The sequence below is a fragment of the Callorhinus ursinus genome, unplaced genomic scaffold (genome assembly GCF_003265705.2).
Source record: "Callorhinus ursinus isolate GAN/ISIS: 27379988/994484 unplaced genomic scaffold, GSC_fseal_2.0 scaffold1, whole genome shotgun sequence".
Classification (NCBI taxonomy): Eukaryota; Metazoa; Chordata; class Mammalia; order Carnivora; family Otariidae; genus Callorhinus; species Callorhinus ursinus.
The window spans coordinates 45807922-45952100 of record NW_027397063.1 but is presented as its reverse complement, the minus strand read 5'-3'; the positions used below and the strand labels follow the sequence as shown (position 1 = coordinate 45952100).

Genomic DNA, 144179 nt, shown 5'->3' with positions numbered 1-144179 from the left:
AGCTAAGGAGAACTTCTTCCATCTTTCCGTTTGTTACATTTAATTATCGCAGAAACACAGACCCCATTATTTAATGGGGGTCTAGACATAGCTAGACCTCAAAGAAAAACCTAAAGACTTGGGTGATGTATTTTGTTCCTAACTATAAGGGTATATTCTTACCACTTAGATAAAAGACCTTAGACCAGGTTAGGAGATCAGAGTTAACCTACCATTCATTATAAAAGGCTTTCTATTTCCCCCAAAACATGTGTATCTCTCACCTATTGAGCCTGCTCGCCTACTCAACGGCATTAGTATTCCAATCTGTTCCATTTCCAACATCCAATTTGCTTCTTGTTTCTCTTTTAGGCAGATTTTGTTTTTCAACAGGGATAGGAAAATTTATGCTGTTTCTCAAAATCCCAGTTTCCTCCACTGTTAAGGGAGGATTATGGAAGAACTGTGTAGCCTCCTTAAAGAGTTGTTATGAGGATTAGATCTGGAAGTAACAATAGAGCTCTTGGCACATTCTACATGCTTGCACATTAGTTTCCTTTTTTTCTTAGTTACCCTGTCCTAACCCAGTTTTAGTTACCCCGTCCTAACCCAGTTTTGCAGACTGAGAAACAACAACAAAACAAGAGCAAAACTCACTTCTGACCTAAGTTTCTAATTGCTAAAAGCCAGTTTAGTCCTCAAGGGCATTTTTGGGACCCACCTTTGCAGAATCTGACGTTTTACCATTTAAATTCTGCTCTGAAACCCCCATGTCATCAAACACATGGTGGCCTCTCCAGCCACCAGGAAATCATTCCAGAATCTGTTCATCCAGGCTTCACTCTACAGGCTCAAATCGTTGAAACCTATAATACCCCTCATGAAAGAGCAGGAGCCATAGATTTAGTTATGTTCTCAACCAGGCAAGTACTGTAGCTGAGGGTACAACTTGAAAACATGGGAACATTTTTGCTAGTGTGATGACTGGGGACAGAGACGTGGAGGTTCAGGCCTTTGGTGGTTGGGGCCAGGGATGTAAGATATCCTAAAACACACAGGACAATCCCACACAGGAAGTTATCGTCCTGAACAATTTTTTTTTTACTATCCCAGGGTGCCAAACCCACTATAACTATAAACTAATGATACTTTATTAGTGAGATGCTGAAAGATTTTACATAAATTCATGCAAAAAGTCAACATAATTTAAGGGAAGGATGTTACAGAGAGAAAAGCTTAAATGGGGTAAAGGCTACTTTAAAACTATTGAATAAGTAAGTTACTTTGTACTTTCTAGCTACTCAACATTGTATAGCATTTTCAAACGCAGATTAGTTAAAAAGGGTTTCATATTATAGAAGTGCAGTCACTGCAAAAATGACAAGGCAGATTGCAAATCTAGCATAGCTTTAGGATTCTTTTTAAATCACTTACTGCCAAGTATTATTAAATTAGCAGAACTCATTGGGATCCCACTACATTTCATTATAAAAATGTTCTTAAAATTTCACAATCTTCCATCTTACATTACTTTTTGTAGTACAAGGATAAAAAGTTATGTTGTGAAAATAGCATTGAAATTGTTTTGGGGGCTGCCTGCTTTCAGCTCTTACTACAGTCCTGTCCCTAATGGTTCATCACACAATTTCTCTATAGCCTCTTCCTTTATAACTTCTTTCCAATCTACTCTATAGTTCCTATTGCTTATTAAAGAATATAGCCTCCCAGGCCTTTTTAGCTGAGACTGAACATATGCCCAACATAAATGGGATTTCAAAATAGGAGGAGATGTGACACTTTGTCACTATCATACCTTGTGTCATAATATAGGAAATTACCACCATGCTTGTAATGCTAAGCTCATTTGCAAGAATCATAAATCCCCATTGTTTCCATTTCATCAGTCTGTAATTTATCTTGGCATGTTATTCCTACTTCAACTGGAGTTGTTCCTTTCCATTATATACAAATGAGCTCTCTTTCTTTTATACACAAGAGTAATACTAGACTTTATTTTAGTGTCCACTCATATCATTGCTTCAATTTCCCTATACGTCTTATACAGAATGACTTCTGATCTTCTCAATTTATTATTCAAGAAGGTACTAATACCTGACTACTTCACTGTTTTTTAATATAGTTTTAACTATATGTTTACATTCTGAAATATATAACTTATTTTTTTTTAAATTCTCCTGTATGTAACAGAACATATGTATTGATTTTTTAAAACTATGTAGTTAGGTTTTATTACTGATTAATTTCACTTTGGTATAGAAAAAAAGATATTAAAAACATTTGGTAAGGTAGCTTCGAGTGTGATAGGACTGAGAATCACTGATTTAATCCTCATTCTGTGAAGAGGAGGGAAAGTCAATGGTTATCCGTGTCTTTGAACAGTATCATTGCCTTTTACTAATTATCTTATATTGAAAAATAACCTGTCTTCCAGTTTTAAGAATAAATATAATTTATTACCACACCTCTATCATAATGACCAAAACTAAAAACAAACAAAAAATACAGTACTAATTGCTGGTGAAGATGCCAAGCATCTAGAAGTCTCATTTGTTGCAGATGGGGATAGAAAAAGGTAGAGTCACTTTGGATGACAGTTTCGAAGTTTCTTACACAACTAAGCATAGTTACCATACAATTGTGTTACCACAAATACAACTGTGTTACCACACAACCCAGCAAGCATACTCCTGGCATACTTCTAGATATTTACCCAACTGATTTGAAAATTTATGTCCACACAAGAATCTGTACCTGAACATTTGTTGCAATTTTATTCATGGTTATAAGAAACTGAACGCAACCAAGACGTTTTCTCAGTAAGTGAATAGATAAACAAGCTGTGGTATATCTATACAGTGGAATATTAGGAATTAAAACAAAGGAATAAGCTAGCAAATCAGGAAAATACATGGATTAATCTTAAATGCATATTACATACTATATGATACCAATCATGTGACATTGTGGAAAAGATATAACTATAGAGATTATAAAAAGATCAGTGTTTGCCAGAGAGGAGGGGGAAGAGGGAAGGTTGAAGAGGTGAAACACAAGGGCTATTTTTAAGGCATATATTCTGTAGGTAATTGTGGATTCATGAGATTATGCATTTGTCAAAATCCCATAGACCTTCATAGCACAGAGTAAACTTTAATGTATGCAAATCTTAAAGAAATCATTTAGGAGGTCAGAGGATTCCAGGATGAAATGCAGACTGTGACAAAACAATCTAATTGTACTACAAATGTAGAAAACAACCTTAGTAAGGGGAGTCCAGGGAGAGGGGCTGACCTAAGTAATTCCGGAAATGAGTGGAGCCTCTAACATGAAAGCAAAAGAAACTATACATAAGCACTATACTCTAGTTGATAAAGTTGTTTCCTACTCAGGTACAGGTTAATTATGATACCATTATTAATGTATACTGGAATTGAACAACTAAGTAAATAGATGGCAGATGAGGGGACCCAAATGTCTCACCATTGGGAATTTACAGATAAGCAAAGGGAGGAAGCTAGATAATCCATATGGTAATAGTTTAGAGTTGGAGACATTGGATAAACTCAAGTTTAACTTAATATAGATATAGATGGCTACATATAAAAATATTTATAGGGGTGCCTGGGTGGATCAGTTGGTTAAGTGTCCAACTCTTGATTTTGGCTCAGGTCATGATCTCAGGATCGTGAGGTAGAGCCCCGTATAGGTCTCTGTGCTGGGTGTGGAGCCTGCTTAAGATTCTCTACCTCCCTTTCCCTCTGCCCCTCTCCCCCAACCCCTCTCTAAAAAAGGTTGTTTTTTTTTAAATATTTATAGGTATGTATGTGCAAATTTTAGTGCATGAGTTAGTGTAACACATTTCCTTGCTCTGTAGGCTGAGAGGACCTAAAATCAAGGACACTCCAGGAACAAAAATATACCTAGTGCCAAATTCTTGGTTTCTGATACCATTCTCCAATAAAAGGAACAAGGGCTCCTTGGAGAAATGGTTGTTTCTAGGATTGGGCAGGAAATATCCAAGATGAGCCTGGACTTAAATATAAAATATAAAACTATGAAACTTTTAGAAGAAAAGTAAGAGAAAGTCTTTGGAAACTAGGGCTAGGCAAAAAGTTCTGAGATTCAACACTAAAAGTATAATCCATAAAAGGAAAAACTTTGTAAAATGGACCTCATCAAAACTTAAAACTTTGTTTAATAAAAAACACTGTTAAGAGACTAAAAAGACAAACCACAGACTGAGAGAAAATATTTGTAAGCCATGTATCTGGCAAAGAACTAGTATCTAGAATATTTGAAGCACTCTTAAAGCTCAACTGTGAAAAAGCAAAGAATTCAATAAGAAGACGGGCAAAAGACATGAAGAAACATTGTATCCAAGAAGATATATAGATGGTAAATAAGCCCATGAAAAGATGTTCAACATCGTTGGACATTAGGGAAATGCAAATTAAAACTGCAATGATACATCTATCATAATCAAAAATTTTAAACAGAATAAAATAAAATAATTAAACAATGACAACTAAAAAAATAATGACATCAAACGCTGATGGGCTCGTAGAGAAACTGAATTACCCACACATTGCTGATAGGAATGTAAAATTGGACAGCCAATCTGGAAAAACAGTTTGGCAGTTTCTTTTAAAATATACATGCAGGGCACCTGGGTGGCTCAGTTGGTTAAGCATCTACCTTCGGCTCGGGTCATGATCTCAGGGTCCTGGGACAGAGCCCCACGTCTGGCTCCCTCCCTGCTCAATGGAGGGTCGGCTTCTCCCTCGCCCTCTGCCCCTCCCTGTCCCACTTGTGTTCTCTCTCTTTCTCAAATAAATAAATAAAACCTTAAAAAGTAATAAAATAAATAAAAATATACATGCACATACCATACAACTCAGCAATTGTGCCCCTGTACATTTATCCCAGAGAAGTGAAAACTTACATTCACACAAAAACCTATACAGTAATGTTCACAGCAGCTTTATTTGTAATAGACAAAAATTGGAAACGACCCAGATATCCTTTAATGGGTGAACGGAATGGTTAAACTGTGGTACATCCAGACCATAGACTACTACTCAGCAGGAAAAAAAAAAAAAAAAGGAGGAAAGAAAGAAAGAAGTAAAGAAACTAACTATTGGTACATACAGCAACCAGGATAAATCTCTAGAGAATTATGCTGAGTTTAAAAAGCCAATTCTAAAAGGTTACATACTGTTTGATTCTATTTATATACCATTCTTGAAATGACAAATTATGTAAACAGAAAACAGCATAGTAGTTGCCAGAGGTTAAATGGGGTGGGGTGAGACATGGATGTGGCCACACAAGGTCAGCATGAGGGATCTTTGTGGTGATGTGTCTTGACTGTACCAATGTTACAATGATGATGATATTGTACCATAGTTTTGTAAGATGTTACCAATGGAGTGTTCTAGGGACAGGGTACAAATCATCTTTCTGCATTATTTCTTACAACTGCATGAGAATCCACAGTTATCTCAAAATAAAATTTAATAAAAAGAAGTCTATTTGAAAAGCAGGGCAAGGAGAACTTTTACTGTATATTCAAATAATTCTGTTAGGGGCTGCTATAGTATACAAGTACCATGGAGGAAACCATGATAATGTTCACTTTGCAGTGAAAAGACTATGGGCTTTCTCATTAAAGACCTTGGATCAAATATAGCTTACTACATTTTGGCTGTGTGACCTTAGACAGTCTGAGTTTAGGTGTTCTCACCTATAAAACACCAATTTTTTTTTAAGGCTCCAGTGAGGTATTATCTTAATTAGATACATAAAACACCATGTACTTCACACCCTTGGTACCGTGCCTTCCACAGAGTATGTAGTCCGATGCTAGCTATTGTGAAGTAGAAGAATCAGAGCAATCATCTAGCAAGCAACCGTTTCTTCTGTCCCTTGTATTAAACTTGATAAGTGATTATGAAACAGATCTAAAACAAGGTATAAAGGGGATATAGAACCCCAACTAAGCAAATACCCATTAACAAAAGTGTGTATGTGATTTTTTAAAAATGGTCTAATAACTTTTCTTCATTTTTAAAGTAGGATATGATTACAGAGACTGGAAAATTTAAAAAGAAACACAGATAATGCAATCATGATTACAGAATAACTTTGTCAACATATTAATCTTATTTTTTATATGAATATATTTTAGAATGCTGATATTGTGCTGTTTATACACAATTTTCAAACCTACTTTGTAATTGCATGACTATTTTTCCATGTCATTAAATATCTTAAAACATCTTTTTCAGTGTTGCTTTAATTAGAGCCCATATATTAACTATGTACCACCGGACATGTTAATTCCAATTTCTTTCTATTGTAGAAACTAATAGAAAAACTCTATTTACATAAAACTTTGTCTAAGTTAACTATTGATATAGTCAATAGTCTATAGAGGGGGTATTGAGGAAAAGAATACACCCTAAAATTCTTGATTTGCCTGCCGAATCCCTCAGAAAAGAATGAAGCAGGATTTTTAAGAAGTTGCTTTTCTGGAAGAATGCATTTGCACTCCTTGAATTAATTTCACTCTGACCAACATAAATTAATGCTCTTTGAAGTAGAACTAATGGAAACTTTGTGAGAAACCAAAAACACCCCAGAATCTATTGCAACCAAAGAAAAGCATGTCAAGCACATTGAAAAGTATGCCAGACATTAGGAAGGTTTATTTCAAAGCAGTCAGAACATTCAAATGCCACACCGTCTATTATTGTGAAAGATGGCTGGAGCTGATAGCAAGCTCGGACTGAACTCTGGCACCTGAATCATTTGGGAGGTAATGGAGGAAAGAAAAAGGGGAAACATGTACATAAATTCAACAATGCAGATTATAGATTCAGGGAACAGGTGTATAACCACAAACAATAAGGGACTGCATCAGAAAGTCAGTCAAAATTAGGTTTGCAAAAGAAGAGAGCAAAAAGACTGGATAGACCCCACTGCTTGAAGAATATGATCTTAAAAAAAAAAAAATCATCCAGTGAAAGGAGGCAGAACTGCTTAATTCTGCTTTCATTTCTTCTTCATAAAGGAGAAAAATCTTTACTCTAAGGTAGAACTATTAATAGGAAGTTGGAGTCCACAATGGATGGAGTGAAGTGATAACTAAGGAAGGAAAATTCACATTGCAAAATGTCACAGAATAGGGTAGTTAATCTGACAAGCAGAATTTTGTGAAAAAGAAAGAAGATAGTTCTGAATTTTTATGTAGAGCAAACATGATGCAAGAGAGAAGCAGTAACTTTGCTGGGAAGATGATATAACTACGAGCTGCATTTCAGATTTATCTGTGGAGATTTTAAACACTTAGATATACAGGCTCCACCCAAGCACAGTCAATTAGAATGTCCTTATTGGTTGGGGGATGGGCATCTGCATATCAGCAGCACAATTGCTGTCCAGCGAACTAGTTTTTAATAAACCAGGATCATGAACCCTACACATTTAAGAAGACTCCCATCAAATGTTAGCTCTGGCATCTGAAAGGATGAACCCTCAGTTAATTACCTTTACTTTATCGCCAGAAACTGTCAATGACAAATAGGTAACACAGGATACATGGATTACTGATGTATACTGCATGATTATGTTCTCTTGAGACTCAGATAAGGTCAGTTACTTTCTCAAACTAGAACCTTCTCGTTAGCTTTGTAGTCTTCACTGATGTCAGACATTGGTGCTCTGCTCCTCCATGACTCCTACAATTGATCTCTAATTAAGATATAGTTATGTAACCAGATTTTTCTGGATTCATGGTATTTTCACTATTATTTTAAGCTTCCAACCCCATAGAATTTATGCTAAAGCCAAGCTAAAGAATTATCTCTCATCTCTACATATGTAGTCTTTCTCTGATCAGGCCTGCCAGAAGTGAGGCAGGGAGGCCATGGAGGAAGGAGGCCACTTTGTTCTATTCTAGCCTGACTGCAAAAACCAAGGGAGGATACAAGAAAGATTAACAGTCTAATCCTACTGATCTTCCAGAAAGAGAGTCCCAAGACCAATAATTAGATTCTATACAATGAGGAAAAGCATGGATTGGTAGGAAAGATATTTTTCTAATTTCAATGGATCTTTGCTTTTTTCTTCTAAACTATAAATTTCTTAAGTTACAAAACTACACAAATCGTCACAGGCAAAATCAAAATTATAAGTAAGTGATATCTATTGCTGCACAAGACTAAAATAAGAATTTTATATTTACTGATAGGTCAAAGCTAAGTTTCCAATAAGGATTTCATTCCTGATACAGCTTGGTACCGAGTTGTGCTAGTCCCCAAGCCAATTTATTTTAAATGGTGGATTTTCTTATCTTCCCAACTCATTTTAGTTTGGAGAAACTGCCTTCACTCTGATGCCTCTGAGCTCTCCAGACAATATCACAAATTAGCTAGTTCTTCATGTATAAATCACACACAGATTAAACAAACTCCAGGGTAATTTGACACACAGCCATAAAAGTATTTCGGTTCAGTCTCATTCATTTTCCCCTTGTTTCTTCTGATACTTTGTATTTTAACTACTGTGTAGATACAGATTAACTATTGTAATCAATTTTATCATCTAATATTCTTCATTTACTTTTCGGTAATATTTTTAAAGGGAGATAGGAGTAAGGAAATGTTAGAGAGTTGTTCTGAATGTCCTTCTGGAGAGAGCACTGCCATTCTTCCCAATTTGCTTACAGTTTTCTTACAGTGGTAAACACACTGCACTTCAGTACACTGAAGATGTCCTAACAAAGTCATTCATTACTTATTAAGGCTGTGTAATTGCTTTTGGATGGGAACTCATTCCCTAATTCCCAGTTTAGAAAGGCCATTTTCAGGAGGCAAGTTAGGATTTTATTATTTTGGAATTCTATGTCAGGCCATAGTCAAAGTGTTTATCAACAACCTCAGAAAAAAACAAGAAGAATCCTGAAATAGCTCCCTATGGCTTATTTGGATAATGCCTGGTTTTCATCAATCTGGATTTCACTGAGATGAGGGAGCAAAGAAAACTTAACTCTTATAGTACAACTTAAACCGTATGAACTTGTAATTTTATTGTCCTACATTGTACACTATTATATGTTAGTTTTACTCCCAGGTTTAAGGGAGGAACAGTTAATTGAGTGCCTATTAAGCACCTGTGTGCCAGGTGCAGGGGAAAAAGGAAGACTGAAATGGAAGTAAACAGGCAGTTATAACACAAGCTGAGGAGTGTTATGAAGAGCAGAAATCCAGGAAGCTAGAAATGGCAATAAATTAAACTGCAGGTTTTCTCTCTCTTTTTTTTTAAGATTTTATTTATTTATTTGACAGAGAGAGAAAGAGAGCACAAGCAGGGGGGAGGGGCAGAGGGAGAGGGAGAAGCAGGCTCCCTGATGAGCAAGTACACCCCCAGCCCCAACGAGGAGCTCGATCCCAGGACCCCGGGATCATGACCTGAGCCAAAGGCCGATGCCCAACCGACTGAGCCACCCAGGCCCCTACTGCAGGTTTTCTAAGTCTTCCTTATAGGAACCTGTTGACCGGTTGTGGTGCTTTAAAAGAAAAAAAAGCCACAAAATTATGTCATTGCTCCCCTCAAAAGGTGGGGTGGTTTTGTTCCCTAACCATGGCACTGGGTGGGCTTGTGACTACTTTGACCAATACAATACTGCTGAGGCTGGATCATAAAGTGTTTTTTGTTTTCTAGAACGCTACACTTGGAGCCCTAAGCTACCCTATAAGAAGTCTGACTACTCTGAGGTCATCATGTTGTGAAGAAGCCAAGCCACATGGAGAGGCCATGCGTAGTGGCAGTCCTAATCTTCACACACTCCCAGCCCAGCTGCCCCTATGAGTGAACAAGTGTTTAGAGGAATCCAGCTCCCAAGCATGGAGTCATCCCAGCCTTGGAGTTGTTTATTTTCCTTTAGTGCCCGCGGTTCTTGGTCATGCAGCTTAGAAGAATGAAGAGGTAGACCAGATGAAGAGTGGTGGGCAGCAAAGCAAAGTTTATTGAGCTCCCGAAGAGGGAGGAGACCTGAGAGAATTGCCCGCAGAGGTTCCAAGTCTAGGGGGTTTTATGGGCTTGTTGGTGGGCTGCTTTAATCTGATTAGCCCTCCCTGCTCCTGTCACCCAGTCAGGTTTTTGTCATCTACGTATCACGTGGGAAAGGGTGGAGGCTCCTTTCCTCTTAGGGCGGGGATCCCGTCCTTGCCTGCCTTTTTTTCCAACTATCCTCCATCAGAGTCTTTCCTAGCTGAGTCCCTAAGCATTACAAAGACAAGCCGTGCTTAATACGCTGTATTTGAGTTCCTGGCTCATAGAATCTACTGTCAAAAGAAAATTCAAAGAGTTTTACTTGATATGAATATTTTATTGAGTGAGAAACACACTGTTTGCAAACAGGGAGACTTTAAAACTGAAAGTGGTATTGTTAGGTAGAAGCTAGATCTGTGCAGTGGAAGGAACGCCCTGAGGAGCTTCATTCATTGACCTGAAAGATGAGAGAGCCCCTAGTCCTTGCGGGGAGAATGATTAGAGTAGGCATTTGGTTAGACAGAGGCTGGAGGCAAGGACAAAGATAAACAGGTTACACATTAGAAGCCTGAGGGCACAACACCCTGACCTTGCAGTTTCCCAGACCTTGGAGCTGACAAATCAGGAGCCATGGGTGCAAAGCCTGCACTCTCCCCTTCCGCCTCTGCCCCAGCGTAACTCCTAAACTCATTATAATACAGTTACTTTGTGGTTACAGCTCCCTCCCCCATATCATGAGAAAAGGCTGCCATGACAGTTCTGGTATAAACGTTATAGGGTCAAAAACTACCCTTTCAACCTGTGGGAAGAGTTCCCCAAATGCTTGGAAGAAGTCTCCATTAGAGACCACCCTGTCCACGATGAAAGACCCCACTCACGTTAAAGGAAAGGATCCCTGTAGCCTCAGGACAGTTGCCACCTCTGAGCCTACCCGCTCTCTCCTACCTTGAAGTGTACTTCCTTAATAAACTGCTTTGTGCTTGCTACTTTCCTTTTGGCTGTCTTTATTCGAATGCGAATCTTCATGTAAATCTTTCCTGGCAAATCCAAGAACTGAGACCTCCATTCACACAATGCAGTAACAGTATGAAGCTCAGGTCTCAGAGTTACAGCTCAGTTTATAAAGCGTGAATGAGAAAGTACATTGTTTTCTGTTGTGATTGGTTACTAGCAACTTACATTCCATTTAGGATAGAAGCACTGTATAATCTTACTTATCTATAGCTCTTTGGAAGCAGAAGAAAGCTTAAGTTCTGTACAAAAGCTTAAGGTCAGAGTCAGTGATGTGGGAAACTAAGGCAGAAGGGAATGTTGTTTAAATTAAATGTCCTTATCCCTGCAGCCCATTGACAAATACTTGAGATAGGCAGATTATAACCTTCCTCCAGGATCCTATGAGTCTTATTTAGCATATGAAAGTCTTTTTGGAACTTCCCTTTAATAAAACCACCATTTTGCTCCTCAGCAACATGCTGACATTCAGAAACTAGATCATTTCGCGCCATGTTGGGTGCCACATTGGGCCACATTGGGCACCAAATGATGTAGTTTTTGAATATCAGTGTGTTGGTGAGGTTGGTGGCATCTGGAGCCAACAGCCAAGAAAATCTTCTTGAGATGTCTTCAGTTGGTGGTTTTATTAAAGCACAGGGGATAGGACCCGTAGGCAGAAAGAGCTGCTGCCTGCTGTTCCTTGCTGCCCCAGGATTATGAGAAGCAAGTGATTGCACACCTTGGGGTTGGGAAAAGTCATATTAAGGGCCACACCTGCTGCCTTTCTTGTTTGTCAGGACAACAATTAGCATTAAATCTCAGCATAACACAGCTGGAGATGTGCTGAGCCCTACAAGGGAGGAAAGGGACTATACCCTAAAAAATTGTATGAATGAACTGACATATGATAGGAAGAATCAGGATCTTACTCCTGAAGTAGATCTTGAAAGTTCTTTTTTTTTTAAAGATTTATTTGAGAGAGAGAGAGAGAACGTGTGTGTGCCAATGGGGGGAGGAGAAGAGGGGTGACAGAGAGGAAGAGGGAATGAATCCTAAGTGGACTCCACACTGAGCGCAGAGCCCAACCCCGGGCTTGATCCCACAACCCATGAGATCATGACCTGAGCCAACCAAGAGTTGGACGCTCAACCAATTGAGCCACCCAGGTGCCCCGATTTTGAAAGTTCTTGATTGGTGGGGACAGAAAGTACAACTGAAAAAGCCAGAATTCATTGACTTGGGGACACTTTATTAAGACTCAGGATTGAAAAGCCCAGCAAGGACCCAGAGGATAGGTAAACTCACAACTGGGGTAGCTCCTAGAAGCTCTCAGTAAAGTAGAAATGTCCAAATTTTCCTAGCAGAAAACAAATGAAGGAATTAAGTAGCTGAAGGAAATGAACATGTGGTATGGATACACAAGGCCAGAAGACCCACCAGAAGATTATGTTCCACGGGAGGGCCCAGATAGTACACAGTTCACTAAGGCCATCAGGAAGGCACTGGTAAGAAGGAAACCAGCACCACTGAGAAATTCTGTGATGGCTTTCCTCTACAGGCCAGAAATGCTGATACTAGAAACAGTTGTATAAACTGGGCTGGTTAGTATCCCTGGAGATGATGGGGCCTTGAAGTAATAGAGGCCAGACGGCAGCACTTGTCCATCAGGAGCTAGGAGGCTGTAATTACCATAATGACTGGCAAGACTGCGGGGCAGCCAAGGCTGCTTGACCCACAGGGAGTTATAGAGATGGCTAATAGAGCATAGTGTCTCTCGGGGCAAAACAGATGGACAGCTAACAAGGATGTTGCTTAACGTTACAACCAAATAAGAACAGAGGAGCACGATGCTGAGAGTTGTTGCCCAACAAAGTCACAATCACTTAAGTAAATGTTTCAACCAGGTAGTTAAGGATTAGTGAAGGAAGTTAGTTACTGCCAGGTCGAGAGGTACAATCTTCAATCACAGGGAAGTAATTTAATTAACTTTATTTAATTTAGTAATTTAAGACTCAACCTTGAACCTAATCATAAACAACCTAGTCTGAAAACTATGGGCTTAATATTCTCCTTATTGTGATGACTATAGGGCTCACCATGTCTGTCTCATGTTAGGAAGAACCATCTTGGCCACAGGCAGCCAACCTAGTTTTGAGTTCTAGTCAGAGATCTGTAGACTGTAGGTGATCAGGATACGACACACAAAAATATGCGACTTTGGCATAAGGATTATTTTGAACTGAAGACAATTGAGAAATAGCAGAGGCCAAAAAAGGGCTCTCTGCCTTCCCTCACATTTCCCTAAAATCAAATTGAGACTCTCAATCACTGAAGACTCTTACAAGCCCAGAAAGAGCACTGAGAGAAATTGGTATGACATGCCTTACCAAAACAACCCTTATCGTCCATTAGTTTCCCCCATATATTACCTTGGAAGCCTAAAACCCTTTTCCTTTGTTTTGTCACTTCTCTACAAATTTGTTGTTCTTTATTAGGATGTTATGTAAGCCCAAGTTCCGATCACCTCTTTGAGTTACTCATTACTGAGTTTCTCTCGCATGGATGCTCATGACACATGTTAATAAACTATTTTTCTCTTGTTAATCTGCCTTTTGTCAGTCTAATTTGTAGGGCCACAGCCAAAGAATCTAGAAGGGTAGAGGAAAAAGATTTTTCAACTTCAACTTGTCAGATGCTTTATTTTGGTCATTATTTATTGAGCCAGTAACCTCAACTTGTTTGAGATGATAACATAATTCCCTTAGTAGAGGCAGATATACCAGGAAATGAGTGAAATTTATGCTCAGGGAACCTCACTTGCATTGCCCCTTTTAAGGTCCCATAGCTGATTTTGAAATCAAAATTTCATATTTTTCACTCCCCACAAATTGCATAAACTTCAGGCCCCACAAAGCCTGGAACTGTCCCAGGAGGCTTGTATGGCAGGCTGAGAAATTTGGATGTTGTCACAAATGGAAATCCATATACAGATATCAGGTAAGACAGCAACATGTCCATGTTCACATTTTAGAAAGATTACTCTGAGAACAATGTAGACAAAAGTGTGAAAATGGACCAGATCTGCAGGGAAAACTATAAGGAAGCCATCATTGTATTCCAAGGAAGAATAAAGACCTTTTTCTTCTTACTTTATAAAAGGACTTGGTGTTTCCTTTGAAAGAACAAGATCCTCTGGGGCATTTCTAATTTTACTTATAAAAGCTTCTGCCTCCCATTTCAGAAGTATTATTCTTCCTCCAAGAAGCTGAGGAGATTCAAATCTATTGCAGTATAACAGTCTGTCCTTGCCTTCAGAAAGTAAAATATGGTATTTTCATACTCAACAGTGCTAAATTACTAGCATAAGGAAAATAGCAAGAATTTGTGTTTTAAAATTGACTGTCAGTTTAAAAATTGAAAATAGAACAGTTTTTCAGAAACCTGTTTAATCTAGTAAGAGATTCAAATAGAGCATACGCTATATCCCTGGATGGTAAACTATTATTAAAAATATCCTTAGAGGGGGTGCCTGGGTGGCTCAGTTGATTAAGCAACTGCCTTCGGCTCAGGTCGTGATCCTGGAGTCCCAGGATCGAGTCCTGCATCAGGCTCTCTGCTCAGCAGGGAGTCTGCTTCTCCCTCTGACCCTCTTCCCTCTCATGCTCTCTATCTCTCATTCTCTCTCTCTCAAATAAATAAATAAAATCTTTAGAAAAATATCCTAAGAGTACACATTTTAACATTAAACAATATTCTTCATCCAGAAGAATAAATACATGATAATCAAGGTTGAGAAAGGTGAGTTGTTCTATTAGAGAGTAAATCTTATTTTAAAGCCACGAAAACAAAAACAGTTTTAGAGGCATGAGAATAAGCAAAGAGAAGCCTGTTCAAAGTTTGGACTCTGGAAATGGACCAATTAAGCATAAACATGTCACAATAAGGGAAAAAAATGGGCTGGTAAGTGGATAGTCATTCTTTCACAGCACTATGAATGAAGGGGAAATCATCAAGTCCACTCCATGGGGGAACTGTGGGAAAGATCTCCCCTTCTTCCTGGGGGCCAGACAACCACACAGTCTATATACCATCAATTGTCTACTCTTCCTCAGAAAGATACTATGAAAAATCCTACTCTGCCTTGGAGTACTGGGGAGAAGGAAGAAAAGTTTTACACTAACTTTATGAGTATTCCTTTGAATTCTGCAGCTACACACACACACACACACACACACACACACACACACACACACACACACTGGGTATGTAGATCAAGCACAAAGACTTATTGAAAATTATAAGCTGCTAAAAAGTCATAGAAATAGTCTTTAGTATATGCTCTTGATTCAGGACTATTTGGGGATGATTTCTTTGGGATTTACTTAAACACATTCCAATTTGAATTCTTAGCAAATGGGCCACAGGTGCATATTCTTCTCCAGATTCTGAAAATATCTGATTATATATGACAGACCCCTTGCTAAAGTTCCTGGGCAAAGAGAGTTAGCTCATGCCCCTGCACATGTAAGCAAAAGGCCAACAGGCATCCGCCCCCACATTAGACACAAAAGAGAGGAGCCATCACCTTTGCTCTGCAGTTTGGCTCCCCAGGCCAGAGATCCATCACAGTCATATTGATTCTCCTACTAGTGTCCCCTTACTAACTCTTCCCAACACTTCAGATCCTAGGAGAGAAATGGTATTAGAGAGAGAGAGAAAGTATAATTGGCTATGGGGGTACAGAGAAGGCCAACCCAACTCTGTCTTATGGAGGAGGAGAATGAAAGAAGTCTGGAGAGCCTTTTTCAAAAGCACACTCTATATCATAGGTTGCACCTGTCAATTGACATGTGTATCCTGCTTTACGGTAGGAGATATTTCAGCACAGACACCAGGCTTGTAAGCCTGTGTATCGCTATGCCCACACATAGTGCCTAACACATTATATGTACTCAAATATTTGCCATGCAAAAAAATTCTAGAAAATACTCTCCATGGCTGTCAAAAGCAAAACACTGATCTTTGGATCTATTAGTTTGGGCTGTCACATTCACACCTTCAGAAAGAAAAAAAAATTCTCTCATTATCAAAATCTTACTAGATGTAAAGACAGAATGGATTTCTTGTTATATTCATGAAGCAAAACATGTAGATACAGAGTAGAAATGGTCTCTACTAAATAGCTAAGAATAAAAATAAGGTAATTGGGTTCAATGTTTTATTATCATGTAATGGTTTGGGCACCAGGTTCCAAAAACCCACGACAAGGTGCCAATAACCATTTGAGAAACTAGTTGTCAGAAAAGCTGGGGTACTATGCATTGAGAGGCAGAGTTGTACCATGAAGGTGTAGCATTTGGCAGATTTTGCTTTTATTAGGCTCTAGAGAGCCCCATTAAGAAAGCTTGTTGTTAGGACATTTATTGTTTACTCTCTGCTTGAATTTAATTTTTCCTTGGGGGAAAATGCCATCTCAGCCTGTAAAATAAATTGAATTTCTTTATCTAGACCTTAAAGAATAAACATTTCTATTTAACCTTCAAAATTCTGAAAAATCAGATCAATCCCTCTTGTTAGTACCCGGTATGTATCATGTTACTATCGTATATGATGGAATAGAACTCTTATTTAAAAACTAGACTGTTTCAATATTTTTGGTTACTTATCTGCCATTTTCCTATCTGACAGTTTATCCTACAGCTGGTCAATAAGTTATACCTTTAGCAGCCTTACTTTTTTGAAAACCTTAGCTTAAGACCATCTTCACTACTTCAGTTCATATTCATACACATTTCATAAAGAAATTCTAAAGTGTTGCATTTTAATGTCAACTATTGTAGTAAAAGCTGCTGGTGCCTACCCAGATCCTTTTTTACCAGGCTGATATTCCCATCCCCCCATTGCTATAAACACTGACCACTCAGTCTTCACAGCTATATCCTTCTCCAGAAAATTATTTGGCCAAAAGAAGCTACCTCACCCAGAGATGTCTGGGAGAGCCCATAGCCAATGACCCAGTGAGACAGGGATATAAAGGCCAGTTTTCTTGCCATAAAGTGGGGCATCTTTGTGGTGCCATTCATGCCCTAGAGAACATCTCATGGTACCTGTTACAAAGTTCTGTTGAATTTCTCTTCTAATATCTAAGTATCATTTTTTAACTATTTCAATTTTCACTCATCTCAGTTCAGGACCATCTCTCACCTGATTATTCAAATTGCCTTCTGAATCAATATGCACCTTCCTATAGTCCCTTCTCTACAATATTGCTGGAACATTCCAAGATACGAATCTAATCTTCTGCTCCCCCTCCTCCAACACACATACCCCTACTTATACCCTTCATTAACTATCCCCATCACTTACACAGAGGTAATAAACTGAACTCATTTCATACATGCACTGTGTTTCTCTCCCAAGAAAATGAGACCATGAAGCAAAGCAAAGCCTTGAAATATGAAATATAATTGTATGGCATTTATTTACCTTGAGAACCAAAATTAGCTAAAGCAGTTAACTATGATCTTAACGGAGTTAGAAGACTTCCATCAGTACAGAAGAACTAGAAAATGAAGTAAACCCAGGGGAATGGGTTACAAAACCACTTCCCTTTCTAAGTTAGGGAGTCTGTTATAGCAACTTAGGACTTAGTGTGTCCCACTGGTGTTTTGGACAAGAATCTCTTCTACCTCTATCCCAGGAATCTCTTGGTACATTGCATGGGAAACTTCACAGGTTCTGGTTGGGATGATGTTTGGTTCCCAGGTCGGTGAGTATATTTTAATCCTGGAAAACTGCAACACTAAATACATTAAGGATGAAAGTCAAACCCACAATAATAATAATTATGCTAAAGAATAATTTGTACATGTTTGATACTTAAGTATCTAATGTTTGGAAATTTAGCCCATCAGAGAAACCGACTGATTTGTGATCCTAGTTTATAATATGCAATTGTGTAACTGATTTAGACTTGGTTTTACATTGAAATCGGTTTACAAACAGTACTGGAATACTTAACAATATATTTCCCTCCCGTCCAACCATTTTTTTTAAACTTTAAATTCAGTAGATTTTACAGTATCTGGAATGATTTGTCAGACAATGTTAAAACAAATAAAAGTTTATGAACAGTTTAAAAACCTCTATAGAAGTTTAAGTTGTAAATGTCCCCCCTTAACTTGACTATAACAAATTTCCTACATTTACAAATTGAATAAGATTGAAAATCAAAATAAAAGTTAAGAACGAGGCTTCTCAATTTTGAACTTTGATGCATTAATATCTTTAACAACTAAAGTAGCCCCTGAAGTAATATTTTGTGTGTAGAGAGGTCATCCTCAAGAGGACCTCACATTGACATACAAATCCACGTTTAGATCCTTGCCACATAATACATGACAAAATTGGGTCAAATTCCTAAATGACAAAAATGCCCCCTCCTTGAGATGGTACATGAGTTTTCTAGTTCACCACAGTCTTCCCCACTGCTCCCCACCCCACCCCACCTGACCCCCCACATCGCTTAGTCACTCATTTACCCTTACATTCCTGGTCCTTATAAAAGCATTTCCCATTTTAACCCATGCATCTAGGGAAGTAGTTCTCAACCAGGGGTGATATTGTCCCCCAAGGCCCAGCTGGCAAAGTCTGGAGACATTTTTTTTGAAGATTTATGTATTTATTTATTTGAGAGAGAAAGAGAGCATGCAAGCGGGGGTGGGGACGGGGGGAGGAACAGAGGGAAAGGGAGAGAGAATTCTCAAGGAGACTCCCCACTGAGCACGGAGTCCAACACGGGGCTCGATCCCGGGACCCTGAGATCATGACCTGAGCCAAAACCAAGAGTCAGATGCTCAACCAACTGAGCCAGCAAGTCACCCCTGGAGACATTTTTGTTACAACTATGGGTGGATGCTATTAGTATCTAGTGGACGGAGGCCAGGGATGCCGTGAAACATCCTACAATGTATAGAACAGTACCCAACAAAAAAGAATTATCCAGCCTAAAATGCCAATAGTGTTAAAGGCCAAGAAATCCTGACCTAGAAGAAAATATCTAAAATCCTTCAACATGGGGCGCCTGGGTGGCTCAGTTGGTTGAGCAACTGCCTTCAGCTCAGGTCATGATCCTGGAGTTCCGGGATCGAGTCCCACATCAGGCTCCCTGCTCAGCAGGGAGTCTGCTTCTCCCTCTGACCCTCTTCCCTCTCGTGCTCTCTGTCTCTCATTCTCTCTCTCTCGAATAAATAAATAAAAAATCTTTAAAAAAAAATAAAAAATAAATAAATAAAATCCTTCAACATGGCCCAGAGGATTTGCGATGACCTTTGTATATTCTGGAGACTAATCCATTGACATTAAACGGGTCACAAATATCTTTTTTCTTCATTGTTTATATAGTTCTCTTTCTTATTTAAGTTCTTAAATCTTAATGAGTTTCTCTTTCCTTTAAAATTTGTTTTTTATTTCCTTCAAGATATCCTTCCCTACATTAAGGTTAAAGATACTCTTTTGTTCCCTTCTAAACATCCTATAAGTATTTCACATTTATGTCTTCAATCCAAGTGGAATTTATGTGTTGGAATTCAGAGATGTAATTTTGTTTCCATATGGATAACCCATAAATTCAAGAGCATTTACTGACTAGCTCATCCTTCTCCACTAACTGGTAACACCAATTTTGTCATATACTGAATTTTCAAATAAATTCTCACCTGTTTCCAGACTTTCTATTTTCTATTTATTACTGTGATGTCATTATTTTAAGTTATACTTTGATTAGGAGACCGCTATCTGATATCATGGTTCTTTCCCTAGTCTTCTTTAAATTTACTTTTACATATGGTTTTCAGTATCAGCCCTCTTGTAATTTTATTCAAAATTGCATTGAGTTTAAAGATTGGGCAAAGATAATTTTTCTCATTCATGAACATCGTATCCCTATTTGGATTTTTCTATGACTTTCAGTAAAGTTTAATAATTTCTCCATAATGATTATGATAGATTTATTCCTGTGTTCTATATATGGCTTATTTTTGAGGTTTTTGTTTTTCTAGTAACTTTTCTTTAGTTTGGATCTCGTTGTAGAAGGCAAACTTGCTGTCTCTTGGAATTTTTTACTTAATCATATCACCTGCAACACTTTCTTCTGCAATATTTACTAATTTTTATCCAGTGTACTGGCTCTGATCTCTAGTACAGTTTAGAAGAGTGAGTGTCTTCATCTTGGTCTTGACTTTAAAAGACATTGCCTCTAATGCTTCACATTTAAACATGACTTTTTCTTTTTAGATATTTGGCAGATACTTTCTATTAGGCTAAGAAAGTTTTATTCAATTAGTGGTTTTCTAAGTTTTTAACATCTTGAAGCCATTTATAACACAAAGCAGGTTTGTTCTTTAAGCATGCCCAGGCTTGAAGGACTTATTCTTATATTTGGAGTTGCAGCTGGAAAGCCTTCCTCCATCTTTGAACCTGCCTCCTTTTTACTGCTGGCCTTGCTCAGCTTCTTTTGGGAAATCCATTTAGTTTAAATCTCCCTTTGATCAGAATACTGTTCGGTTTCCAGAGATTAGCCCATTCACCCACAAAAAGATCTTAAGGGCCTTAAAAATTACCTCCAATCATTTCACAGTTTGCAAGAGATAAAAGTACAAGTCAGAAGCCTGGCTATTTAATTGTGGTCAACACATAGAGCCAGAGATAAATCTCTTAAGATTCTTGAAAGGAAGAATGCACATGCCTCAACATTCCTTTCTCTTCAAGACCTTCTCTAACTCCCTGGTCAATATAGGAGCTAGTCCGGCAAAACTACTAACAAAAATGTACGCCAGAACTTCCAAGGGGCCGAAACAGCTGGAAGAGGATTTAAATGTGCATTCTCACACATGTGAAGGAAATACTTCCAGCAGGGAAAGAGAAGTGTTATCAACTATGCTGGGTAACAAAGATTCAGTAAAACTCATCCCCGGGCCTTATAAAAATGAAATGACATTTCAATGTTGTTTCCCATCTTTTTTTCTATGGGAAAACACAAAATGTTGAGCAGTTGGCTTTTCCTTTGTTTCTTTCATTCTTTCTGTGCCATAGGTACTGCGGCACACTTTATATTTTATTTTAGTCTCTTTTCTTCACAACAATGAAGGGGAGAAATAATTCTTCATACTGCTTTCAAGCCAGGATGCATCAGTATCGTACCCAGGAAGAAAATGGCTAGGTTCTGGGACAGGTGGTTTTTTTTTTTCCCCTCCAGTCAAAATACATATGTTGTTAGAGATTTTCTCAGCCAAAATACAATGTTTGGCTATTTCATCTTGAGTGCCATATATAACTTTCTGAAAATGTCAGAACATCTTATGCAGGCAGCATGCCTTGAGTGAACATCTACGTCCCTGGGTAGAACCAATTTACCTGGAAAGTCTGAAACCTTTTTGAGTGTCATTTAAATAGCCACAGGTTGCTTGCTGACTAACCAAGCATCTCAAAGCATGTATCTGAGCTTTCATTTTTCTTTTCCAATTATAAAAGGCTATGCATCTATCTTGTACTCTGAAATTTAGACAGACGTACCACAATATCCCTCACCCACAAATGTGGTGGCTGGGGTGGCGATGGGCGGGTGAGAAACACTCTTCTGAGGAAGCAAAGAAAAAGACCAAATCTGCAGTAGGGTACAGTCAAATCCAATTTTCCAACCTATCTTTATTAAAAGCAGGTGGCTAATGACTTTCAGTAGGAAAGCAACATTATTTATTTAAAAAGCAATTCTCTGTGGCCCTTCCCTTTTGGTTACTCTCTAAATTATTTTATGTATTTCCTTTCTCTGGTAAATGGAAAAAGATATTTGCCTTTTTGATTTTTCACTTTAATAACTTTATTAGTATCAGAAAGAAGTTAGGCCTAGACTGATATTAAAATGAAAAGTGCTCCTCCACCCATTTTCTAACAAAAACAAAAATATATTAGATAAATTTCAAAACTTCAGTTATGTCAAGAAAAATGTGACTCTTCTGTTCTCTAGTAGCAGGTATGATACATCAGAGATCTCCCCCAAATCACGTCATAAACACAAATACATTTTCAACCTCTTCCCACACATTCTCTTCTCCCGTGAAACCTTCACACATCTACCACTTCCCTCATATTTTATGCAGCTTTTTGGAAAACTGCTAGATACACAAGCCTGTTTTGAGAACTGTAAAACTGTGGTCAGTTATGTCACCTTTCTTGTTTTCCTAATAGCTGCAAAGTACGGTAGTACCTCTTTTTAGCCACACTTAGAGCTGTCGTGCAGAGAAATTCAAGATAATCCCCTTTATTTTGTTGATCTTAACAAGGAACCCTCAAATTTTATGCCACATGTACTGGGCTTGAAACAGATTAATCAGGAGGATGTGAATTTAGAATTCTTGTTTCGGAGGTAGAACTAATCCTTCCTAGCGCCTCCTTTTTGCTCATCCTCCGCCCTTCTTTTCCCCACCCCTTTCCTTTTCCAGTGCGGGAGTAACAGGGGGGAATTATAATACTTTAAGGTTTATAATGTTCTGCAAATACTGAAACCTCTTGTTGGAAAGTTCCTGAGGTAAAGGGAAACTACGATATCGACTATTTTTTGCAACCGTGAAAACTTTCAATTTCGAGAATAGTGAAAATACAGCAGTGGGCTAGCGTAGCCTCCAAGACTGCGCGTCTTCCCTCCCCCTTAATTTTTTCAACGCTACCCGCTGACTCAGATCCCCGCTCAGCAGCGGTCGGTAACCCCCAGGCCCAACACGCCCCCCGCCAGCTACCAGCCACCGGGAGCGCCCGCAGAAACGCACTCGGCCCCTCCTCCGCCAGGAGGCGTGACCCGGCGTGGAGGCGGGGCGCCACGCCCCCACGAGGGGGCGGGACGGCCTCCCAGCCACCCCCTCCCCTGAGGCGGGGGAGGGGTGCTGGCCCGGAGGGACGTCGTCCAGAAAGCCCGCCCTGGTTGGAGGGAATTTAGAAGAAACCAGGGCGGGAAGGAGGCGGAGTCTAGTTTCCCTGGTGACGGGTTGCCCGGCGGTCGCCTGGTAACCGGTCGCGGCGGTCCTGGGTGCGGCGGCTCTGGCGGCGGAGGCCGCGGAGGTCTGTGGGCCGGAGCCCACGCGGGGTGCTTTCCGCCTGCTTTGTGATGGCGGCCGCGGCCGCAGTGGTCACGCCGGCAGGTTTGGAGGATGGAGTGTCTCGGTCCCGCGGCGAAGGGTCAGGGGAGGTGGTCGTGGAGCGGGGGCCCGGCGCGGCCTACCACATGTTCGTGGTGATGGAAGACCTGGTGGAGAAGCTGAAGCTGCTCCACTACGAGGAGGAACTCCTCCGGAAGAGCAACCTGAAGCCCCCGTCCAGGTGGGTGCCCCCGTCTTCCAGCGCCTGGGTGCCGGCCGGACCCCGGGGAGCTGCCTCCTCTGGCCTTCTGGGGAACCTTGAACGCGAATTAGCGCTTGCCTCCATCTTCCTAGCCAGGAAAGGGCACTTCACCCCAAACTTGGCGACAGAGGCCACGGAGCTCACAGAGTTTAGCTTTGGTATTTTTTAGAGAGAGTAAAGTTTCAAAATCTCTGAAAGGACCGGAAGACGGCTTGGCTTTCTTAGTCTTTAAAGCACATACGCACCTCCACAAAACACAAACTGTTTTTTTCTGATTATAAAAGTTATAAAAGTACCTATTGTAGAGGACTCAGAAAAACACAAGTGAGTGTGTAGAAAATACTGATATTACCCATAATCGCATCCCCAAAGATGAATACTGTTATCATATTAGCTCTCTTTCTAGTTTTTGTTTTCCTCTGCTATAATTTGTCCCTACAACTGGTAACTGTGGGTACCTAGGACCTTGCTTGACTTTATATGAAGTTAGTAAACTTGTTGACTAATTGCTTTGGTTTAAAAGACTTCTACCTTTGCAATAAGTCCTCTCAGAAACTGAGAAGTGGAAAAGACAAATGACAACAATGGGAACTGTGTCTATCATACAACCTCAAGTTCTGCCCTTGTTGTGATGGGGAAAAGTCCGTTGTATCCTTAAGTCAGTGCCATTAGTTGTTGAGGGTCATGCACAGCTAGCACTTTTTTCTCACAATCAGTGTAGCTTAGGGACAGCCAGATGAATAAGTTAATACTTATATTTGTTTATTGGGTAAAATGCAATTTAGATTAAAAATCTGTAATACTTTCTTTTAATGACTATACCTTGGCTTAAATAATTTCCCTTGACAGTTTTTTTTTTTTTAAGATTTTTTTTATTTTTTATTTGACAGAGAGAGAGAGCACAAGCAGGGGGAGCGGCCGGCAGAGGGAGAGGGAGAAGCAGGCTCCCCGCTGAGCAGGGAGCCTGATGTGGGGCTGGATTCCAGGACCCCCAGATCATGATCCAAGCTGAAGGCAGACGCTTAACCATCTAAGCCACCCAGGCGCCCCTCCCTTGACAGTTTTTGTTTCAAAATCTTGAATTTTAAGATATGTAGGCTCTATGTAACCTGCCCATACTGCTAAGTCAGTCCCTAACAGGAGAAAAGTTAGAGGAAAGAGTAGTGTTGCTTGATCTATGATAGGAATTTTGGGATTAGGAGTTATTACTTCAATAAGTCATTAAGGATAGTATAAACAACCAACATTTTCTATGATAAAAATGCATTTTTTGTCCCCAAGTATATTTTTCAAACTAAAAGATAATGGCCTTAAGATTCTAGTGGTATAACCAGCAGGATATTTTGAATCATGGATTTGCGTGGCAATATCCTAATTTAATGGTTCCCAGACTGTGGTCATCAGACCAGCAGCAGCATCGCTTGGGAATTTATTAGAAGTGCAATGCCACAGGCCCTTTTCCAGGTATACTGCATCTGAAATTCTAGGGGTGGAGCCTAGAAATCTGTTTAACAAGCCTTTCCGGTGATTCTGATGCATGCTTAAGTTTGAGAACCACTGTCCTACATCTGGAGGATATGTCAGTATCCAGTTCTCTGTTCTGGAGTTGGTATCAGCCTGGAAGGAAAAGATGAGTTTTCAGCAGTTTTAGTGGGTACTTTGAAAGTGTTGTGAACATATACCTGGAACGACTTCCTGACCTTTTTCTTCCTAGCTGTTATCTTTCAGAACATTTGTACTACCCTGCAGGAAAAAGTTTGGGAAACATGAAAGAGTGGACTGCTGATTCTTATGAAAAATAGTTATAATAGCCATAAATACAATTATAAACTGCACATAAAATTAATAACTGCACATAAAACAAAGATCTTTGATCAAACTGACTTGAATATTATTAGCAAGTTTTATTCTTAACCTATTTAAGTGTAAATCATATACTGATCTTCGTAGGACTGTTTTTAGTAGGCTAGGGATTTAGCAAAAGTCAACAAATGTTTGTTAGACTGTGGATGTGATTCTCAGTGGTTCTTAATCCTGGTACCTTAAAACAATCTTGGAAGCTTTTGAAACATAGTTGTACTGGGGCTTTACTCCCAGAAGTTCTGATTTAATTCATAAGGGAAGAAGCAATGTTTGGTCCAGTAGCAATAGTTTGACGAGCTCCGTCAGGTGCTTCAAATATGCAGCCAAGATGAGAACAACTGTTTAACATACTTGATAGGTTAGGAACAGTATGTAAAGATACCAGTGACACTGTAAAAATGCATAGTGAATAATCATTAAAGTCTTCTTTTAAACTCTGAAATTCTCTTGATTCCCAATTACCATTTTCAAGAGGTACTCTCTTGTTCATTATTCCTGACATATGAATGATATTGGCAAAAGTTGTACATGATCGGTTTTTTAACATGCCCTGCATGTAGTGGGTGTAAGATCTTTGATCTAATATTTTGTGTATAGTAGCAATTGCTCTAGTCATGTTGATTAAAAACTTTAATATGAGTGTTTTGGATTACCAGAAACTTCAGAGTGAATTATAAATGCCTTTAGATTTTAAAGCCATTAAAAAAAAAAAAAGTTCTTTAGCAATTTTGGACTTAGCCCCTTTAGTTACTATAGACTTGCTGCAATATTTTATATTCTATCCTCCCCACTTTGTTTTGAAACAGACACTATTTCGCACTGCCTACCAACCCTGGTGAACAGTTCTACATGTTTTGCACTCTTGCTGCTTGGTTGATTAACAGAGCAGGACGCCCCTTTGAGCAACCTCAAGAATATGATGACCCTAATGCAACTATATCTAACATATTATCTGAGCTTCGATCATTTGTAAGTGTAAACAACTCTCTTCTTTCAGAATATTGTCAAGTTATGAATTTTAATACTGGTTATTCAATGTAGATGCTACCCTTTTAGATGAATTTTCTGTGAATAACTATGTCTGTGCACACACATACATATATAAAATTATATCTGGATTTTTCAGATAAAACCTCATAATGGTTGATATTATAATATTAATGCTACTTCTAAAAATGTTCAGTGTACTCTTTATAGCCCAAAGTAATGTATTTTTTCTTAATCTTGTTATGTCTCAGAGGTAAATTTATGGATACTTAGTTCTCCTTCTAAAAAATGCTACTAGGAAGCTGAAACACTGTATTTTGAAAGGGAGCTTTGATTTAATATACCATGATAGCAGTTGTACTTTTCATTTCTGACTTTTCCTAGGGGACAAGCAGTAAGAATTTTTGGCACACATGTTATTAACTTTTGACAAGTGATTCACTCTGTCCCTCCTATGGTTGTTTAACGGTAGGATACCTAGCTAGTAGTTTTACTGGTTTTTTTCTTTCTACCCTAACAGGATCAATTACTTGTTCTGTCATGAGGTTATTGCCTTTCAATTTGATACCTTTGACAATAAAACGTCTTCATTTGCCTTTAGTTTTTTTATGTATCAGTGGATTGAAAGATGGATTTCTAAGAAGTAATATAATTACAGTTATTTTAAATCCTATTTGAAAAGTAGAGAAGTGATACATTTATTCAGCAGTACTTTGCTTAAAATACTTTGACATTTGGAATATAAATAACAAGTAATACCCTGTTTATCTTTTGTATTTCAGGGCAGAACTGCAGATTTTCCTCCTTCAAAATTAAAGTCAGGTTATGGAGAACATGTATGCTATGTTCTTGACTGTTTAGCAGAGGAAGCATTAAAATATATTGGTTTCACCTGGAAAAGGTAAAAAATTACCCAGCCTTGCAATAGTAATTTTATGTGGATAGCTTTTTCCTCTATGGGTTTGGAGCTATTTAATTGAACTGACAAGAAATATTTCCTCTTGACTCTTCTAAACTGAAAATGCCACAGATGATTACAAATATCTGCCTAGACAAAATTGGAATATCTGGTATAGTCACAACCAGTTCTGATTTTATCATGCCCCTTCCTAGTTCAAATATATAATATTAAATGTTTAACTATAACTGAGTCTCTTAATGTAGGAAATTTCTTCAAGGTCTCTTTATTTATACACACAAAGATAGTATATACATGGGGGTAACTGATAGCTGTAGATTTAAGGAAAAAATGGAAATTAATATAAAACTTTAAATGGGATATTCTCTTTTGCTTATAGATACTGGGCAAGAAAAATAGCCACCTGAAGAAGCCACTTGACACTTTCTTAGGCATTGTTCATTGCTTCTTTCTCTGACCTGAGAGTGATTTGTTTATATTTCTATAATTGTATTTATCCCTTGGTATTAAAAACATTGGTTTACAGGTCTGGCTTTCTTGCAAGAAACTATGAACTCTTCATATGTACTGTATGGAAGTTAGCATAGCACTTTGTATATCATAGATGCTCAATAAATGTTGATCACATGGATAAGAGAATAAAATATTCAGAAACTGTCAATTTATATAAGATATAGTTAGGAAATACATAAATTTGGTTCTTTGAAGATTGGAATTATTGACCAGTTAGAGATTGTGGAAAGCATTATTTAGGTAAAACATGAGCAAGCAGTGCTTTGGGATGAGAAAAAATTTCCTTGGAAAGGTGTATATATTGTTCCCTGTTAATATCTTAATGTTTATTCAATTATATTCTCTTATAAATAATCTATTCCCTTATTAATAAGTACTTTAAAAAAATGTACTTGACTTAGGTCATCATCAACTTGAACCATATGAAATTACTGATATTCACCTATTATTGAACTAAAAAATGGCAATTTCATATGCTTCAACTTAAGTATTAACCACTTAATGCAATATAAGAAGTAACTATATGATTCACATTACTTCTTTATTAGACTCCAAGACAAGTTATGAAATGTGCTACTCCATTTTGGCATTTTTATTTATTTATTTTTAAAGATTTTATTTATTTATTTGAGAGAGAATGAAAGATAGAGAGCAGGAGAGGGAAGAGGGTCAGAGGGAGAAGCAGACTCCCCGCTGAGCAGGGAGCCCGATGTGGGACTCGATCCCGGGACTCCAGGATCATGGCCTGAGCCGAAGGCAATCGCTTAACCAACTGAGCCACCCAGGCTCCCTGTTTGGCATTTTTAAATATTACTAAATTTATTGCCCAATGTGTTCTAAATTCACCAGAAGCCATTAGTATCTCGACCAATATTCAATTTTGTACTTCCTTTGTTTCTAGGCATATCTAATTTTTGACCATGCATTGTGATTTGGATAATTTATAAGGACCGTTAAAATACATAGGGAAGAATAAGGGGGAAAATATTGAAAGTAGGCATCAGGGGCGCCTGGATGATTCAGTCGGTTGGGCGGCTACCTTCGGTTCAGGCCATGATCCCAGGGTCCTGGGATTGAGCCCCGCATCGGGCTCCCTGGTCAGCGGAGAGCCTGCTTCTCCCTTTCCCTCTGCCTGCCACTCTGCCTACTTGTGCTCTCTATCTCTCTGTCAAATAAATAAATAAAAAATATCTTTAAAAAAAAGTAGGCATCAGATAATGTCAGCTACATAATGTATAAATTACATAGAAGTTACATATTTATAGATGATTATTTTATATATTAAATATGTCAGCACAAATCCTAGAACACTGCTTTTGAGATATTATCTAATTCTAATTAATAAAATAGAAGTTTATTTCTTAAGAAGATTGATTTGGTTCTCAGTACTTTCTTAGTATTAAATGTTGATTTTCATATTTTGTTAATCTGTCTGAGGTACAGAGTTTTAAATAAGTTTCTAGAAATAAACCTAAATACTTTCGGGTATTTTTAATATGGGAAATACATGTCATTAATCTTGCTGGAGAAATGGTCATTCAATACTTAGTGTTAGGACCACTGATTAGATTTTGGAAGTAAGAAAGCTGGAACCTGGGGCTCCTGGGTGGCTCAGTCAAGTGTCTGCCTTCGGCTCAGGTCATGATCCCAGGGTCCAGGGATCGAGCCCCGCATCGGGCTCCCTGCTCAGTGGGAAGCCTGCTTCTCCCTCTCCCACTCCCCCTGCTTGTGTTCCCTCTCTTGCTGTCTCTCTCTGTCAAATAAATAAATAAAATCTTAAAAAAAAAAAAAAAAGCTGGAACCCTTCTTATTCTATCAAAATAAATTTCAGATTGGTCAAAGATATAAATGTGAAAAATGAAACTATAGGAGTACTAAAAGGTCAAAGAGGGATGGGGTTGTGTCATGTGAAGGAAAAGCCATGTATATATGCTGCTAGGATCCACACAAGGAAAGGTTGCCAAGTCTATGTAATAAGAATTGTAACATTCCTGAATAGCCAAGATTATAGTGATAAACTAGGAAAAATATTTTTAACACAAGTTAGGCAAAGCATTAATTTTCTTAATATACAAAAGGGCAAAGGCCATAAATAGGCATTTCACTGAAAAAGAAACACCAATAACCAATTAAAACATGAAAAGAGGGGCACCTGGGTGGCTCAGTCAGTTAAGCGTCTGCCTTCGGCTCAGGTCATGATCCCAGGACCCTGGGATCGAGCCCCGCATCGGGCTCCCTGCTCCGCGGGAAGCCTGCTTCTCCCTCTCCCACTCCCCCTGCTTGTGTTCCTGCTCTAGCTATCTCTCTCTCTGTCAGATAAATAAATAAAATCTTTAAAAAAATAAAATAAATAAAACATGAAAAGATGTTCACTCACTCTCTTAAAGAAATGCAATTAAAATGAGATTTCTCACTTATATGATTGGCAAAGATTAAAGTTTGTTTGCAGTATTTGTGAACACATAGAAATAGAGTCGTTGTTGAGGGTGTAAATTAGGGTAACATTTTGGAAATTGGTTTTTGGTAACATACAGAAAAACAATATGTACAACATTGTTGACCCAGCTGTTATATAAATTTATTCTAAGTGATAGACATAATGATGAATGTACAAGGATGATCTCTGTAATACTGTTTAGTAAAAAAACTAGAAACCACCTCAGTGTTCAGCCTCAGTTTCTAATTAAATTAGTTATGGTGCTGTTCAGTAGAATACAGTGCAGGTATGGGAAAAAAAAGAGAAAAATGTATATGTACTTAAATGTGGTAAATTAGTAAGTGAAAAAGTATGTTGGATAATAATATGCATTGTATCATCCCAATTGTGTATATTTATTCTTTAAATTTGGAGATAGACATTTTTGCTTCTTTACATAGAAAGTTTCAAAAAGAACACATCAAACATGTAACCGTGATTATGGAAGGGGGGTTAAAAAAAGGACAAGATCTGGTGTAGAGGGGATTCTTTAAATTCACATTATACCTTTCTATCTTGCTAAAATGTTTTGTTCTTAACTCTCATCACATACTAAGCCTTGTTATTTTAGACCAACATACCCACTGGAAGAGTTAGAAGAAGAAACTGTCCCAGAAGATGATGCAGAATTAACATTAAATAAAGTGGATGAAGAATTTGTGGTATGTGTGCTGCTGAACTTTTTGTTTCTTTTTACCTTTGAATTCCTTTCCCCTCTCTTAATTCCCCCAGACTTCATTTTTAGGAAAATATTTCATTTCATTGTTTCTAGAGAAGAAAAGCTTTTAAATAGAGTACCAAGAATCAGTTGTTTAGACCTTTGGTTAATGCTCATGTTTTCTAATGATTGAAGTCTGAATTATAGCAGAGGTTCTTAAACTGTAGACAGGAAATAGTGGACTGCTAGTTATAAGAGTAAATATTTTATTAGCAACCATTCATGATTTGAAATAGGCCATAAATAATAAAGAACTTGAAAAAGAATAGTAGGGCTTAGGGTTAATATATTCTACTTCTTAAGAACACTTTTCATTTCTCAGGAACTCCTGTATGCTTCTAAAGTTAGGATAAGTACTACCCTTTAGGAATTTTTAAAAATACTTATAAATACCAACATTATTTAAATTGTTTGGCAGCATATGGGCCTTTACCATTCTTAACATTCCATTCATATTGTGAAACTAAATGATCAAGTCTCTATAACAGATTAAACTAGTAAAATGGTAGAGAAAAAGCACTTTCTCAGAACCAGAGATGGATTGACTGTGGTGTTTTAGGAAGTATACCTATGATCTGAAATTGAAATAGCAGGGGAAAAACCCCTTTTTTAAAGTGTATTTTATTGTCATAAGCCAATTACATTTTCCAAGTGAATTTTTAAATCATTAGATAAGGGGCGCCTGGGTGGCTTAGTCTGTTAAGCATCTGCCTTCGGCTCAGGTCATAATCTCAGGGTCCTGGGATTGAGCCCCGCATTGGGCTTCATGCTCAGCCAGGAGCCTGCTTCTCTCTTTCTCCCTCTGCTGCTCTCCCTGCTTGTACCTCTCTCTCAAATAAATAAATAAAATCTTTAAAAAGTAAATAAATAAATCATTAGATAATAAGTATATTCTATATTTCAGCTTAATTTATTTAAGCTATTATATGCCACAAAGAATCACTTCATTGTTTTTTAGCAAATGCTGAAACTAACCATTAAATAGACTATATCCTAATAGTGGAATATTATGTAGCCATTAAAATTATTTACAAAGAAATGTTAGTGATATAGGGATGATAATTTCTGCTGTACATAAACCCAAGTATGTAAAATACACAAAAAAGAAAAAATAATATGTTAACATTAGTTGTATATGGGTAGAAAGATTATGGATGATTATTTCCTTTTTTTAAAAGATTTTATTTATTTATTGGAGAGCGAGTAAGAGAGAGAGCGCACAAGCAGGAGAGGGAGCAGCAGACTCCCCACTGAGCAGGAAGCCCGACACGGGGCTCAGTCCTGGGATTCCAGGATTATGACCTGAGCTGAAGGCAGATGCTCATCCAACTGAGCCACCCAGGTGCCCCGATTATTTCCTTTTCTATGCTTCTTTGTGTTGTCAAAGTTTTTAACATGTATTTTATCAGCAGTATAAATATTTTAAGCCATAAATAGAAAAAAGCTGGTTCTGTTATTTACAGAAGGAAAAAGACCATTGTAAAACTAATCAATTTAAAAGATATCTTTTAAAAATATGATTACATTTTAAAAGTGAGGGTAAATATATGTTCATTCTTCTGCATGTGTTTTATTGAGCACCTTTTGGGCAAGACCCTGGTGGAACTGCATGTACAAAAGCTCTGAGTCAGGAAGGAGCTTAGCTTGATAAAGGAACTGAGAGAAGACCACTGGGGTCAGATTTCCTAAGTAAGGCGGGTGTATGCATGTGTGTGGTTTACGATTCACAGGAAAGATAGACCAGGTCCAGATCATTTTGGCCATTTTAAGGAGTTTTGACTTTATTCTTTGTGTAATAGATCTTTCCATTCAGGCTCAGGAAATGTTAAGTTCTCACATATTCCCGTCCGTTGACCTCATTTATTTTACTCAGGTATTTTCCTCATCTTCTCTTTTTAGTAACTTTATTAGTTAATGGTTTATCGATAGAAACCCGGTCCTAGTACATCAACATTTAGCTTCAGAGACATGACTCAAAACTTCCAGTCAGGGGAAAAAAAGTACAAAAACCTACTAGTCAGAAAGAAGACTCTATAGGGATGGAAACCAATTTTGCACTTTTTTTGTATCTCCAGGTTACTAGTGCAAAGTGGGTGTTCATTAAATATTGGACTCAAACTCAGCTGTCAGCAAATTGCTATGTAACTTTTAGAAATTATAGCTAATTTTTTTCTGAGAACCCTTTAAAATCCAAAGCAGCATCATTAGGTGTGTAAATTAGAGAAACAAACTAGGAAGCTGCCTCTTTGCATATTTTATCCCAACTGTAAGGTAAAGACTTTCTACTGTCATTAGACCAAACGGAAGGTCTTCCTCAAAGGGTTGTCTCTGAGGCTGCTGGTTCCCTTACTTAAAAAGTCTCTTGAATTTTTTCCTTTTCTTTCTTTCTTATTGTCATCATGTTATTTTGAGTAGCCCTCTGTTACCTCTTCATCCCTCTTGCTAAGGAGATGAGTGCCAAAAAGCATTTGGATTGTGGGATGTTACATTATTTTGTTGCCAGAGTTTGTGAGGTGGCTCAAGCATGGAAAAAATTATTTCTGACAGAGTAAAGTTCTGTTATAATCATCTAGAAGTTAGAATCCCTCAGATTTAGACTTGTCAAGTCAAGATAGGACACATTTGATAACTCTTAAAAAAAGATAAAAGAAGTATTGGTCACAAAACAATTTTTTCAACTGCTGTGTATAATCATACACTTAGTAATTGGCAGCTAGAGAATTAAGAGGGCACATAGTATATATTAGGCGAAGAAATGGTAGGAAATTGTTGAGTGTCTTCTATACTAATGAAATCAGAATCCTCTTAGTTTATTTTAAAACTTTTTTCTAAGTCTGTTTATATTTGAATTCCTTTTGAATGCTCTCTTAGTAATATTTAGTAACTTAAATCCTTTTTTGACTGCCTACTATTAAAGCTTTTTACCTATTAACATTTAATCCAGTACTAATTCAACAAATATTTATTGATTCCCTATGTAAACAGTACTGATTAGGTTATTGTAAAAGCATAATAAACTTGTCTCTTCTCCCATGGGCATTGAGTCATTGGGATTTCAATCATTTACTCTGGTTGTTAAGTAGGTCATCATCAATGCAAACACAGAATAAACTGAGCTGGATCTCAAAGGTGTGCATTCTGCATTTATGGTTAAGATTTAAGATGTAAACAGTCACATCAATTTTGTCTACACCTCTGTGCTCCACTGTCCCTCCTCCCTGAAAACGTAATGTAAAAAAATGTAAACATAAAATAAAGTCACTTGAGTGTATTTATACTCTGCATTTATATTGCTTCTTATTTTATAAAATCTTTCCAATTCCCCAAAGATTAGCATAGTTCTCATAGCTTACCTTAGTGTCCCCACCCCCAGAGTTTCAGAGTAGATCTGGGTGGGATAGAACCTTAGAATCTGCATCCTAACAAGCTCCCGGGTGATGCTGATGCTGATGCTGCAGATCTCAGAACCACATTTTGAGAACCACTGTCTTACATCCTTCTAAGTTTTTGAAGATAAGGGTTATCTTTGCAGTCTTCCATTGCAGCTTTGGAGAACTGTGCATGTGGAAGTGTCCACCAAATAACACACACTTACTGTTTTTTTTTTATTTTTTATTTTTTAAAGATTTTATTTATTTGAGAGAGAGAATGAGAGAGAGAGAAAGGTCAGAGGGAGAAGCAGGCTCCCTGCTGAGCAGGGAGCCCGATGTGGGACTCGATCCCGGGACTCCAGGATCATGACCTGAGCTGAAGGCAGTCGCTTAACCAACTGAGCCACCCAGGCGCCCTGTTTTGTTTTTTTTTTGAGGACCAAGTTCCATTCACTGTCTTACCATGTCCTTAAGTCTCTTGTTAAATTTGTTTCACCCACTATGTCACTTGTCACCACGAAGATCTTTGAAGAGAAAGGGGAGCTATTTTTTTTGTTCCACATGCTTTAGAACCTGCTCAGACTCCATTTTTGCTGTATATTGGGAAAGGGATTGCCTCTCAAAGGGTCACTTCTGACCCTACCCCCCATACCAGTTGGCCCAGGGATCAGGACCAGCTTGGAATCTACTCGAACCATCCTTTAAGATAGTTAATATCTAAGATACATGGTTAGTATCTTAAATATATATTTCATATCTTTAAATAGATTTAATATTTTAATATCTTTAAATAGTTTTAGGGGCCATGAGCCAAGCAGTACTAATGACTAATCTTACTAATTTATTAAACTTGATCATATAAGAGATGAGATGTCAAAAATATGCATTAATGGGATTGGTCCCTGGAGCAGGTGAAAATATTCTGTGTCTGTCAGAACCTCATTTTTGTCCGTTTTAGTCATGTTCTCAAAGTTGTCATTAACTCCTTCCATTATCTCTCTCTTTTAGATATGCCATTCTGCAGTGTTTCTTGTTTTATTCTTATGTTTATTTATCTCTAGTTTTACAGCAATGGCCCTTCCTTCTCCTGTTTTTTTCTTTTTTCAGTGACTATAAAAAGGCCCTATTTTAAAAGGTACCATCAAAACCTCAAAAAACAGATGAGCTGCTAATAACATTATGCCCTACTTTATGCACACCACTAGGCTTTTAAATACCCTCTCATGCATTAGTCTTTGTGTTGAGCTTAGTATATTATGCATGTAAAAACTTGGAAATACATTCTTTAAATTATAACTTTTTATAATTATTAACTTTTAAAACTCTTTTTTTCTAAGGAAGAGGAGACAGACAGTGAAGAAAACTTTATTGATCTCAACGTCTTAAAGGCCCAGACATATCGCTTGGTAAGTTACATGGGCTACGCACAGGACCAACAAGCAATCAGTACACTTGTTCTGCTGGAAATTGAAACAAGTAGAAACCATTGTTTGCCATTGTTTTGTGTGTCATGTGAAAAGTAGCTCTCAAAAAATTGTTTCCTATATATAAAATGTTACAATTGTAGCAAATATAAAAACCCAGAGGGACAAGTTGGAGGCCTCATGTCTGTACCATGGAAAATCAACACAGTGCTTCTCACATAAGCCGAAAATAATTTGACATTTTTTTATTATAGAAAGACATTATTTGATTTCAAGTTATTTTCCATTGTAATTGGCTAGCATTGAACGGTCTTGATTACAGGAAAATATTTAATTGGTTATTGTCTGAAATAAAATGGATTATTTTAAGACTGGTGTATGGATAGGTAGTTAGACATTGCTTTAGGTCAATGTTTGCTCTGTTTTAATTAGGAAATCTAGTCTATAAATGAGAACCCGCTCAATGAGATATTTTAAAAGTACAAGGGATTTTTGTATTTTCAATAAAGGGATACCTGTTGCTTGCTCAAAAAGGTATATAGAGAATATAATATTCTCATTTTCCCTTTGTTTTTCTTGTCTAAATTCTACAAACAAGTTTGGATATAGCTTTGGGCGCATATCATGAAGACTTCAGTGGCCATTCTATCCCAGGATGATCACTTCATTTATCATTTACTGCCTTAGTAATGTTAGTCAGCATTATTTGTTATTGTTAATGAAACATTTGTTGTTTTCTGCCCAACTTGAGATGCAATAAAACATAATGAGTAACATAGTAGCTAACTTGCCTGAATGTGTGAGTTGACTTTAATACGCTTAATACTTACTAGATGTCTGACCTTGGGCAGGTTTCCAAAAATTCTTGTGCCATATCTTCCTCATCTGTAAAATGAGTATAAAAATATTACCTTTTTCATATGGTTTTTAAAGATTAAAAGTGTTACTACATATAAAGCATTTATAATGATGTCTGGCACATAGAAAGTGCTCAATAAGTGTTGGCAAAAGCCAAAACCACATCTTCCCACATTCCCCCTCTCAAATCTGATTTGTATAAACTCCTTGATTATAGGAGATAACTGTCATTTTTTATAGTCTCCGTAGTGTAACACAGAAGATGCCCAATAAATAAATGTATTTTTATTGCTCAATTGAAATTTGAGAATATAATATAATCTGATACAGTATATCATTTTAAATCCAAACAGATAAACTCCAGTTGTAACAGTACATTTGCAAATCACTCTGTAGTTTTCTTTCTTTTTTTTTTTTTTTAAGATTTTATTTATTTGACAGAGAGAGACACAGTGAGAGAGGGAACGCAAGCAGGGGGAGCGGGAGAGGGAGAAGCAGGTTTCCTGCGGAGCAGGGAGCCCGATGTGGAGCTCGATCCCAGGACACTGAGACCATGACCTGAGCCGAAGGCAGACACTTAACAACTGAGCCACCCAGGCACCCCTCTGTAGTTTTCAAAGTACAGTTGACCCTTGAACAACATGGGTTTGAACCGCACAGGTGCACTTACACATGGATTTTTTTCCGATAAATACAATACTGGAAATGTATTTTCCTTATGATTTTTTTCAGTAACATTTTCTTTTGTCTTTATTGTAAGAATACAATATATAATACATATAGCATACAAAATATGTATTAATTAATCAGAAAGGCTTCCAGTCAATGGTAGGCTATTAGAAGTTAAGTTTTTGAAGGGCGCCTGGGTGGATCAGTCAATTGAGAGCATCTGACACTTGATTTTGACTCAGGTCATGATCTCGGGGTCATGAGAGTGAGCCCTACATTGGGCTCTGTGCTCAGTGGGAAGTCTTCTTGAGAGTCTCCCTCTCCTTCTTCCTCTGCCCACCCCCAACTTGCACATGCACACTCTCTCTCTCTCAAAAAAAATTTTTTTTAATTAAATAAGTTAAATTTTGGGGGAGTTAAAAGTTATATCCAGGTTTTCGGTTATTGGGGGTCCACACCCCTAACACCCACATTGCTCAAGGGTCAATTGTACTTTAAAACACATCCTTTACTGACCTTGTAAAGTATTTGGGTAGATGTTGTTATCTCCCTTTTACAGATACAAAAACTGAAATTTATAACCTTGGGACAATATACTCTTTTAAAAAACTTAATAAAACTACAGTAGCTGAATTTGAACTAAGTTTGCTCTAAACTTCAGCAGGGTAGGTATGGTTTGATTCCTATGTTAAGCAAGGATACTAGGGTGCTCAGTGTTCCTATATGTGTTGAAAATGACAGCAAAGTTCTCCTAAAGTATAAGGGAAGAAAACAAAAGAGATGAATATGCAGTTATTCTCAGAACAAAACTGTCATTTGTGTTATTTATTCTTCCATTGATGGTATAAATAGAGACCTCTAAAGGCCACCTGAGATTCCCTCTGGACAATGTAGTTTGAGAATTGGGAAGGACTTAAAGTAATTTAATTTGCCTCTACCACTACTCTTAAGTTCCTGTAGGTTCTGAATTCAATTTTTCACCTTAATTGAACTATGTAAGTTTTCCCCTACCTGTGCCTTTATAAATTTTCTAGGTATTAGATCCTTTGGACAAAGATTATATAACATAAACCCCTTTGAGCTAAGACTATATATGGTTGCGTTTTCACAAGAGGAAGAAGTCTGAACACCAGGTGTTTGTAGATGGTCAGCCGTGAAGTACTAATGAGGGAGAAAACCCTTTCATATTTTAAAAAATCTGGCAGGCTTATGGTGTTGCCCACTGAAGCCATCTGCCTGAGACAGCTGTATCTGACTCTAGCTTATGATGGCTTAGATTGCTCTTTCCCCAAGACAGAACTGCTATATAGGTTAGTAACATAGATTGAAGATTTTATGTTTCATGCAGCAGGTGGACTCACAATGCAGAGGAAATATTATTTTAGCAAAGTTGCATGCAATGAGTTTTTCACTAGAACAAAAATGTTATGTACGATCTAGGAAATTGATATACAAAATGTAGATGTGACTATGCCTCCCCAGCCATTTATGGATTACAGCAATCCCTCTCTACCTGTGGTTTTGAAACAACAGATGCTTCTCCAATCATTCTCTATTCTCTCACCTTGCTTTATTTTTCTTTACAGACCCTGGCAATGTATTAATGTCTATCATCTGTCTCAATTTCTATCTGTTGTCTATCTCAATCACTAGAATGCACTCTCCTCTAGAGTGGAAACTTTCTTCAGTACTTTTTCACTGGTGCCTGGTGTGTAGAAAGTGCTCAGTATTGAATAATATTGAATGAATACATGCTTAAATGAAGGCTATTTTATATAGGCAAGGTAAGTTTAATCTTCATAGAGAAAAGAATTGTTCAACAATAATTATGACCTCTTCTGTGTACCAAGTAGGATGATGCCAGGAGGAAGCTAATATATTCTTTCTTTCATTAAATAAATTGATGTCTAGATCCTAAAAAAGTGTGCTTGCTCTTAAGTATCATAATAATGCAAGAAGATGAGCGTACACAGAATTTTCTTGAGATTTGTGGTAAATGGAGCAAGAGAGAATGTACATGGAAAAGACATGTTGCAGATTACGTTCTCTGGAAGTGGACAGTGAGACCAGAGTTTGGGGTGCAGGATGTTCATTTTGAAAGGAAGGGGGAAGAAATTGGGCTGAGGGAGAAGTCTGGCTATGATTCAGGCCTGACAAAGCTTCGGGCAGCCTGATGAAGCAAGTGTTGCCTGCTTGGCTCAGTCACTGGAGGGGACATACTGCCAGGTGGCCTCTGCAGGTAAGGCAGCCTGAGGTAGCCGGCAGCTGGCGAGGCAGCACGTCTTTCCTTGGAAGGAGACCTGGTGGTCGATCTTCCTGACTACCACGACATATTTGAATCCTGTAACTGCTAATTTGAAGAATTTGTAAAGAGCTACCAGGTGCCCACTGACTAAACTTTGAAGTGTCTGCCTGCTCGGATCATGACATAGCAACAGTGTTTCATGAACATTGACAATGACATTCTAAGAAAATGGTTTCTCCAGTCAATGTTGAATGCTTACAGGGTTGAAATTGGTTTGTATTGGAAGCAGTTGTCCTTCAGAATATTTATTTACTCTGAGGTTTAAAAAGTACATTTTAATGTCCTTTTATTTATCTCTTACTGCAATTACTGTTTTGCCAAATATAATATTTTCAAGAAAACAACTTTTGCAATTAGTGAGGGATTACTTTATCTTCCAAAATTTTATTTGTAGGTTAGCTATTTGAATTTTGATAGAGCTTTTCTTAGAAGAGAAAAAAGTGGATAAATATTAGTCTTCAAGGCTAGCCCACAAGATTCCACATTCTCTCTGTCCCTCTGATTCCTGAATATTCTTGAAATACAAAATTTAGCCAAAGGCTCCTTGAGAGTGGTCATGGGGGAAGACACTGGTGCTGTATTAAAGCTCTCACAGTTGGGCAGAGCCCCTGATGTGTAGGGGTACAATAGAATGTCAGAGATGTGAGGGGTGGGAGCAGGGAAGGAAGGCACTGGTGGTGAGGTGTTTGGCAGTTGTTCAGGCCATTTCTAGTTCTATCTCGAGTATGTTAACTGTAAAGTGCCTGCATGGTTGTGGCAGCTACACGGTAATTACAGGTGGTCTTTGTAGCTCCCCTCGTTTCTGAAGCTCAGAATCATAGCAGCAGTGTTGTGGCAGTGTAACGCAGATGTGTCCTCCTCCCTCAGTGGAGAAAAGATGGGAGGGAAGCTGTGCGCTCTGAGTTCTATTTTTAAATGTCCATCACTTCATTTCAAAACAGTTTTTTCAAACATGCCATAGATACCATTCTTCTTTGAGATACTAAATTTGAGGTTTTAGAAACCAAATTCTGAGTTAGACAGCATAAAACCAACTATCTCAAAACGTTTAAGCACAATTGGTTTTTAATTACTTAGCAAAAAATTCATTGTACCAAAAATGAGAGAATTTTTAGCTTAAAAAGCAAAAGCTGTAAGGAAGCAAAAATCTGGGCTTAGAAAAAAAATGTCATCTCAGATTTAGAGTGTCATTGTGGCAAGTCTGCAAGATTATAATCAAAAAAGGGAAGAAGATGGATCTACTTCGGCTGATATCTTAAATACTTTAAATTTTCTTCATTTTACATTGGATTTACATTTCACTTCTTGACAAGACGTCATTTCTGAGTAAAATAGGGGGAAAAAGTACTGTTCTGTTCTGCAATATAGCTTGTCCCCTAGGTTATCACTTGTTCTGATTCCTGCTTGAGGAAAATGGTTTTCCTCTCCTTTCCTAAAACATTTGTTTGTCCTCCTGTGTTGTGACTGAGAAGTCTGCGGTTGGTATTTCAGAGGAGAAACAATTAAAGCACCACATGTCAGTGTGATGGAGCACATTATGACTGAGTAAATGCTTTTATTTCTCTGGTAACTAACCTGTACCACCCCATCAGTTTTACATCTGGAGGTAAATAGAAAATGTAGGTTAGAGAAAAAAAGATGTACTCTGCATTGCTCAGAAGAAGCTCAAATGGCAGTTCTTGCTGGGTGTAAAAGAGAGTTTTGCTTGATCTTTAGTGTAGCTTTTGAATCCACACTTGGAATGGGAAAGATCCTTATTTCCGTCCTGGTTTTATTGTGAGCCTAAAAAGAAGTAGGAAGCAAGGACTTCTCAAGGTCCTTTCCAGATCTGAGTCCATACCTTCGACGTCAACACCATGGTGGAAAATAATCCTTGAATCTATTGGGACTGTACATCACTAGACACTTAACCTTAGTAAATTAACCTGTGACTCTGCTTATTCTGTACAATGGTGACACAATTCTTCACAGGGTTGTTTTGAGATTAAGATAACTTGTGGACAGCACATAGCTTGATGCATTTCTTATTTTGTATAATTTTTCACCTTTCCTAGAGTTTGGAAATAAGGGATTGGGATTAGAATGTTATCAACATTCTTACGTGCTGTAGGAGAGTAGAAAAAGCCCCAATCTCTCTCTCTCTCTTTCTCTCTCTCTCTCTCTCTCTCTCTCTCTCTCTCTCTATATATATATATATATATATACACACACATATATATATGCCATGAGTGTTTTTGAGTAAGAAGCTTACATAGGATATAAGTTATCAAGAAGCTTGCATTTTTATATAAATTAGGAAGTCTTGGTGATATCATGTCTTTATTTTCGTAATATGTCACATGGATTCTTACTGAAGGCCCACTAGACTAAATCTGCTGTCACATAAGGTCTCCCCTACAGAAATGACCAAGGGGAATTTGATGAAAAGTAATATGATCTTTTCATATTACTTTTGAATATAAATGGATAGATTATATTTCCTGAATCAATGCCAATAGCAGATATTTATTATGTAATTCCATATATTAGATGGGTACCCAGAATGTGCGCTTTTCTCAGTCTTACAGAAACCTATATTCTTTAAATCCACCCAACCCCACCCATCCACCTCTAGCAGTGTTAGTGCTTTGAATATTTGTCTAATGATTCATTTTAATCCAGGACATCTAGTTGGTCACAAAGACCTGCAGATGCTGCTTTTGAAATCTCTCTCATATGTATCCCTTCAGCTGTCTTTCAAGGTCATGTCCGCTTCATCTCCTGTCTGGATTATGTAACAATAATGGCCTGAATGGTCTTTGATCCTCCTCTTTCAATTCCACCCTCACCTTTTGCACAGTATTTTTCACTACTCTTTATCTTACTTACCAAACGACTTTTAAAAGGTCATTCTGAGTTCAGTAACTTTTGATGGCTTTTCACTGTTTACAGGTCAATTTATGTAGATTATAAAACAATAATATTTTGGTCTGAATTTCCAGACTCTTAGCAATTTGACAAGTTGTCCATATAGCCAACCTTATTTTCTTCTGCTGGAATAACTTTATTCTAGATAAATGGATCCTCTCATAGGTTTTCAAACACCTTATGAGCGTATCTGTTCTCATCTTTGTCTCCTATCTAAAATGTCTTCTCATCATCTCTCTACCTGACTTTTAAGCCTTCAAAGTTCAACTCAAATTCTGCCTTTTTAGTGACACTTTCCCACTTACCCCAGCCCCATTCAATTCTATGACCCACAAGTCTATAACTCATAAATCTTCATAAAACATAATTAGAATGTTCTTTCATAAGGATTTTTAACATTTTATTAACTGTCCTTGGTATTGAATAGTACCTCACATATAGTAGGTGCTAAAGAAAGATTTCTTGGGTAAATAAAGTAATTTTACCTTGCTTGGAACTCTTCTTGACTTCCCTTTTAGCTTGGAGGACAAAATTCATATTCCTCAGCTTAGCTTCTGAGGTCTTTCAAAAAGTATTTAACTCTTTTTTTGCTCCGCGATATTTGCCTTTCTAAGCCCCTAGTCGCTCTTGATAAGATTTTCACAAGCCATGTGCATTTCTATTTCAGTATCTTGGCTTATGGTGCTTTCCTGACTATAAACACTTGGCTTGTCTCTTTTCTGCCTATTTGCATTCCATACATCCTTATAAGGTTAAACTTAGATCTCACCATCTCCATTAAAACACACTTCTCTCTCTCATTCAAATTTCTAAAGCCTTTACACCCATACCTGCTAGTTTCTGGAAGTTAATGAAACTTATTATTTTTACCTGCTTTTATTGAAAATACTTTATTCTTTTTTAAAGTGAAATATATTCCTTGTTTTTTTTTAAACAAAGGCACAAAAAAGTATAAAGAAAAATTTGAAAACATCCCCAAATCTCAGCGCTATACTATCAACACTATATCACTTTATGCATAATTGCCCTGAGGTTATGTAAGATGCCAGTGTTTGGTGAATGTGGATGAGGGCATATGGAAATTCTTTGTACTATTTGTGTAATTTTTTTGTAAGTCTGAAAAAAATTATACTAACACAGAAATAGATTGATGAAGTAGTGCAGAGTTCATAAAATCATACAAAGATATAATGGTCTTAATAATGTAGGAAGCAGTGCAAATAAGTGGGGAAAACTGGACTGTTCAGTTAAAGGGTGATGGAATAACAGGCTGTCCATCTGGCAAAAAAATATAGGCTATTCCCTCATATTGTACACCCAAATAAACCCCACATGGATCAACAAATTAGAAAATGATGAGGTACAAAAACAAAAACATGAGTGACAAGCGTTATATGCATGGGTTGAAATTGGCATGGTAAAGCCTGGCAAGAAAACTAAAAACCGCACAAGAAAAGCGCTGATAAATCTGAATGCATAAAAATTAAAGCCTATATACAAAAGGATGGAATGGGGAACACCATGAAGTTAAAAAGACAAGTGATAAACTGGGGGAACATAGTTGTAACCTATATAACAAGGATTGATAGGCATTTGGTAAGGTATCTAAGAGCTTGTGTTCTAGAATAACATTGCCTGGGCCCTAAACTCTACTAATGATGAGACATAGGGAAAATTAGCTAACTGCTCTATACCTCACTTTTCTCATTTGCAAAATGGGAATAAGTCTCCCTTGATTCATGGTGCTATTATGGGCCTTTAACATAGGTGAAAGCATCTAGTATCATGCTTGGCGTATAATAATAGTAATAGTAACTGCTAAAATACACTGGGGCTTACTATGTGCCAGGTGCTGTGCAAGCCTTTTAAAATACATCATATAATTTAATCCTCACCACAACCCTTCCAGTGAGGGGGGGTACCATTATCCCCATTTTACAGATGGGAACCCTGAGATTTAGAGAGGTTGGGTAACTTGACCAACAGCTAATAAGTGATAGAGGTAGGATTTGAACAGAGATGGGATTCCAGACCCACCCTCTTGACATTTTACACCACACCATGGCCGTTCTCAAGACAATTTATTTCCCTTTCTCTTGAGTCTTGGGACTCTGTAATCTTGACAGTTAATTGGATTTTCATGTCCCTCACAGTAGGTATATGAGTTGAGCTCTTCAAATGTATTTGGGCACTGGTATATCCATAAGGTTGCCATCTCAGAGAAAAGATGCCTTATAGAAATTCATTCCATAAAGAATTAAACTTACTTTGGTATACTCTGTAACACCAACTATAGTGTCTATGGTAGTTTTTCCATACATGCTTCTTGGGGTGCTTTCTTTTGGTTTTTATCTTGAGAAAATTAAAAATCAGGGATGATTTTACCCTAGCACTCAATGTACCTTAAAATAGCTGAAATAGAAACAAAGACAGGTGTTTGAGATATTAAACAGGAATAATTACTAGAAGTTGAATTCTCATTCAAAAATAATTTCAGATTTCTTATTAGAAAATTAAATTGATTTTGTGTTTAGGGAGCTTTTTAACTTTTTTTATTTGTGAGCATAATTTATTCAAATCTTAGTCCACATTATAACAGAATAAAATTTCTTTTGATAGTCTTAAAATTGAATTGAAAACTTTTATGAACTTCATATATTTAAAGATAGAGGTTACCATCTATTTCTTTTGATGGATTATAGCCAGGGTTTAATTTAGTTATTCAGAACAAATCTGAAAATACTTTTTGTATGGTATTAAACATTTCTGTTCATAGTAATATAGTGTTAAATCATTTAAAACCTAATTTGAAAAGAAAATAGTGAATCAGACTCATGATTTATGCTTCTTTAATCATGAAGAAGAATTGACTTGTAGGGACATGAAAGGTTTTAACTCTGTGCCTTCAGTGTGATTTATTAAAATCACTGGATTTCAAGGGAACACTTTTCTTGATTGAAATACCTTATTTATCCCTCTAGCTTTTTATTGATCAGTGATAAAGAAAGAGGGACTCTAGATACCCTTAGGAGAAACCCTGTTTAATACATAGTAATGCCAGGGGCACCTCAGTGGCTCATTTGGTCTGACTCTTGATTTTGGCTCAGGTCTTGATCTCAGGGTCCTGGGATTGAACCCCAAGTTGGGCTCCTCGGTCAGCACAGAGTCTGCTTGAAATTCTCTCCCTACCTCTCCCTCTGCCTCCCCCCCCACACTTGCTCGTTCTCCCAAAGAAATAAATCTTTAAAAAATAATCGTAATGCCATATATATTTAGTACTTAGCTTGTTGGCCACCTATCCTACTTCCTATATGGGTCTAAGTATCAAATTAGGAAGATTCCAAAAAGGCCTCTGAACAACCAAAATAAGTATAACCACTTCCATTAAAAAAATGTCTATGAAGGGGCACCTGGGTGGCTCAGTCCGTTGAGCATCAACCTCTTGGTTTAGGGAGAGGTCTTGATTTCAGGGTGGTGAGATGGGCTCCACACTCAGTGTAGAGTCTGTTTGTCCCTCTTCCTCCTCCTCTGCCCCTCCCCCCACTCACATGTGTGCATGCTCTCTCTCTCAAATAAACAAATAAAATCTTAAAAAAAAAATCTATGAAGAGTCCCAACGTCATCATCACCACCACCATTCTCACCAGCTCTCACATATTTCCCCTGTATTCTCACTTTGCCTAAATTCTAACAAACTTGAATACTAGGTTTCTAAGCCCATAGAAGTTTAGGAGGAGGAGGAGGTGCTACAGGCAATCAAGCAGACAACCAGAGGTGACCACTGGCATTTGATACCAAGAAAGGCTATAGGAAAACTTGAAAAGCAGACATAAGAATGCAAAAAGTATAGCTATCTGGCATCATTTAATGCAGGATCAGTCATACCCAGGTTTCTCAGTCCTGCACTTGATCTTAGCCAAAAGGCCGAGAAGCAATTCAGGTTTCTCAGTCCTGAGAGCATCATTGTATTACAGAATTAGTATAATAAGAGACAGCATAAAAAGATTAAATTATGGTTAGTAAATGTCAGCATTTACCAGTTTCCAGTATCTAGTCTGACAGTGGTATCTCATTCTTATAAGAGATAGGGATTTGGGCTTGGTAATTGAAGATTCAAGAGCCTCTACTTGCTCTTGCTTCATTAGTTCAGTGTCAGGATCTGCTGGTCCTCCCTTTTTCTCCCATTTTCACCAGAAAGTCTGTGAATCCATTTTCTGCCCAGGCCCTCACGATCTATGTTTACTTGGCCAGGCTCCTTTTTGAACTTAAGGTCTCTCTGTAACTTCTGATGCAGGGTCCCCATTCCTGAGGAAACATCTTCTCATGGATGCCTGAGCCTTGAGCTTCACTCTTGGGGCTGCCCTTGCAGCCATATATGTTCCCTTTACCAGACAAGGTATTTCTCCAGCAATAAGGGAAAGTACTGTAGGGTATCCATGATTAGTCAAATTTTAGAAACTCTACTTCACCCTACTTCTAGCTTTCTTCCTTCTTCATTCCCAGTGGAATGTCTTAACCAGAGCCAAATGCCCAACCTGATTTGGACCCTTGGGATCAAAAGATCCTATAGCACTAGATTTTTGTTATTATAGCAGAACTGAAATGAATAGGTAACTGTTGCTGGTATCAGGAAGTCATAGTCAGCATTGCTTTGTCCAGTAATGTTTAGTCCCCTTACCCTTATGGAGTTTTCCAATAATGAGTATGTACTACATACTAGAAACAGTTTCACTCCAAAGAGATTTTTTTTTTAAATTCTTTGCTTAAGATAGTATTTCATCAGGTATACCAAAAATGTGACCAGTGCTTCTACTGTATCACTTGTGACAGTTTTCTGCATTAATACTTGTTAATGGTAATTGTCTTTTTGATTGACTTATTTCACTTAGCATAATACCCTTTAGTTCCATCCACATCATTGCAAATGGCAAGATTTCATTTTTTGATGGCTGAATAATACCCCATTATATATATATACACCACATCTTCTTTATCCATTCAGTTATATGATTTCACTCATATGTGGAATTTAAGAAACAAAACAGAGGATCATAGGGAAGGGAGGGAAAAATAAGACAAGATGAAATCAGAGAGGGAAATAACCATAAGAGACTCTTAATCATAGGAAACAAATTGTGGGTTGCTGGAGGGGAGGTGAAGAAGGGGGTAACTGGGTGATGGACATTAAGGAGGGCATGTGATGTAATGAGCACTGGGTGTTACATAAGACTGATGAATCACTGAACTCTACCTCTGAAACTAATAATACACTATATGTTAATTAATTGATTTTAAATTTTAAAAAATATACTTGTTAATGGGCCAGTCTCCCTCTGTTAATATCAGATCCATTACTTCCGCTGCTGGTAGTCATGGCCTACCTGGAGTCCCCAGTGTTAATTAAGAGGTGAAGATATTTTGAAGGTGTATCAAATTTTGTACTGCGTTTAACCTAGTGTGACAGAACAGCTTCGCAGCACTCTGTAGGCTACCCAACACCTCAGAGGCTGCAAAGGGCTTTATTTACCCTCCCTTGTTGATATATGAGGCCTTCCCTTATTCTACCTCTGTAACTATAAGACTGGCCACATCCAATTTTATATATATACACACATATGTACATTTATATACACACATACATCCAATTTTATGTGTTTATTATATATATATAAACAGATATACAGAATATAGTATTTCTTCAGATGCTTAACCATCCCATTAGTATTACCTGGAAAGGGGAGATTACTTCCTTGAATGGACTTTGGTGGTATGCCCTACTATTTGAGCCCAGGTTTATGTTATAGGATGGTTTAGACTATCTTCAGTTCTTCCTTTGGCAGTCTTAGAGTCAGTTTTCATAATTTTTTTTCCTTTGGTCCATTTATTACCTCTATAAACTAGCCTGAGACTCTCCCTAATAGGCCATAAACTCTTTGCAGGCAGGGATTAAATGCTTTTATCTTCCCACACCAAACACAGTGCCTGGATTCTTACCTTGCATGTTGTAGAAGCTTTACAAATGGCTTGCTGGTAAATTAATTAATTATAAATGAGACTTCTGGATATCTTATGTCTTATTGAGCTTCTAGTTGTTTCTTCAACAGCATTAGCTAGAAAACGCAATTTCCCAGGAGCTATGCTTTATCTTAGTTAATGCTGTTTCAGAGAGGGACTGGGATTTTGTCATGCTGATATAAAATTTTGATTAAATGGAAACAGCAGTTTATTTCTCTTTTACTAATATCGCCATATAAAATATCATTTGTTAAATGGAGGTACAATTGGAAAGGAAAGGTTTTCTCAAGTTATTATAACCAAGACATGATATAGTTTTAAAGTGATTTCTACTTCATATGTAGGGCTCACTCAGTTAATGTATCCACTTATTAGGCATTAGGAAATTTTGACTGAGGAACGAAATTAGGAAATAGAAGTGCAAACATGGAAACAGAAAGAGACTGTATAGTTTGATTAAGTTTATGCTGCTCTACCAAGCCTAATGTTCTCTTTTTGCCCTTCCTCATTTAGTAACGAGGCCATTTCCCCCCAATATCTTAACTGTGGCCTAGGAATGAGTGAAGTCATTTGAGCTGCTATATTAAATCACTTTAGGACATTGGGAATAGGAATTTACAAATCATTGCTTAAGGGAACCAAATAAGAACTTAAGAGTTCTTACTAAATTAGGGCCAATATAAGCGAAATAGCAGCTTATGCACTGGGATGTCTTAATTCAGTGTTTGATCTCCATGTACCTTAGTAACTTAGATTCTGAGTCTGATTCAGATAGGGCCACTGCTAACCCATTTGCCTTCGGGAAAATTAGAAAAATGTGCCCTTCCTTGAGGAAAATCTTTGAGTATGTTATGTACAACTTGAACAATCCTATCTATGAGTTGAGGCCTGAAGAAAGTGGGACTACAGATGAGTACCCTTTCCAGCCTTGTTTGGTGATTCTGGACTCCCCCCCTCCTGTAGGGAAGGGAAAAAGAAGGAATGGGAATGAGGGGTTGGAGTTGAGGAGAATTGGCTTTGGTATTTAATCAGCAGTACCCAACTTCAGTTCACCCAAATGGTGGTTCCATAAGCGAAACTTACTTGTAAATCAGGGACCAGAACATCTACATTCTATTAAGAATCATACAGAATTGCTGCTGAGAGGACATGCCCCTTTGTCCCAGTGGCAGAACAGAAAACTTTACCTGTGGCTTTAGGTTTCAACTGGGAGACTCAGTCTCGCTTCTCCTGCTGTCACATTTGTCTCATAAAACATCACAGGTGTCTACTTTGTGAATACTGCCCCCCCTCTCCTATGGTGCTCTTGTGCTATCCTGATTCACTTTATATAGATGCATGTAGCATTCTGTTAGTACTCGAAATAATACAGTGTTTCTATATTAAAGTGAGCACCTTAATGTTTGAAGCAGAATCTTGAGCATTTTTCACTTGGTTTCCACATTTTACTTATATTAAGGCTTATATTTTTTATACTTCTGGTTGTTTAAGTAGAACGTACCTGAATAAATTCAGACCATATATTGTAAAATGGGAAAGTATGTATTAGTTATCCATCCTCTAATTGTGTGGTTAGAACTATATAGCCCACTGAATTTCTGAACGAAAAGCAACATATGCTCCTTTTAGGGCTCTGAGTCTGTTCAGGACTTGCTAATATGAGCTAGGAGGTAGGAGAGAGAAGCTTTCTAATGCCAGCAGTGCTCTAGAGACTCAGTCAGGAGTTTAAAGCCCTTAAAGACCTCAATCTCCCACCAAAATACAAATCCCGATATAAGGTTATTCTTCTACTTAGCTTTGGCTGGATTGGAAAGACTAGTCTAATGAGCTTTCGTATAAGAAATGTCTTTTAGTGACATAAATTCACACTGAGAATGAAATTTCACCATGGGCTTTTTTATATAATCTTTTATTTTTAAGTTTCATATTATGGGAAATTTCAAACATAAACAGAGGTGGAGAGAACAAGATAATGAACTCTTAGGTAACATTACCCAGCTTCAGCAGTTAATAGTTTGTCAACTGTGTTTCCTCTAGGGGCCCCCTCTTTTTCCTTTGCTTTGTAGCATCTTAAATTTCAGACATCACGTCCATTTACCTGTAAATATTTCAGTATTTGTCTCTCATTTATAAGGCCTTGTTTTTAAACATAACCATCATGCCATTATAATACCAATAACATTAGTAGTAATTCCGTACATCATCTTCCACATTCAGATTTCCCTGATTGTCTCAAAAACATCTTTTTACAAATTGCTTGTTCAAACTGGAATCCATGTACATATGTATTTGGCTGTTTATATCTCTCAGGTTTCATTTTTTTCTATATTAATAAATTTTTGTTTCTACATTTTCTTTTAATTTATCAAGGAAGCTTAAAGGAAAAATTGCTACCAAAATTAATGTGTTAGGCTTTATCTTTAAATCATCAATTTGTATATTCTTTACAGTTTCAGATCCATATATACTTAATGCCGAAATGTGAAAGATTGGGAAAATGAAAAAACAAAAACACACACACAAAAAAAAGATTTTCCTTTTGTAATTGAAAAACAGGCATGAATTGAATTTATTACTCAACAGCAGAAACTAAGTGCAGAAATGTGGCCCCCACCCTTTTTGAGTTCAAATAGGTGTATTAAATCACATTTTAAAGCTATGTTATAGTTTGACTTAACCAAAATATCACTTTAATTATGAATAAACAATTCCTAAGTAGTGACCCCTTGGCTTCTGGGATCTTCTCTTTTTTGTCTTTCAGATTTGGGGTTTGTATTTCAGTATAGAAAATTCAAACTGAGACAATATTTTCTTACCAAATGTGTGAATGTTTGTACTCCTTTACTGTTACCAATTAACATAACTAAATGGCTTGTTCATTTGATAGTATTCCCATTGAGTTCACTCTGATATCTCAAAAGCATTGTTTTTTGTCAAAACGGTTGAATCATATATTTGCTTCTTTTTAAAAATGCTAATTTTGCCATTCTACCAGGTTTGTGCTTTGTTTTCTTGCAACATGGCTAGGAGGACAGAGAAGAACTTCTTCTGCCACTGTAATTTTGACACTACCCTGCTTGATCTAAATTGTGCAGTCCTGCTAAAATGCCTCAAAATTTTACTGTTTCTTTTTATAAACTCTCAATCTTGTGATATCTTTCCTTTCTTAGGATATGAACGAGTCTGCCAAACAAGAAGATATTTTGGAATCCACAACAGATGCTGCAGAATGGAGTCTCGAAGTAGAACGTGTACTACCACAACTGAAAGTCACGATTAGGACTGACAATAAGGTATAGAAGACAGAATACATTCTGTTCAAATAGAACTTCATAAGGCAATTTCAGGGTCAGGGGTACTCTCAATTACACAAATGATTTAAGGTGGTAGGATTCAGCTTCCAGTGTTCAGTCTTAGCAGAGATTTAGCCGATTGTTGTTGAATGAATCAATAGTGTAATATTAAAGAAGGAAACAGAAAGCAATAGATGTTTAAAGTCTTTTGGAACACTTGTCATGTTTCCTTGGGATTGAGGGGCATTTTTTCAATACATTTTGATGTATTTTCTTAGAAATCATATTTTGTTTAAGTGAATAGTGAACAAAATTGGAATTTCATGACTATATGCCAACTGATCATAGTTAGAAAATGGTTTTGGAACCCTGCTGGATGGCAGAACAGAAGACATCCTTGAAGTTGCCTTACATAATCTATCCATTATATATGATTAAAAGTCAAGTAGTAAGCAAATAATCAAAGCATTTGCATTAAGATTTGGGGATTGGGCCCAGATGAACTGACCCATTTAATCAAGTTTCTGTTTCCTTTTTACCTACAATTTACGAGAACTTCAGAACAAACTAATAGGTGACTAGACAATACCATTCTCGTTAATACTATAAGACACAGAAGGGACTAGAGAGACATCTTGGTAAATAAACTAAAGGGGTTTTTATCCTTGGAGGCTGGAGAAGAGCACCAGCATTATGGAACAAGGTTCTAAGGAAGCTTGTTACTCTGAAAATATGGTTCTGTATCTACCCCCAAAGATTGCTGTTTTCCGAGTGCCTTGGAAATGAATTCATTCTCGGAATGTCTGGATTTGAGCTTGTAAAACTGTGTCCTAGAGAGGGTAAGAAGCAGCCTAGACTCCTCGGGCAGTCCTAGAATTGGATAAGGGCAGCAAAGGTCTTACTAGACTGAGCAGCTGTAAAGGTAAGTGGGCAAATCCTACAGCCTGTTTGCCATGTATTTACTCAAACATTATGGATAGCCATTATTTGACTACATTAGGGATGAATTCTTTGTTTGCATATCTCATTTGTAAATACGTATTAATACAGATTTCTTCACTGATTTGATCTCTGCTGGAAGCCATAATTTGCAAAAATGTGTTTTTTTTTGGTAAAAATGTAATTTCTAATTCTTTAATTTTATAAGAAGAAATCTAATAAAATTAAAAATCACTATTATTATGATTCTAGTTAGAATAACATGTTAAAATAACCATGTAGTGAGGAACTCTCAGGCACATCTTAATCCCACAAGGAAGCAAGTTTAATTTATTTACTTTCAAGCTAAGTAAACTCTTGAAATCCAACATCTCATTTAGAGCCTAATAGGATCACACAAGAGTGTCTTTAAAGCATGGTCGTTGATCTTTACGTAATAGGACTAACTGAATAAAGAAAGAATATAAATGTAGCTTCTAACACATACAGTTTTACAAAACTAAGTACAGGTCAAATTCTACTACAGTAATCAGAATCCTGGGTTCTTAGAGAGTCAATTATCTCCTGATTTGGGGAAGAATTAAGTAGGTGAAAGTTGGCCTCTTAGTCTCGTGCCATGTATTACCAGCCTTGATCTTATGAGGATATACTGTGCCAAATTAATTATATAGTCAAATTTTACAAGCAACATTCTAAAATGTCAGATAAAGTTTTGAAGGTTTTTTTCTTTACATGAAAAGCATTTTGAATTTAGATTTTTGTGGTAAAATATACTGACCTAAAGTAATATTTCAGTGCTTTTTCAGAATTCTTCTCTAGATCATTTGGCCTTTGTGTCTAGTATTTCACAAACTCTAAGTATTTCAGAGGTATCAAATGGGAAATACAGGTTTTGGGTCAATTCTTTATTCAGCTTTACTTAAGAAAAATAAAATTATACATTGATTTGAGAAAATAAAGGGCTAATGAATAAAGAGATGTTTTTCATGCCTCAGAAATAAAAATAATCTGGTCATGAATGAGGTTTCTCACAGGCTCACTATCCTGCATCATGGTAGATCACATTCTTCCTCAACTCCTGACTCTACCAAAACCAAACCCTCTTCTTTCCTTTTGGCCAAAACAATGATCTTTCACTCAACACAGGCTTTTTAGGACATTCGGAGAATTCAACTTTGTGTTTGAGGGAAAATGAGTTTTTTTCAGATCAATGTGCTTTACTGATCACTGTTAGATTAATTTTTAAGTAGCATAGAGATGTGGGAAATAAGTAATAAAGGGCCTCCATTATTTAAATCCATTATAAAGTTCTTGAAAATGACCTTGTGTTAGTAGAAAATAAGTCCCATATTTATTTAGCACTGGATCAAATGTTTGTTTTGCTTTCTTTTCTCACAAATTCAGTTTATTCCTTGTATGCTTCCTGGCAGGTAATTTCAAAAAAAAAAAAAGTAAATCTTTTCTGTTCTTTTTGCATATTATAGTATGTATGCTTTGATGAGATCCTCTCATATACTAATATTTTATTTTATATTCTCCCTAATGTTGTAATTAGGTTTTTATTGCTGGGCTAGCTTATCCTTTTTTCTGGCACCACTTGTTACTGTTGACAGTTTTCAAAGAATGCAAACAAATTTTAATATTAGCTTAAACAAATTACAATTGGGAAAGTACGTATGTTGCCAAAAATACAAATAGTATGTTCCACAACTGAAGGTGAAGGACTTTTATCATATGTTAGCTTGAATGGACCATATTAGTAATTCCTTTTTTAGGGTTGGTTATGGAGAATGCTCCTGGTCATTACTTCTAGAGTGTGATATACCCAGCGACCAAGTTGAAGGACTTCTATCATATGTTAGCTTGCATGGACCATATTAGTAGTTCCTTTTTTAGGGTTGGTTATAGAGAATGCTCCTGGTCATTACTTCTAGAGTGTGATATACCCAGCGACCAACTCAGATCTACCCTAACTTGGAATAATGTGTCTAAACACACAGTCAGAAGTTCTGCCAAGAAAGTCAATAAATCCAGCCAAATCCTGGGTCATTCCATTCTAGTTAATGCCTCAGTTATGACCAAGTGAGTAAAGCTCTGGAGTCATTTCCTTAGAAGGGCAGTCTGAGGACAGCTAAGTTAGAGTAGATATCCGTGCCACCTAATAAAATCATCTGTGTGTATTATTAGTACACTGTGACTATATATCTTGCACTTTTTGTTCTTTCCCTCCTTTTTTTCTCTTTATATCTCTTTCCCTTTCTTCTTGTGTGTTTTTATGTCTTTTTTATTGTTTTCTGTTAGACCAGCAGTTGGTGCCCACAAGTGTTACATAAGTACTCTGGTGAAATTTAGAACTAAGATCAAACATCTGTGATTATAATCAGACTAGACTTAAATCTGTAACTGGTCAAGAATTATCTTAATCTGAGTCTTTTTTTTTTTAAGATTTTATTTATTTACTTGACAGAGAGAGAGCGTGCATGCACAAGCAGGGGGAGCAGCAGGGAGAGGGAGAGGGAAAGTAGGCTCCCTGCCTAGCAGGGAGCCTGACTCAGGGCTAGATCCCAGGACTCTGGGATCATGACCTGAGCCGAACGAAGGCAGACGCTTAACCAACTGAGCCACCCAGGCGCCCCTCTCTCTTTTTAAAAATACACTTCTGTTTTTAATTATAAAAATAATATGGAAGCAATTCAAGGGGAAAAGGGATGGGCAGTGTGCTATGAATTAGAAGCTAGTGATCCCACATTTAGTTTCACTATCAATTCCTGATTTATTGGGCCAGAGTTTCAGAAACCTAGTGGAACTGTGGTAGCCACAAAGATCAAGGGAAGGTAGAGCCTGTCTCACACATCTTCCCTTGGTACCCTGAATTCACATTTCTACCATTTATTAGATGTGTGATCCAGCGCAAGCTACTAAACCTCTCTGTCCCTCCTTCTCCTAATCTGTAGAATGGGACTAATTATATTACTTACCTTACACAGTTGTTGTAAAGCACCAACAACAGTGTCTGAGACATAATTAATGTCTAATAAATAAATGTTAATGTTAAGTTACAGTATTGTTATAATATTATTATGTTCTATCATGGCCCTCTTATATTCAGTGCCTATATCAGTATTCAGGAAAAGCTTACAAAATTTCTGTACTAATACTTCCATCATTTAAGGGAATATTTTAAAGCGTCAGCATTATAGTCTTACATGGGAATAGAATCAGACTCACATAAGTAATCAGGCTCGAAGTATTCACTTTGGTAAATCTTTCCAGTTTTTTTTCCCTAGTAAAGGTATATATGATATGGTAATAATAACTGACATTTACTAAGTGTTTACTGTGTGCCGAGTGCAGTTCTTAACACACTTCACATATTATTAATTCACTTCATCATTTCCACTGCCCTGTTGGATACAGGTATCTTTTATTGCAGGGGTGGAGACTGAAACACAGTGAAGTGAAGTAACTTGCTTTTGCCTAGCAAGTGACAGATATTTGAACCTACAACCCAGGTTCTTACCTATTCCACTAGTGACAATACCACATACTGGTTAAAAGCACAAATTCTGAATCTAGGTTGCCTGAGTACAAATCCTGGCTCTAATACTTACTAGCTGTTGGACCCTGTGTGCAAGTTTCAACCACTCTGTCTCAGTTTCCTCATCTGTACAATGGAGTTCATTATAAAACCTACCTCAAAGAGTTATTAAAGGGATTAAATGAATTAACATATCTTAAGCACTTAGAATGGTGCCAGAAGAATTGCTTAATATATGTTGACTACTATTTCTGTGTGCTTTTATGTGTATACAGTTGAGATTACACCTCTGTTTTTAAAAATATCGTAGTACATCATGAGCAGTTCCACACATCCTTAAAACTTATAAGCCATAACTTTAGCTGAGTGGTAGGTAGCAGAGATGGCTTGGCCAAGCTCAGCAGGTTGGGGTCAAACCAGGAGGTCTAAGACCTTGGTGGAAGAATGGCCGGCTGGACAGAGTCATGCAACAGCTGATGGTTAGAATATGGGCAAGCATAAGGACCCTAAGATCTGAGAATACAGACCAATAGCAAGAAATGAAACCCGCCAGTGAGTCATTTTATTTTATTTTATTTTTTAAGATTTTACTTATTTATTCATTTGAGAGAGCAAGAATGAGAGAGAGCGAGCACATGAGAGGGGGGAGGGTCAGAGGGAGAAGCAGACTCCCCGCTGAGCAGGGAGCCCGATGTGGGACTCGATCCCGGGACCCCAGGATCATGACCTGAGCTGAAGGCAGTCACTCAACCAACTGAGCCACCCAGGCACCCGCCAGTGAGTCATTTTAGAGAAACAAGTGGTTATTGAGGGTGGAAGTACTTGGTGACATTTATTGAAAGATAATATTTTCCTTCATGATTGAAATATCTTTAATTCCATAATAGTAATTTTTTAAAACTTTTAAGTGAACCAGTTGACAGTTGCTGGCTGGAATAATAATGGTAGTTGAGACTGAGCTGCCAAAGAATTCTGTTCCATAATTTCTGAGGAAATAAAAGACATGGTTGCATATTCATATAGATTTCACTTTCTGTAATTTTTACTAATTTTGAATCACTAAATAATGCTGTTTCTCAAAGAAAATTATTCTTTTTTAGTTTTCTTTTTATTATTAAAGAAACAAGCGTACATTTGACTTTGTGGAAATAAAGGAGATCACCTAAATGGGAACAAAGACTGTGTATTTAGAGCTTGCTATAGCGAGGGAGTTAGCCACCATCACCTGCATTTGGCAGAGACTTAAAGGCAGGCAGGAATATTTAAAAGATCTATTGTGGGAGAAGGAGAAGGCTTCAGCAATGTTCAGATATGACTGGAGATTTGGAGGCAGGCTAACGAGAAGCAGGGCCTCCTATGTGTCTGGTTTGGAGAGGATATGTGGCTTTGTCTGGTTGGTCGTACATTGGAAGCAGGTGGGTGAGGAGAAAAACTGGGGAAGCCAGCAGTTACTAAGTCCTGACTGTTTTTTGGCCAATTTCACTCAGAGGTTATGGTTTGACTTCCTGGACTAGTTGCTGCAGATTGTGGGTCAGAATTTTTTTTTTTTTAAGATTTTATTTATTTATTTGTCAGAAAGAGAGTGAGCACACAAGCAGGGGGAGCGGCAGGCGGAGGAAGAAACAGACTCCCTGTTGAGCGAGGAGCCTGATGTGGAACTTGATCCCAGGACCCTGGGATCATGACCTGAGCCGAAGGCAGACGCTTAACTGACTGAGCCACCCAGGCATCCCAATAGGTCAGAATTCTATTTTATATAATGGCCTGGACATTGTTCTGGATTCATATATTCAGTCTCTCAGCTTCATCCATTGAACCGAGGGAAAGTGCCTTCTTAAAATGATCAGTCTTATCAGTCTTTATCAGAATGACTTCTTTTTTTTCAAGTCAAGGGTTTTTACCATAATAGAAACCAAGTAAACATTAATAATATTTATTCCTGTTCTCCAGAAATAAGGAAGAGCAGAAAGTGTGAAATCAGTTTTCAACTAAACCTTACATAGACCCTTTTCCTCAATTATACAGTATTTATTCCTAAACAATTGTATATTAAAATGATTTAATATGAGGTGTTTAATGCAATGAACAAATGCTCTATCATGCTTTCATGCCCTGGATATTGTAATAAAATTTTGATTAATGACTTAAATTGATTTTTTTCCAAATTATAATTAAATGTTTCCTGCTTTGTTGTTTTAAAAGATAGTTGGCTAAGTACACCCCCTTCATTCCTCCAAAATGTCTCCTACTCATTATGTAAATCTTAAGGTTCATTACAAGAATTTAGATAAAGAGATTATATATTTTTTTAAAGGCTTTGGAAGTACTACAGCATGTGCTTCTAATTATTTCAAGCCTTTGATTCACTGAACTGCTTTTTTACATCCTTACCTATTTTTCAGTGTCTAACTTTCTCAGGGTGTAGTTGTAAAAAGAACCTTAAACTTTAAATTTCAACTCCAAACTGGATTTTGTTTAAACGTAAATAAACCATACACGTATTGCCTTGGGTAATTCACAGCAAGAAACCTTTCTGCAAGAGTCATTGTGCTAAGGATGGAATCATTGCAATAGTCTTGAGCCCTTGGGCTCTCTAGTCACTGTGAGAGCTAAAACCTAAGAGGCAGAAGAGAGGCCTTTATTAATCAGCAGGTGGAATTCCATTTAAATGAACCTGGAGGGACCACAGAATTACTATATTAGATTTAAGTCTCTTCAAATTGGAAGCCAAATCCTGCAGAAAATCTACAATAGTAGGCTTTCTCTTTTTACTGTTACAGACAAATCTGTATCTGGAAGCAAGACGAAGGAGGGTATTTTTCTCATTCCAAAACAGTGCGGAGAGTAACTTGCTTTTTGACCTTCTGCCATTGCTGTGTTTGGATGCAGTATAAGAAGAATATTAACAAAATTTAGCTTTCTAAATATTTTTGACCTGCAGGGATTTATGAATTGTTATAGTTTGGAAATAAAGAGCATTTCTTAAGACTTGTACTCTGGTTGTTGGATAGGCTATATTGACAAGATTCTTGCATCCATGAGCAAAGAGGTATAATATATTCTATGGGCTAGGATATAAGAATACAGCTTATGTATATATTAGTCATTAAAATGTGATTCTGCCTGTTATTTGAGTAATGGAGAAACTACATTTATAATTTTTTAAGATTTTCTGGTAGACCTTTTGTTGAGAAATATCCACATAAATAAAAAAACAAGGCACCAAATAAAAAAAAAAACCAGCTTTCACAATTACCAGTAACAAATGTAAATACAGGTGGCAATAAGTTGGTCTCCATGAGGCTCCATGCAGGAGTAATAGCTCCAATTACTGTCACAAATGTTTGTAATTGTATCTATTGCTGCCAGACAATAAATGCTTTGTAATATAGTAAGGCCATAAATGTACATGCTGCTGTTGTTTAAACAAAATACAATTTTCAGCAAATTTATCCTTGAAACACCTGCTATAATCAAAAAGAGGTGAATGCTATCAAAATAAACTGCCTAAATTAACTAGACACACATACATTTTTAGAGCAGCCTGCATGATTACTCAACTGCCACGTTGTCTCAAAGAATGAGGGGAAATATTCACTGATGGACATTTACAGGCAAGCGTTCTTTAAAGGAGACTACAAAAAACAGAGCATTGCTTTGGAGTTTTGTGTTATTTTTAAAACATGGTGTTATTTTGTGGACTTAAAGTTTTATTCACTGTTTTTTTTTTTTCTTAAGCTGGTCAACTATGTTTTTTTTTTTTTTTTCCTTTTTAGCATATGGGTCATGGACAGATATCAGGATTGTGGAAAAGAATAGTGTGCTTAAAATTATATATGTAAAACTACTGCAAAGGGGTGGAGAAAAACCCAGCCATCCTTAAGCAACTGAAAACGATTTTTAGCTGCTTCTGTCACAGTCTTGTTGAACATTCAGGATGTTCTGTTTAAAGATAGTTGATGATGCCTTCCTTCCTATTTACCCTGAACGTGGTAATGTTTCCACTGGATCGGGGAAAGGTTTCATTTATCACAGATCGAAATAGGAGAACAAGTGTTTTTGCTTTAGAGATTACCATCAACTCTAAGAGCATCAACAGTGGTAGCAGATTTTAAGGAGATAACCAATGAAGACCGCATGTTATATAAACACTGCAGAGGGAAGTTACTAATGCCTCACAGCAGATATACCTCAAATAGACCCTTGTGATTGAGAGCAGTGAATTAATATATATTGATTATAATTAAAATTTCTAGACTGCCTAAATATTTCATTATTGCAAAGTATGATTTAATGTTTCCTTTAAATCACTTAATGTAAAAATATGAATTGAAACAGAAACCATTTGTCATATAGACCTTCCTATGAAATGTACTTTTTAATTGGTTTGATTCATTTTTCCAATCAATTATATTAGAGTAGTTCTCACTATCACAGTGTTTTATTATTAAATTTCTTAATATGTGGACAAATTTTACTCCCATAGCCTTTATCCCATTATATTTGATTGTTTCCTTATGCCAAAGTAATGACTTATGTTTCTTGATTTTTCAAATATGCAGATGGCTCTATTTATTTTTTCAGTTTTTTTGTTTTTTGAGTATTGTATGAGATCAAGGTTTTGTTTAGTAGATTCTTGAAGTTGAGCAGGAATGTCAAGGCTCTCTCTTCCGGCTCTGCATTGTGGTTACTCAGCATCCTGTGAAATAATTACATTCTCACTTGGCCTAAGAGTGCCCTGCCTTCACAGAGGGGCCCCCACCCACTCCCCATCTGCCTTGCCGGATCACTTCTCTGAGCTTGTAACTCCTTCTAAAGTCTAGAAACCCTCACTCAGGAGATTTCTGTGGCCATATAAAAGGGGTGTGGATGGAGTAAGCATGAATAATAAGTTAGAGTCAACATATGAAAACACTTTAGTAACAGATGGTAGTCAGTAAAGGTCATCATTTTGTTTTGTTTTGTTTTTGTTTGTTTTGTTTTAAAGATTTTATTTATCTGACAGAGAGAGACAGCGAGAGAGGGAACACAAGCAGGGGGAGTGGGAGAGGGAGAAGCAATGCAGGGGTCAATCCCAGGACCCTGGGATCATGACCGGAGCCGAAGGCAGACACTTAACAACTGAGCCACCCAGGCGCCCCAGTAAAGGTCATTTCTGAGCACAAAATTAGAAATGTAATTCTTTAACTAACAAGGTATTTTATTTAGAGATTATGGATCTCCAGTTTCAGTTCAGTTACAGGGATGCGAAATCGACTTAGCACTCCAAACCTTTCTGAGTCTCAAATAAGGAACGGTGTGTAAAAGTGCATTGTAACTAGTAACTACAGTTACTAGTATGAGAATACTAGTGGTTGTTATGACAGTCTTTGCTTACCCTCTATGCACACTGTCTTCTTCTCTACAAGGGGAATATCTAGAAAGCAAGAACTTTCCTGAAGAAACTCGCATTTCCAGCACTAGTGGATTCCCATATTCCCTGCAACAAATATACACATACAACATATACCACACACATACATACTCAGCCCCTCCTAAGTCATATATTCAGTTCTTTGAATGCTTACAAAGAAAAATCCTGTTTTCACACCACAAGTGTGTACCACAAAAGACTTTAAGCTGCTGGCAATGAAAGAAAAAGGTCACATTAAAAAATTCAGAAAGTGACATTCTGTAATTACCTCACAACCTGATGGGCATTTTTCATTCAGAAAGTAATTCAATCTCATGAAAAAAATGCTTGATGAACAATCTCTCTCACCTCTCTCCTCTCTCTCTCACACACATACACACAAACATGTGTACAAATGTGAGCCATGGTGAAGCTACAAATTAACAATTAGAACAAGAAGAAGAGATTGCAAAACCTCTTGTGCAAAGTGGCAAAAAGAGAATATAGATAATGTTCTATTATTAGGGAAAGGAGTGTTGTAGGTGGAGGAGGGAAATCCGCTGCTCTTCTCCTTGCATTGAAAGCATGATGAATTATCGACCTGTCCCAGCAACATTTGCTACAGTGAACTGAAGACATATGCAGCCACTTCTATCAAGCTGTCTTCTCTACTTTTTTCACTTAACCTGATGCCCTGCCATCAGATTTCCAAAGAATTTTATCATTGACCATGGATGGGGTATTAAACATGTTACAGGAACATCAGTATTCCACACTGAAATCTTGAGACTGATCACTTTTGGACTGCCGCTCACATTTGGCCCTACCTCTCTACCACTGCAGCTATAGTTATAATTTTAATAACTAAGTCTCTCTCCCTGTGGTTGAAACGGAGATGAACTGTCCAGCTGCCCAGCCACAGAGTGTGGACAATAGACAACCCCTAGCTGTCTGCTCCTTTGATGGCAGAGAGCTTCCTAGCCCGGGTCATGCCCTTCCAGAGTAGCCTACATCTGGACTTATGTGAATTGTTTAAAGTATTATAAATAATACTGCTTTGAAAATTCTTGTAAATGTCTTTTGGTGAACATCTGTACACATTTCTACCGGAATTTCTACTAGGGTGGAATTGCTAGGTCTTAGGGTATGTATATGTTCAGCTTTAGGAGACCCTGCCAAATAGTGTTTGAAGGTGGTTATACAAATTTATACTCCACCCAGCAGGGTATGAAAGTTCCAGTTGCTCCACATCTTTATCAACATTAAGTATTGAATCTTTTTAATTTTTGTCATAATAGATATGCTATGGTCTCATTGCCATTTTAATTTGCATTTCCCTGACGACTGCTGAAGTTGAACTCCTTTACATATGTTCGACATTTGGATATCCTCTTGTCTTTTGCTATTGGGTTATCTGCTTTTTCTTTTAATTTATAGAAATTATTTTTATATACTCTGGATATGAGTCCTTTGTCAGGTATATGTATTGCAAATATGTACTCTTTAGCTTTTCTTTTCACTCTTATTGGTATATTATGATAAACAGTGGCCTAATTTTAATATACTCAAAATGATCTTTTTTGGGGAGAAGGGAATATGGCTAATATTTATGTTTTATTTAAGAATTTTTGCTTACCGCAGTGCTATGAAGTTATTCTCCTATGTTTTCTTTTTGAAGCTTTATTGCTTTACTTTTTGCATTGAGTTCTGATTCATCTAGCATTGATTCTTATGTATGGTGTGAGGTAGAACTCAAGATTTATTTGGTATACATATGTGTGTGTGTGTATGCAGCTGACCCAGTTTATTGAAAAGGTTATCTTTTCACCAGTGCACTGCTTTGTCATAAAAAAATGAGCATGTATGTGTGGGTCTGTATTTGGAACACTGTTTTATTGCACTAGTCTATTTGTTGTTCTTTCATACTACTGAAAATGGTATCTTTTTAGATTTTATTTTCTGTTTATTGCTGGTATATAAAAATAATTATGGGGGCACCTGGTGGCTCAGTCAGTTGAGCGTCTGACTCTTGATTTTAGTTCAGGTCATGATCTCAGGGTCATAGGATCGAACCCCGCATTGGGTTCCGTGCTGGAGATTCTCTCTCTCTCTCTCTCTCTCTCCTTCAAATAAATAAAATCTTAAAAAAATATACAGTTCTGTGTATATGCAAACACACATCTCCAGGAAACATGCTAAATTCACTTATTCATTCTAACAATAGGCCTATAAGTTGTTTTGCATTCTCAGTGTATATAATTATATCATCTGCAAATAACATCAATCTTCTTTCTTTCTTTACAAGCCTTATCCCTTTTATTTCTTTTATGTTGCCTTACACAGTGGTTAAGAACTCTAGTGTATGTTGGATATAAGTGGTATTAGCAGGGAGAAAGCTTTCAATATTTCAGTTTTACCACTAAGTATGATGTTAACTTTATGACTTATAAATATCCTTTACTAGGTTAAGGAGCTTCCTTTTTGTTCCTGGTTTGCTAAGACTTACTACGAATGGATGTTACATTTTTTTCAAATGATTTTTTTTCTTCATCTATTAAGAGGATCATATGATTTATTTCCTCTTTTTTTCCCTCTCTTGCTATGGTGGATTATATTGATTGATTTTTGAGTATTAAACTAACCTTGCATTTTGGAATAAATGCAACTTAATTATGATATATTATCCTTTTTATATATTACTGGATTTGATTTGCTGGTATTTTGTTGAGAATTTTTATATCTATGTTTACAAAAGATACTGATTTGTAATTTTTCTTGTTTTTTAGGTGTCTTTGTCAGGTTTTAGTGTAATGCTATCTAGGCCTCATAAAACAAGTTGGCCATTGCTCTCTTTTTTTTTTTCTTTTCTGTTCTCTGGTATTTGTATAAAGTTGTTGTTATTCCTTAAATATTTGAGAAAATTCACTGATGAAGCCATCTGGGGTCTGGATATTTCTTTGTGAGAAAGTTTTTAATTGCGTGTGTTTATCCTAAAACTGTTTTAAATTCATTTTTTAATTATACAATATATAAATATATTCTTGGAAATATTCAAATATTACAGATGAAACTAAAGTCTCCTTTAACCATTACCCCCTTAAAATTTTTAGTTATACTTCACTGCATTTCATCAGGGAAATGATAAGTCACGATATCGTGGTCTCTGCCAGTTTGCGCTCTACTGCTGACTTGCCTGTAAACTTGGGCAGTCTACTTTAAAGGAGCTACGTCTTAATTTCCTCATCTAATGAGAGTTTTTAAAAGAATTGCATGTTATGATGTTTGGATAGGGCTTAACATAGTGCCTGACACATACTAGACATTCCTTGAATGTTAACACTGAAGCTATCATTAGATGTAAGAGGATCTCAGAATGGATGTGACTATTGGGGAACTACTCTATACCAAGGAAGGAAATAGAAAAGGTTTCTAAGTAGCCAAAATAGAAATCACAAAAAACTATGTACTAAATCTCATGCATTTTATTTATAGGAGAGTCTGATAAATCCTTCTTTGGAACTTACATATAGTTGTTTCAGACATTATTCTAACAAGGTTGGTTAAACAGACTATTCATCCACAGCAGATTAGAAGCAGCAAACCTCCTGTAGCATCTAAGCTTTAGCAAAACAACTGAGCTAAGAAACATTTATTTAATGTGCAAACCCGAATTGAAAGTTGTCAGTTTCTTGTATTCCTTATTGAAATTGGGTAACAAAGCAAGAAAATGAAAGAAGCAGGTTGGTGTAATGGAAGATCTGTAAGTGAGAGAAAGGACATTTGGCTTTTTGTAATTGATATGGTAAAAATCATACCACCTCAATTTGTTACCCAATCAGTGAAATGGAGGCACAAGATTTCCTCCCCAGAGTAATCTTGAAAATCCACAGAGAAAGTGAATTCAGGGGTAGAACAGAGGCCTGATGAGAAAAATGCAGTGAGGCCCCTTAAATGCAGGGAGCCCATAAAAACCCTCGTAAATATTGTCATATTCACTAAAACACAACTGCAAAAACAGAACATTAAATTAAGATTCCATTAGTAATTATTCATAACACAGTTGGGGGAGAACCAGTAAGAATAGAGGGAAAAGGGAGGGTAGATGGCAGAAGTAACATTCTTGTGATAGAGAGCAATTCAAAATACATCCGAGCCTTGGGGCCCTGCTCCCGCTCTTGGGGGCTGGAGCAAAGGTGCCACTAGGTCCATGGACTATGAGACTCATCTGTCCTCTGGCAGGGACTTTTCCTGGGCCGAGAAAAAACATCCCAGCATACACCAAGGTGCCTTCCTTAGCTTTGTTCTATGAAGAGTCCTTTGGCTCTCTGCCTCTCCACACATAAAGAAGCTCAAACTTGGGAAAAAAACTGAGAGTTTGACATTTTACAAGTTGTAAATTAGTGAAACGTATACACAGATAAAAGTTCCATTTGCCATCCTAGCTCGTGTTTCGGTCTCTCTCTCCGCAGCAGTTTCAGAGAGGAGCTTGGAGTATTGAGTTTGAGATCCAGACAACCAAGTGTCTATGCATCATATGTAAAGTTAATCATTCAGGGGTTGTGCTGTTGAAGTAAAACCCAGGGATCCATGTAGTCTTGCTGGTCACCCTAACGGCTGCAGCTGGATCTCCTACATTTTGATCTTATGGTATGCTGTGAATCACCATCTGCAGATATGGCATCGCAATTCTTCAGTTTTTGAAAAAGGGAGAGATATAATTTGGCACTAAAGAATTTGGAGTGGGGAGGAGTACCTTTGCTGGCTACCTCAAAAGTGACAGAATTATATGAGATTTTGTATGAAGGGATTTTTAAAAATAGAAAGTCTAAAGAAATGATACACTGCATCATTATTAGTCTTCTCATTTCCTCAGAGAGAGGAAATGTGCTGGATTAGTGAAAAACTCAACTTCAACAGAGAGGAGAAATGAGCTTAGTGAACACACTTAGAGCACTTTGGAACAGGTGACCAGTAAACTCCAGAGGCCCATGCAGTCTCACTTGATATGTAACAAAAAAAAATTTTGGTTTACCTTATGTACTCTGTGGTAGTTCATTTATCATAAAGAAAAGCAGTCTATGGTATGTGGAAAATGTACTGGTTTGGGAGTGCTTTCCATTTTCCAGACATGAAACTTGAGAAAGGTCATTTAACTTACTTGATTCTTCGTTTTCCTCCTATACAATATGTATACATAGACAGTTTTCCTGTATTGAAAACAAGCCCAAATCACAGTGGTTTATAATCATAGTAACAACACATTTACTCTCACTCAGGACACAGGTCTGCTGATGTGTGATTCAGCTGCGGCTCTACGCCTGCTGTGATCCATGTTCCTTATTCCCAGACCCAGGTTGAAAGTATAACCCCTATGTGGGGCATGCCTATTATCATGGCTGGGAGAAAGGGAAAGCGGGCTGATGGAGGCCTCTTACAGCGCGTGCACAGGCCTGGCCTAGGCCATGTCCGCTGCTATTCCACTGGCCAGAGAGAATCCCATGGCCAAGGCCAGCATCGATGGAGCAGGGAAGTATACTCCTCCCACAGCTGGCCTGCAAATCACATAACCCTCTTACAGGGAAGGGTAGAAGTGAAAAAGAAGGGATGCGAAATCGACTTAGCACTCCAAACCTTTCTGAGTCTCAAATAAGGAACGGTGTGTAAAGTGCATTGTAACCTAATGGATTCTCTACCAATATAAGGATTGCTAGCATTGTTGGACAGTTCCTTTTACTCTTTTATTTTGGGGATCAAGTCCTTTATCACTTCTTCATTCTTACCACAAACCTTTGTAAACTTTTTAACCATCTCCACTGTAGTTTTTTAAAAGCTATGTATTTTGCCTTTTTATATTCATGTTTTTAAAATGTTACAAGTATGATCACTTATATTTTCTGCTGTAACTGTATTAAACCCCTTTCAAGAACTACTTGGGCATCCAGAAGGTTTTTGACTTTTTTCCCCCCTGATGATTAAAGTGATGATTAAAAATTGTCTTGTAGGAAATTTGGAAAATTTTGGAAGAATAAAGAAGAAATTCTAAACATTGGTATCCAAATTCCTGGCTTAATATATGCATACACATACAAATATACACAAATGTTAGTTTTTACTAAATTGGACCAATAATAATGTATTCCTTGGGGAATGTTTTTCCACTTTACTATATGTTGTTCACGTGCATTTTTGCTGGGTAAGTTTTTATTGAAAACATGAATTTAACATTTCGATATGCAATACATATATATTTATGAAGCCCAATAATAAACACTCGTGAACCCACTACTCGACTTGAGAACTAGACCATTACGTGCCCTTGAAATTACCTGTGTAATTCTGCTGCTGCCCTTGGCCTCCCGTGGGGAACCACTGTCCTCACGTTTGCGTATCATATATTGCCATTAGCCGCTGCTGCTGCTTCCTCTTCCTCTTCCTCTGCTTCTTCCTTCTTCTCTCCCCCCCCTTCCTTTTTTGTTTTCGTGTTTTTGTATATGTGTATATCTCCAAACAACGGATCACTGAGCTGTGCTTCATTGTGAGCTTTATAAAAATGGTATCATACTGCATTATTTTTAGTGGTGAAATGGATATTACAAAATTAGTTTAAACTGTCCTCTACTGTTAAATATTTAGAGAGCTGTTTTACCAAGAACTTGTACATTCATCTTTGTGTGTATCCCCACATGTTTCCTTGAGAATAACTTCTAGAGGTGAAATTGCTGGGTTAAAAGGTTAGAACGTTTTAAGCCTTTTTTTTTTTTTTTATAACTGTACATCAGGAAATGTGTCCATCTAGATTTTAATAAAACAAACACTCAGGTTTATGTGGCAGATAATTATAAATCATTATTAGCTTTCCACTTTAAAAGGCAGTAAGAATACGTAAATATGTCCCAGTGGGTTATCATATGAAAAAGTTCCAAACTAAATTCCTCAGTATTTCTGGCTCCCTAAAATCTGTTCTTCTCACCCTGTGATAATACTAATATCTTAGTTCCTAAGGCTAGAAACCTTAAAGACACCTTCTCTCTGCTACCCCACCTCCACTTCAGCCAGCCTGCACTTGCCCTTAGTCCTCAAGTCCTGCGAGTTCGGTGGCCCCGATGTCCCTTGAGCCCATGCCTTCTCTTTCATTTTCACAGGCACTGCTCTACCGCAAACCCTGCTCATGTACCACGTGGACCATTACACAGCCTCGTAACTGGTTGCCTACCTGCCTTCAGTCTCTTGCCTTTCTAATTCTTCCTGGCCTTCTAGGCCTTCTCTGTTAACTTTCTCAAAACACAAACTTGTCCTAAAACTGAAACCAAAAATCTTGAATAGCTCTCCATTGTCCACATGATAAAATGCACATTCCTCAGTGAAAGCCCTCCGTCTAACTTAACCTACCTCTCCAGCTTTGCTTCTTCATGATTCATCCTCCACCCTGCCCCACCCCGCCCCGCCCCGCCTCTGCCCCACTCCACCCCACCCCAAGAACTTTGTGTTTTATATTCCAGCCAGCCTGGGCTCTTGTTCCCTATATATTTTCCGGTTTTTTTCTTGTTCCTGTTACTCCCTCAGCCTAAAATACCCTTCCTCTCCCACTCCTTTCCAGCCTGTTGAAATGCCACTCATGCTTCAAGCTTGCACTGCAGTGCCAGCTCCTCGGAGTTTAACATCAATGTAAGTTATACATAGATGAGTCAGGCATGTTTAATTCTCTCAAAATACTTTATCAGAACATGAAAAAAATAGAGTTTTTACATTTGCTGGGTAAAAGATAATGCTGGGTAGAAAAAAGCAGAACACAAACTATATTAAAACACCGATTACTATAAATAAAATGCTATCTATATAAAGTATACGTACGTATATATGTGTGTGTTTATACATGCGTATATCTACAGGCACAGAGAGTGTAGAAGTACTTGGTGTTTATTAAGCTTATGAAATTTTTTTTGGAATCAGGCCAGACGAGTACTGTTTTGGAAAAATTACTAATATAATGATACCTATTAGGTTCATTTTCTTTCATAAGGATGCTTGCTTGGGCTTAAACAGGTTTCCATTTTGGGGCTTAACCATAGTTGGTCCAGTTGCAGCAGGCCAGCCAGTCAGCTCTCCTCCCTGTTCCAGTGTTGACTGGCTGAGTTGGGAGAGGCCTGTTTCCTTGCCAAATCTGTCTAGTCATAGTCACGGGTGATGAACAGTCCCCTCAACTGTAAAATGAAAACGTTGCACCAGATGACTGTTAAATGGATGAGTAGATGATCTTTAAGGTCCTTCCCAGCTCTCATATTCGAGATATTTTTTGCTCATGAGACAGAAAAATGCTTATGGACAAAGGGAAGTGCTGATTTGTTCTCTGCTCTAGCACCTTCACTGGTGTCGAGTAGCAGGTTGCTCCTTTTATTAACTCGGACCTGCCAAAATATATTCTGCGGGAAATAATACGTTTGGCTTCTGATCCAGGTGCACCACTACCCGAGTGGCTTTGGGTATGCCCCTTTCTGTCACTGGGCCTCTTTTTGCTTATCTGTGAAATGATAAAGGTGAGACTAGATGCTCTTTGAGGTTCCTTATTGTAATCTTATCATCGGTATGCGTGATGTACCCCAGGATTTTTTTTCCCCTATAGTCACTAGCCCATGTTTCAAAGTTAAGAAATCGGTAGAAGAGGACAATTCACATTATATTTTTGTCTTCACAGAATAGTGTAGATAGCAATACTTTGCATCAGGGTATGCAAACAGATATGTATAATTGAGGAATATCCTGGTTCCATCACTTCAACTTACCATAATATTTTTTCTCATCATGCGTATTTCTCCAGTCTTAAAATTGTTACCTTTAGTAATGTAAACCAAAAGATTTTGAAGATATCTTGTAAGAAATTAAAATGTTGGCATAGATTTCAAATATGCACACTGATTTGGGTCAGCCTAATAGGAATGCGATGTATCTCAAAATATATGAACTCTAATAATCCATATAGATTTCCTTTTTTAAGAAGGAGAAGTCTTCCAAAAACAAGGGCCCCATCTTAATTTTCAGGGGACAAACTAATACTTGATATATGATACTTGATTCCAGAGTTGCTTCTGGCAATTGTTACTATTTAAACAAGTATTTCTTTTCTAGTAATTAGATTTTTTTTTTCATTTTGATGGGAAGTCATAAATATTAACCACCAGCAGTGCAGGAATAATTTATATTCAAATTGTCAGACATCACTCTGTGAACACATAAAATAATCTACATTTATTTAGAACCTTTAATCCTAACATGCTCTACACATATTTCTTTATAATCTGATTGCAAGCTATATATAGGACTTTCCTACCTGAAATAGGGCAGCAACCAAAGTAATTAAAATAAAGGATACAACTTCAGAAAAGTAGAGGAAAGAAGGAAATGTATATTTTACTTGTTCCTATATGCTCTTATGCCTATAGGATTGGAGAATCCACGTTGACCAAATGCACCAACACAAAAGTGGAATAGAATCTGCTCTAAAGGAGACCAAGGTATGTGAATTATTTCAGGTGGATCGATGTCCATTTACCCATCTGTTGAACACCTGTTAAAGGAGAACATGGAAAAAAAAAAGATGCAATCCTTGCCTTTGAGGAACGTACAGATTGAATGTACCATATTATATTTCAACAGCCCTAACACTTTAAAGAAAGGTAACTTTCTAATCAAAGCAGTATAATATATACCTAATATATAGAGAGAGATATATCTCTAATATACTATACAACTATACAGTATATATACAAATTATACAATATACAAATTGTATACATTATATTGTATAATATATATACAATATATATACCATCATACAATATATTCAGAAAAGGAAGAATGATGAAGTATTTCTCTAATATATATATAGATAGATAATCTAATGTATCTATATATATTATGTTTCTCTAATACATTACATGTTATATATTAGAGAAACATTTCATCATTCTTTTCTTTCTGAATCCCAAGGGATAAAAGAGTACCAGGCCAGCAAGGCTTAGAACCTACAGCTTCCCCAAGCTTGCTGCTCTGACAGAAATAAGGGCTTTTTGGAGGATGCCACAAGGAAGCAAAGTTGGAATGAGAAGTTACAGGTCCCAGGCTAGAGCTATAAATTTAATGACTTACTTCCAATGGGAACATTCTAGTCATCTTTGAACAGTACTACAAGAAAGTCATGTTATTCCGTTACCTACTTTGATTGCGAACTTTATATAAAGCAAATTCTACTCACATACAATTTGGATCTGCATAAGGACGAATGAATTGACTAACACTACCAGGTGCTTTTTTTATTTTAACATTCTGCCAAGTGTGACTAAAATATTTCTCATTACAGACTTCTTTTGCTATTGAAAATTTCAAGCTATCTTCTTTTTCACAAGTGGTTGAGAATTTGTGGGATGAACTGAAGGAGATTTAGCCCGTTTTAGACTATTTTTGAAAAATAGATTTGTGAATTCTTTTACCTACTAAAATCCTATGGAATTTCTAGGGATTTTTGGATAAACTTCATAATGAAATTAGTAGGACTCTGGAAAAGATCGGCAGCCGAGAAAAGTACATCAACAACCAGCTTGAGCACTTGGTTCAAGAATATCGTGCAGCTCAAGCCCAACTGAGTGAGGTAACTTAGGAATAATATCCAGGGATTTATTTCAGTTAATGACCCTGATTCCCAAACATGACACAGCACTTTGCATTTGAGAATCATGAAGTGCTTTTCACAAACAGCAACACATGGATTCTCTGCCCACTTGAGGAAGCCACGTGAGGCGGTAGAACTTGCCATCTCCATGTTACACGTAATAGAAATTATCCTCTAGAAGTCTTGAAATGCATTTCTTCTTTTGATTTAAATAAATGAAGGCCTGTATTGTTGGGGAACATTGCTTAGAACAGGAACAGAGTGTCAGGACACCTGGTTTTGTTTCTAAGGCTGCTGTTAATTTACCCTATGAGTGGGAGGAAAAAGAATAGTATGCATTTACATGTGTCAGAGGGAAAAGACATCATTGCCTTAATGGCTTACAGCCACATAATAAGGAATATGAAAGCAAGACACGTTCAAAGACAAGCAGTTTAATTAATTTAATGCGCAAATTTTTTAATCCTTTCAAAAAGGTTTTAGAATTTCAACCAAAAAAAATAAAGCCTTCAGCCTTTGAAAGCAGCAGTTCTTTGTACCCCCGTAGGGATCTAAAGGCTTTCCTTGGGAGTTATGCCCCCTCTCTCCTGATGCTGAGGAAGACTAGTAAGAACACTTGCAAATGTCACTTAAAGACCTTTTTTTCTTTTAGCGAACAAGGTTGCAAGAACGGAAAAAAATGGAAATAAACTTGAGATACCTCTGTACTTCCAGAAGTTCTCAAAGACCAAACAGAAAATAATCTTCACTTTTTTATTATGTCATTTATTTAACAAATTATTCCCTCATGTACACATCTACTCGTGGATGTTTTTACTTTCCAAAATGCTGTAAAAGTCTGATGAAAGCCACTGTGTATCTGTCAAACATTGATATTAAATAATTGTTAGATTAGTTTCCAAGAACATATTCCGTACTGTCATACCCATTTGTTAATCCTTATTAATTGCTCATCCTGATGCTCTATTATGATTGATTTTTTAGAACTGGTTTTCTCTGCATAGCATGCAAATTAGATCGACCAAGAGCTGCTCTCCTAAACTGTAGGAACAGCTGAGGACAGTTTTTATTGTGAACCATGCCTGTGTGAGTTACACAGTCAGTCTATGAAGGTTAAGGTAGTTTATCATTTTATTGTGCCTTCGTTTAAATACATGGTGCCTGTTAGGGACATAAAACAGCTACAGTTAAATGTCACTTTCACAAATGTATTCACAAATGAGGAGGGGGTTTGTCATAAAATGATATGCGGAAACTGCAAACACAAAGAGGTCACATTTAAGTAATCTGCTTCTGTTTTGAATTTGTCATTAAACGCAATGTTTTCTCCCTTAGGCGAGGGAGCGCTACCAGCAGGGTAACGGCGGGGTGACGGAAAGGACCAGGCTCCTGTCTGAGGTACACACTGTGTTCTTGTTCTTGCTCCCTCAGTGTTGGCTGAGCCCGGGCTGTGCAGAGCCGTGGGCGCTTCCATACAGCTACAGCCAGGCGTTGCTGACTTCAGGAACCGCTTCCCGTGGCTTTCCGTCCTTCTCCTTCCGAGAAAATCGCTCGTTTTCTTATCAATGACCCAATTATGTATTTATATACTGTTTGTTTCCATAAAATGCCTGAAGTTGTTTTATTAAATTCAACATAGAACCTGCTGATAATATTAGCACATTTATAATCTTCCTTAATCTTTTTAAAAACCTAATAATTATGATTAATATATAGAAGAGTAGGTAAAGCCCTGGCTTAAATGTCTTATACAAATTTTAACGTGAGTCTGTAAGATGTAAGATTTGTTTTTCGTGATTGCTGCTGATGTATGTGAGCCTGAGTATTTCTCTGTCCACAAACTGGAAGTGGCTTGTAACCCTTTCTCTCTGGGAACTTCTGAAATATTTGCATATATTGTTGTATTGATTTTCATCATCAGGCAAGAGGGTAAGATCTAATATATATTCCAATTTTTTACTGAAGAGCTGAGAGAAAAAAAGAATCTTACAACATGGTCCATAGCCAATGTACAAGATTATCTCCGGTAATTGTCCCAGACTTTTTCTATATAATAGAATTAAGCTTTTATAGAGATTATTTGAGGCATAGTTATTTTAGAATACTGGAAGTATAACTTCAGAAATATTTAGACCCTAACCCTGTGGTGCTTCTAGGCAAATAGAATGTTACGTAGAAGTAAAGTGCTCACTTACGTTAGGTAAATTAACACTTGAAGGGGGTCCAGGGACCCATTTAGTTCTTTTGGAGGAGGCAGTTATCCCCAGTTGGAACATTGCAGGTGCCTAAAAAAAATTAATTTGCTTTACTTGGATGAGCACTTTATTCCCAAGGAAGTTTTTACTCACCAGCATGATAAAAATAAAGCCTACTAAGTTACAATAATTATGGCTTAGTTCTAGGTCATATAAAAAGTTTTTGATTTTTTAAAGATAACATGCTAGGTTGGAATTTTGCTAATAGAGGCTGTAGTAGTATAATTTTGAGTATGACGTAGAGTACAGACAGGAGCCAATGTGACAGCACAATATGCCTCCTGGAGTTCATGGTTTGGATAGAGCAGTTGGAATATTTTTATATACAGCCATATGGTATAAACATTATTTTTAGCGTCCTATAGAGGAAAAGATGGCATCTTCTCTTATAAAACTATAATATTAAGAAAGATACCTAGTAAGCCTTAGAAATCCAAAATCTTCTCAAGATGTGTATATGGTTTTAACTAATGACTCATTATTAAAGACTGGCATGGTTGGGGGCGCCTGGGTGGCTCCGTCGGTAGAGCGGCCTCCTCTGGATTTCGGCTCAGGTCATGATCGCGGGGTGGTGAGATGGGGCCCGGCGTCAGGCGTGGAATCTGATTAAGATTCTCTCCCTCCCCATCTGCCCCTCCCCACCCCCACCCCCGCTCGCCCTTCTCTAAAAAAACCAGAAAGGACTGGCACGGTAGCTGCTAGGAGGTAACTGCAAGGTTTGCGTGTCTGGGGTCCTAAAATCACAACTTAGATCGTTTTTTTCATTGTCATGTGACAGCCTGAGAACGATGTTAGGAACACTCTCAGAAGATAAAAAGCTTTGAGTATCTGCCTACTTTATCTTATTATTCAGATTACGTCCAGAACACTCCTAATATTTTTGCGTTCCTTTACAGATGTATTATGTCTAAATTTTCTTAATACATCATTCAATAATTGTGAAAGTTTATTAAAATCCAGAGCTCATGGAAACTTTTTTTTTTTTTAATTAAAGGTGACAGAAGAACTAGAGAAGGTAAAGCAAGAAATGGAAGAAAAAGGCAGCAGCATGACTGATGGCGGTGAGTACACACTTCTCCTAAGGGGAAAATGAGCAAGAGGAGAGTATTTCTCAAGAAATGCTATTAATAAATCGGGAGTCTGCTTTTTAAAATGAATTTGAGGAGAGGTAGGTACATGGTGCAAAAATGATGTCTGATAATCCATGTACTGTTTTCCTTATCAGTCAGCTGAGGAGAGTCATACTTTTTTTACCCTTATTTAGGATTTTTTGATTCAAACTGAGTCGATTCAGAGATAGCGTGGGAAATACTTAAATATACACTTTGTTATTCCAATTTTCAAAAAATAATATTTTCTGTTTTCATCAAAGGAGCTTCATTATTCCATTTTATGTGCAAAAGAGCACTAAGTGTGTGCCCAAATGGCACGAAGACAGCGATGGGATGACCTTTGCTTTTCTTTCTCTTCCCCCAGTGGGCCTGACCGGGCAGAGGGGTCAAATAGAGAAGAATTACTAATTCTCTAGTAATCATGCTCCATCATGAGCTAGTTACTTTGGCAGGGCCCTAGTTCACTGCCTAAGGCCCTTCTGTGTTCTAGAAAGATTTTCCAGAGTTCTGATGATACATACTGAGTGATCATTCAAAAGAGGACGTTTAAAGGTTTGGCAGTATGTTTGAATGAGCCCATTATCTCTACCTCTCAGGTAATTCTTTCTTCCTTCTTTTCTCACATTGTATCCCCTTTCCTTCAGACAAATATTCTAGCCCATAAAATTTATTAAAGACATCCTTAAATACCCCTTTAGTAACTCTTCCCCGAGAAAAGGAAGGAAATTCAACCTCAGTATCAAACGCTGTGTCATTTCCCACCCTAAATCTCAGGTACCACAGCGAAACTCTGTGAATGTCAGTATGTTGTTGGCTGTGTTTTCAACCCTATTTTTGGCTTAAGACAAAGTGAGGAGAATGTCATACAATTCTGTAATACACTGATACTCCAAACGAACATTTTTATTGCATGTTATTTTCATTTTGCAGCTCCCTTGGTAAAGATTAAACAGAGCTTAACAAAGCTGAAGCAAGAAACCGTTCAGATGGACATCAGAATTGGTGTTGTGGAACACACATTACTCCAGTCGAAACTGAAGGAGAAGTCCAACATGACTAGGGACATGCATGCAACAATCATTCCAGAATCTGCAATAGGCTCTTATTAAAACATACTGTTTTTCATGCTTCTGATTAGTTGTTTTTTTATATCAAAGTATATTTCATGTGGCAAGATTTCAAAACACAATTATACCTCTTAAAGCATGTTCGGTGGGTATTTTTTTACGTATATACACATACATATCGTATCATGGTGTGTACGGATGGTTAAAGCCTTTAAATTGAATCTAATATATAATAAAGTAATTAAAAACTCTCACTTTCAAAGAAGCTTTCACTAATCATTACAGATGTTAAAACCCCCACTCAGTGGCATATTTTCCTTGTTGTTCCTTGTGGAAGCCAGTGTGTATGACCCATGCTTTCTGCAGGGACTCCTGCTGCTGGGTCTCACAAGCGACGCGGACCTTTGACACAAGCCTGGCACCTTCAGTTTGATCCACCTCTGCAGTGAGCACAAGTCCTTCTGCACCCGGCGGCCCCTAATGAGGACTGGGGATTCTTTCTAAGAACCCAAACTACCTTTGCCTCAGCTTTATGGTTACCTAAAATTACATTTCTTTTAAAAAGCATACGAGAAAACTTCAGTGTCCTTATTAACATTTGAAGTTTATTATTTATCAGGAGTATTTCATAACCAGAATGATTTTATATCTTCTCTGATCTAAGGCCACCTAATAAGCAAACAAACATTTCAGTCATGTTTGACTCTGTAGTGACAAAAAAGGCATATATATGTCTCGGTTCTACTTTTTTCTGCGGAATCGGCTGTACTAAAGCAGCAGAACGGGAGATAGCAAGACATGTGAAGATCAGGCTCCTGGTTCTGGTGATCTTTTCTTGCACATTGTACTGAGCAACTTTCTAGTCCGGGACTTGTAAATTGGTGAAGCAAGCAATATTAGAGTGACCAGACTTAACAACTGAGGAAGACTGGGAAAGAGAGCACAAACCAGAAGATAGCCCGCATTTATGTTTTAAAAAGAAGAAAAATCTAGAGGTAAATTTTGATAAGAACACTATATATATGACAACAAAAATAATAAAATCCCTTTCTCAATTTTTATCCTAATATTTTCTCCCCCCAATTTTCTGCCTCTGTCTTTACTTTGTAGATGACACATGCACACAAATCTTCTTTTCTCCTTCATACTCTTCTTGAATTTAAGTTTAGATAAAAGAAAATCAGGATGTGTAAACTGTTCTCTGGCTCAAGAGGGTGACAATAAATGTAATGGCAAATAAGTCAGTTCATTTAGTTTGGGATATAGGCAGTTGAAAAAAATCCAAACTTTCACTGCCCTTATTTTATGGCCATTGAGTGGGGCCTGGAAGAAAGAGGGGAAACCCCAACTTGGGTCTCACAAGTGAACACTGATTCCCTTGGAACTTTCCTGCCTAGATACTGTCATGCTTGCAGATTTTTGATGAATTCAATCAATGCAGAGAACTCTTCTAGATAAATTAGAGCTCTCCATAAAGTGTACTTTTGCTCAGAAGAAAAGCACACTCTTCACTTTGTGTAAACATGCAGTAATCTAAGAACTCTTCCAGCAAGTAATGTGGGCGACCTATTTTTATTTTCTTCTCCAAAGCAATCTAGTTTACTCGGTTTGGCTTAGGTAGCCGCCCCCCCGCCCCCCCCCATTCCCATAGAACACTGAATACCTCTAATAGAGAATTTATTGCACTTCATGGTAATTATCTATTTTCTCCTACCCTCTCTCATAGACTGAGCTGCTTGAGAAAAGAGAGAAAGTCTTTTTCATTTCCATATTTCTAGCCAGTACCTAGCACACCGAGCATGAGTTTCTAAGAGGATGGGTGGATGACTGGCATTACCCAGTTCCAGAATGTCTCATAGTTCCTATTGTACAGCATGGCAAATTTAATGACTTCAAGTCTATGAGTTTTGACGTAGTTTCAAGATAGTAATTGTAAATGATGTTATTCCCCCTCTGTGGTATTGGATTGGAATTGGAAGCATCAGTAGGCACAAGGTTTTTTAATACATACGGATTAACAGAAATAAGTATGTAGAAACCCACGTATACACCCACGCATGTATTTACTATTTCTGTCCTCTAAGAGGGCCTAGAAGCAGTGACAGTGCAGTAACAGTGAGAATGCCTCACATTCAGTTCTTGGTTTTAAAATTTTCTACTCAAAACAAAAACAGGCTTCTTAGAAGAATGACTGATTCCTGGGCTGGGGCAGGAAAAGCACAATGTGAGCGGGAATATCCCTTTCTGCCAGAAAGCAAAGAAGTGCTCAAAGAATGATGGGAAAATGGCTAAAGGACACAGGCAGATTGAGGGGCATCCCACCAGCCAATCTGGGACAACTGAACATTAAAATAAATAATGATAGTAATGAATAAAACAAGAAACCGTGAGTCCATTCAGATAGAAATTGTGAAAATTAATGAAGGAAACCTCACTTAAAATAATGGAGTCAGACAGCCTGAAGGGGAGCTCTCATGTATGTACCACTTGTTGCAGCCTGCATAACTAGCAGAGAGAAGGAAGATAAGAATTATCTTGACAAGGAAAGACACTTTTCACATAGGAATTTCATTTTCTGCTTTTCAGAAAAAAAGGAAGCTCCCTCCCAGCCGCAACAAAGCACTAACCGTCGCTCGCAGCCAATGAGAAACTGCCACAACCTTAAATTCTTGCGCTTCTCCCATGACCTTTTGTTCAAAACAACCCTCCCCAGTTTCCTCCTCAAACCTAATAAAAGCTGACTTTCCCTTTGTCTCTTCAGATTTGCCTATGGTTCACCATAGCTTGCAAGTCCCGTATTGCAATTCCTCTGCTATTTCTGAGTAAACTAATTTTGCTAGTAAAATAACTGCGTATTTTATTTTTAATGTTGACGAAATAAGTGAATCAGTGGAAGAAGAGCAAGGTCTTCCTTACAAGAGAATGACAGCTAATGTAAAAAGAATATTGCATTTAGAAATTGCCATCCGGCAATTACCATAGTAGTAATTGTTTTGGGCAAGAATCATCAAAGGATATGTGAAAGGATTTCAGTCTAAAATGGAACCAGAGGATAGGAAATGGGGACTCTCATCCATGTACCCTCAGAACAGAATTTAGGAACTGAGAGACTGATTTCTCATAAATGCCTAATTTATAGAAGACCCACATTTATTTCCTGACCAATGAACATAGGTCAAGTATATCTCCCTATCCTCAAGCTAATGAACTTACTGCCTGGACTCTGGCTGGTCTTCCTGTCTGCAATCCTTGTTCAAAACTACAGCCCATCCTGAACTCTCAACAGATTCACCTATAGCTTGAGTGTGTGTCCTGAATTGTTGTTCCTCTGCTATTCCTGAATAAACTCAATTTCCAGTAATTCGAGTTTGCCTCAGTTTACCTCTTTATTTAGGTTGACAAATACTAAAACTACTAGGTGAGAATTTAATGAAAATCTGAATATTTACATAGTCTCAAACTAGGTAAAATATTCCATGAAGAGTAAAAATGGTAACTTTACAGAAGAAAAACCTGGCAGACACCACTTTAAGTGATCGAGAGTTAACATCACTAGTAGTTGGACAAGTCAGTATCATGTGTCTCCCAAAAAGGACAAACATTTATGGGGTTCCTTCTGAAAACGCATAGCTTGAATCCAGTCATGAGGAAACATCAGGCGAATCCAGTGAAGGGACATTGTACAAAAGAAATATTGAAAAACAAGAAACATGAAAAACAAGAAATATTGAGGAACTGTTCCAAATTAGAGACTAAAGAGACAATTATTAAAACACAACAAGTGATTCCAGTTTGGATCGTGGACCAGGAAAGACGTTTTTTGTTGTTGTTGTTAGAAAAGGACATTATTGAGATAGGTAAATTTTGAATAAACTCTGTAAATTGCATAATAGTATTAATGTTAATTTTAGGGGCACCTGTGTGGCTCAGTCGGTTAAGCATCTGCCTTCAGCTTAAGTCATGATCCCACGGTCCTGGGATCAAGTCCCACATCGGGCTCCCTGCTCAGCGGGGAGCCTGCTTCTCCCCATCCCGCCCCCACCCCATACTTGTGCATGCTCTCTCTCTCTCTCTCAAATAAATAAAATCTTTTAAAAAAGAAAATAATGTTAATTTTTTATATTTATACTATGGTTATGTACGGGAATATCCTTGTTTTTGCTAAAACACGCAAATATTTGGAGGTAAAGGAGTATCATGTCAGCACCTTGCTCTCAAATGATTCTCAAAAAAAAGATATGCGGGGGTGTGTGTGTGTGTTTGTGTAGTCACGTATATATAAAGAGAAGGAGGATGATGAAAAAATATGGTGAATTGTTAACATTTTGGAAATCTTGTATTTTTAAAGGAGGTGCAGCTTTTTTTTATTGCAGTATAGTTAACATACAGTGTTATATTAGTTGCAGGTGTACAACATAATGATTCAACAATTCTACACATTACTCAGTGCTTATCAAGATACGTGCTTTTAAACCCATTTATATATTTCACCCATCCCTTCTCCCCACCTCCCCGCTGGCAACCACCAGCTTGTTCTCTGTATTTGAGAGTATGTTTTTTAGTCTGTCCCTTCTTTCTTTGCTCATTTGTTGTTGTTGTTGTTGTTTCTTAAATTCCACATATGAGTGAAATCCTAGGTATTGGTCTTTCTCTGACTTATTTCATTTTGCATGATGCCCTCTAGGTCCATCCATGTTGTGGCACATGGCAAGATCTCATTCATTTTTATGGCTGAGTGATATTCCATTGCATATATAAATGCAATGGAATATATATATATACATATATATATACCACAATGGAATCTATCTATCTATCTATCTATATATGGAGTGTGTATATATATTATATATATATATAATATATACCACATCTTTTTTATCCACTCATTGATCTATGGATACTTGGATTGCTTCCATATCTTGCCTATTGTAAATACTGCTGCAATAAACGTAAGCGTGCATATATCTTTTCAAATTAGTGATTTTGTATTCTTTGAGAAAATATCCAGTAGTGGAATTACTGGGATCATATGGTAATTCTATTTTTGATTTTTTGAGGAACATCTGTACTGTTTTCCACAGTGGCTGTACCAAATTGCATTCCCACCAACAGTGCACACGGTTTCCTTTTTATCCATTTCCTCACTAACATTTGTTATTCCATATATTTTTGATTTTAGCCATTCTGACAGGAGGTGGTATCTCATGTTAATTTTTTTGGTGATTAGTGATGTTGAGCATCTTTTCATATGTCTGTTGGCTATCTGTATGTCTTCTTTGGAAAAATGTCTATTCAGGTCCTCTGCCCATTTTTAATCAGAGTACTTGTGAGTTTTTTGGTGTTGAGCTGTTTGAGTTCTTTATACATTTTGGATATTAACCCCTTTCCATTGTATTTTTTATTAATTTTTCTATAACCCTGAAATTATTTCAAAATATAAAGCTTAAGAAATGATGGTTCTTAGAAATTATATGCTCTATATAGAAGCTAGCCTCCCTCTGAATCAAATAGAAAATCAACTTGTTAAAATAATATGACCTCCCTAATAAAATTATATGGCCCACTGAACACATATTTTTATAATCATTGATTCATTGATCAAATAGGAACAAGTTTTTGACACTTCTAAGGGAATTTTTTTTTTCTACTGCCCTGTAGCTTAGCTAGGTCAGCATTTCCCATGAGTTTTACCCAAAAACAAACTTCTGTAACCAGTACATTTAAAAATGTTAAACAAGCTTCATTTTCTTTAGGACTTCTCATCTGCATTGTGATTCTGCAAATAGTGAGTATATATAGTTCCTTTTTTTTTTTTTTTACAAATATGTAATCACAGATCCTTTTCATCCAAGAACACACTTTGAGAATGCAGATTTAGGTAAATGAGCATGTGAAAATCAGTGTACAAATTTGAGATTATTTTCAACCTTTTATTAGAACCAGGGATCTGCCAGGGATCTGTGTAGGAAGATGAGACACATGTCACTCTGGTTCATAACTCTCCTGCGTGGATGATTAATATGCACGCAATGCTCTTTGAGTGTCAGTAGACTTTGAGGATTTGGGAGACTTTGTGGAGAACCTAGGATGACATGGCCAAATGCTTTTCTTCTTAAAACTCTTCTATGCCTGCCAAAAAGGCTTTTTGTTTTTCCTGTAAAGCAGTCTTTAATAATAACGTAATTACAGTAGTTAGAAGGTACTGCCCTATTTTGTGGTCAAATAGCAACCATTGTCATAGCTTTACCTTTTTCAAAACTTAATGTGCCTAACAACCAAGCCATAAATCCTAAAACTTTATATTTTAAAAGCAGAAATGACATCTTAAAGAGTAAGAACAAGTTTGGATTCACTAGTCTATTTGTTTGGGTTTTTTGACAAGCCTTTTTTAAAATACAAGAGAGGAGGACAAGAACCATGCTCATCTAGATGTGTCCTAAATAACATGTCTCAAGTGTTAGACTTACATAATTGTGTGCATTTGATATAGACATGCAAAGTTCAAACTTAGGACTTGCTGATTCACCATCAACGCCTTATATCAGGACTGTGTCAGACCCCTTCCACACTTTGTCCTCATGCTGCCAAGTACTACAAGGACACTTTCCAGCTGACCATCAGACAGTAGCCTGGAACCTATCACCTGCTCCTTCCCATCCCCCACTTGAGATGCTATCACATAGGTTTAAAGCCCCTGTGCATAGCCCCTTCCCTGTGGGTCAGCAGTTAGCAACGAGTTACCACTTTCTTACCCTGCAAGACATTCTCTAGGCTAGCAACACCTGACGTTCCTAACTCTGCCTGGACATCAAAATCGAATAGGCAACTTCAACGACAACAACAAAACAACAACTTCCTAGCCCTCTAACCCTTCAATTCTTACTTGATAGTTCTTGGGTGGGACTGAGAGGCCAGAAATATAAAAAAGCTGTTCAGATGACTGATACAGCTAATTGAAGAACTACTTCGGGGAGTTACCACTCTGGAAACTGTCCTTGCTTACCAGTAAACAGATAAGGCACCTTGGATCTGAAGAGCTCTTTAAAAAGGATCTAAACTAGTTTTCTTGAAGTTTGGCCTATGGACTATCTTAACATTAGCCCCACCTGGGGTGATTTTTACTAAGTATCCTAGATTATTTAATACACACTAGGGTTTGAGACATACTAATATTAAAAATTGTCACTTAAAAAAAAAATCATAAAGCCAGTGCCCAAAAAGGTCAAGTGGCCTACCCATTTTCAAACCAGGATTACAAACCTCAGTTTTGTACTGAGAACCTGGATGGTTCCCAACACAGCTTGGAGGAGCTCTATGGGACTTCAGGTTCACAGCTCCTGTCACTCATCCTTACCACCCGAATCCCAAAGCAACATTATATAGTCACGTTTCCATTCATGCTCAATGACTATTTTTCTCTACTCCCTATTTAAAGGCTTTTGCATGGATTACTGAATGGGAAATCCAGACACCTTGATTCCAACCACAAGCCTGCGAGTAAGTTTTTTCATAACTTTTAGGACATCACTTATCCTCAGTGTCAATATTTTTTTTTTCTAGAAAGTTGGGAGTAGGACTAGGATATACTGAGTGCTTCTTATTCTAAAATGGCATGATTTTAAATCTTTAGCAGGCTCTCCTACACTATTTAAATAATTTGCAACGGTGTACCAGTTCCTAAGAGCTGATTGTCAGATATTTAGAAACTTTGAGAGCAGTTGTTAAACTGTTGGTAGGTTAAAGCCAGTGCATAATGGGAGTATTTACACCAGGGAAATAGGAAAACATTCAAAATCAGGGCCTCAAGAAAACAAAAACAAAACAAAAAGCCGGTTTACCAACATACCACTAATAAGAAGTATTATAATGTTCCGTAGACCAGAACCAAATGCAGTAAATATATAAAAGAATGTTCCACCATAGTTTAAGGTAGATTATTATAGTACAAATTGAATTAGATCAGATTTGCAAATTGTTCTAAAAAATCATTAAGTCTCCATAAAGCCACTCAGTGTGTCAAATGTGCATCCCCTGTACCATTTTATTGATGGAACTTTACTGCCTTTCCAACTAAACCCAGTTCCTTTTACTGCCTCTCAAATCAATAGGCTAAAGCAGCCCAAGTATCTTCCCTCATGATAGATTCAAAGATCATGCTTGTACAACTGAAAAATGTAGAATGCACAACTAGTCCAATTACTTGCTATAAAAAAACAACTAATTCAGTTCACTGCATCATTGATCCATTTAATTGTATAGCAGCTTCCTATTGATAACAGGAAATGTCCCTGACTCAACCACGCTGAAACTGAAACTGGCCAGTTTTCCACAACCATAAATTTCAGTAATGATTCTACATAATATACAGGGACTAAAAATCGTAGCCAGAGTTTATTATGTTTTTCTTAGTTTTACTGACATATTTCCCTGGCATCTGACCTGATTTCTCTTATGTTCCGGGGCCTCATTAGTTATGAAATGTTAGCCTATACTAATGTTCATGACTGGGTATTTTATTTCAGATAGAGATTGTGACAGATTTTAAACTCCCTATTCATTTGACTCTTGGAAACCATTCAGCAATCCACGACCTTTACGGAAGGTTCTGCTGATCTAGAAGTGCTACCTTCATTCGTATTTCTGACCTCTTGCTTTAGGCAGATACTGTTTAGTACACTTACGTAGTACAAATACAGCAAAAATGTGATGGATAACTACTATATTTTGAGCACAGTAGTAGATAATAGAGGAAACAAATAATCAGACATAATCGCTCCCTTCAAGAGCTCAGAATCTAATGTGAAAGATACGTGCATTAATTAAAACATTTTACTGGTAACTTTCAAAATAGAGAAATAAACCAATTGGTATTGAGTTGGGTGAAGGAGCAATTTTAACTTGGAGGAAATAGAGAAGAATTCCTAGAGTCCGTCCTTGACAGATGAGTAAGATTCCGAAAGCAAAGAAAAACAACAATGGCCATTCCAGGCAGAGGGAAAGACATAAAGTCATGGGAATACAGAAGGGCATTAAGGGATCAGATGGTGGAGAGGAAGGATTTGAGTGAGGTACACTGGGAGGAAAAAAAGGAAGATGAAATGGAAGATTTTGAATGCCAAGATAAGGAGTCAAGCAGGAGAAGTGGTAAATCAAATAGACATAATCCGATAAATAAAATATAATAACAAGCATGGATACAGTAGAGCACAGCTGAGGAGACATGAATCCACTGGGAGGGAAGAATCCAGGTCTTTCAGAATTTTGCAAAATGGAAAGAGGAGAAGCAGCATTCCAGAAAGAGGGACTAATGTGAGCAAAGGCACAAAGACAGTGATAATGATCATTATTATAACTATGTATGTCAAGCACTGTGCTAAACATTTTATCTATAATATCACATTTTATTTTGCACCTCAGTGAGGGAGGTTATTATTTCCAGTTTACAGATATGAAACTGAGGTCCAGAGAAGCCAAGTAATAGGCCCAAAGCCATATAAGAGTGGACTCAGAATTTGAACCCATTATACCATAAACCTTCAATCTGAGAAATGAAAGATGATATGACATCGAAGGGCAAAAGTAAATCAAGTTGGTTATAGTGTACTAATTTTTTAAATCATAAATACCACTTATTGAGCAGCTACTATGTTGCAAGAAATTTAATATACATACTACATCATCACAACGCCCTGAAGAGAAAATTGAGCCATATCACCAGTTAGTGGCAAACTCAGAAATTCTTGCCACACAAAAAGTGCAGAGGGAGCTGAGGAGAGGAGGGAGAGAGGGTGCCAGCCATGACTTTCCAGAGAGGTATCAGTGGAGAAAAGCAAGGAAGTTTGGCACCTGTGGCTGACAACGACGCTATTCTATGCCTGTCCCCTTTGGCCCTCCTTACATAATACACGTGAGGAAGGAACCAGATTCAGGGTCAGGAGAGAGACCCTACATGGTTGATCTGAACATTGTTGTATTCGGAGCATGTTGAAACCATCATGTGGATACACTCAAAGAGCTGCAAATACTGTCAGTCAAAAGTCGGTATGGGACATCTTGTAATGGGAGATGGTGGAGGAGTCTGCCTAGAGACTAATACGGAATATGAGAAAAGGACGAAGCTTTCATTTCCTTGGAGGAGGCCGGGATGGCAAAGACCAAGTCTGCCTGAGGATGTCAAGTTTTAGTCCAGTTTGGAATCAGTAAGTGGGAGTTTGGGAGTTTCGATCCAGGGGCAACAGGCCAGGGATCAGAGTTGGCATGATACCAAATGCTAACAACCTAGGTAATGGCAGGTCATGGAGAGTGAGAGTCAGGTCTGGTCATCCCCAGGCCCGGGGCTGGTGGGGAAACTGGAAGTAGGTAAGGATATTGGGTGGGATCCCTCCTGCAGTGACCACATCTTGGAGGGGAATCCCTAAAGTCCAGGACACTGGAAAACCGCATGGCCCTCCAGAAACCATTCGGCAGCCTCCAAGCATTATTTCCAGAAGGTACTGCTCATCCCAAACTGCTCCCTTCAGTCAGATTTCTGACCTCTTGGTTTGGGGAGATGCTATTTAGTTCTAATCTCACTGAGATTCCGGACAAGGCTGGAATGACTCCGGCCCAGGACACACCAGTTGGCCATGAGCAGGTCAACCCCAACACATTTATGTGTACAGGTGGCTAGCTGGGAGTGGGCAAGGCTGGCATGGCTTTGGAATGTAGGACAGAATCAGGACCAGAGATGGGATTCCCCTCCCAGGAGGCTGTACCTCAAGCCTGGAGCAGGCAAGCACTTGCAGAAACAGACTGGGGAAAGGACCAAGAATTGGAAATGCTCACCCATAAGGACGGGCCAGAGGAAGGAAACTAAGAAGGATTAATCAGATAAACGCAAGCGAGGAGAATGTAGCTTCTAATGTTGCCTCACATGGCTCTTCTTCCTTCATTTCCTGTGTATGACTTTTATTTTACACACTTATTTGTAACTGGAACAAACCTTCAAAGAGAAAACTCGCTTCACTGTAAGATGATGGTAACAGGGCCTCCCTCTGGGGAGGTTGCGAGTATTAAATAGGATAATGTATGTGATTGTACCTATTAGGTGCTCAGTGTGTGCTCGTACTCACCACCTCTGGCCCGCCTCCTTCCTTCCCTGGGTTTATATTCCTTAGCTTATACATCCTTTGATCTTATCATCAAAATAGAAGCAGGTGTGATTAAATTAGATGTGGTTGATTTCTACATACAGGCTTAACAGTGAGAGAAAAGAATTAAGCCTTTGGCTTCCAAATTGGCTTTTGCAGAGTATTGAAAAAGTGTTTTTTGGCCATATCCTTTTATGGGTGAGAAAACTGAAATAATCAGCTGAGCAGAAGTGCTCTCTCCAAATCCAGAGTTGTAGCCTGTGCCTCGGCAGATGCTTTCTCGCCCGTTGCTTAGCCATTTGGGAAAGTCCAGGGAGTCCAAAGGAGCAAGACAACGAATCATTTGGTATTATTTATCCCTAACCTTCTGATTCTGGAGCAAACCACTTCCTCAGAATCATCTTATAGGAAGCCTGTTGTTGTGCTGCCGTTTTACACGAAGATGTAATCACCAGCCTGTGACCTTTTCCCCTAATTAGAAGTGGCCAGCTTTATGTAGTTTTAGGGGTCACCCTGACTTCCACCTCACAGACCCCCCCCCCCTTTCCTGTAATATGGCTCCTGTCGTTGCTTTTAGAAACTCACATGGCTTTCAGAGCATAGTCCCATGATCCACATGTTAACTCCCTTCTGGCCAGGGGGACCCATGAACTTTGACCAAACAAATGGGGAATCCAAAACAGTGCTAAAGGTGCCTTCCTTCAACTGCCAGTCCCCAGGAAGGTGATAGATGTTTACACTGTGGCCCAGAAGCCTCTCGATCCCCACCTTGGTGGTCAGGCTGAGCTCGGGAAGGAGAGAACGTGACCATGCTGCCACAGGGCTAGTTTCTAACCATGTCCGCTCCTCTGGGCTGACACCGCCCTCTGCTCCCCAACCCCAAAGGTCCAAGGACCCCTAGGGAGCCCACACCAGTTTCTCTCACATAATGACCTGTGGATGTACGTCTGAGTACGTCCGTCCACACACACCAACATTCAAAAATGAGAATTTTGCATAAGGATCCCGATTGCAGAGCTTAACCAAAGATGAGAAAATGCCCCAACTCGAAGCCTACATCGGTACCTATGACAATCACATCGAGGGGAGTGATGCTCTCCTTAGGACCTCAGGCCTCACCAGTCCCGACCGTGGGACAGAGTCTGAAATGAGGCAGCTCTGAATGTGAAATACAACGCTACTGGATTATTGGAATTCTTGCCTTGCCTGCCCCCCTCATCTGCATTGCCCCCTTCGCCCAGAAGTGGGAGCAATACTTTTTTGCTGCCTCTAGACTCCAACCACCACCACATCCACCAGCCGTCACCAGCCCCAGTTAGCCATCCACGTTCAGGAAAGAAAAACAAAAAACATCAACTGATACTTTTCCTCTCACTGAGCCCTCAGAGCTCTTGGAACAGAATCTGTACCAGGCGCGTAAGGCCATCCCAAGGCCACGGGACTGTTGCCAGGGCTGGAAAGCATGCTGGCAGGGCTCTGAGTTTGGCAATGGGCCCCTCCGACATTTCCTGGTTCTTTCAGGAGACAGAAAACCAACTCCCCTTATAGGCCAATTCAATGTGTACTAACTAAAAGGAAGATTCTGTTTGTTGTCGTCATTATCGAAGAATTGATATCTCTCTATTTTATAATCTGTATATGCCTGTTTTACAGATCTCCTATATACATATTTGACACATATGTAGGCCTATATGATTTTGCTGTATCACAGTAAAAAATGTAGATATGTTCTTGGTTTATAGTTCAGCTGCGGATGGGAAGCCTTGGCTTAGAGTAGGCAGTCTTTGTTTCCTGACATCTCAGTTTTCTTTCCAACTTGAGGAAGTACCCCGTCTAAACGTTCATACTCATTTTTAGTTGGCCTTATTCTACTGAACAAGCTTGTACTTCTACTCTCACTGAATGTCCCCGTTCAGGTACAGAGATGCACAGGGCAGAGCTCATCTCTCTGCTCTAACGAACAGGCAACAGGGGCTCAGGAGAGGTGGACTGCGCCTCGCACCCACATGGGTGCAGCGGAGTCTGCCCGAAGCAGCCCTCCCAGCCCACAGCCCCGGGTTCTTCCCGAGACTGACGCCTCCATCGGAACCCAGTGAACATTCAAAACACATCTGCTGATTGAATAAACTACCCACAGTCCCTGGCAGCAAGGACATAAGACGATAAGGCAAGATATTAAAAATACGAATGCACTCTCCCGCCAGGTCCTAGGTATTGTTAGAGGCACAGAACTGTTGTAAGGTACTCTCTAATGAAAAATGGTCATGGTTGGGCTGTGCTCTTTTATCTCCCTGATTCTAGTACCCAATTTTTATCAAGGACCTCAGGCCTGAAGAGCTCAAACTGCATTTTGAAGCTTATCTCATTAATATTCACCACCACGTCCTCAAAGGGTGTGGGCATGTATCATTATCTTCACGTCTCAGATGGAAACATGGCAGTGAAGAGAAGCACAGGGTTAAGGATTCAGAGACTGTCTTCTTACTGCACCCTCATCCATGTCCTGTGGCCCTGTAAGAAGCAACGCTCAGATAAAGCGAGTGGGAGGCTGTCATTTCAGCCCGATGTCCCCAGTGTCACAGTCTGACCAAAATAATCAAATCAAAGCCTTGGGGCTTTGAAACGAAAGGCGATGATGAAGCAAGATTGTCAAGGAAGCCATTATGTATTGGCCTGGATTCTCAAACGTCCCTAGAAAAACACTGAAAGCACAGATGTGGATTATCAGACAATAGCAATTAAAGCCTATACCTCACAGCAAAGACAGCCAGTTTAGAGACCCAAGCAATGGCCACACAAGATTTGTGGGAATTTCTGGGATTTTAGATTTGGGCCCCCTCTGATCTTTCAGCATGATCTTGAGCATCCATGTGTCAATTTCACCGCTTCCGACACTGCTCAGTTTCTCTTTCTGCAAATCTCTGTGCTTTTTTAAAAAGCAGGCTAAAGACACCTGGCATTAGCAACCCCAATGACACTGAAAAGAACACAAGAAATGTCATGCCAGGTAGATCAGTGTTCTATTTGATTGAGAATTTTGTCACCAATATTTGGGGGAGGACATGCCTTTTTTTTTAAGATTTTAGTTATTTGAGAGGAGCAGAGCGAACGAGAGAGAGTACAAGCAGGAGGGGGAGGGGAAGAGGGTGAAGAAGAAGCAGGCTCCCCACTGAGCAGGGAGCCCGACATGGTGTTCAACCCCAGGACCCTGGGATCATGACCTGAGCTGAAGGCAGACGCTTAACGGACTGAGCCATCCAGGTGCCCCGAGGACATGACTTCTTAAAAACTGGTGTTACACATAGAAATGTACATATTATATTAACAAACATTTCTGAAATTCCCTTAACTTCACCAATATTTGCTATTTATACTGTTATTGAAAAATAAACACTGTGATTAAAAAAACAAAAAACAAAACAAAAACTGGTGTTGCACTTCTGGAGAACTTATCCTACAAATGCAAAAATTCACATAAGATCATTCATTGCTATGATGTTTGTAATAACAAAAACTTGGGAACGAATTATGTGGCCATTAATAAGAGACTGGTCGAATAAATTATGGTACATCCATACAATGGAACATAACTTGGGTCTAAAAAACAGAATGAAAGAGGTCCTCGTGTACCAATAAGGAAAAATCTTGAGGACATAGTGTCAAATAAATAAAGCAAGATGCATACAAGTGAGTGAGTATAGGATGCCACTATTTGTTTAGAAATTGTGAAGGTGAATATATTTGATCATTTAATATATATTTCTTGAACACCTTCAATATCCCAGGAACTTTTCTAGGCATGGAGTATATATATTCAGTGAACAAAACAGACTAAACTCCCTACCTTCAAAGAACTTATTCTTATTTGCTTTTATATGCACTTTACAAAGTTTTTTTATATTTATTTATTTATTTATTTATTATTTTTATTAACATATAATGTATTATTTGTTTCAGGGGTACAGGTCTGTGATTCATTAGTCTTCCACAATTCACAGCGCTCACCATAATACATACCCTCCCCAATGTCCATCACCCAGCCTCCCCATCCCTCCCACCGCCCTCCATTTTTTTAAAGACATAGAAGAAACCCATAATAGAGATTACATGTTGGGAGACACAGGGGCTGGGCAGACGTAGGACAGGTCCAAGAGAGCAAGTCTTCACTGTATGGTCTTTTACATTTTCTAAATATTTAAATCAAATAAAATAAAAATGAAAAAACAAACAGGAAAATCTTCAATGCTTTTCCCTATTAATCAGAGATGGATTTGTACTCACTAAACTACCTAAACTTGTCTCGAACCTCTTTACCAATTTAGGCTAAGTGTTACGCGCTCTTGGAAGCTTCTTCCATATATTTTCTTTTTTTTAATTTAATTTAAATATCATTTCCTTCGTTTATCCTATAGGCATTTCTTTCTTGGTTTCAAAACATCCCTTTTATCTATGATATTCTGAGATGAAATGAACATATTTATGTTCATTGTCCTCAAACCATTCATTCATCTATAAGCCTTAATGAAGTCTCCCCCATTATCTTTGCCTTCTCTCATTGAAGGCTTCTCATTATTGCTAATAAATTCTTTATTTCGACTCTGTTAATTACATACACCAGCTTCTCTGCTTGTAACTGAGGTGACTGGGACTCCACTTCTTCCCCCACTAGAGCCCCCAGCCTCGCCACTCACATGACTACCCTTCACCTTTATTTTTATCCATAAACTCCTTTGAGCAGAAAACATCCAGAAATGATCATTCTGGACCAAAATTCTTTTTTAAAAAAACCCTGACTAACCATAAATTCATCTCTGCCTGTCCCCACCCTTCCTCTAACTCCCGGTTTTCAGCCTGTCTCTCATCCACTTTAGATCTGGAGATGATGCTGTGCCATGTGTTCTGTGCCGAGTTTCACATTCCAGCCCAGCTCCTGGTCATACCAATGTGCTTTCTGTCCTCTTGTCTCACACATGCCTCTCACTGCCAAACTAGAAGATGTTTCCCCACTCTGATCATCCTCAGACCCACCACAGTGTCTGAAATAGTTTGAAACCATTTATACCTGTTAAAGGTCACAGGCTCTTATCATTAAAAGAATCAGCAGCAGCTAGTTGATCTCTAGCATCCCTGGCCTCTTATAAAGAGGCTTCTGGAGGGCCCTGCAGGCCCCATTTACCCCAGCTTGGGGATATTCATGCATCTACTAGAGCAGAAGCATCAGGCTCTACCCATGCATCCTGTAATCCCTTTTGAGAATGACCAACTGTTTGGTTTGCCCACAAAGGATTGAGGGGGTTCTAAGGTAGGGGACTTTTGGAGGAGTAGGAGACCTAAATTTTGTCTGGTCCCAGGAATTCAGCTAGATAGGGATCAAACCATTCTGAACACCTACGAACTCAATAGGAGATCGAAGAAAAGAATAGCAGCAACTCTCTGAACAGAAAAGCGACCACTTTCTGGAAGGTAGAACGTGGGGAGAAGTGAATCTGAAGCGATATTTGGGAAGATAGACCTGGGGGGGGGAGGGAGCCTCCGTCAGCCGCTACCCAGAAGTGCTACAACAGCAGAGCACAAAATCGGAACTTTTAGAAGTTGGCTCCGCTGAGGGACGTCACTCCAGTGGCTAAGTGGGGAGTGGAACCCTCGCTGGGACAGTGTGGTCTCAGGACCCTCGGGGTCACAGAAAGACCGGGGAGTGCAGCAGAGCTCCCATGTATCGGAGTGGGGAAGCGGCTGCAGAGACGGAGCCAAGGCGCAGGCTGTCAGCTCGGGGTTGCCATAAACAGTGATCCGCGGCCCAGTTGGGCCACTGCTTTTCCCGCAGGGGCCCAACAAGCGGCAGATCCAGGGAGACTCCCCTTCCTCTCCCAGGAGAAGCAGCACGGGAGCTCACTGCAGGAATCTGCTGGGTTTGGAGACTCCACACGGGATTGTGTGCCAGAGATAGAAATGCTCGGTCACAGGCCGAGTGAGCACGGAGTGAAGCCGGAGACCGGGGAGACGGGAGTGATTAACTGCTTTTCTCTGGGGGCTCACTGAGGAGTGGGGCCCCAAGTTCTCAGCTCCTCTGGGGTGGAGATTGGAAGGCTGCCATTTTCACTCTTGTTCTCCAAAGCTGTACGGAAAGCTTGCAGGGAACAAAAGCTCCGGAGAGCAAACCCAAGCAGATTACTTAACCCGGACCTGGCAAGGGCGGGGCAATTCTGCCTCCGGCAAAGACACCTGAGAACCAGAGCGACAGCCCCCCCCCCCCCGAAGATCAGCAACAACAGCCAGCCAAGGCCAAGTTTACTGATCAATGAGAACGACAGAACTCCAGCGCTAGGGGAATACAGCACAGAGAATTCATGGATTTTTTCCCCCATGATTCTTTAGTCTTTCAAAGTTAATTTTTAAAATTTTCTTTATTTTTTTCTTTTTCTATTTTTTCAATTTTTCTTTTTCTCTTTTTTAACCAACATCTTATCAATTCCTTTTTAAAAAATCTTTTTTAATTTCATTTTTAGAGTCATATTCTATCTCTTCATTGTAGTTAACCTTATTTTTTGCATATAGATGTTTTTCTCTCTTTAAAATTTTGGGATGCAGTTTCTTCTAACAGACCAAAATATACCCTAAATCTCTAGTGTATGGCTTTGTTCTAGTCTCCTGCCTGATCACATTCTCTCTGATTTGTTTTAATTGTTCTTCTTTCTTTTTTCAACCAACTTCTTATCTTATCAATTTCTTTTATAAAAATCTTTTATAATTTTCATCTTTACAGTCATATTCCACCCCTTCATTGTATTTACCCTTATTTTTGTACATATATAAGTTTTTCTTTCTTTAAAATTTAGGGAGGCAGTTTCTTCTAACAGACCAAAATACGCCCAAAATCTAGTGTGTGGCTCTGATCTCTTCACCAGCTTGATCATATTCCTTTTTTTTTTCTTTCCCTTTCTTTTCCACCCAGTTTTGGGTCTCTTCTGATTTGTTTAGTGTATATTTTTCTGGGGTCGTTTTTACCCTTTTAGCATTTTGTTCTCTCATTCATCTATTTTCCTCTGGACAAAATGACAAGATGGAAAAACTCACCTCAAGAAAAAGAACAAGAGGCAATACCGACTGCCAGGGACCTAATCAATATGGACATTAGTAAGATGTTGGAACTAGAGTTCAGAATGACGATTATAAAGACACTAGCTGGGATTGAAAAGAGCATGGAAGATACTAGAGAATCCCTTTCTGGAGAAATAAAACAACTAAAATCTAACCAAGTCAAAATCAAAAAAGCTATTAATGAGGTGCAATAAAAAATGGAGTCTCTTCACTGCTAGGATAAATGAGGCAGAAGAGAGAATTGGTGATATAGAAGACCAAATAATGGAGAATAAAGAAGCTGAGAGAAAGAGAGAGAAACAACTACTGGATGACAAGGGCAGAATTCGAGAGATAAGTGATAGCATAAGACAAAACAATCTTAGAATAATTGGGATCCCAGAAGAAGAAGAGAGAGGGGCAGATGGTATATTGGAGCAAATTATAGCAGAGAACTTCCCTGATTTGGGGAAGGAAACAGGCATCAAAATCCATAAGGCACAGAGAACCCCACTCAAAATCAATAAAAATAGATCAACACCCCGACAACCAATAGCAAAACTTAAAAGTCTCAGAGACAAAGAGAAAATCCTGAAAGCAGTTCGGGACAAGAGGTCTGTAACCTACAATGGTAGAAACATTAAAATGGCAGCAGACCTATCCACAGAGACCTGGCAGTCAAGAAAGGACTGGCATGATATATTCAGGGTGCTATATAAGAAAAATATGCAGCCAAGAATACTATTTCCAGCTAGGCTATCTTTGAAAATAGGAGAGATAAAAAGCTTCCAGGACAAACAAAAACTAAAAGAATTTGCAAACACCAAACCAGCCCTAGAAGAAATATTGAAAGGGGTCCTCTAAACAAAGAGAGAGCCTAAAAGTAACATAGACCAGAAAGGAATAGAGACAATACACAGTAACAGTCACCTTACAGGCAATACAATGGCACTAAATTCATATCTTTCAATAGTTACCCTGAATGTAAATGGGCTAAATGCCCCAAGCAAAAGACACAGGCTATCAGATTGGATAAAAAAACAAGACCCATCAATACACTGCCCGCAAGAGACTCATTTTAGACCCAAAGACACCTCCAGATTGAAAGTGAGGGGGTGGAAAACCATTTACCATGCTAATGGACATCAAAAGAAAGCTGGGGTGGCAATCCTTATATCAAACAAATTAGATTTTAAACCAAAGACTATAAGAGATGAGGAAGGACACTATCCTACTTAAAGTGTCTATCCAACAAGATCTAACAATTGTAAATATCTATGCCCCTAACATGGGAACAGCCAATTATATAAGCCAATTAGTAACAAAATAAAAGAAACACATCAACAACAATATAATAATAGTAGGGGACTTTAACACCCCCTCACTGAAATGGACAGATCATCTAAGCAAAAGATCAACAAGGAAATAAAGGCTTTAAATGACACACTGGACCAAATGGACTTCACAGATATATTCAGAATATTCCATCCCAAAGCAACAGAATACACATTCTTCTCTAGTGCCCATGGAACATTCTCCAGAATAGATCACATCATAGGTCACAAATCAGGTCTCAACCAGTACCAAAAGATTGGGATCATTCCCTGCATATTTTCGGACCACAATGCTTTGAAACTAGAACTCAATCACAAGAAGAAAGTTGGAAAGAACTCAAATACATGGAGGCTAAAGAACATCCTACTAAAGAATGAATGGGTCAACCAGGAAATTAAAGAAGAATTTTAAAAATTCATGGAAACCAATGAAAATGAAAACACAACTGTTCAAAATCTTTGGGATGCAGCAAAGGCAGTCCTAAGAGGAAAGTATAAAGCAATGCAAGCCTTTCTCAAGGAACAAGAAAGATCTCAACTACACAACCTAACCCTACACCTAAAGGAGCTGGAGAAAGAACAGCAAATAAAGCCTAAACCGAGCAGGAGAAGAGAAATAATAAAGATCAGAATACAAATCAATGAAATAGAAACCAAAAGAACAGTAGAACAACAGATCAACGAAACTAGGAGCTGGTTCTTTGAAAGAATTAATAAGATTGATAAACCCCTGGCCAGACTTATCAAAAAGAAAAGAGAAATGACCCAAATAAATAAAATCATGAATGAAAGAGGAGAGATCACAACCAACACCAAAGAAATACAAACAATTATAAGAACATTTTATGGGCAACTATATGCCAGCAAATTAGACAATCTGAAAGAATTGGATGCATTCCTAAAGAAGTATAAACTACCAAAACTGAGCCAGGAAGAAATAGAAAACCTGAACAGACCTATAAGCAGTAAGGAAATTGAAGCAGTCATCAAAAATCTCCCAACAAACAAGAGCCCAGGGCCAGATGGCTTCCCAGGGGAATTCTACCAAACATGTAAAGAAGAATTAATACCTATTCTTCTGGAACTGTTCCAAAAAATAGAAATGGAAGGAAGACTTCCAAACTCATTTTATGAGGCTAGCATTACCTTGATCCCAAAACTAGACAAACACCCCAACAAAAAGGAGAATTACATATCAATATCCCTGATGAACATGGATGCAAAAATTTTCACTAGCCAATAGGATCTAACTGTACATTAAAAGGATTATCCACCACGGCCAAGTGGGATTTATTCCTGGGCTGCAAGGTTGGTTCAACATCCACAAATCAATCAATGTGATACATTAATAAAAGAAAGAACAAGAACCATATGATCCTCTCGATAGATGCAAAAAAAACCTTTGACAAAGTACAGCAACCGTTCTTGATTAAAACTCTTCAGAGTGTAGGGATAGAGGGTACATACCTCAAGATCATAAAAGCCATCTATGAAAAACCCACAGTGAATATCATTCTCAATGGGGAAAAACTGAGAGCTTTCCCCCTAAGGTCAGGAACACGGCAGGGATTTCCACTATCACCACTGCTATTCAACATAGTATAGAAGTCCTAGCCTCAGCAATCAGACAACAAAAAGAAATAAAAGGCATCCGAATTGGCAAAGAAGTAAAACTCTCAGTCTTTGCAGGTGATATGATACTTTATGTGGAAAACCCAAAAGACTCCACCCCAAAACTGCTAAAACTCATACAGAAATTCAGGAAAGTGGCAGGATATAAAATCAATGCACAGAAATCAGTTGCATTTATATACACCAACAACAAGGCAGAAGAAAGAGAAATTAAGGAGTTGATCCCATTTACGACTGCACCCAAAACCATAAGATACCTAGGAATAAATATAACCAAAGAGGCAAAGGATCTGTACTCAGAAAACTACAAAATACTCATGAAAGAAATTGAGGAAAACACAAAGAAATGGAAAAACGTTCCATGCTCATGGATTGGAAGAACAAATATTGTGAAAATGTCTATGCTACTGAGAGCAATCTACACATTTAAAGCAATACCTACCAAAATACCATCAACTTTTTTCAAAGAAATGGAAGAAATAATCCTAAAATTTGTATGGAATCAGAAAAGACCCCAAATAACCAGAGGAATGTTGAGAAAGAAAAGCAAAACTGGTGGCATCACAGTTCCGGACTTCAAGCTCTATTACAAAGCTGTCATCATCAAGACAGCATGGTACTGGCACAAAAATAGACACATAGATCAATGGAACAGAATAGAGAGCCCAGAAATATACCCTCAACGCTATGGTCAACTAATCTTCGACAAAGCAAGAAAGAATGTCCAATGGAAAAACGACAGTCTCTTCAACAAATGGTGTTGGGAAAATTGGATAGCCACATACAGAAGAATGAAACTGGACCATTTCTTTACACCACACACTCAAAAATAGACTCAAAATGGATGAAAGACCTAAATGTGAGACATGAAGCCATCAAAATCCTAAAGGAGAACACAGGTAGCAACCTCTTCGACCTCAGCCGCAGCAACTTCTTCCTAGACACATCGCCAAAGGCAAGGGAAGCAAGGGCAAAAATGAACTATTGGAACTTCATCAAGATAAAAACTTTTGCACAGCAAAGGGAACAGTCAACAAAACCAAAAGACAACCGACAGAATGGAAGAAGATATTTGCAAATGGCATATCAGATAAAGGGCTGGTATCCAAAATCTATAAAGAACTTATCAAACTCAACACCCAAAGACCAAATCATCCAATCAAGAAATGGGCAGAAGACATGAACAGATATTTCTGCAAAGAAGACATCCAAATGGCCAACAGACACATGAAAAAGTGTCCAACATCACTTGGCATGAGGGAAATACAAATCAAAACCTCGATGAGATACTACCTCACACCAGTCAGAATGGCTAAAATTAACATTAGGAAATGACAGATGTTGGCGAGGATGCGGAGAAAGGGGAACCCTCCTACACTGTTGGTGGGAATGCAAGCCACTCTGGAAAAAAGTATGGAGGCTCCTCAAAAAGCTGAAAATAGAGCTACCCTATGACCCAGCAATTGCACTACTGGGTATTTACCCCCAAAGATATAACTGTAGTGATCCGAAGAGGTATGTGCACCCCAATGTTTATAGCAGCAATGTCCACAATAGCCAAACTATGGAAAGAGCCAAGATGTCCATCAACAGATGAATGGATGAAGAAGATGTGGTATATATGTACAATGGAATATTATGCAGCCATCAAAAAAACAAAAAGCAGAAATCTTGCCATTTGCAATGACGTGGATGGAACTAGAGGGTATTATGCTGAGCGAAATAAGTAAACCAGAGAAAGACATGTATCATATGATCACAGTTATATGAGGAATTTGAGAAACAAGACAGAGGATCATAGGGGAAGGGAGGAAAAAATGAAACAAGATGAAAAACCAGAGAGGGAGACAAACCATAAGAGACTCTTGATCTCTGGAAACAAACTGAGGGTTGCTAGAGTGGTGGGGGTGAGAGGGATGGGGTGGCTGGATATGGACACTGGAAGAGGGTATGTGCTATTGTGAGCACTGTGAATTGTGTAAGACTGATGAATCACACACCTGTACCTCTGAAACAAATAATACATTATATGTTAAAAAAAAAAAAGAAGAAGAAGATAGTAGGAAGGGAAAAATGAAGGAGGGGAAATCGGAGGGGGAGACGAACCATGAGAGACTATGGACTCTGAGAAACAAACTGAGGGTTCTAGAGGGGAGGGGGATGGGGAGAATGGGTTAGCCTGGTGATGGGTATTAAAGAGGGCACGTATTGAATGGAGCACTGAGTGTTATACACAAACAATGAATCATGGAACACTACATCAAAAACTAATGATGTAATGTATGGTGACTAATATAACATAATAAAATAAAATTTAAAAAAAAGATGTAGGACTTTCCATTTTAAATACAGACAGTTCCTGGCAAACTGGGATGAACTGGTCACCCTAATTTTACCATTCCACACACACTGCTTCTGTGTGCACCTTCACTCCCAAAGGCCAACACCAGGGTATCCTTGTTGGAGAGGTGCCCTCAGGCTGTTGATATCCTCTAACCTGCTTCCCACCCCCAGAGCCAGAAGTGACTGTGTTTACATATCCCTGGGGGAGCTCTTAACCAGTGCCTGAGGGTAAGGGAGTTTTGGTGCTCCAGTATCTGTGACCCTGATGGGGACAATACTGAGTTATGAATAACACTGTCTCCAGAGCTCCTTGCAGGATTGGGTCATACTTATCCTCCATGGGCCTTTGCTTGGTATCGCATCCTTGTTTGGTTGTCTTCCCTTTACTGCCCCACTTGCCCATGACACTGCCATCTGCTTCCTGGAAATACATCCTAACAAATCCTAGGGATTTCTAGGGAACCCAAATATTTGGTTATCTATTGCTGTATGTAGTAAACCATCCCAAAAATGTCATGGTTAAAACCACCATTGTATTATTTCACAATTTGGTGGGTTGACTGGGCTCAGCTGGGTGGTTTTTCAATTCCATGAATTGAAAAATTGAAAATTTTTCAATTGAAACTGCAGCCAGGGCTGCAGTTATGTGGATGCTCTAATGGGCTGGCATGTCCAAGATGCCCCATGCCATTGACATGCCCGCGTCTGAGGCCCCTTGACAGAACTACTCATCTCACTTCGGGTTTCTCATGTGGTTGTGGTCAGATGGCAGCTGGGGCTAGAGTCCTTGGAAGGATCACCTGGAATGCTGGATAGTGAGATTCATTCTCTCTGAGTGTAGTTTCAAGGTCTCCCCTCTTGTATGAGTGTTCTAAGGCTGCCACCACAAAGTACCACCAGCTGGCAGCTGACAATAGCATGTATTTATTCTCTTACAGTTCTGGAGGCTAGAAGCTCAAAATCAAGGTTTTGGTGGAGCCATGGTCCTACTGGAGGCTGTAGGGAAGAATCCTTCCTCACCTCTTTCTGGCTTTTGGCGGTTGCTGTCAGCCCCTGACATTCCTTGGATTGTAGCCACATCACCACAGTCTCTGCCTCTGTCACCACACTGCCTTCTTCCTGCATGTGTCTGTGTTCCTCCCCAGCCCTCGTATGAGGATTCCAGCCATTGGATTTATGTTCCATCTGGTCCAGTATGACCTCATTTTAATGTGATGACATCTGCAAAGAAGTCTCTTTCATAGGTCCCATATGATCTCTCCATATGGGCTCTCCATCAGAGTAGCTGAATTTCTTAGAGGCACCTCAGGTTTCCCAGAAACACAAAAGTAGAAACTACAGGACCTTACCAAGTACTCACAAAGTGCCTTTCACAGCTTTAAATGCTGAGGTTACAGTGGAGAAAAAGATAGGCAGAGTCCACTGTGGTAGAGGGAATATCATTGACTATTTCCCTTCCCTAGAACTCTGAGCTAACATGTTGCTGTGGTGTGGGACGAATAATGAACCACGTCTGACACCTGGACTCTAGCTGTGCTTTGGATTACAGAAAGATAAAAGATAATATAGCCTATCACCTGGCTTAACCACATAATCTCCCTGGGCCTCCATTTCCTCATCTACATAATGGGGGATGTTAACCAGACCATCTGAGGGCCTCCCAACTGAGGTCTCCCACCATTTACACAACTGCTTTCTTTTGTTCAAACAACTTCCTAATTTTCATTTCCTTCATAAAGTCTTAAAATTAGCCAATGCTTTGGGGGATGAGTAAGGAAGGGATGAGGGCAAGAAAATGAGGTTCCTCGGCAGTTGAAAATTGCCTCTCCCATTCCCCAAGGTATTCCATATTCTTATACTCTTCAAAATTATGACACTCCCTAAATTATTAATACACAGATGCTCAGACTGTGGTTTCCATCTCAACTGACCCATTTGGCAGGAGTGACAGGCTGCAAATTGTGATCTGGGCCAACATCATATGATTTTTTATTATTGCTATCTCGTGCATACACCTGTTACAGGGACCGCCGGGTGTTAGGTAACAGATCTTCCTTGAATTCACAAAGAAAAACAGGTAACTGTCCCTCTATGCTTCTCAGAATAAAAACGCGATGATATCTATTAACACACTTTAATGGAAGGGAACAGAGGGTCAGCCTACATGATGGCATGTATGTATTTTGTTCCAAGCAAGTCAGTACAGCTGAGATGTATATATATTTTTAAAATTAAGTGTTAATATTGCTCTAAGTAAATTATGTCTCTATGCCAGTGCTTTTTTCAAAGTGCTGCATAGGGACCACCTGCATCAAAATTATTTGGGTTGCATATCAAAATGCAGATTTCTGGGCCAGTTTCAGAGATTCAGAGTAAGTAGGCCTGGCATTTAATCACTTCCCCAAAACACACTGACAATAATACTAGCACCTCATCCTTCCACACAGCTCCACCACACCCTGTTCTTTCTTCCAAGCAGTTTGGATTCCAGATCAGAACTACATAAATTCCCCTCTTGCCAGGAATTAGTCCAGCCATCAGCATTACCACCCCACTTTCCCTGCCCCAGTCCTGCTGAAGCTGTAGGTATACAAAATCCAAGGGTGAAGCAAAAAAAAAAAAAGCGTCTGAAGCAAGGGCCAGAGGAAGGCTCTGACTTGAAGGCAAGGTAGCTGGGTCACAGATGCAGGAAAGTATGGTGAGTGTGGTAGGAAGGGGGAAGGGGGGAGACCCAGGGATCGGTTTCAAGACCGGATCATACTCTTTTGTTATATGCTACTGAGAAAATTAAAAGGATCATACATTGAGATAGATATTCAGAGTGTGCTAAGAAGCTTAAAATAAAAGAGGGAAGTTTTGAGTCAAAAAATTTTACCTTAAAATTTAATATATGACCTATCACTCAACAAAGACTTAGTTCTTACTATTTAAATCTGTTACATTTGACACTAATTCCTTTGTGTTTTCAGAACCATCCATCTTATTTGTTCAATGAATATTTATCAATGCCTGCAGGGGATACAATGTTCAGCAAAAACTGACTTGGTCCTTACCCTTATGGAGTTTAGATTCCACTATAGAAGAGAGTCATTGAGCAAATAATTACATAAACAAAAGCGTAATTACAAACTGAGTTAAGTGTTATGACAGTGAGGCTCATGGTGTTATAAGGATATATTACATAGGAGAACCTGACCTAGTCTGGGAAGGAGGGCCAGGAAGGTGTCTCTGAAGAGTTGACATGTGACCTAAGAACTGGAGAATGCATAAAAGTTAACAAGACTTGGGGGGAGAGGGGATGGATGGAAAGCATTTTAGACAGAGGGAATAGCATTTACAAAGGCCCTGAAGTGGACTGAAAATATCCAAATGAAAGAAGGCAAGAGTGCCTGATACAAAAGTAAAGAAAAGGGGATCTACAAGAGGCTGGACTTTCAGACAGAGACCAGACTTTGTAGCACCTTGCTGGTCTTGCTAAGTAGCTAGTTCTTCAGCTATGAACAATGAAAACCATGAAAGAGTTCAAGCAAGTGATGATATTGTCAATTTGCATTTTGAAAAGATCACTTAGACTGCACTGTCAGAGCAGATGAAGAGGGCCAAAGGTGGATGTGAGACCAGTTGGGGATCTACAGCACTAGATTAGACAAGAGATAACCATGGCTTGGACAAAGGTGGTGACTGGGGAGATGGAAAGAAGAGGACAGCTTTGAAACACATTTCAGAGCATTAGTTAAGGACTTAATAATGGATGGGACACAACTGAAGGGAAGGGAGGGATGAGTCAAAGATGATGTCCAGGTGCCCGTCTTATACCACCAAATGGGGGATTGTGTCCTGCACTGAACTCCACAGGCCCACTTATATATGGATTTTGTTTGAAAACTATGGTACTGTAAATGTTTTCTCTTTCTTAGGATTTTCTTAACAACATTTTCTTTTCTTTAGCTTTCTTTATTAAAAGAATACAGTTCATAATACATGGAACATGCAAAATATATGTTAATTAACTGTTTATTTATTTATTACCAGTGGGCTTCTGGTCAACAGTAGGCTATTAATAGTTAAATTTAGGGGAAGTTGAAAGTTATAGGCAGATTTTCAACTGCACAGGGTGTCTGCACCCTTAACTCATGTCATTAGAGGGTCAACTATAATTGAGTTAACTTTAGGATGCATTTAATTTGAAGTGTTTTTGAGACATCCAAATGGAGACTTTGAGTAGGCAACTGAAGTTTGGCAGTCCACCTGTGGTTTGGTGGCAACTGAATTTATAAATGTGGATGAGATCATTGAGTGATTCCATATAAACCATTGGCAATATAGAGTAGTGGTTGAGAGCAGGAGTCCTGGAGTAAAACTGTCTTGATTTGCAGCCCAGCTTTGTCGCTTTCTAGATGCGCAACCATGAAGAAATTACTCAATTACTCAACTACTCTACACCAAATTTTCCTATCTATAAAACAGAGACAACAATATTCCCTACCTTATAACACTGTTGGGAGTATTAAATGGCATGATGCATTTAAAACTCTCAATATAGTTCTCAGAATCTAGTAATTATTCTACTAACCTGTCATTATATGTGGACTTTAATTCTTCCAGAGAGCACACAGAGTTAGTAAGTAGGACCTGGAAATCCAATGCTTAATGGCTGGATGAAGAAGGATGAAGAACAACCAAGTCATGGTCTGAAACTGTGCTGTCCAAATCTACCCACCAGAGAAACTAGTTCAGCAGCCCCAGGTGGAAGCTGCTAGGATGGGTTAACCCTTTCAAAGCAACTAGAAAGGGAGCCAAGAGTCCTTGAAAGGAATCCAAAGTCAAAGGCCTAAATAGATCTAGAGAACAAAGGGAGATAGTAATGCAGAGTCAGAAACAAGCTGGAAATAGGCTAGGAGCGGGTCAGAAACCAGGGAGTTAGGCTCTGGGAAATGGCTGCTAACCATGGGCTGCCCAGAGCATCCTAATAAAGGTAGATGGACAGCATGGGAGAAGCCACAGTCTTACCTGCTTATAACATCCTTAAGCAGATAGATTCTGCTGCTCAGAATCACCTACCATAGAAATATTTTTAATTGTCTTAAATATAAACAACAAAATAACAGAATTTGGTAGCCCTTCTTGTTCAAGTGTTTAAGAAAATCCTATCTTATATGAGCCATGACACAGTATGAAACTTTGATGCTTACACATTATGTTACCACATTACTCTTAAAAATATATATTCTTTGGTATTTTCAATTAATGTTACTGTTTGGGAATATAACATATCAGATAGGGAGTATTTACTTTATCTAAAATCCCCTTGCAGCCACATTCAAAATGTTCTAAAAATGGATGTCCTCCAATTTGATGACAATGATGATGGTAAAAGTGATGTCATTAGTGTCATTAACAACGTTGTCCAGCGACAAGACGATCAGGTCAAATGTGATGCCGGCGCTATGAGGAAAGCTATATATGTATATGGGGGGGGCAGTGAGGAGTGTGGTGAGAGACAGAGTAAGAGAGAGAGGAGCATACACTGGCAAGAAAACTTAATTAAAAGCAAATTTGGACTGAGACCAAATATATAGCAAAAGAATTTGTATTATTAAATAAAGTATTGATATTGGTTCATGCTCCTAGAAGTCTATTCTCATTATTATGATAGCTTTTATTTCTCCCATTAGATTGATGAATTGCTGAAGGAAGCAAAAAGTGAATTTATCTCAGTAAGTGAAAGTCATTCGATTGAGTATAAATTTCTTTTGGTCCAGCCCTAATACTAAAATAGTCACAGGTTGAATATCAAATGGTGTCTAGCTCAGACTATTCTCAAAGACAAGCAAGCACGCTTATTCAAAGGGAGAGACATTATTACCTAAAATTTAACAAATATCTTGGGAAATATTACCTTAGTATTTTTTTTTTTTTCCCGAGTAGGAATGCTGTTCTGAAAGGTCTTCGGGCTGACACTGCTTACTTATTGATTGCATGTTTCCCACTGTGTCTTCAGCATTATAATCCTGGGGATCATTTTTAAATGCAGCTTTTTAATTTTTTTAATGAGGGCATTATAATGTATTAAAGGCAGGCAGAAAGTGAAAACTAGCTCTCTCCACACATATCCCCAGGCATGCATACATCTCAACAATAATCTCTCTTCCCCACCCTCACCCCCCTCTTATCTTGCTCTTGCTGTTCTGTCTTTGGAAATCTTTCGTTTCATTTTTGTTTCTTTGTTTAAATTCAATTAATTAACATATAGTGTATTATTAGTTTCCGAGGTAGAGTTCAGTGATTCATCAGTCGTATATAACACCCAGTGCTCATTACATCACAGGCCCTCCTTAATGCCCATCACCCAGTTACCCCATCCCCCCTACTCCTCTCCCCTCCAGCAGCCCTCAGTTTGTTTCTTATGGTTAAGAGTCATTATGGTTTGTCTCCCTCTCTGATTTCATCTTGTTTTATTTTTCCCTCCCTTCCTCTGTGCTCCTCTGCTTTGTTTCTTAAATTCCACATATGAATGAGATCATATGATAATTGTCATTCTCTGATTGACTTATTTCACTTAGCATAATACCCTCTAGTTCCTTTAGGAATCTTTGGTGTCTATTGAAGTTTGGGGGCAGGGTAAGAATCACTCATCAAATCCTCACCTTCTATTTCCACTCAGTTGAAGACTTGGCAAAAGGAGCAAGCAGAGGATCATAACACAGTTATCAGCTTTACCAGCAGTAAAGCCAAATTGAATAATATTGCACAATCCAAGTGCGGTATCAGCTTTATGTTATGGGTCAAAGATCACAGGGCACTTTGTTAAACTGCACAGAAAGTGCAGCCCCAACCTACTAGTTCTCTGCTCCACATCTATACTCAGACACCCCCTGGACCATAACTTCTTATCCAGCCACAGTGGAGAAACAAGAACAAGAGACTTAGCTGGACCCACCAGTGATAAGCTAACCACGTGGAGACTTGAGACAGGCACGCACAGCTCCTCCTAGCAGCACTTGAGTCAGAGAGGTCAAGAGAAAAAGAACAATGACCTTCAACACTTAACGTTGCCCAGTAAAGTAATGTGGCCAAGAAGATGGTGTGCTGCTGTCCCTAGACTCACCAATCAGGAAAACCATCTTCTTCTCAAGAGAAGAATTAAGTAAGCAGGAAAGGGCAGGCTATAGCACCTTTCCCAAGAGGGCCATTGACCATTCTAGATGCATGTGGAGAAACTATTATATTTCATTACTCCTCCAATGGAAATAATACACATTTTTCCCCCTTTTATATCAAGTGCTGGTTATAGATGACCCAGAAATCCAAGGATGCAAAGGACTTTAATGAGGTAGAGTTTAATTATTCATGATCACCATTTTGGTGATTATTAACCCTCTTTTTCAACTGGCAGTGGAGAATTTCTGGAGATCAGCTAATTCAGTCACTCTGAAGAAGCTGATACAGTTTGTTGTAAATGTGTTTTGCTTCACAGACAATAGTGCTGTGATGGAATGGTTAGTCCATGAATCTGTGAATAAATGAATAAATCACACACCTGTTAAATTGTGTGCTGCACATAATGAAGGGGTTGTGATGTGTTGTGTTTTTTTTTTTAAGCAAAATGTTGCTTCTTTCCATTTGCTGCTCCTAAACAATTTCTAAATGTAATGTCTTGTATATCTCTCCTTTTAGTGAAGCTCAAAGTACTTCATGTAATATGAATTCTAATTCTATTTATTCTCTCCATTAATTTTCAGAGTTGCAAATACAAACACTGCGATTTGGCATATGATTAAATTAAAATATATCAACATTCTGATCCTGTACCAAGTCATATTGTAAATGAAGTATGGAGAGGTAGGAGCAATAGAGTCTCACTGGTGTCATCAGTATGCTGTTCACCTGGGCAGGTACCCTGTGGAAGACTGTAAAGTGTGCAGCATCCTGGAGAAACCCACCTAAGCCCTGGAGCCTCACGCACGAATTCAGGAATACCCACCATGGATGAGATCTTCATGCCAGGAATGTGATCATTGTATCCACTGGCCCAGCCAAAGGAAAAAGAAAACCATGAAGCAACTGGGTTTTCAAACTTGTTCATGGATACCTTCTGAGTCCTTACTGGTATCTTGCAGCATTAAAACAATCTCCTCTTCCAGAGTAGGGATGGGTACTCCATTATGAATGAGGACATTACAGCTTTATCTAAGCTAAATGATTACAACATTGATTTTTTCCTACGTTTTACCTATTATCTCCCAAGACATGGAGGGAACAGACTATAGGCTTTGGAGACAGATAATTCACCTGACTGCCTGTGGGCCTCATATTGTTGCGGAGCCCCCAGACATACATAATTAAATCTGATTTTCTTTTGTTAATCTGTCTCATATCAATTTAATTATTAGACCAGCCAAAAGAATCTTGACGGGTACAAGAAAATTTTTCCTCCCCAAGAGCTGGTGTAGCCAGCAGGATAAAATTTAACTGGCTGAATGCTGCTCACCCCAGGACTGCTGCAGCTGACAGATCCTGGGACTTCTAACAAAAAGCTGGCAGAAGGTAAGAATTCTTACCATACCAGTCTCCGGATCTCTGCCTGCAGGGTCTAATGGAAGCAACAGTAGTGAGAGTCCTTTTCTTTATTTAATTTAGATTAGCAGGAGAAAATATTTATGGAACTATTTCCTTGGGTAAAACAACTTTGGTAAAAACTTATGAGTATTATTGTTTTCTACTGATCCCTTTTCTCCCAGAGATGGTCATTGTTTATTTTTTTCTCTGTCTTTTGTGTCATTTGTCATAAGAAAAGTAGAACATAGTTCTGGTTAAGTTTTTCTCTCATCTTGTTCTATGTCTTGAGAGCTTAGCTTTATGATTAGTGAGAATATTCTCCTTGGTGTCTACCAACTGGAGGATGCTTATACTGGCATGCGTCTGGCAGGCAGCCCAATAGGTTGTGGATCCAATAGTCAGCATTCTCTTTGTCCAACTGTGCCAGCTCTCAGGAGAATATGTCATAAAGGCTTCCAGTTCATAAAGGTCCTTTATCATCTCAACCTTCATTGTCACTATTTGGCCAAACAGAAATATGGGTTGCACTTTATTTGCAGCTAGATATGGCTGGACAGAAATAATGGGTGTCACCCCACTTGTGGCTACATCTTTCTTAGGCTAAATTTGTGAGTAAAGTTTCTGGATCTTGTGAAGACTGCTTTTTTTTCTCTCTCTCTCTCTCCTTTAAGGATACCCCTTGCATCTATGGTTAAGCCATGAAAAGGCTTATTGGTTTAAGTCACTATTGAGTTTAATATGAGATTCTACTCATCAGTGGCCAATGAATCCCTTAAATTGGCTATATTTGAAAGAAGAATTTTGGAGAGTTCTCATCCTAAACAATTGTCCTATTGGTATAATGGCTAGCCTTAGGGACCCCCTTAATAAGATGAAAGAACAGAACTTAGATATACTGGGGTACCAGGGTGGCTCAGTTGGTTAAGCATCCAACTCTTGGTTTTGGCTTGAGTCATGGGTCATGGGACCGAGCCCTGTGTTGGTTCCATGCTCAGCAGGGAGTCTGCTTGAGATTCTCTCCCTCTGCCCCTTCTCCCACTCAGACACACTCTCTCTAAAATAAATAAATAAATCTTTAAAAGAAAAAAATAAATTAGACATGGTACAAAAAAATCGAAGTCCACACAGACCCCTTCCTATTTGCCTTCAGACATTTGCAGGTACTATAAAAAAAAATCAAGACATTAGAAGGATAATTGTCCTGCACTTAAGAAGAAAAGAAAAAAAAAATGAGTGCAACTGTCCTTATCTTACAAATCTTTGCAAAACTAAGAAAAAAAAATGCAACTCTACAGGAAATCCAAAATCCATTCCTTTCCACCAATTCTAAAACCTCATCTCAAAAGTCTTGTCAATTATTGGCCTTAGGAAACCAAAGTCCTTCTTGGAAGAACTTGTATTCTATTTCAGTCTCTTGAAAAAAATAAATCTTACCATGACTTTGAAATGTAACACCCCAGGAGGTATCTAAAACAATGCCCACCCTCACCTAAGACTAAAAGAAAAGAAAAGAAAAGAAAAAGAGAAACTTAAAATACAAACTACAGGGGGCACCTGATGGCTCATTTGGTTAAGCAGGTGACTCTTGATTTGGGCTCAGGTCATGATCTCAGGGTCCTGGGATCAAGCCCCACATCAGGCTCCACACTCAGCGGGGATTCTGCTTCAGGGTTCTCTCTCTCCCTCTGCCCCTCTCTTCACCTGTTCTCTCTCTCTTTCTCCCTCTCTGTAAAATAAATAGATAAATCTTAAAAAAAAAATACAAAATACGGAAAGGGCTCTCTTGCCCAAACTCTAGACAATAGCCTCCTTAAGATTACTGCCAGGGACAAATACAAATCTTAAAAGTCTTCTCCACAAATAGTAAAAACTTTTAACCATTCTAGTGAGTAAACTAAAATTTTTCCAACTATGATTTATAAACTAGTGATTTTATATTGTTTTAAAGTAGAAGCTATAAAATCTCTGTGCTTGTATGTCTGCCTATGTCTGTCTGTTAGAAATATGATATTTTTCTACCTCTGGATGGTATAACCAAAATTAATTTGTAAAAGAGTTCTATTTAATTGGCTTAAAGAAAATTAAGCATTCACTGGTGCCTGAGCCGGTTAAGCATCTGCCTTTTGCTCAGGTCATGATCCTGTGGTCCTGGGATCCAGCCCCACATCAGTCTCCCTGCTCAGCAGGGAGTCTGCTTCTTCCTCTCCCTCTGCCCCTCCCCCCACTCCTGTGTGTGCTCTCTCTCTCTCTCAAATAAATAAAATCTTAAAAAGAAAAAGGAAATTAAACACTCAAATTTAGCAACCATAAAAATTCTCACAAATAAAATAGAAACTTAATTCAAATGAATTTCAGGTTTATATGGTCTGGGAAAATATTCAGTATGAAAGCTAATGTAAGGATGCTTGTTTGATTAAAATAGGCACATCTTAGAGTTATCAACATTGACTATAACACAGACATACAACTTTTTATTCTACTTGGGTTCATTAATCAAGTTTGTTACCTCTGTTGCAAAATTTGTCAGCAAAAAATAACAGAATAATGGCTTACTTTGTCTAATGTCTCATGAAGTTTTCATGGGTAACCTAAACATATGGTTGGGGGCAAATTATTTAGAGAGATGTAAGTGAGATAAGAGTTTTTAGGTAAACTTCTTAGCAAAAATTATGTTTTATGATATGTGTACTTAAAAATAATTTCCAAAATCTTTTTGGCAACCTGAACCTTAAGAGTTTTGCTTAGTTATGTTAAATGATGGATACTCATTGAATACCTAGATCATCTACAAGTAAGATAAAATAATGAAACACTAACTACTGAAAATAGGTTTATCTACTTCCTTATTACAGAGAAACTAAAGATAAATTTGAGTCTGCTAGTAAACATGGTTTGTGCTTTATTAAAAGATCATACTTTGAAGATGCACGTTTCTAGAAATTATGAAATGTATTCATAAATTTGCCAATCTAAAGAATGCTGATATAACAGACAGTTCACAATTGATTACTACTTAGTTTTCATTAGAAATAAAAGTTTCTGGGTGCCTGGGTGGCTCAGTTGGTTGGGCGACTGCCTTCGGCTCAGGTCATGATCCTGGAGTCCCGGGATTGAGTCCTGTGTTGGGCTCCCTGCTCAGCAGGGAGTCTGCTTCTCCCTCTGACCCTCCCCCCTCTCGTCTTCTCTCTATCTCATTCTCTCTCTCAAATAAATAATAAAATAAAATCTTTAAAAAAAATAAAAAATAAAAAAATAAATAAAAGTTTCTAAGAATTATGAATTCTAATTAACATATGTAGTTGAAGTTATTAGAGATAATAATGGAAGTAGAATGTATATAAAATAAAAGAAGAAGATAAGAAAAGGTATGAGGTATGAAGATGTTTTTGTTAAAGGAAATAAAAGTAAATTTGTCCTAAAATAAAACTGGTTATGGAAAAGAGGAAAGGACAAAATCTAAATGTAAAAAAGAAAGTCATACAGGGTTTGTGGAAATGGAATCTTTGAAAAGGAATTTTAATGGATAGTAAAGCTGGCTAAGATTAAAATAAACTTATTTAAGGATGAGTTTTAATATCAAAAGTACACTAGTACACAATTAGAATTTGGTTTTCCTGTCTGTTAAAGGGACAAAGTTTTCTTGGACTATTGATCTGTCATTATAATAACAGATTATAAAGGGTTTCTCTTTTCTCTTAAAGTAACCTGCCTAGAAAACAAAACTTCTGTGTTTTGTTTTGTTTTTAAAGATTTTATTTATTTATTTGAGAGAGAATGAGAGATAGAGAGCACGAGAGGGAAGAGGGTCAGAGGGAGAAGCAGACTCCTTGCTGAGCAGGGAGCCTGATGTGGGACTCAATCCCGGGACTCTAGGATCATGACCTGAGCCAAAGGCAGTTGCTTAACCCACTGAGCCACCCAGGCGCCCAAAACTTCTGTGTTTTATCAAAATAATGTCCTGTGCTTCATGTTGTCTTAATCAGGTCCTTGATTACTTAAGAAAATGAATCTTCTCAATATTAAAAGAGCTAAGTTTTCCTTTTTAGGGCCCTTTAACTTTCTGTATTTGCCTGCAGTGTCTTTAATTGTCATCATGGTTAAGTGGATAATTAAGTATTGTTTCACAGAGACCTATGACCCTATTTGACAAAGTGTTTTACAACCTTTTTGATATTATTGACAAACTTCCCCAAAATCAAATTCTAAATAAAATCTTTTTGAACTCAAAATAACTTTGGGATTTTTCAGATGGTTCCTGAGAAATCACAAAAGATTTGTTCTTTCTCCTTATAAAAGAGAGCTATTAAATTAATTGGGCTTATTTGATATGTTAAATTACATGGGAAGCAGTGTCAAGTGGTTGTATTGTAATAGGTAAATATTATTAGTATAAGTGTTCTAGAAATTGTATAAAATTCTGATATATCCTGGTATAATGTTATCAGTCATAATTCTAGTTATTATCTTAAAATGTTGTATGTCACAGAAATAACCAAATTTCCTTGTCAGACACATTGTAATGAACTCTAATCAGACCCTTAGCCATGCTATTTTTAAGCCTTTTCAATGTAGTTATTCATTTCCTCAGATGCTTTTACAAAAAGAATTCCTGCAAAAATGCTCATCTTAAAGGAGATTTTTGGAAAAGCCTCTAAAATATAAGTTTCTGATAACTTTAAGACCATAAAACTAAAGCGGATAAGAACTTCCACAACTAGTGGAAAAACTGGATTCAAGCAGAACAAAAATTAATAATGTGGGACAACTGATGAGGATGATTATAATTTTTGTGATGTTTATTGCTGATTTTTTAAATATTTTGCTTTCTAGATTTAAGCACACTTTTTCTCTTGAGCTAACTATGACTTACAGCAATTCGATAAAGTATATCTTTGTGAACAAATTGACACATTTATCCTTTTCTCCTTACCTGATCCCTCCAGAATTCAGAAACTCATAGTGAGTGTTCTTATTTTTATGGCAGTATATTTGTTTGTGTAAGTTCAATAAGAATCTGTTCTCCTTGTAAGAGGACACAATTGGAAACATTGGTTATATTACCAAGGCTTTGACTGGAATGTCATAGTTGAGAGAGATGGGCATAGATTCAGATATGACCAGACAGCTTTAATGAACTAAGTTTGACTTTATGGACCCAGTAGAGCCCCCTGGAAATATGAGCCTGATACCTTGCTTATGGAGTTTCCACCAGCATTCCCAGGTGAGTAAAAAAGATTACTTCCGGGACACCTGGGTGGCTCAGTTCATTAAGCATCTGACTTCGGCTGGGGTCACGATCCCAGGGTCCTGGGATTGAATCTCGCATCAGACTCCCTGCTCGGCGGGGAGCCTGGTTCTCCCTCTCCCTCTGCTGCTCGCCCTGCTTGTGTCAAATAAATAAATAAAATCTTAAAAAAAAAAAAAAAAGATTACTTCCTGGCAGGCCAGGAGCCTCAGGATATTTCGGAGCCTCAAGAAGAGAGTAATTAACCCGAATCTATAGGTATTGCAGGCAAAGTCTAACGGTAAGTATTCTGCTTGGCTTCTTAGACTGGAGAGGCTGTTAAAAGTTCAGTCTCAGGATTCTTTACAAAAAGTTCCAGCAAACCAGACTTATATGAAAATATATATATAAACCTGTATGATCAATCCCTATTCTTGCTGAACTTATGTAGATAATCAGGCCAGGTTAAATGAAACTAGACTTATTTTGCAAACAGATAAGTCTAACTTTAGCTCCCTTTGGTAGAAATGAGGTAGAAAATGAAGAGAAAATGTGGAGAAAAGGATGTATCAATGGCACACCTTTGTGGATATTACATTCTAATACTGTTCATTTTAAACTGGACTGATGATGAATTTTTCTAGTTTTCTCTAATGCCTGACTACCACTCTCCAAACTAACATTTTCCATTTTTCTCCCACCCTTCTGACTTGGAATCACTGAGAACTAAAATTGCCTTTTCTTGAAGCCAGATAGGCTGAATATGAATGACTTGACACAAACTTTAGCAAAACTACCATAACAGGTCATGTACTTACCATGTTCATAGAAGTTGCTGTGTGGCCACTCGGAAAGATCATCAGAGACAAACTACAAACCAGGAAAATCTGTAAGATTACCATGTCTGCCCTCATGCCATCTAAAAATCTCCTTTACTGGCTGTCTTCAGAACTCAGAAACTGGGTGTATAATTTGCTCCAATCATTAACCACTGTTTTCTTTCTTTTAAAAAATTTCCATAGAAATACCTCTTATTTAATACCTGATTACTTGAACCATAGGCCTAACTTTGGGTGCACACCTCCATCCCTGCCTCCTTAGATGAATTTCACTGAACTGACCTACTATCAGGCCTAAGAGACTGGTTCAATGAGAGGAAACAATTTACCAACTCAACTTCTGGACTTTGAAACTTCCCGTTTTTAAAGACGGGACTGTGGCAGGGTGGCGGGGAGGGGGTAAAATTTGCCACCACCAAAATGTGTCTCTTTGGCATGTGGATTATTTTAGGATGATTATTTTTAAGAAACAGGCTCAAGAAGTTTTTCTTTTTTGCCACTCCCCTCACTGCCTAAAAGAATATTGATAGAGGACCTGCTCCAGGAAGGGAGATATATATGAACTAGGCTGTGGTAGACAGGGAGGAACCTAGCAAAGTCCATTATAATTCCTCTCTGTGCCCCATTGTTTCTGTATGGCCCAGCAAACATTTATTTAACACGTATTTATTCTTCTCCATTTTCCTGTGAATTGTCTTTCTTCCCTTTGAAGTCCCAGATCCTTACGCTCTCCTTCTTAGCTTTGAATGGCATATAAACCTCAACTGCTAAACTGTGGTGGGTCTCATATCCTTTTGGAGCCCCTGTACCTATGTAATTAAATTTGATATTTCTCCTGTTATTGTGTCTCATGCCACTTACATTCTTAGATCAGCCAAAAGAACTTCGAAGTTTCTCCCCAACAGTTACACTTCCACCTCACTAAGAACTGAAGACTCCCACAGGATTTACAGGGTAGTCTCTGGTCTGGAATAAATTTTCCTTTCCTCCTTGTATTAATTCAGCCAAGTCCCCACATGCTCTGAGAGGTTGCATTCTTCTAGCTGCCCCCTATTCTCAGTGTTTTCTCATTTACTTGTTCCAGGTTCACTTTACTCGGAGAAGAGCTCTTTTCTCTGTGTTGCTAAGGAGGGTCTTCGTACCTTCTAGTAATTGAATCAAAATGCTAGCCACTATTTACATACTTAGAATGTCACTGAAATAATTCTTTTTATTTGTGTTTTCCTGAGGCCTTCTTTCTTTTTTTATGTGACTATTCTATGTCACACTGTGGAGATGGGGAGATTTTATTTTTGTTTTCTTCTCATTCTCTGTTTTTGTTGGTGGAAGGAGTAATTTCCATATAGGTTTCAACTCAGTGGATTCCCTCATTGAGTAGAACAAGGATGCCATGACACTTTCTGTATGATTTCTGTATACTAAAGGTATCTGCGGCCCTAGAAGATCAAGGACTTACATTCAATGCTGAGTGGGTTTCTAAAAGCACTTAAATGATATTGAAATCTGTATCTGTTATCTTCAGGTGGCATTTTCAGAGGTCTGTCAGCAGGGCTGTCTAGCCTTATAAAATCACTAAGTAGGAGGCATTAATGAAAGCCACCTGACCTCCAAAATACTGTATTCCTCTTCCCTCACCCTATCGCTTTTCTAGAGCTTCTGAAATTCTTAGCATTGTTCATTCATTCTTCAATCCACAAGTATTTACTGAGGTCCTTCAAGTATTTTTTGAAAAGTTTATTTACTTATTTAAGTAATCTCTATGCCTAGTATGGCACTTGAACCCATGACCCCAAGATCAAGAGTTTGCATGTCCTTCCAATGGAGCCAACCAGGCACCCTGAGGTCCTCCAAGTATTTGATCACAGAGCCAGGTGGTGGAAATTCATGTGATGGTGTACATATACCATATACATATATGAATATATATCAGGCTGTACATTCACAGAGCTCACCGTTGAACAGGAAGAGGGACAATTAAACAAATTATTATAAAAATGGGTACTAAGTGCCATGACAGGAAAAGTACACTTAGGTTAGGAGTCTTTTTAACTATTTTTTTTAATTTCATTTATTTGACAGACAAAGAGAGACACAGTGAGAGAGAGAATACAAGCAGGGGGAGTGGGAGAGGGAGAAGCAGGCTCCCCAGGGAGCAGGGAGCTCAATGTGGGGCTTGATCCCAGGACCCTGGGATCATGACCTGAGCCAAAGGCAGACGCTTAACGACTGAGCCACTCAGGCACCCCTTTGGTTAGGAGTTTTACTGGGACCATCTAGTCTGTGAGGATGGAGGGAGCCTGGAGATACTTCCTGGAGGAAGTGGTATTTTTAAAAATCCTATGGAGCCATTTCCTTTGAACTAAGGCATTTATTTACCCTTGTTAAAATGCAAACTACTTACTCAGAAGAAAAACACTTTTAGATTTAAAAAAAAAAAAAAACTGCGGGTATTAGCAGAGATTAATGTCCACAAACTGAAGCCCTGGGCTTAATTTCCCTTTTGCAGCCATCTAAAATTTAACAATTTTAATATTTATTTCCTCAGGGCGCTGCTTCTGTGAGGAATTTTGCGTCTGTAGAGAGTTGGGTGCCTGAGGGTGAGGCTAGGGCTTAGACTCAAGACACTGAAACAAGATTCAGGCTAAAGCAATAATTTCCTCTACATTAAAGTTTTGCTAAAAGCCTACTCCACTTTTGAGCTAGTCCTTACAAGTCCCACTCATCAAGGAAAATGCCTCAGCTTGGCTTCTAGATAGTGAAAGTGAAGTGTGAGAAGAAAAATATCTTCACAAAATCTGACAATATGTCTAAGGTAGTTGTGTGCCAAGACAAGTTTGGCTGGAAAAATCCATCTTGTTTTCCCAAAAGGCTATCTCTATGACCCCTCCTTCTGTGTAAATTGTTTATGACTGTGATTCTAAAACTCAACATAAAAACTGGTCGTTCATTATTTGATTACATGAACACGTGCTGGCATCTACATTTTCTCATTCCTATAGCATTTTAGAAGTGCCAGTAAATGAGTCTCCTATTTATTATCTAGAAAAGATTTCAGTTAAACATCACTGCAACATAATTTGTACAGGCACTCTGGGATATAATAAAATCTCTAACCCTAATCTCAACCTGTGTCTTTTTTTAAAATCTAATTCAAAACATCTTTCAAATGATTTGTTTCCTTTTATTAAGCAAACAACAGGAAGTTTTGTCTTGTGAAAATGAAGAGAGGTGATCAGCAAGAAGAATTTTGACTCTACTCCTTTTCCTGCTGGGAGAGATGTGAGCTGTATGAGCCAAGATCCCTATCTCTCCTCCTGATAGTGGGTGTGTGCGTGTGCGTGTGTGTGTGTGTGTGTGTGTGCTTGTGCGCGCACACATGCGTGTGCATGTGTGTAGGTAGGTGCATGCATGCATACATGCTTGCATGTTTGGAATGAAGACAGATTAAGCTTAGAGTTCCCACTTTTGCTGTGGGACAAAGATTTGTCCCTGGTGTTCCAACATGGAAGTATGGAAATGAGGCAAGCTTCAAGGAACTGATAACCAAGATCTGAATAACATTTTACACTTTCACTTAGTTTATCCCAACAACAAACCTGTGAGGAAAGTAGGTTAGTTACAGATGCTTTTCTGCTTACAGACTTTCACCCTATGGATGGTCACAGATAAAAACAAAGCTCTCCTGTGAGAACACACTACATGGTACCAGCAGATAATGTTGGAATGTGTGCTGCTGCCTTTTGGATTATAAAACTGCACTTTTTGCCATCCATGCATTTTGCTGTGTTTGTGTTTATTTTGAGGCATTTTCCCAAACATCATTAACCACATCAGGTCTAATAAGTCCAAGATCAGTGTTAGTGTTAAAAGTCCTTGTCAAGATATACAATTACCATGGAAACAGAAGAGATTTTTAAAAAATTAAAAGTGGTCAGAAAAGGAAGAACGTTTCATGTGAATATAGAGTGAGTTATTCAAGAGTAGAAATGATTCTGAAGGACAAAGAACAAATCATGCAACGTACAAAAGTGTTGTCCCTGTGCCAATGGACAATACCAACAAGGGAATGAAAGAGGGACACTGTTGGAGTCTCGCATGTTAATTCCAGAAAGGGCTAAGCATTGGAGAAGTTTGAGGATTGGGAGATGAGGGGCCCTGCTTCTAAAACTCTTGTCTCTAGCCTCTTCCAATGTGGTTTCCACCCACATGAGGGGTGAGGTGGTGAGAACAAAAACCGTGGCTGCTACAGGACAGCCCGGGACACTAGGAGATCCCCAAGGAGGGCAGTTATCTTCCTCCACAGACTTCCAAGAGATACAAACAAGGATGATTTGGGGAAAAAATATCACTCATTCACTCAATGCCTTCTGTGTATCAAGCGTTATTCTCTTAGCTAGGCCCACGTGGCATAGGAGATGTCTGAACAAGAACACTAGCCTTAATTAAAAGCTTTGAGAAACTGATTCATGCTCCTATTCTTGGAAATGCATTCGGGACCTCAAGCTTAGTCACTTTGGACTTTTCAACAAATAGACTCACTTACAACTTGATTGTAAGTAGAGGAGTTTCTATATTAGTATTTCTAGTCTACTGATAAGGAAAGTGAGCTTTGGAGAGGTTAACAGACTTGCCCTACGCAGTCAGAGTAGAATGAAAATTCAAATTCAGCTATTGACTTCAAATCAGAGCTCTTTTCTACTCCATGATTCTCTAAAATATGGTTGAACATTCTATCTTATAGATGGACCAAAAACTGATCCTCCAAATTTCCCTCTTTTAGTTCTTTGAAGCAAATGGCATGTAATGCCCTAGATTGTCCTTTTTACATATGATGAGACAAACTTTCTAGTAACCCACAAAGTCTGTTACTAAGGATTACTAAAATATGGTATCATGATCTAAAATTAACACATTAGGGACGCCTGGGTGGCTCAGTCGGTTAAGCGTCTGCCTTCGGCTCAGGTCATGATCCCAGGGTCCTGGGATCGAGTCCCACATCGGGCTCCTTGCTCAGCAAGGAGCCTGCTTCTCCCTCTGCCTGCCTCTGTCTCTCTCTCTGATAAATAAATAAAATCTTTAAAATAAATAAATAAATAAATAAATAAATAAATAAAATTAACACATTAGAGTTTACCAAGGACTTAATTCTATGTTCTACTAAAAAGCTTGAATAGCACCAAAAGATTGTCAACTTTGCCATGTGACCTACTTAAAGACCTAGTTTGCAATTTCTGGCATGTTTAGCAAATATGCTGTACATTTTGAGTGTTGTTTTCATGAGTAGCTTGGAGATTTCAACTTCTGACATTCTCACCTTTAAGTATAATTCATTGTTCATTTATTTTTAGAATCCTCATTTTAGTTTGCAGTGAGTTGTTGGGTTAATCCTATTGTGGATAGTAATGTCTTAACAGTATCTTGGTTCAAAATTATCCAATGACTAGATTTTAAAACATAGGTCCACTGAAGCTCAAAATAATAATTTATTTTGCTAAAGCTCGTATATGTAGAACCCACCCTCACCCAGAAAAAGTACTTGTAAAGAGATACTTTATTCCTTTTATCAAGTTATTTTTTATTGGAAAGTAAGAATAAGTAGAAGAATGAACACAGAATATTTTCCATTTTTGCTCAAAAACATCTGAGAGTTGCTTCACCCTCTAAAATATGATTACCATTGACTACCGGTTACCTATTCAAGAACTGCTCCCAATCCTTTTTCCCTTGCTGTCTCCCACCATAGAGACTGGAAAATGAAGTGTGTACTTTCTTCATTTTTCTTAAAACCAGACATAGTCACATGATCCTGTCTGCCCATGAGATGTAAATGGAAGTCTTCTGGGGGAGGTTACTTAGACAGCTTTTCTTTCCTGATGAATGGGGGTACCTCACCTCCACATTCTCCTGCCACTGATGACAATGCTTATAACAACAAGAGCCATTCTGCAACCATGAGGAAAATAGCAACAGGATTATGGGGATGCATTGTTAAAACCCTGAACCTATGCAGGCAGTTGTCTACCTACAAATTTCTTATTATGGGAGAAAAAAATAACCGCTATTTGTTATGGCCAGTGGGTGTTGTTTTGTGTTAGGATGCAAAAGAATCTTCACTAATGCTTATGTACAAGTAAGTAGGAATTTAGGCGCTGACTTTTGTGTATAATTCTTATTTATAGCATTGCTTTTGGGTGAGGGGAGTGTTCTGAGTTGAAACAGACTTATAAATAAAAAATTTGAAACCTAACTCCCTAACGGATAAAAAAGTCCAAGTGTTCGTTATGTCTCCTTTAACTCTATGCCCTCGCTAGCACTCACACACACATTTGTGCACACACACCTACTCAAAGACCTATATTTGCCCCTATTACCTAGTGCTGTGATGATAAATTGGTTTCATCTCAGGTGCCAGCATTGATAGATTGGTGGTGGCTGTCTGAATCACTATGCTGAGAATAATTTTGAGGCAGACAACACAACTCATGAGGAAGAGCGTTGTGATCAATCGGCCAAGTCTGCCATGAATTTGAAAAATGGACTGGTAGCACCTGTATTTTCTAATAGTTGACCTGATCCAGTGTATCAAATTTTAATTTTCAACCTACTATAATCTTCTGTCTTCTATTAATCCTGTAGATAGGAATTTAGTATTTCAAACTGGCACGTTTAGTCCTTAGGTGGGCTCTCGTTTACTAACTAGAGAGTGAGGGTATCCTAAAGAAAACAATATCCAGCTAGGGTACTTATATTGGAATTGTAAAGAAATTCCAACTTAAGAAAACTTTAATATATCCTGTGCTGGCCATGGGGGTGTACCATTTGCTTCTCTCTTCCAAAAAAAGCCTGTCATTCAGCTCCAAGAAGTGCAGTTAGCTGACAATATCCAGCTACAATTCCTGCAAAACTCACCTCAACTTTCAAGCTAAGGCCACGTGCTTCCTAGGCAGACCCAGACATGGAGCATGGTGGAGATAGGGAGGTCACAGCCTGGCCATTTGTACCCAATACAGGCAATCTTTGCCCTGGAACTCTTGTTGTGCTGGCTAAGTCTTTGTAAGATTTGCACCATAGTCTGAGGCACTCCCACCTGGATTCTGCTTCCTTCTGCCTCTCCTTTCACAAGTGCCATTCCAGCATCCCCGCCCTTCTCTGCTCCCTCCCCTCCTCCTCCTCACACACTCCCAATTCCATCAGAGTGTCTGTTTCCTGAAGGACCCAACTTAATACACATACCTACTACAGATACGGCTACTTAGATTTACAAGGCATCCACATTAAATATACAACATTCCAGAAGAGGCAATGTGCTCTATTGGCTTTGACATTACAGCGTGTGGATTAAAATCCCAGATACTTATCACTGAGTGGCATTAAGTTAGTGTCCTCATCAGGGCGCCTGGGTGGCTCAGTTGGTTGAGCACTGAACTCTTGGTTTTGGCTCAGGTCATGATCTCAGGGTGTGAGATAGAGCCCTGCGTTGGGATCCACGCTCAGCACACAGTCTGCTTGAGATTCTCTCTCTTCCTCTCTCTCTGTCCCTCCCCCTGCTGGCATGTGCTCTCTCTCTCTTTCTAAAATAAACAAACAAAATCTTTATTAATTAATTAATTAGTATCCTCATCTTTAAAACAAGGATGCTAATGGTGATACTTGATGGGACTGGGTGAGGACTAAGTGAGATGATGGCCATGAAATTGGTTTCTAAACCATTAAGCAGTGCATACATTTAAGTTATCACTATTATTATTATTCCAAGTAATCTTAAATATCAGATACCAGCCGATCACTTACCATTTTTCACAAATCTGTATTGTGCCCTTACCATGACACTGGTGCTCACCTAGGAAACAAGCTGGGCAAAGTCCCTGCTCTAGCGAAGCTTACATTTTGAACCAAGTACATACAAGTTTCATTTTACAAGCATTAATAAGTGAGCAACAGTTCACTAACGGGGGAGGCCCTATCTCTGTGTCTGCTCAAGACTAACTGCAGTTTGGTCTTGTCCCGGGATTTGTCTCTGTTGATGTTTCCTGCTGAACTGCCTTTCTTTCTTTTAGTTTCACCATCCTCGATGCCGTAAATCCTGCAGGAAGCTAACGGGCCAGCAATAGTTTCTTACCACACCCACGGCTCAGCTGGCCCAGCTACTTGCCTTACACACTTGCTATTTTTCTCTTTGCCTTTCTCTTTTTTATGGCCCTCACCCCCTTTGCCTGACTATTTGCTACATCTCACCTCTCTGCTTCTATTTCTCTTTCCTTCACTTGCGCATTTCCCCTTTGCTGTCACCCTCAGTGGGAGAGGCTCTCTCTGTCTCTTCCAATGGCCTTGTCCTTTGCTTAGAGAGCAAACCTCCTGGCAGAAAAACAGGAAGATACACCTCTCCGGAAATAAGACCTCTGCTTCTAACATTTCCTGGAGCCTTGTAGCCACAGGAATCAACATGTGTCTCTGAGAGGTCTGTTCACTTCAAATTAACTCAGGGCTCAACGAGGCAGAGAGGGATGTGGCCATCCAGTACAGGCTATGGTCAGAGCCAGCTGGTCACCATCCATGGAGTGGCGGGCTGGAATGTAGCTGAGCTGAGTGTACAAGTGTACATCAAGTGTCTGCATAAACGCAGAACCCTCTGGTCCAAAATACCGATATGTCACCACATTCTACACCCATAATTTTTAAAATGGATTTTTTAGTTTTTACCTTAGTGCCTAGAAGCTTACAGATCAGTGGCTGTCAAATTTTTTGACCATGCTGTACTGTTGGAAATAAACATAGATATGTATAAACACACACACACCCCTATATTTGTACACGCACGTATTTAAATATCTGCAACAAAATTTTCACAAAACAATATTTATTCTTATTACATGTGGAGCTCAGAGAGTTCTGTTTCTCTTTAGTCTATCACAATAGCTTTTTAAAAATGTTGGTCTTAACCCTGGGATTTTTATTTTTGGTACCACTTTTACTTAGTGTGGTACAGGATACCTTCGTAGACTAACGTTTTTAAATGCATAAAACAAAACTCATAGGATTAGAAAGGAAATCAATTATTTTGAAATATAGTCCCATCCTTAAGCCTTCGGGAGAGGGGGCGAGCCATGTCCATGGACCCGAGGTTAAGAAACCCTACATGACTAAACTGATTTCACAACCAACTGCTAAGCCACCATCTACAGTTTGGAAAATGTAGCTGTAGACAAAGGCTCAGAACACTTTATGGCAATTAAATATTTCAGATGTTTATTATCCTGTCACAACTCCAACATTCTCTTTTCCCTCCATTTCCCAATGCTTCCCCTTCCAATCACACCCCCGACCCCTACTCTACACACATGCAGATCTTCAGGTCCCATATCTGGAATGAGACAAGGCACTAGACCACTGTGTCTAGCCCCTTCCATCACACCAATCCCACTCTCTGACTGCCCCCTCTGTCCCTGCCCCTCTGGCTCCCATCTCAGAACTATTTCAATGGTTCCTTATCTCTGGGGGCCAGTGTTCACAACTGTGGCTTTCGTGGTTTCCTTCACGGCATTGTGATCCCACAGGTGTATTCTGCCCTAGCACAGTGGTGGAGACTGGTGGTGGGACAGCCCAGAGCACTTCACCTTTATTTTCTCCAGCTTCAACGGACCTTTTGTGGCAGGTGTTTCCCTTTGAGAGGCGGCTCTGCCTCCCACCACAAGGCAGCAAGTCTGGGTGTCACTCCTGGCCTGCAGCTGCAGCTCACGGTGGCCTGCCGAACACACTATACCCCAACCCAGAGCAGCTCAAGTGACGGGGCACTGGGAGGAAACAGAGCTACTGTCATAATGCATGATGCCAGTGCTTTCTCAAACGGTTTACTACTATGGTTTCCCACAAACATTTGTACACTCCCGTGAAGAAAGAAGGAAGCAGAGGAGGAAGAAGAGTCTGCATCCACCTCCTTTTTTGGCATGAGAACAACTCTAGAATCATTCAATCAATAGAACTTCCTGGAATATGAACATTTCACTATACCCAATACTCATAATTTTAAAAATAGATTCTCTGGGTTTTATCCTAATGTCTAGTAGCCCACAGACCAGTGACTATAAAATGTTGGGTTGTTTGATTTTTGTGTGCTTTGTTTTGTTTTGACCATGCTTTACAGTTAGAAATGCAAACATAGAGAATAGGGCCTCAGAGGCATTCAAGCCTATGTCTTCATGCAGATAGGAGGAGAGTGAGACCCAGAGAGGGATGGGACTTGCCCACGGTCACACAGCAGGAAGGAGGGGACTGGGCCCTCCAGTCCTGCCTTCTTCTCCAGAGGTTTCTCTCCCTTACTACCTGTAAGGGGGCTTCTACTATAAAAGCCATACCACAGAAATTAATTTTTTTAAACCTGAAATTAATATAACACTGGAGGTTAACTATCCTGGAATTAAAATTAAATTAAATTAAATTAAAAGAAAGAAATTAATTTTTAAAATTCATGCCTTACCACCTTTCCCTCAACCCTGCTTTTAGAAGTTGAAAGGTCACAAGAGCCTCAGAAGATTACCTTAATTAATTCTGGTAAAATTACCCAGAAGAACTGAAAAGGCAATTGATGACAACGTCCTTATTTCAAAACCTCTGTTTTTCATGAAGACGACTTTTTTCCCCTCATATGAAATTATAATTTTTTTTGTTCCTGGTTTTCTTCTAATTGTGCCTAGGCCTTCCTCCTTAAAAGAGTTTGAAATAATTATTTCTTCCTGTGTATTAAATCACTTTACAATGTTCCCGTTTTTAGCAATAAAGTTCCAAACCTTTTTTTTAATCATCATTTTTTAATCCTTAGTCCTTCCCCCATCTCTTAAATCACTTTTCCCATCCTATTCAGTGAATTATACAATTATTTTTTCAGCTTCCAAATGGTTTGCTATTGTATGTGTCAGTTTTCTTCTGAATGAGAAAACTCTTATTTCACATAATAGTGCTATTGCTTTTATTCCTATCACTGAGGGGGAAAAGATCAAGAACCAAACAATAAGACTTTTATTTACAGCCTCTGCAGGGCTGTCTTGAAGGTTACGGCGAGCCTCTGCCATTGTGTGCTTCACCTTGGGCAAGCCATCTGAGAGGCACAGAATGGCAGTGATCCTCGGGATCATGGAGCCTAACCCCTTCGCTTCACGGAAGAAGAAATCATACGCACGCAGGTCATTCCAGGACCATACAGCTAGCTAGTGGCCTAGCAGCAGATCCAGAACTAAACCTCAGGCCTCCCTCCCAACTTGCTGCCTTTGCCACTGCCCAGTGAAGTCCCAGTAACTCCTGCTGAGCTCCCCAGGTTCATCCTAAAGTAGTATTGCAATCCATCTGTGTTCATCTCAGCAGTATGGAGAAAAGAGAATGTCACGACTCCTGGCTCAGCAACATGAATTTACATGAGAATTTGCATAGTCTGCTTGACCAGTTTCAAGTTGCTCCAACTCCAACCTTCAATCCGTCTTCAGAAGTTCTTTCATGTATCAGAATCCAGAAGCTGTCAGCAGGATCATGCATGTGACCTCTTGGTTGCCAGAGGATGGGCTCTGGCATCAAACCTGGGCAAGTTCGTCACCTCCCCCTGCCTCAGTTTCCTCATATGGCAAACAAGGATACTGATAACACCCGCTCATGCTGTTGTTATTGAGGCTTAAAGGAGAGAACGCATGGATAGCGCTGGATAGTTCTAACAACTCAATAAATACTGATGATTACTCTCCTAGTTGCCAGTAAGGAAACACTACTTGATAGCGTTTTAATAAAAATTTACCAGAAAATGTAAAAAGAGGAATGAGTGCAACTGCAACAGTTGCAGTGTGATGCAGAAGAACTCATCCTGGTCAAGGAACTGGGAAATCAGAGCCCCAGACCCAGCTTTGCCACTAATGAGCTCTGTGGCCAACAAGAAGCAGGCTCATCTCTTTGGGTCTCAATTTTTTTAACCAGCAAATCTAATTCTAACCTCTAAATGGGAGAGAGAGGCTTCCTGGGAAGTCCCACTTCACAGACTCCAAACCAGTCAAAGCAATCCCATCTCAAGCCAGAAGAAGGTAAACCTGTGCCGAGAAAACTAGTTCCTTGGTCCACCTTCATGGGAAAAGCAGCTGCCGAGGACAGCACTGTCCCCGGAGCAACCCAGGAATACTTCCATCCTCACCTTTGTACAAGCCACCTGCCTGAGCCCAAGCCAGAGAAGAGAGCAGATGAACAATGAATGTCACAGCAATTAGTTTTGGCAATTAGGCAGGCAATTAGTTCTGCAGCATGTAGAATGGGAGGAGAAAGTAAATCAGCGCTGAGAGGTGACAGGGAAATAGAATTAGGACCTCAGGTTTCCGCGACGCCCAGGTGGAAAGGTGTGCAGCAGGGTCCCAGCCTCCCCTTCCCCACTTCTGCTCTGACAAAGGAGGATGTTCTTCAGAGGCCTTGGGAAACAGCTGCTTTCACGGAAGGGGCCTGCAGCCCACTGTTCTCGTCTCTTTCTCAGGGTCACCTCACACTTCTGTGTTCACTCTCGGCTAACGTTCTTGCTAGTTTCTCACCAGGGATTCTGCTTACAATGTCAAATAAATGGACAAGTAGTAGTAGTTCCTGAGGATTCCCTCTCTTAGCCAGGAGTACATTTGGTTTTTTGTTTGTTTTCATTCTTTGTTAGAGAAGCCTTGGGAATTGTTCTCTAGGGATGAATTAATTCCACATTTTGCTTGGGTCAGAGGGAGATGTTATATAATTGTATCATACAGTGAAGGGAGAAACTGAGCTTTGAAGTCAAACACTGGGGCTTGGATGCCGGTGCTGCTCCTTGCCAGGCTCTGAACTTTGGTTTCCTTAGCTCCAAAATGGGCCTAATAACGGGGTTGTCATGTAAGATGCGTGACACTTGGGTAGCTCTTCTCCAAACACAAATTAATTTCACATTTTGGCCCAGATGCCTTGAAGAGGAGAACCAAGTGTCCGAGGAATGGCTGGACATGACCATCAGGGAAGTCCCTTCCTACCCTGCAATTCTGAACTGGTATTTCAAGCTGCTTTCTCATGATTAAGAATGGAGACGAGCTTAGAAGGAGCCAGAAGTGAAAGCAGGAGTGTGCTGATGTACGAAGCCCTGAGCACAGCAGCAGTTTGTCTAACACATGCACAGTGGTTCTTAGGAAAAGTCGGGGGTGGGCCCTGGGATAGATTTCATACTTCCCAGTATTCATTTGGGGTTCTGATGACTTCCCTAATCAAAGGCACCTTCGAGTTTTGTGAGGCATGACGCTTAGACAATTATGGGAGCCCTCTTTTTAAAAAAGAATGCAGGTATACAAATACAAAATTAGGCATGAAAGTGAATATTTACTTAGAACGAGAAAATAGATCATGACAGATTACAGGAGTGCCGGAGGATTAGGTCCCTTTCTTCTGAGATCTCTTCAAGCAATTTACCAGAAATGCTGACATAGAAATGTTTCTGATTGTAACACAATCCTCTCTCCCGACCTGGAACCCTCCATAAACTTGGCAATTCAGGCATTCACAGGGCCCCCACAAGTGAGGGGACTTGCAGCTTACAATTTATTGGTTTTGTGGTATATCTTCCCCTGTACCTAACTAAATGCGTTTACAACTATGCTTCTTACACAAGTAGTACCGTCATAGTTGTTAATGGAAAACTAAAAAAACGGGACAGCTCCCATAATCCCACCACCTTACCTAACCATCTGTTTCCTTTTTCCGTATTTCTTTTTCAGCCTGTGCTCATCTACACATAATTTATGTACTTGATATCATGGTACAGATACAACTTCACATTCTTTTTCACCATTTCTCTGTGATGCTCCATTGTCTTAATCAACGTGATATTTCAAGGCTGCATAATAATCCACTATCCTGCCGTTGTTAGACATTTGTATTATGTAAATCACAATTATGAAGATAGGAACAGAATTTTAGCTTGACTATGGACAATTCTTACCACCAACTAAAAAAAAAAAAATTTAAAGAAAGAAACAGGGACCCTAGCCGCATTGCAATTCACAGAAGCGTGAATAATGTGTCGATGTAAAGAAAAAAAATCAGTCAAACCAATTATTAGGTGTGGGCAGATAAAGAAACTATCAGCAGGTTGGATTTCCACTTTTCAACTAATTTCTTCAGTTAAGCAATTGAAAATCCAGTGCGAATGACCCTTCTCATGGAGTTACTGAATAGAATAGAGATTGCTGTGTGACTGGGTACTACAGTGCACATTTTTTTTCCTAAGGAGTATTTCCTAAAGGAAAGTATTCTTATTAGAGTCACACCATGCCAATTCTATGGCAATAATTTAATTATGCCAATTAGAATGCTAATTGTTCCACAAAACACTATGAGGACCCTCGCTCTGAAAAACTTCTGAACAAAACATTTCAATAGTGCTTAGTAGTTTTGCACGCCTGGGTGGAAATCAGGAGTCAAGTACAATATGATTCATAACTTCAGGGAACAGCTGCTGTGGGTGGACTTGTATCACCCACGTCCCCCTTTACACCCAGGCTGCACCTCCTTACCTTTCACTTTCTCGGCTTCTCAGTGGGATGCAGCAAACAAACCAGCCTGTGGGGGACTGACTTTGTAAACCCCCAAATAAAACACTTGGGTGGTAAAGGCGTGGCAAAAGAATCAAAAGTTCCTGTTCTAAATTCTTTGAGTGTCATATCAGGTGGCAAGATTGGGGTTTGAAATGCCTTTTCTGTGGCTTGGAACTGTCTCCATAACCCATTTAATTCATAAGAAAAGCTGATTACAGCTCATCACAACTCATTTACAGCTTCATACCTAGATGGGTATGAGCTACCAAAAGGATGGCTAAGTCATTTTTAGAATGAACGTTCACATTAAAGCGGCATGACTCACCTTATTGTGAGGTTCCCAATATATCAAAGGTTGTCGCAAAGGTCCCCTCTCAGATTTTAAAGCTGCATCTCTCATGTTTTCATATTAAGAGCAGGATGGAGGACCTGACAGCATCTGACTGGAGACCCGGTCTCCACTGCAGCTGAAAATGTCTTAGATCCTATGTTGTAACAATATTGAGGCTTAGACTCTCCCCAAGCCTCAATCTGTAACATCCCCTCAGACTTCATGGCTTTGGTGCCTTGTATTGAGAGGTAAGATTTGGGGGGTAACTACAAAGACCTGATTTCACAGGGTCTCCTAAGGTATTAATCTTCCTTCTGCATCAGTGACTCACCTAATGTCACAAGGATAGTGATGATCAAAGGCTTTCTGCCTGGCAAAGACAAAAATGTATATATATATATTTTTAATTTTATAAAAGCCAACATCTATGTGAACCAAAAACAGGGAATGACACTCTGACCAGCCAATTTTCTCATTGAAGCTTTTGTAAAATGAAATTTTCTTTGCTTCCTATTTTTATGCTGTCTTATAGTGTTGCTGGCACGGGTAACAATCACACTTGGCACTTCTGTCATGCTTTTCATCCAAAGATTTCAAAGTGCTCCACAACAGGATTTCATCCTCACTGCAGGCCAGGGAGGAAGGTCAGCGCTATCATGCCTCGTGAGCAGATGGGATGCCAAGAGGTGACGTGACTTATTCGAGCGCCCTGCAAAGCTGCAGGGGCAGAACCAGGTTAGAGCCCAAGCTTCCTAATTCCTAACTCAGTCTACTATTCACCTGTCCTAGCTGATGTGGCCTCTTCTTCGAAGGGCTGAACATTCGGCCCAGCATGACACATTATGAACAACTTGTTAAGTGTTTTACTGGAAAGCTACCATGCCAAGGTGATGGACCTCAAGGAGAAACCAGAAGCCCAAATAAAAAGATTTGACTTGTTTTTGAGCACTACTTTTCAGTCTTTAAGATCTTGGCCAAATAAACCTAAAGAGTTAGTGCAAATCTCCCAAGTGAAAAATGGCTACCAGATTTCAAAACCTGAAAATATCAAAGTACTGGCAAGGAAGTCAAGCAACAGCAATCGTATGCTCTGCAACTGGGAATGTAATTAGTACAACCACTCAGGAAAACAATTTAGCAATAGCTTATACATTTGAATGGGCACATACACTTCAACCTAGCAAATTTCATTCCCATGTATATATGTGTATATATGCACATATGTATACATAAAATATATACATGTATATGCATATATATTCATGAAAGGAATTATTATCCGGGGTGGCAATGAATGAATTATATCTTCACATAAAATATGGATAAATCTTATATATAGTACTTAATTTAAAAAAGTAAGATTGAGAAGATGAGATAAAAGATTAATCTATTTTTATAAAGCTCAAAAATATGAAAACCAAATATATGCTCAGAGGTACAAACATATACAGGATAAAAATGGTTTTTAAGAAACAAGGGAATGATAAAGGCAAAAGCAGGAGGGTAACTACATCTTGGGAAAGGCAGAGATCTGAGACTGTGGAGTGTATTAGTCAGGATTCTGCAGAGAAACAGAACCAGTAAGATATGTATGGGGAGAAATTGATTATAAGGAATTAGCTCATGTGATCAGGGAGGCTGGGAAGTCCCATGATCTGCCATCTGCAGGCTGGGGACCCAGGAAAGCCAGCAATGTAATTCCATTCCAAAGGTCTGGGAACCAGAGGACCCGATGGTGCAAATCCCAGCCAAGGGCAGGAGACCAATGGGCCAGCTCAGGAGGCAGGCGGGAAGCCAAATGGGCTAATTTTTCCTTTCTCCTCCTTTTTGTTCTATTCGGGCCCTCAACAGAGTGGATGATGCCCACCCACATTGAGGAGGGCAATCTACCTTACTGAGTTCACCAATTCAAATGCTAATCTCATCCAGAAACACCTTCACAGACCCACTCAGGAATAATGTTTAATCTGGGGCACCCCATAGTACTACCAATCAAGTTGACATAAAATTAGCCATTACAGGGAGGAACACAAAGTAGTTGGTATGTTTTAGTTCTTAGGTTGGGTGGTGGATTCATAGGATTTTTTTTTTTTTACCATTTTTCATCAAAATTACATACATGTAACACATATTCTTTTCAAATGTTACAAAATAATGTTAAGTCTGATGAGCTAAGAGTGAAAAGAAAAGAGACTTTTAAAGGAAAGCATAGGCTTCCCCACAGGGTTGTGCGCGCGTGTATGTATGCGCATGCGTGTGTACAGTTTAATATGGTGCTTAAAGATCAGAAACATCCAAAACTTTTAAGGGTCACTATTTGAAAAACATCTATCCAACAATAAACAGGAGAAGTATTTGAAACAAGCATGACATTAAAAAGAGTCATTCTAGTTAGTCTGTAAAGAATTTGTGTAAATGGGGGCACCTGGGTGGCTCAGTCGTTAAGCGTCTGCCTTCGGCTCAGGGCATGACCCCAGGGTCCTCATCGGGTTCCCTGCTCCGCGGGAAGCCTGCTTCTCCCTCTGCCCACTCCCCCTGCTTGTGTTCCCTCTCTGGCTATCTTTCTCTCTGTCAAATAAATAAAAATCTTAAAAAAAAAAAAGAATTTGTGTAAATTGAGAAGCAAGACATTGAAACGATATAAAATCTGGGGAAATATATGAACAAACAATTTATAGGATAATTCAAAAGAGAAAGGCATAAAAGAGGTTTGAACTTCATCAGTAAACAAAGAAATACAGATTATTTAGGGTAACTTTTTTTAAAACCTATAACAATGATGAAGATTTAAAAAAGTACTTAGTGCTGACAGTTCAGTGGAACCAGCATGAACAATGCTGACATACAACATTTTCCAGAAGCATTTTGGAGATAGAATTTAGTAGCTCTAACAAAGCCCATAACTTTTCACCCAATAAGGTCCTGGAAACTTTTCCAAAAGAAATAATTGGAAACCTAAAGACATTCACAACATTATCTTAACAGCAAACATTAGCCTAAATGCTGAACAATAAGAGAATGGTTAAATAAACTATAGTGCATCCTCAATAGAAATTAGGCAACCATTAGCAATGGTTGTTTTCAAAAAGTATTTATTGATATGAGAGAATGCTCACACTAAATGAAAATCAGGATACAGAATTGTTTATATGGCACAGTTTTAGATTTGTAAAATATATGTGTACACACATGCAAAAATCAAGAAAAACTCATGAAAGATGTCAAAAGGTTGAAACAGTGATCTGTGCAATATAAGCTCACATGTGTCTCTCACTTCTCCTTTATTTTCTTCCAAAATTTCTAAATTTTCTAATTTAATAATAAAATATAAGTATTTTTAGATAATAAAAAGCATCTGCAATAGAGGGGCAGACATTTCCTGTAACCCAGTGGTGCTAGATCACAAAGGGTGCACTGCGAGCTGCCCACCTCACTCAGCTTGCACAGGACTCTCCTGGTTTCAGCAATGAAAGGGTCACATCCTGGGAACCCTCTCAGCCACAGGGAAAGCGGGGACAGTTGGTCATTCTACCACTAGGCCTAAAAGAACCATTGAAGTAGAAAGATTTCCCAACTGTAACTTGCAACAGTGGTCTTGATAATTCCTTCAGTCTCCCTACAGAACTGGCTATTTTGACCTTGCAGATTTTAAGCTTTTTAAATAAGTCACATCTTAAAGAGCTTGTTGAAAGCAAAGCAGATTGCATAAATGCTAAATAGGCTGGTTAGGCGACATTATACGAGCTCTGAATGTGTACTCAAATAGGTCAGGAAACACGAACTACCTCTTTTTTTTTTAATAATTTTTTTATTATGTTATTTTAATCACCATACATCACATCATTAGTTTTCGATGTAGTGTTCCATGATTCGAACTACCTCTTGTCTTAGGGAAGAGAAGCCCATTTATCTCTCATTTCGTTTTCTGTGCTGTATATATTCTTTCCCTTTGCAAGAGTGGGAGTGGCAGGTGTATCGTGTCACCAGCGGAAAAGTGAGCTCTGGGGAATCAGCTTACAGGGTGAAGCGAACTCCCTGGTTAGGGCTAAAGCTCTGTGGAAGAACAAAGAATCAGGTTGGAACTGCCTTTTTTACCTGCCTTTCTCAACACAATCAGGACAAATCCTCTCGCATGCTAAATCTACAGGAAGTTCTTCTGTATCTTTGCTTAGGAAAATATCTTGAAAACGTAATAGAACTACAATACTGAGCATGCTAACAGCAATCTCTGTGTCACAGAGGAGACCTGTGGGGGCTAATCAGAGGGTGGCAGGGATGTCACAGGCCTGTGTCAAGCCTTGCCACTGTGAGTACTGTTGGCCAGTCACATAGCTACTCGCTGTGCCTCAGTTTCCTCACATATAAAATGGGGATGCCAATAGCACCCACATCATAGCATTGTGAGGATTACATATGTTTATGGATAATAAGACCTTGGAGCAGTGCTGGGAGATAGGCACACAGGTGGTTTACTAGGGAGCACTCCTAAAATCAGCACCAAGTATAGCAGAAGGAAGGAAGCAGCACTGAGCAGAAGAAGAGGATGAGCTCTGACAAAGTCTTGACAGAGCCTCAGTGGGGACGGCCCCAGATCTGCCCTGGGCTGGGGAGGAAGGACGCTTGGCCTTGATACCCTACAGTCAATCAGATGATGACCCCTCAGAGAAGGGGTCATGATAGTGGTGTGGCAACTGTGACTCTCCTCTCAGGTCTCCTCCCACAGACCCAGGTACTGGGATCTGAAATCCAGCACTGTGTTTATGTCTCCAGGGATACTGTGTCCCTTCCTCAGAGGTTGGGGACTTATCTGATAGCTGATCTTATCTGCAGAAATCCACCCAGCCTTGCTGAACCTTCCTTAGATTTTTATAGCCACCTAGAATGCTTCCGCCCAGCCTTCTGTTTCTTTCACTTTTACTCAGGATCGGATTCCTTAACACTTGTGGTGAACACTGTGATGCACTCTAACCTCCCTTTAGGAAAAAATTTTAAAGTTTGCTTTTCCAATCCTCTTTATTTCATTTTTTGAATATGTAAAACTTTATGTGATTCAGAAGCCAGAACTCAAAATAGTAAACAAACACACAAAAACAATAAATATAGTCAGAGAATTCAGATGCCCACCCTAAAAGGCAGAAACAGGGTAGGAATTGTTTTAGGCTAAGAGAATGAAGAAACATGGTGACCAACTGGTTCAGGGGGAAAAAAAAAATCTATCTAGCTATAGCTTGTTACAAAAAAACCAATATGGCAGAATGCTAACAATTGTTGATCTAGGTAAAGAACACTATTATCCTTCGAGTCTTTCTGTGGATTTTGAAAGTTTTCAAAAATATAAATTCAGGGGAAAGGAAGAAATCTCTCCTTGTTGAAATGTCTATTGCTTGGGTGCTTATTTATTTGCAAATCCGTTAAAACAGAAAAGACAATCTACATGGCCTGAAGGGGAGCAAATAAGTCAGACACTAAAACTATGCCTTAATTTCTTATAAGTCAAGCAGGAGTTAGTAGAGGGAGATCTCTGGGTTTTAATATAAAACGCTCTTTAATTCTCAATGAAATTCCAGAGAGGAACCCATAATCTGTGAGCACTCAGAAAGGAAAGCAATGATCACTAGGAGACAACATATGTTCATGAAGAATAGGTCATGCATAATACACCTTTCCCAGTGGAGAACATCAAAAGATATAATTACAACAAAGTATTTGAAAAAGCCCATCAGATTGGCTGTGTGATTAAAATGGAGAGATATAAGCTGGGTTGTGAGCTGAGCTTTCCTTCCTATCCATCATTCCTTCACCCCTTCACTCATTCATTCAGTATCAATTGTGCATCCAGCACTGTGCTAGACAACCACCCTATTAGAATCAACGAACAGATTACTGTCAACTTAGACTCAAAGGACATTTCTAAAAATGCTTCTAAAGTTGACCTGGGACCAACATATATCAGGATCACATGGGGTGCTTGTTAGAAATGCACATTCCTGGAGTCCCATCGCACACTTACTCAATCAAAATTTCTGGAAATGAGACATGGAAATCTGCATTTTTAACAAATGTCCCAGATAATTCTTTTGTACACTCAAGTTTGAGAACCACACTAAAGTTCTCTACCCTCTGTTCTGAAAGCTTAAACATATTAATCAGTGAATTATGTGAACTGCAATATAAATTTTGCCTATCAAATTTGTAGATGACAGATAGTTGGAGGAAAAGCTGATAAACTGTATTAAAGAATCAAACTTGAAAAAGACCTTGACAAAGGAGAGGGATGGAATGAAATTAACAATATACAACTTAATAGGGTTAAATGTTAAGTTCTGCATCTAAGTTCAAAGAATCAACTACTTAAATACAAGGTAGGAAAGCTCTGGACTGACAGCAGTTCACTTGAAAAAGATTTAAAGTTCAATGAGAGTCAAAAATGTGATATTATTTTAAAAAAATTTATACAAATTTTAGGTTGCATTAATAGAAACTGAAATTAAGGAACAGAGAGGCAAGGTTGCACTCATCATATTTTGCATTGGCAAAGCACATCTATCTTAAAATATTTGAATTTTTAAAAAGACATTGTCAAACTACAGTGTGTCCAAGAGAAGGTGACTAGGTAGAAAAGTGTCTTCGACCCACATCCTATGAAGAATTAAGGAACAGAATATGTTTCACATAGTAAAATGAACAATCACATGTCACGAGAGCTGAATTTATGAGACTGGAAAGCTATTGAGTTGTTAAGGAAGGAACTGATTATTCTGTGTGGTTCCCCAAAACAGACTTGAGAACACTGGGGTAAAGTTATAGGAAAGTTCTTTTTAGTTTAATGCAAGAAAAAATTAATCTAAGAATCAGGGGACTCTAAATCTCTAAATATGGTGTGGGCTGTCCCCTTTAGAGATGAATTCCAGCAGGAGGTTAAAACGGAGGATTCCAATTAATAAATCAATCAAGGGAGGTCTAGCATGGACCAGTGGTGGTGGCCTAGGAGGTAAGGAGTATGTTTAACTCAACCCTCTGTAATTGAAATACAAAAAGAAAAAAAGAAATTTAAGTTAAAGGAAAGTAAATAAGAAAGGATACTTGCATTACATAGGTGGTCCCTTCAAAGATTCCATTCTTTAAATTTCTGTATAAGTTTACCGAGGGGCTCCTGGGTGGCTCAGTCGTTGGATGTCTGCCTTTGGCTCACGTCATGATCCCAGGGTCCTGGGATTGAGCCCAGCATTGGGCTCCCTGCTCAGCGGGAAGCCTGCTTCTCCCTCTCCCATTCCCCCTGCTTGTGTTCCCTCTCTCACTATGTCTCTCTCTCTAATAAATGAATAAAATCTTTAAAAAAAATAAGTTTACTGAGAATTTTGGTTGCCATGAAAAGCCTTCAGACTCTTATCTGGTTATATCAGTTGTTCATCTTTCCAAAGGAATCTGTTTCTGACATCTTTTAGAGAGACTGTTTTGGAAAAGGCAAGAGTCAGAATGCCCATGACATACTTCCACAGTCCCGCAAAGAAAACCCAGCCACAGTGAATCCTTAAGCTGACATAATTTTAATCCTTACACTGCGTCACTCCACCGACACAACAACAGCCAACCTCACCAGCAGTAGGAACTGAACTCTAGGGAAAACAACATGGAGGTTGGCTGGTGTTCTAGGAGGCAGGTTGTCACAAAATCTGTGTCAAAATAGAGACCATGGTGATTAATTGAAGGGATTATCTTCCCTCTTTGGAGAGTTTCATATTTAATACACAAACTGGTTTGGGCATTTGGAAGATGGAGCAGAGGCAAGAGATACACAGAAAGTAAGCTGTATAGGCTATGAAAGACCATTGGATATACTCAAATTAGTAGTAGGCAAAAGCCAGAAGGAAGTAGAAACCAAAAGATATGGCAAGGAACAAGGAGCATGGTTGGCTGGTGGGAGTAGGGACTGCCGAAGCAGACATATTGACCCTTTGCCAGAGTGAACATAAGAGCAAAAGTGGAAGCATTCAACTGCTGAGGTGATGTCAAGAGAATGCATTTGCCAGAGCTGTCTGGGATGCTTTTAGCGAACTCTGTTCTCTGAACAACATTCCAGTCTCTAATGATAACCCTTGTGCTGCTCTTACTATTGTCCTTATTTCTATGTAAATCCTATACAATACTTCTCTGACTTTCCCATTTAACCAAATAAACAGAAAAGAAATGAATGTGTACTACTAGCAGTCTGGAACCCAGGCCAAGCAGTTTATCACTAGTTCAATATTTCTTTGCCGTCCCATGGTATTTTTATCTTTAAAATTTCATGAGAAATTTGCATTCTCCTCCTTAAGAGATCTGTACTAGTTTCTATATCAAAATAATGTTTAACTCATTGATTTAAATTAACAGTTAGGGAGATATTCCACTTCTTATTTTTTCAGTCCCTTTCTATAACTCCCAGCCAATAACTCATGTCATCCTCTGAGGTATGGCTACCTCAGTTTGAAAAACATGGTCTTACAATACAATTAACTTACATTAGTTGAGGTTACCTGAATGTTCTCTGAAGATTCTAATGCAGCAGTTTCAGGGAGATGTAAGTGTGTGTGTGTGTGTGTGTGTGTGTGTGTGTGTGTGTGTGTCCCATTCCAGAACCTCTTCTTTTTTTTTTAATTTTTAATTTTTTTAAAATTCAATTAGCCAACATATAAAACATCATTAGTTTTTTGATGTAATGTTCAATGATTCATCAGTTGCATATAACACCCAGTGCTCATCACATCACGTGCCCTCCTTAATGCCCATCACCCTGTTACTCCATCCCCCCACAAACCTCCCCTCCAGCAACCCTCAGTTCAGTTCCCAGAGTCCAGAGTCTCTCATGGTTTGTCTCCCTCTCTGATTTCTTCCCATTCAGTTTTCCCTCCCTGCCCCTAAGATCCTCTGTGCTGTTCCTTCTGTTCCACGTATGAGTGAAACCATGTGACAATTGTCTTTCTCTGATTGACTTATTTCACTTAGCATAATCCCCTCCAGAACCTCTTCTTAATCACAAAAGCCTGAACAGATAGCATTCTAGATGTTTTAAATACTTGTTAATTTATAACAAACACATGCTCCAGAAAAATGGAATTTAATGTTCAAACCCAAATATCTTTATTTGTAGATATTTTTATATCTTCCTGTGTATTAAAATAACTATATATTTTTAATGATTTATTCATTTATTTTATTTGACAGAGAGAGAGAGAGAGAGAGAGAGAGCACAAGTAGGCAGAGAGGCAGGCAGAGGGAGAGGGAGAAGCAGACTCCCCGCTGAGCAGGGAGCCCGACGTTGGGGCTTGATCCCAGGACCCTGGGATCATGACCTGAGCCCAAGGCAGACGCTTAACCATCTGAGCCACCCGGGTGCCCCTAAAATAACTGTATTTTGCCTATTTTTCTGAAGTCAGTGATGATTTCCCCTACTCCACTGTAGGCCTGAAGAAAGTCCACCTTCTTTCATAGAAACCTCACAGAAGAAATAATAGGAAGAAAAAGAAGAAATTCTGAGGATATGAGCAGTACAAAGAAAATCAAGGATAAGGATTAGACCTAACATTTGATCAAGGTGTAGACTTGTAGGTAGAGTAATTTTTCCACTACAGTTTTATTTAAAAATTAATTATGTTAAAAAATGCTTTTATATGACGTGTCATTTGTAGCTACTAAATGCTATTAGTTCTTAAAACTCTAATAGCAATTAGATTTTAAATTAAATATTGGCTCCAAATAAACTAAATTTAAATTGAGCCTAATATTTTTTAAGTTTATTTATTTATTTTTATAGTAATCTCTATACTCAACGTGGGGCTCAAACTCATGACCCCCAGATCAAGAGTTGCACGCTCTTCCAACTGAGCCAGCCAGGTGCCCCTAAATAATTAAGGCTGATATTAATGGTGAGAGATTACAGGAGAGGAATAAGTCCATTGTGAAGCCCACTTTTTATAAAAACTTTTATACATCAATAGTCTGTTAAGAGATTGTAATTTTCCAAGTCCCCTTTTTGCCCATTGCTCGTGTCTACTTTCTTAAGGAACTGGTTTGTACTTCCCAGGCACTATAAACATCCCATTAAATTTACTGAGAACCCACTAATAATGGGACACATCACTTCAGTTCAAAAGCCCTTACTGGACAGCAGTGGACACCACACACAGAGGGAAGAGCACTAAGGTATGGTCCTGTCCTTCAGGAACCCACAGCTTGCAGAGAGGGAGGGACGTATAAACACGTAATCGAGGTGCAGCATGACACATGCAAGAGGGGAAATGTATACAGGGCACCCAGTCAGGAGGCTCAGAAGAGTCTTCAGAGATACAATGGTCTGTGATGGGTAGAATTTTGACAGGATACCAGGTAAGGCTTTGACAGTTGAAGATCCGAAAGAAAGGTTCCAAGCAGAAGTACTCAGTATGTGCAGAGGTGTGATGCAACATGGGTGTTAGAGGGACAGCTATTACTTCAGGGGTACTGGGAGAGGTTAAAGGAAATGAACTGTAGCATGAATGAGAAAAGAAATGGGGGAATCAAGGCTAGATTTTCACTTCTTCTCTCTGTGTGACCTTGGGCAAATTACCAGACCTCTATACACTTCAGTTCCCTCATTTGTAAAATTTCTTCTTAGGATTATTGTGAAAACAGAATGAGATAAATTGAAGATTATACACAAGGACGAGCCCCCAGAACTCAATGAAGACTAGCTGCTCATGGTGTTTATGGAGTTTGACACAATTAAATACCAGAATGGGGATGCCAGGCCCATGACCTCACAGGACCATCTGAAACTCACTGCCATGCCAGTATCTATGAACTGTGTGTGTGTGTGTGTGTGTGTGTGTGTGTGTGAGAGAGAGAGAGAGAGAGAGAGAGAAAGGAGGGAGGAAGAGGGTGGGAAAGGTAGGGAGGGGGAGGGAGAGAGATTAATCTGGGAGCAGGAAATTCATTCCACCTGTGTCTACTACTCTCTGACACCCAGAAGATTATAATATTTAAGCCACTTTCCATAATAAAATAAATATGTTCAACCCTCCCCCTTTCTTCTCATCCCAACACCTGGCTTGGACAACCATGGAGCTTAAAGAGATTGACCATGTTTCTTGTCTACCCCGCTCGGAAATCCACTGGAATATGGCAAATGAGAGTACATGTCCAACCGATGTCCATTAGGGTGATACATGATTCACTGTTTTCTAAACCACTTTATTGTGGTGTGACTGACACACAAAGAGGTGTCCATAATTAATGTATACCACATGATGACTTTGGAGATAGGTATATACCCATGAAACCATCTATGCCATAAACATATCCATTATCTCCAAAAGTTTCCCCCTGCCCTCTTATTATTATCTTTCTTTGTGATAAGAACAGTTAATAGCTACCCTCTTAACAAATTTTTAAATGTACAATATGGTATCATTAACTATAAGCACTTTGCTGTACAGTAGATCTCTAGGACTTATTCATCTTGCATAACCAAAACTTTATGCCCTTTAACTAACAGCTCTCTGTTTCAGCCTCCCCTCAGCCCTGGCAAGTACCATTCTACTCTCTGTTTTATGAGTTTGACTATTTTAGATTCCTCATATAAATGGTATCATGTATTATTTGTTTTCTGTATCTGGCTTACTTGGCTTAGCATAATGCCCTCCAGGTTCATCCATGTTGTCACAATGAAAGCATTGCTTCTTTTTTAAGGCTGAAAAATACCCCATTGTCTGTTTAGACCACGTTTTTTACAATCTGGTTGTCCATCAATGGACATTTAATTTGTATCATGCCTTGACTATTGTGAATAATGCTGCAAGGAGCATGACAGTGCTGACTTCTCTCTGAGCTCCTTATCTTAATTTCTTTGAGAATATACCCCGAAGTGGGATGCTGGATCATATGATAATTCTATTTTTAATTTTTTGAGGAAACTCCAAACTGTTTTCCATAGTGGCTGCACAAATTTACATTCCCACCAACAGTATATAAGGGTTCTCTTTTATCCACAAAATACACTCTTAAAAAAAAAGTCCTCACATCAAAGTCCAACTGGACGTCTTTCTGTTTATCGATAAGATAAGCACCTTCCTTTCATTTAACTGAAAGCCAATTTCCCTGAACCTTGGCCCTAAACTTGCACCTCCTCCTTTGCTCCCTGTGCTGGTCAAGGGCATCATTATACATACAGCACTCATGCCAGGAACTTGCAAGTCTTCCTTGATCCCCCTGCTCCTTCACTACCCACACTTAATCAGTTACTAAGTCCCAGTAGACCTAACTCCAAAAAGCAAGCCTGTCTTCCTCCTTCCACTTCTCCTGTGGCTTCTTCAGTTCAGGTCCTCATTATTTCCATGTTCAGGCAACATAATTGTAAAAGCCTCTTCACTGGACTCCCTGCATCCAGCAGAGCCATCCCTCATGGTGGCAGAGAGATCTAATACTATGCACCTCTACTTAAAATCCTTTGGAGGTGCTCTTTTATCTACAAAATGAAGTATAAACAGGCTGGATAAGGTCTTGACTGCTCTGACTCTGCCTTCCTCTCTAACCTCATCTCCCACCACATAACACTTTGAATTCTGTGCTCTGATTATATCAAGTTACTGATTGTTTCCCCAGAAGAGCTCTTCCAAGGCTCCATACTTTGATACCTACAAATCCCTTTGTCTATAACTTTGCTACTCAAAGTGTGGTCCATGGACCAACAACATCAGCATCACCTGGGAGCTTGTTAGAAATGCAGGTTCTTGGGCTTCATCCAGACCTACTGATGCAGAATCCGCATTTTAACAAGATACCAGGTGATTCTTGTACACATTAAAGTTTTAGAGTACTGCATGGAATGCTCTTTCTACCTACTTTGTTCATCTCATTGGTTCTCAGGCCTAGAGACCCAGTGCCCCCTTTTTATATATTGAAAAAAGTAATCTGCCCTTTATAAATGTTGTGATAAATGTATCTATGCTCATAATTTTAAAAATCCAATATAATACTCTAACAATAATGTGAAAAAAGGCAAGTAACATGGAATAAAACATGTATTTCTGCATGTTAATGGTGGGGTACAATTATACTCAAAGACGTAACAAAGTAATGAAATGTTTGTCTAGCATCACTGGGGATTGACAGATACAAATGAAGCCCAATTCAGGTGTATTGTATTGGTGACACAACCATGAGGAATGAGACAGTCAGTGATGTGACTTTTCAGGATGGCAAACAACTCTGGGCAAAGTTCCAAAGAGCACAATCTTCTTTTGACGCACAAGGAAGTCATATTCTTGGAAAATTCAGTTTTTGTTAAAACCGTGCAAAACATACTTTGCATTTATACATGACAAGACTTAGGTTTTAGGCTCAGATAATTATAACCCGATTTTCATCTACATGAATGTCTGGCAGGACATTCAAATGTCATGTTGGATGCAGGGCAATTCTGTTATACAGGACTAACCCATGCACAGCAGGACATCTAGCATCGCTGGTCTCCATCCACTAGATGTTAGAGCCATCCTCCCATCAGTGACCATCAGTAATGGCCCCTGAGATTTTCAAAGTTCTGGAGGGGACAATATCTCTCCTGCTGAGAACTGCTGGTCTGCCAGATCCACTCTAAGACTTCCTTCAAACCTCAGTTTACCCAGTCTTTCTCTGCCATCACTGGTGTTACCCTGGCTCTATCCTTCAATGGTGCTCTCTCAGCTCCCCTGAACATAGTTCTGGTCCAGCCCTTTGAAGTGCAGGAGGGCAGGTGTGTAGGGTAGAAGCATCTCTTAATCTTTATGCCCTCCAGGGAATCACAGAATCTGAAACTGAGTAAATGCTCAGCAAAAGTTGTTAAATAAATAACTTAAAAAACAAAATAAAAAAAACGACTCTGAGAGCATGTAGATTCGAGACACTCCCATCCATAACAACTGAATGTCTTCTAATATACCTATTTTACCCTGAAGATAATAGGATAAAAATGGACATTTGGTAATCTTTCTTTTTTCTTCTTTATAACTGCAAGTATTTCTGCAGTCTTCATTCTTTCATTCGATGTATTCAGTACCAATTGTATGTCAGGCACTGAGCTGCACGTTCCTTTGAGGAATCTACGATACATCATAAGAAAGAGCTAAGTACACAACTTGGTATATTTAAATGCGACGTTATGCCTCCCTGGTGGCACCAAGGGAAGGAGTGATTAATTCTGACCGGGTGATCTGGGATCCACATCTTCTGTATATCATAGTACAATGGTTCACATTTTGGGACTCTCATATAAAGGCAATATGAAGAAATATGTGATTTATTCACTGATGACTGGCTTCTCAAAATCTCTCAAGAAAAAAAACAAAAAAAAAAACAAAAAAAAAAAAACCCAAAACCGAAAACTGAAGACAGGCATTTCCTCAAAGGTTCATTGTTAAGGGTACGCCTATCTGC

General features: G+C 38.6%; 1 protein-coding gene across 2 annotated transcripts; it reads left to right on the top strand.

The window, feature by feature from the left end:
- Positions 1-22964: 22964 nt before the first annotated feature.
- IFT57 (intraflagellar transport 57) lies at positions 22965-76859 on the top strand. 2 transcript variants are annotated; one of them, XR_012378255.1, is made up of 12 exons: positions 22965-23415; positions 26106-26268; positions 27069-27187; positions 30766-30856; positions 35621-35689; positions 51632-51754; positions 71061-71132; positions 72134-72265; positions 73622-73684; positions 75536-75602; positions 76144-76249; positions 76584-76784. XR_012378255.1 is itself a non-coding variant. In XM_025873828.2 (11 exons), the coding sequence occupies exons 1-11, from the start codon at positions 23204-23206 to the stop codon at positions 76760-76762; spliced, it is 1290 nt and encodes a 429-aa protein (XP_025729613.1). In that variant the 5' UTR covers positions 22966-23203; the 3' UTR covers positions 76763-76859. The 2 variants fall into 2 exon arrangements, 1 of the variants encoding a protein (XP_025729613.1); XM_025873828.2 differs by lacking the exon at positions 76144-76249 and having other exon boundaries at positions 22966-23415; positions 76584-76859.
- The last annotated feature ends 67320 nt before the right edge of the window (positions 76860-144179 follow it).

What these genes read in the sequence shown, in the direction of transcription:
- IFT57 (XM_025873828.2), top strand. Translation starts at nt 23,204, where the DNA reads ATGGCGGCCGCGGCCGCAGTGGTCACGCCGGCAGGTTTGGAGGATGGA. An exon ending in AACCTGAAGCCCCCGTCCAG is followed by an intron (nt 23,416 to 26,105) that starts GTGGGTGCCCCC and finishes GTTTTGAAACAG; the next exon opens with ACACTATTTCGCACTGCCTA. An exon ending in CTCAAGCCCAACTGAGTGAG is followed by an intron (nt 72,266 to 73,621) that starts GTAACTTAGGAA and finishes TTTCTCCCTTAG; the next exon opens with GCGAGGGAGCGCTACCAGCA.